At 48.6% G+C, this 121,896-nt stretch overlaps 7 protein-coding genes across 12 annotated transcripts; 3 read left to right on the top strand and 4 right to left on the bottom strand.

Moving 5' to 3' along the window:
* The first annotated feature begins 14,124 nt into the window (after window positions 1-14,124).
* On the top strand, window positions 14,125-32,056 carry LOC115503695 (paired immunoglobulin-like type 2 receptor alpha). The gene is made up of 7 exons (XM_030300009.1): window positions 14,125-14,862; window positions 15,185-15,574; window positions 26,565-26,759; window positions 30,676-30,706; window positions 31,234-31,283; window positions 31,503-31,534; window positions 31,701-32,056. Exons 1-7 carry the CDS (start codon window positions 14,808-14,810, stop codon window positions 31,833-31,835), a joined length of 888 nt encoding a protein of 295 aa, XP_030155869.1. The 5' UTR covers window positions 14,125-14,807; the 3' UTR covers window positions 31,836-32,056.
* A 512-nt stretch (window positions 32,057-32,568) lies between these two features.
* Window positions 32,569-64,193, bottom strand: ZCWPW1 (zinc finger CW-type and PWWP domain containing 1). 5 transcript variants are annotated; one of them, XM_030299969.1, is made up of 18 exons: window positions 63,724-64,193; window positions 61,091-61,175; window positions 57,454-57,512; window positions 56,490-56,713; window positions 55,992-56,070; window positions 55,054-55,141; window positions 54,391-54,548; window positions 54,087-54,209; window positions 46,816-46,932; window positions 45,949-46,069; window positions 45,114-45,189; window positions 44,587-44,691; window positions 43,101-43,184; window positions 42,188-42,254; window positions 41,649-41,749; window positions 34,266-34,326; window positions 33,594-33,728; window positions 32,569-33,044 (listed from the first exon to the last, which is right to left on the bottom strand). In XM_030299969.1, the coding sequence occupies exons 3-18, from the start codon at window positions 57,479-57,481 to the stop codon at window positions 32,737-32,739; spliced, it is 1,875 nt and encodes a 624-aa protein (XP_030155829.1). In that variant the 5' UTR covers window positions 57,482-57,512; window positions 61,091-61,175; window positions 63,724-64,193; the 3' UTR covers window positions 32,569-32,736. The 5 variants fall into 5 exon arrangements, with proteins under 5 accessions (XP_030155829.1, XP_030155827.1, XP_032447418.1 ...); XM_030299967.1 differs by having other exon boundaries at window positions 61,128-61,175; XM_032591527.1 differs by having other exon boundaries at window positions 54,087-54,206; window positions 61,128-61,175.
* A 185-nt stretch (window positions 64,194-64,378) lies between these two features.
* On the top strand, window positions 64,379-70,186 carry MEPCE (methylphosphate capping enzyme). Its single transcript, XM_030299963.1, has 4 exons — window positions 64,379-67,345; window positions 68,937-69,155; window positions 69,334-69,460; window positions 69,584-70,186. The coding sequence occupies exons 1-4, from the start codon at window positions 65,675-65,677 to the stop codon at window positions 69,634-69,636; spliced, it is 2,070 nt and encodes a 689-aa protein (XP_030155823.1). The 5' UTR covers window positions 64,379-65,674; the 3' UTR covers window positions 69,637-70,186.
* An 816-nt stretch (window positions 70,187-71,002) lies between these two features.
* PPP1R35 (protein phosphatase 1 regulatory subunit 35) lies at window positions 71,003-72,216 on the bottom strand. Its single transcript, XM_030300010.1, has 4 exons — window positions 71,878-72,216; window positions 71,545-71,797; window positions 71,330-71,466; window positions 71,003-71,243 (listed from the first exon to the last, which is right to left on the bottom strand). Exons 1-4 carry the CDS (start codon window positions 72,112-72,114, stop codon window positions 71,070-71,072), a joined length of 801 nt encoding a protein of 266 aa, XP_030155870.1. The 5' UTR covers window positions 72,115-72,216; the 3' UTR covers window positions 71,003-71,069.
* Window positions 72,217-74,822: 2,606 nt separating this feature from the next.
* Window positions 74,823-94,030, bottom strand: CE3H7orf61 (chromosome E3 C7orf61 homolog). 2 transcript variants are annotated; one of them, XR_004343033.1, is made up of 6 exons: window positions 92,972-94,030; window positions 92,467-92,790; window positions 89,071-89,346; window positions 84,728-84,856; window positions 76,510-78,824; window positions 74,823-75,007 (listed from the first exon to the last, which is right to left on the bottom strand). XR_004343033.1 is itself a non-coding variant. In XM_030300019.1 (3 exons), the coding sequence occupies exons 1-3, from the start codon at window positions 93,023-93,025 to the stop codon at window positions 89,113-89,115; spliced, it is 612 nt and encodes a 203-aa protein (XP_030155879.1). In that variant the 5' UTR covers window positions 93,026-94,029; the 3' UTR covers window positions 88,892-89,112. The 2 variants fall into 2 exon arrangements, 1 of the variants encoding a protein (XP_030155879.1); XM_030300019.1 differs by lacking the exons at window positions 74,823-75,007; window positions 76,510-78,824; window positions 84,728-84,856 and having other exon boundaries at window positions 88,892-89,346; window positions 92,972-94,029.
* Window positions 94,031-94,279: 249 nt separating this feature from the next.
* Window positions 94,280-104,721, bottom strand: TSC22D4 (TSC22 domain family member 4). Its single transcript, XM_030299996.2, has 5 exons — window positions 104,288-104,721; window positions 102,833-103,866; window positions 100,562-100,728; window positions 95,356-95,404; window positions 94,280-94,961 (listed from the first exon to the last, which is right to left on the bottom strand). The coding sequence occupies exons 2-5, from the start codon at window positions 103,592-103,594 to the stop codon at window positions 94,752-94,754; spliced, it is 1,188 nt and encodes a 395-aa protein (XP_030155856.1). The 5' UTR covers window positions 103,595-103,866; window positions 104,288-104,721; the 3' UTR covers window positions 94,280-94,751.
* NYAP1 (neuronal tyrosine phosphorylated phosphoinositide-3-kinase adaptor 1) lies at window positions 102,314-116,345 on the top strand. Its single transcript, XM_030299948.1, is given in 9 exon segments — window positions 102,314-102,480; window positions 109,235-109,386; window positions 110,950-111,305; window positions 111,776-112,657; window positions 112,660-113,054; window positions 113,056-113,293; window positions 114,205-114,420; window positions 114,633-114,742; window positions 115,318-116,345. Coding segments are annotated over 8 exon segments (2,523 nt in total). The 5' UTR covers window positions 102,314-102,480; window positions 109,235-109,318; the 3' UTR covers window positions 115,576-116,345.
* The last annotated feature ends 5,551 nt before the right edge of the window (window positions 116,346-121,896 follow it).

Here is a 121,896-nt window from a genome sequence, read left to right as displayed (position 1 = left end):
TTAGGAATTAATAATGTCATATACCAAAAACAAAAGCCACTGAACTGTATGCTTTAAATGAGTGAATTGTATAGTGTGTGAATCATGGCTCAGGAGAGCTTTCCTTTTTAAATGGGACAAACAGTCTTAACTACATGTGCTTGGAAATGAAGAGACACACTCTTAAATACCTTTTGGACCAAAAATAAGTTAAAAGAAACTCCTACTTGGCAACAAGAAGGAAAACACTGTCATAACAACACCTTTGGACATAATGAAAGCCGTATGCAGAGAAAAGTGTCCTGTCTTAAAGGCATTTGATATAAAAAAGAAAAATGAGGGGCGCCTGGGTGGCTCAGTTGGTTAAGAGTCCAACTATTGATTTCGGCTCAGGTCATGATCTCATGGTTGGGGAATTTGAGCCCTGCCTCAGGCTCTGCTCTGACAGCATGGAGCCTACTTAAGATTCGCTCTCTCCCTCTCTCTCTGTCTCTCTGTCTCTCTCTGTCTCTCTCTCAAAATAAATGAATAAGCTTATTAAAAATTAAAATAAATTAGTAAATAAGAAGAAAAATGAAATGAATAAAAAATAAAGTTTGGGGATTGAGACTGTTGAATGTTTCTCAAAACTTAGATCCCTTTCCTTCAGGAAACACAAAAATGCGGGCCCCTACACACGTTTCCTGTGTATTTTAGTGGTTAATTCTTAACAGAACATTAAAGAGGTTAAAAAATATATTTACACATTAAAAAGTGGTCTATTAAAACTCTCAAAACTATTCTAAGTTTAAATATTTTTAATTATACCCCAAACAGAATTTGTTGTAATTTTACCTACCTGGGTTTACTGGAAGCAAACTCATCCATTAAGCTTTTAAAATCTACTAAATTTTTTTGGAGTCCTCTTATGACTCTGATCTGAGGCCAGTGCCTCCCCAGCCTCACCCCGATTCTAGTCCCACATCTAAATACATTTCCCCTCTCACAGACAGGTGGGGGTTGGACAACTGATTTCTGGCCAGTGCAGTATGGGAAGAAGGATGTACATTGCCTCCAGAGGAAGTGATATAAAACTCTTTATGCAATCTTCCACGCGCTCTGTTTCCCCATCTGCCAGGCACGTGGACAGGAGCCTCCAGAACTACAGGAGGTGAAACTGCAAGATGGAAGGAGCCTGGGTCCCTGAGTTCCTGAGTGCAGGAGAGACCAAGAAGATGCCCAAGAGAGCCTCAAACCAGGAACATCCACACTGGAATGCTACACAGTCCAGTACTGACTTTCCTTGTGTTAAACCACAAGCATTTGGGGATTGCTTGTCACATAGTGGTCGGATTTACCTTATCCCATGTAGCTCCGGCCCAAGAATGAAAAAAATTATTTCTGTCTACATTTTCCAACCTACATTGTGGCTCTCCTCCCTCCAAAAGCAGACGTTTTCTGCAATAAATAGAACAGAGAGCCGCCGAGCACTTCACCCTTTGTATCTACCACACGTTTGCCGACAATGAATTCACACTCTGCAAGCCTTTGTCCAGGCGTAAAGCGGGGCATGTCCTGGCTGGAAACAGATGGCTCTCAGATGAAGGCAATTGCAAGAGAGCTTAAAGGAATCTTTACAGAGGATGAAATGGGCAGGGCGTAGGAACGCTGTGGAGACAGAGTGGTGGCCCACAGACACTGCAGCAAGTCTGGGGTTGTATCTCCAGGCCCCAGAGAGTAGTTACCAGAATTGAGAGGGAGGCAGGGAGAGCTGTGTGGAAAGGGCTGCCTACCAGGCTGTGACGGGCACCGTGCCTGGAGTTGGGCAACAGGGATCCCACCCTGGCCCACCCTAGAAAGTCTTGAACATAAAAACATACAAGTGGAGGGCACCTGGGTGGCTCAGTCAGTTAAGCATCCAACTTCGGCTCAGGTGGTGATCCTACAGTGTGTGGGTTCGAGTCCCATGTCGGGCTCTGTACTGACAGCTTAGAGCCTGGGGGCTGCTTTGGATTCTGTGTCTCCTATCTCTGCCTCTCCCCTGCTCATGCTCTGTCTCTCTGTCTCTCTCAAACATACATATAAGTGAATTTATAAAAGACACATGAACATCCGGGAATCTGACACCCATTGCTGGGCCAGTTCAACCTGGAACCTGCTAACAGGGATCTCAAGACTATCAGTCTTCCGGCTCCAGAGAAGTGCTTCTCCCCCCAGACTGCCCCATGTTCTGACACAGGGGGGACTGGACCTAAGGCCAGAGGGGTGGGGGCTGTGCCCTTGTTGACAAAAGAGACTGTCTTTGCATGGGCCTAGGTAAAGGAAAGGGGCAGAGGAGCTACATAAGTAACAGAAAGACTAATCTGTTAAATCTTGCCCTCAGATAACTTGAATGCAATAGTTTTTGTATAACACACAACTATCTCCTAGTTGTATCAAACACCCACTCTCTCTCCTCTTCATGTTCCAATTCATCGTCCCAGAGATACTCACAGGTTAGCATGTTATGCCTAACAGGTGCAGACGGCAACTGCAGAAATTCTTAGTACATACCTATATATATGCATATGTACATGTATACACATTACATATATATATATATATATATATATATGCATGGGTATAAAATATATATGTGAGGTTGACATATACATGAAGCGAGCTACCAAAGTTGATTTAAAATGTGGTTAAGGGGTGCCTGGGTGTCTTAGTTGGTTGAGTGACTGACACTTGATTTGGCTCAGGTCATGATCCCAGGGTCCTGGGAATTAGCCCCACATCTCCACTGAGTATGGAGCCTGCTTGAGATTCTCTGTCTCTCTCTCTCTTTCTCTCCCCCACTATCCCTCTCCCCATCTTATGCTCTCTCTCTCTAAAATAAAATAAAAGTATAAAATGTGGTTAAAATCATACTGTGATAACAATTTACATCATAAAACTAAAATATTTTGTAGTGTTTTCTATAACAAAGATAACTTGTGACATGTGATCCCCTCCAAGCACATGAATATGTTGGGTAAAATGTATGACATTTCCAAATCTGAGTATTGCTTTAAGAATGGTATTGATTGCTGCCTCAGCAGAGAGACGTTTTCTCCAACTACAATTGATAAAACAGGGACACCTGGGTGGCTCAGTCGGTTGGGTGTCTGACTTCAGCTCAGGTCATGATTTCACAGCTCCTGAGTTAGAGCCCCACATCGGGCTCTGTGCTGACAGCTCAGAGCCTGGAGCCTGCTTTGGATTCTGTGTCTCCCTCTCTCTCTCTCTCTCTACCCTCCTCTGCTCATGCTCTGTCTCTCTCTGTCTCAAAAAGAAACATTAAAAAAAATTTTAGAATTGATAAAACAACACAACCACAGAACTACAATGATTCAAAAAAGGTTGTCTAATTTGGCATTACTACCCATACAAAACAAATTATATGACAATAATGATTATAATGTGTTTAGTGATTTTACTGAGAAAAGTTAAAAAATAAATTTGACTACATAAATAGATAATACATAAGAATTCCATGTCTTTAATTTTTTTTAATTTTATTTTTTATTTCTTAAGATCTACATCCAAATTAGTTAGCATATAGTGCAACAATGATTTCAGGAGTAGATTCCTTAGTGCCCCTTACCCATTTAGCCCATCCTCCCTCCCACAACCCCTCCAGTAACCCTCAGTTTGTTGTCCATATTTATGAGTCTCTTCTGTTTTGTCCCCCTCCCTGTTTTTGTATTTTTTTTATTTCCCTTCCCTTATGTTCATCTGTTTTGTCTCTTAAAGTCCTCATATGAGTGAAGTCATATGATTTTTGTCTTTCTCTGACTAATTTCACTTAGCATAATACCCTCCAGTTCCATCCACGTAGTTGCAAATGGCAAGATTTCATTCTTTTTGATTGCTGAGTGATACTCCATTGTATATGACATTTTCTTTATCCATTCATCCATCGATGGACATTTGGGCTCTTTCCATACTTTGGCTATTGTTGATAGTGCTGCTAAAAACATGGGGGTGCAGATATCCCTTTGAAACAGCACACCTGTATCCCGTAGATAAATGTCTAGTAGTGCAATTGTTGGGTCGTAGGGTAGTTCTATTTTTAGTTTTTTGAGGAACCTCCATACTGTTTTCCAGAGTGGCTGCACCAGCTTGCATTCCCACCAACAATGCAAAAGAGACCCTCTTTCTCCACATCCTCGCCAACATCTGTTGTTGCCTGAGTTGTTAATGTTAGACATTCTGACAGGTGTGAGGTGGTATCTCATTGTGGTTTTGATTTGTATTTCCCTGATGATGAGTGATGTTGAGCATTTTTTCATGTGTCGGTTGGTCATCTGGATGTCTTCTTTGGAGAAGTGTCTATTCATGTCTTCTGCCTATTTCTTCACTGGATTATTTGTTTTTTGGGTGTTGAGTTTGATAACTTCTTTATAGATTTTTACTAACCCTTTGTCTAATATGTCATTTGCAAATATCTTCTCCCATTCTGTTGGTTGCCTTTTAGTTTTGTTGATTGTTTCCTTCGCTATGCAGAAGCTTTTTATTTTGATGAGGTCCCCGTAGTTCTCTTTAATTTTTTTTTAATGTTTACTTATTTTTGAGAGACAGAGGGCATGAGCAGGGGAGTGGCATAGAGAGAGGAAGACACAGAATCTGAAGCAGGCTCCAGACTCCACAGAGCCCCATACAGGGCTCGAACCCACGAACTGTGAGATCATGACCTGAGCCGAAGTAAGATGCTTAATTGACTGAGCCACCCAGGCACCCCTACGTCTTTAAAAATCTGCAAATATCGCCAACCCAAAACAGAACATCCAGGCTCCTGTAATAATAATCAGTTCAGCTGTCTTTGTTTTGCTAACTGTCATTTGCATAAAAACACATTTCTCAATTTTGTATTATGAAGGCATACTTCTCAGGGCAGAGAGATATTATTTGCCAAGTTATGATAACTTAAATATTTAGACATAAGGCACAGGGCTCTGGTTGTACTCTGGGCTTTTGCTGGCACCGAATAATTACATTTCTATAGACACCACGAGTTAATAAAGGCCCGTGACAGGGTGTGTGCCTGGGAACTGTTTGCAGCTATTACCCCCAGACTCTGGAGAAGCCTCTTCCACCTGGGGTCCTTATGGGGGTCACCACCCATGCTCACTCTTCTCAGATGCAAACTCCCTCTCTCGGGTCTCCTGGGTCTCACCCTCATCCCAGCTTGTGTTGTCCAAGATGCACTGGTAACCACTTTATCACAGTAATTATGCTCCAGTGAAAGACCAGGGCCACCAGGGCCGGCAGCCACTCTGCATCTGAACAGGGAATATAGGGAAGCCAATCGTCACGCTGGAAGGCAGACATGGGAGGGAGAGACTGCGTGGTGCCTCAACGGGCCCAGGACCCCGAAGCCCGCTTTGAGCTCCAGAAACTGGGAGAGGCGGGAAGGATCCTTCCCTAGAGCCTTCAGAGGGGGCACAACCCGTCCACACCTTGACTTTGGACTTCTGGCCTCCAGAGTTGTGAGGGAATAAATGTCTGCTCTTTCAAACCAAAACCACATCAGTACCAGGGCCAGTGACACGCAGTGAATGACATGAAGTTTGAGGCTGACATGAACCAAAGTGTCGCCTCAGCTGAGATCCGTTGGCCAGTTCAGGCCTTGTAAGAATGTGCTCAGCTCAGGCCACTAAAAACATATTTCAAATAAAGGAAGGAAAAAAAAGAGGACTATGTGTCCATCATAATTCACCTTAAATTTGAATTCTGTGAAATGCACATCAACAAAAACATTTCCTGGCTTTTTCTTCTGAATTTGCTAAGCCGCCTGACGACCATGGATAAAGGGGATCCCACAGAGGGAAATGTACTGGAGCTGATTGTTAATTTGGGGGAATGTTGTGAGCCCTTTCTCAACACAGCCACTATTAAATATTAAATATGTGTACAACAATATAAATGTACCTAATGCCACTGAACTGTATACTTAAAAATGGCTAAAATGGTAAGTTTTTGTTAAGTATGCATTAACACAATAAAACATTTTTAATCAAGGGGTGCCTGGGTGGCTCAGTCACTTAAGCCGCCAACTTTGGCCCAGGTCATGATCTCACGGTTCATGAGTTTGAGCCCTGAGTCAGGCTCTGTGCTAACAGCTCAGAGCCTGGAGCCTGGTTCGGATTCTGTGTCCCCCTCTCTCTCTCTCTCTGCCCCTCTTCCACTCGTGCTCGCTCTCTCTCTCTCTCTCTCAAAAATAAACATTTAAAAATGTTTTCTTAATTTTTAATCAAGAAAAAAATATAACCTGGGGCACCTGAGTAGCTCAGTCAGTTACGCCTCCAACTCATGGTTTCCGCTCAGGTCATGATCTCAAAATTCATGAGTTTGAGCCCCGTATGGGGTTCCACACTGCTAACTGTGTGGAGCCTGAGATTCTCTCTCTCTCCCTCTCTCTCTGCCCCTCCCCCCCCAGCACTGTAAATAAATAAATACATACATACATAAACCTAAAAAAAAAAGAAAAATACAACCTTACAATAAATTATATTAAAAAGGAAGAAAGCTCGTCTCTGCCTACATAGTTTACCACGTATTACTATTATCTATGCTCTTGACGTTATTTATGCTGTTGCATCTGCATGGTGGGAATAACGTAGAAGCACCTGCCGCTGTGCATTTCTTCTTGGCTCAAATTCAGTGACTTCACATCGGGAGTCGTATTAGTCTGCTCGGGCTGCCATGATGAAATGCCACAGACCGGGTGACTTAAATAACAGGAATTTCTCTCAGTTCTGGAGTGCGGGAAGTCCAAGATCAAGGTTTGGCAGGGTAGGCTGTGTCCTGAGGTCACCGCCTGTAGCTTGTAGGCGGCGCCATCTTGCTATGTGTTCACAAGGCCTTCCCTCAGCAGGTGCGTGTGGAGACAGAGACAGCAGCACTCTGACGCCACTTTCTGTAAGGACACTAGTCCTATAGGATCAGCCCTCCACCCCCATGACTCATTAACCTTGGTTATTTCCTTAGGGGCCCCACCTCTGAATACAGCCCTACTGGTGCTTAGGGCTTCAACATGGGAATTTGGGGGGTCCAGTGGGGATGCAAACATTTGGTCCACACAGAGGTAGCTAACTCCATACTGTGGGAGTTCTTGCACCATGGAAACTGGCAAATGCTATGAATCGGGGCTTCTGGAGAGCTGTTTGTGACACAGAGGGGAAGGGCGACAAGGGTCACCTCTGAGAGTATCCTTCCTCCTCCCTCAAGCTGGGAGCACAGCAAGGTCAGGAGTCAGCCGGTGCCTCCCAGTCCTCAGCCCTCTGCTGTCACCTCTGAGAGGCTCTGTTGGCATTTGTCACATTGATCAGGAGCTGGAATGCAGCCAGCGGCCATGAGGAGGAGGCTGACAGGTGAGGAAGTCTCGGTCACATGACAAATGAAACTTGTGAATGTGACAGTGGCAGACTCCACAGAAGGCAGCCCCTGGGTCAGACTGCTGGGCAAATGCCTTCCTTTCCCCGAGCCTCAGTCTTCTCATCTGTAAAGTGGGGATAACAGCTACCTCCCTTAGAGGGTCTGAGAGAGGACAGAATGAGGTAAGACAGAAAACACTGCACACTGACTGGAAAGCTACATGGATCGTCATCACCTGACACCCACCTCTGTGTTCTTTCCATTCACACCAGTCGGCACTGACTGCCCCGTGCACTATGCCAGGTGCCAGTGACCCAAAACTCCATGCCCCGGTCAGTCCTCAAGCATCTCGCTGTGTAGCAGGAAGACAACACAGAAAAGGGAACCCTTGGGTGCTGATGTGGCCCAGAGGACTGTTGACGGTTGTCACTGCATGGGGAAGTGGGGGGAGCAGAGGCACAGACCCAACACCACAGCAGGTATTCAGTGGCAATGTGACCTTAAGTGATGTTCACAACCTTACTCAGGACCTCAGTTTCCTCTTGTAAAATGAGGACCATAACAGACCCTGCCTACGGGGAGAGTTAACTCCTACTTTAAAATGTAATTTTAGGGGCGTCTGGGTGGCTCAGATGGTTAAGCTGCCAACTTCAGCTCAGATCATGATCTCGCGGTTCCTGAGTTCGAGCCCTGCTTCCGGCTCTGTGCTGACAGCTCAGAGCCTGGAGCCTGCTTCAGATTCTTTGTCTCCCTCTCTCTCTGCCCCTCCCCTGCTGGCCCTCTCTCTCTCTCTTTCAAAAATAAACATTTAACATATATATATATATATACATACACACACACATATACATATATATATATAATTTTATTTGGATTTGTTTGAATCAGATATGGTAAGACACAAAGACACAGAAATTACTGTCATGAGGTAAGAATTTATACTCACTGATCCCTAGATCCCAGAGGCATGGAATCTCATGCAGGGCTGCATCGGGAGACACCAAGGTCGGTCAGGAAGCAAAGGAAGTGAAGGGAAAACATGGGCAGGAGCCTTTATCTAGTGTCTGTGGAAAAGACAAGGCAAAGCAGGTTAAGCTGGTTTAAGACTGGCCAGTGGGAATAATTTCAGCGGATTCTGCAGATTAGGGGCTGCCCTGGGGAGAATGGGGTAGAGGAATATTGCCCTCCTGGAGCAGAAGAGCCAGATGGAAGAGGTGGTTTGGAGTACGGGCTCTGGACTGGGCTCTGGACTGGTTGGTTTGCATATGAAAGGTGTGCTCCTGGGCAAGTCTTTGCCATCTCTAGGAACTGGCCAGCACTGAGAGGGGCAGTCTCTCCCTGGTCAGTGAGGCTCCACCTGTCAAAGCATCAAGAACACAGCAAATAAGCAAAACACCCAGCACCCAGTAAGTGGGAGATGTCATCCCCACCTGTTTCAGCATTGACTTTGTGGCCTCCCTCTCCTTGCTTCACACGGGTGAGTCTTCCCTTCCCAGCTGGGTCCTAATTCCTGGAGGGCTCACTGCATGCCTGCCCCCAACCAGGGCAGGAGAAACCCTCTCTGGGCCCTGTCCTCTGGATAGAAAACAGGAGGAAGTAAACAAACACAGTGCTGTTGTCAGCAGTGGCACCAGGCAGTTCATGGGGAAGGGTAGAGACCAAGATCTGGCTCCTGGTTTCTCCTCCTTCCCTGTCCTTCAGGGAACCATTGTCATCTTGCTGCCTTACCTCATGCTCACATTCTGTTGCCTTTGTTTCCCCAGACCTTGACAAGCATCCAGATGAATGAAGCACTGATGAATGGCTTTCTCTAGAAGAGCGGTGGGAGGAGAGGGGACATGGCAGAGGTTAATCTCCTGGCTGAGCTGGGAAGAAGGGTAATCATATTGGAAAGCGCCAAGCACCCAAGGCACACAGATCTGAGCGTTGTCCAAAGTCCAGGCTGCCCCAGTAGAGGGAACTAGAGTGAGTGAGGTGACCTGTCTGAACCTTAGTTTCTTCCTCTGATGGGTGGGAATAAAATTTCTTCATCTCACAGGATTGCCATGAAAAGTAAAGGTAACAGACAAGGCAGGTCCTGAAAGTCAGTGTCCTTGCCCCGGAGCAGTGGTTGTCAAACTTCAACAGGCTGGACTGGGGCCTGAGACTTCTCATTTTCACAAGTCCCCATGTGCTGCTGCTGCTGCTGCTGGTCAACACAGTGATACCTGTCAGTGGTATGTGTATGTGGTACATGTATATGTATAGGTAGTAGGTATATGTTTCACTTTTTAAGGAGTGACTCAAACAGTTGTACCTCTTTACATTCCCAGTTGCTCCACATCCTTGCCAACAGTATGACTGGTCTTTCAATTTTAGCCATTTAACAGATATAGAATGGTATCTCATTATGATTTTCGTTTTTTAACTTAATTTTAATTTTTTAGAAAGAGAGAGGGTGTGCACTAGTGAGCAGTGGAGGGGCAGAGGGGGAGGGAGAGAGAGAATCCCAAGCAGGCTCTGCACTCAGGGCAGAGCAAGACCCCATGACCCTGAGATCATGACCTGAGCCAAAATCAAGACATCTAACTGACTGAGCCACTCAGGCGCCCCAAACAGTATTTTCTTTAATGCTTTTGGTGTTGAATTGAGAAATCTGCACCTAAGTCACAGATTTTCTCCTGTTTTTTTTTTTTTTCTTGAGTTACATAATTTTAGGACTTAAATTTAGGCTTATGATTCATTTTGATTTAATTTTTGTATATAGTACAAAATATGAGGGGCATCTGGGTGGCGCATTCGGTTGAACAACCGACTTCAGCTCAGGTCATGATCTCACGGTTTGTGAGTTCAAGCTCTGCATCAGGCTCTGTGCTGACAGCTCAGAGCCTGGAGCCTACTTTGGATTCTGTGTCTCCCTCACTCCCTGCCCCTCCCCCACTCATGCTCTGTCTCTGTCTCAGAAATAAGTAAACATTAAAAAAAATAAAAACAAAAACAAAATATGAAGTTCATTTTTTTATATAAATTTCCAGTTGTTCCAGTACCAGTTGTTCAAAAGACTATAATTTCTCCACTGAATTGTCTTTGCATCTTTGTTAGAAATAAATTGACCACATAATCGTGGGTCTCTTTCTGTACTTGTTTCAGTTCCATTGACCTATTTGTCTTGACACTAATATATCTTGACTACAGTAGTTTTACAGTAAGTCTTAAAGTCAGGTAACATAAATCCTCCGTTTTTGTTCTTCAATTTCAGACAACTAGAGATAGCACTTTGAGTATTATGAATTTCTATAGGAATTCTAAGTACTAAGTACTTTGAATTTCTATAGGAATTTTAGAATTGCTTGCCAATTTCTACTAAACAGCCTACTGGGACTATGACTGAGATTGTGTTATATTTACATATTAATTTGGAGAGAACTGACTTCTGAACAGCATTGATACTGTTCATACTTATGTAGGAAATCTCTATTCGTCAATCTTTAATTTATCTCAGTAATGTTTTCTAGTTCTGTTCGGATCTTGCACATATTCTGTTATAAGTATTTCATATTTTTAAAAATTTTTTAATGTTTATTTGTTTTTGAGAGACAGAACACAGTGTGAGCAGGGGAGGAACAGAGAGAGAGGGAGACACAGAATCCAAAGCGGGCTCCAGGCTCCAAGCTGTCAGCACAGAGCCCGATACAGGTCCCGAACCCATGAACGGCAAGATCATGACCTGAGCTGAAGTCAAATGCTCAACCAACTGAGCCACCCAGGTGCCCCTAATATTTTTTAAAAATATTTTTTAATGTTTATTTATTTTGAAGAGAAAAACAGAGTGTGGGCGAAGGAGGGGCAGAGAGAGAGGGAGACAAAGAATCTGAAGCAGGTTCTAGGTTCTGAGCTGTCATTTCAGAGCCCAACGCAGGGCTTGAACTCACGAACTGTGAGATCATGACTTGAGCCAAAGTCAGACACCTAACCGAGTGAGCCACCCAGGCACCCCTAAATATTTCATATTTTTGTAGCTATTGTAAGTGATAGTGTTTTCATTTGACTTCCATTTTTTGTCATTAGTATATAGAAAACAATTGATTTCTGTGTATCGCTCTTGATTCCTGTGAACTTGCTTAAGTCACTTATAGTTCTAGTAGGTTTTTTTGTTGATTCCATTGGATTGGCTACATAAAGCACCAACTCATCTGTGAATAAAGAGTTTTTATTTCTTCCTTTTCAATCTGGATGCCTTTTGGCTCAATTCTTATACTCACAGAGTTTTAATTTATACAGGAGACTGAGTGATGACACAGAGAGGGTAATGACACTGAAAGGTTTTTATAACTGACATTTCTTGCAGAGAAGGAAAATACCATGCCATAGAGGGCCACCTGGGGAAACACTAGAGGAGGCAGAAGCAAGACCAAGCGGAAGGCATAGATCACAGCCTTTATTATGTTTTCCCCTGGCAAGACAAGATAAGGAAGAGGAACCAGTTTAGGATTGGCTAGTTTGACTAATTTGAATGGGCCTTGGGTTACAAGTGCTATCTTTAGTTGTCTGGCACCGAGGACAGGGTTGACTCAGGGCAGAGGAAATACTGGATTGGTGTGTGAGAATTAGATAAAAGTAGTGTTTTAGAGTATGCGTCTCATGGGTTAGTTTGCATATGAAAGGCATGCTAGGAGGCTTTTCCCTAGATCTAAGAATAGGCTAGCCTTGGGAGGGGCCATCTCTCCCCAGTCAGCAAGGCCACAAGTGCCAGAGCATCAAGAATGCAATTAAAAAAAAAAAAAAGTCAATACAATTCCCATGTGATGAATGACTGCCAAATACATAAATACAGATTCTCAGAAAACACAACAATTTTACCTCTTTGTCTTGCCTTATTGCGTAAGCTAGAACCTCCACCACAATGAATGGAGGTAGTGAGAGCAGACCTCTTTGCCTTACTCCTGATCTTGGGGGAAAAGCAGGAGCAGGGTGAGGTGCCATGGAGGGGAAGGGACTGGGACAGTGACAGATGTGGCCAATGAGGAAGGGAGAACAGAAACTTAGGAGAACTTGGAGGAAGATGTAAGCTGTATTCTCAAATTGTGGTCCACAGCTCATAGCCCTCACTCTGTCCCTGACACCTCCCCCACTCCCCCCACTCCGGACCCCTCCCCCACAGCCACCCCCTGGGCTAAAAACCTGCATTTAGGCTCTGCCCATCAGGGAATCACAAAACACCAGGCCCTCCTCCTTCCAGAAGCCCCTCTGTGAGTAGAGCCACAGCTCAATGCTGATTACAGGGCCCTCTCATGCTACCAGGACAAGGGAGGATGAACAAACACAAAGACCACACACCATCTGTGAGCAGAAATCATGTCTCCTAATTTCAAGTCTCATAGGGATCCCACTGGGGCCAGGGGCTTGAACATGGCATGGAATGTGCAGCTTGCATCTAGGGAGATCGTATATGGGAGAGGCAGGGCCTGAGGCACCCGGGCGACAGGTCCTCTGCCAAAGTGACCCAGAGCCTGTTGAGTAAACATGGCACACTGCCCAACAGAAGGGGCTGGGGCACCCTCTAGTGGGGTCCAGCCCCCTCCTTGGGTGACCTGGCAAAGAAGAGACTGTCCAGCCAGGTTCCACAGCCAGGGAGGTAAGGTGGGAATAAAATTCAGGTGTCACCCCTCAGACAGGGCAGGCCACCCTCTAGAGGAACTGCCAAAAAGGCAGTCGGTCCCTTGTCCTCTCTTCTGTCCACCTTTCCAGCTGTCACCATTCACCTAAACGTCTTTCACAGCCCAGTAGACTCCATGACATTAAGGCTGCTTCCTGATGGTGCCTCAGTTTCCTATGGTGAAAATAGAAAAACAACAAATCCACCACCCAATGTTGTAGGGCTGAAAATGAGGCAATGGATGTTTAGGGCCTGGCTCAGAGAAGGGGATTCCATGAAAATGCAGAACCTGTCTCCTGGGGCCTAGGAGGAAGTACAAGAAATGCAGACATAGGGACAGGGCAGGGGCTGCCTGGAAGGCCCTGGGAGAAGCGTGGGGGAAAATTAGGACTGAGGAAGCAACTGAGAAAGGAAGCTGGTCTTCTTGCTTCGGCCTCCAGAAGATGGGGCCACTTCCTGTGATGAAATCATGTTCTCCAATCCCCACCATCTACTGAGTAAGCCAATGCCAACCTCATTCTGGGGAGGGAGGGAGCTGAGCCTCCTAAAACCAGCACGGAGAGTCACCAATGGTCTCAGCCCCAGTATCTCGTCCCCACCCACCAGCAGTCACAGGCTGGCAGTGCCCTCGATTGGAGACGGTCCAGGGACCGTCCGGAGGGTGACTCATTACTGTTCTGGGCCTTATTTCCCCCCTGCTCAAGGAAGGCTCCCAATTAGCCAGGGCTCTCACAGCTGTGGAGGGAATGACCTAAGGAGCATTATAAAAATACAGCCTCCTGGGGCTTACCCTCCAGAAGGGAGCCGAGGCCCAAGGTTGTGTGGTGCAACTTGGTGGGAGCATCCAGAAGGAGCAGAAGGCTCTGTGGACTCAGTGAGACTGGAGTTTGAGTCCTGGACCTGCCTCAAGGGTCACATGACCTGAGGCAGGGCTTCTCTGAGCCCTTGGTCTCCTCATCTGTGGAGTGGAGGACAGAGGGGCCTGCTGATCAAGCCTTGCCTCCTGTGGGTCGAGGCATGGGCTCCAGAAGGCCCACCCTCACCTCTTAACCCCAGGGATGGTGTGAGACTGCACAAAAGGAGCTGACCAGGGAAGGGAAGGAGCCTGGTAGGCCTGGGTCCTGGGCAGGGGAGCCCCTGCTGGGAGGGAGAGCGGCCAGGTGCAAGTTGGGTGTCCTTGGTGCCTGGTGCTGGGGTCGAGGCCATTTGATCACCAGTGGGTCCCTCCTCCTTCCTCTGGGGAGGCGTTAGCTGGGCAGAGACTCATGGCTGCCTGTCCTCTGGCTGGAAGAGCCAAACTGGTCCTGCTGCAGCCCCTTCACCTGGATGACACAGAGAGGCCAGGAGATGCCGAGAGCCAGTGAGAAGGAGAGGTGGAGAGACAGAGACTGACTCCTGAGGAGAGGTGGCCAGGAGCTGAGATGGAAGAGGAGAGGCCACAGATGGCCAAGGTGTGGGGTGGCCATGTGAAGAAAGAACCATGAACCATGGCCATGTGAAGAAAGGCCATGAACTATGGTCCTCCATGTGAAGAAAGAAGTTGGGGGCCTTTCTCACGGCTCTCTGTGCACTGACCACAAGGGAGGCGCTTTTGCAATGTAGAAAAAGAAGAAACCAGATTGATAAAGGAAGTGCTGGGTACTCCGGGGGCCTGCGAGTTTGGGGAAGCTCACCCTCCCTTGCTCTTCCGAAGGAACCTGATCCACACTTTCCACGTTCCTCTGGACTCCCCGAGGAGGCACCTCTGTAGGGCCTGCCCTCTGGCCTTGACAGAGCTGCTTGGCTTCTCCTCTCCTGGGAGGAGAGTGAGACCATGGGTCCGTCCCTGCTGCTGTCCCTGCTGCTGCTGCCGGCATCTCTGCAGGCTGGTGAGTGTCCAGGACACCCTGGCTCTGCCCCGAGGGCCAGGAGTCCCCAGGAAGGGCTGTGGCTGGGCAGCTGGAGAAGGGGTCTGCTGGGGTAGCCGGCCAGGCCTCCCAGCTCCAGCGGGCTGGTCCCATGGTGCCAGGTCCTCCCCAACCCTTCACCCTCCTCCCTACCCCAAGCCCGGCAAGGGGGACACCCAGGCCAGAGGGCCAGTCCTGCCATCTGTCACACTTGGTGTGCTCTGTGAGCGAGGGTGCCAGAAGGTCTGGGGTTATCGTCCTCATCTCTCCCAGTGGCTCAAAGTCTCTCCTCTCTCTCCTCCAGGCAGCTCAAAAGAATACAATCCAAACGCTGACTTTGGGATCAACCAACCAGCGTCTCTCTCAGCCCCCGAGGGTGGTTCCACCTGCATCTCTTTCTCCTACTTCCACTGCTGGGAGTTAGCCAAGGATCCCAGACTGAGTATAGCCGTCAGACGGAGAGACTTCCATGGAGAGGTCATCTACAACAGTACCCAGCGTTTTATCCATAAGGATTACAAGAACCGGATCTCCCTGGACTTGAGAGAGGGTCAGAACTCCGGCACCCTGTGTATATGGAACCTGCGGAAAAAAGATGAGAATAGGTACTTTTGCCGGGTCCAAGTGGAAACGCTAAGAGACGGCAAACAGGTGTGGCAGTCCATCCCAGGGACCAAACTCACCATTACTGACGGTGAGTCCAGCTGCCCGGCAGCCACCACACCCACCCTGCATGGTGCCCTCATCCCCCAGGCCTGGCCCAGGCCCCAATCTTCCTGCTTACCCCTTCTCTCAAACTCCTCTCCCCACCCCTCTCCCCTCCCCAGGCCTCTGCCAACTTTACTCTTTCTCCTGGATCTCCCCAAACCTGGGCTGCCTTCCTTGCCCATCCCCCTCACTGCCCCCTCCGGAGCCAGTCCCCACCCCGCGCCCCCAGCCTCAGCACCTTCCAGGCTGCCCAGGAATCCTCCCTTCTTGCTTCAAGCTGGGCCTCCAGTCTTGCCTCCCTCCCCTCACCCCACGCTGTCCAGGTGGACTTGACTTCTTCAGGGCGTGGTCTGCGTTCCCTTTGTCCTGTGTCCCTGTGAGTAGCCCCTGCCAGCCCCCAGTCTTGTGTCTCCCCACAGTCGCGGGCTCAACCCAGCACACACAGCAGGTACCCAATCATGACCCAAGACCCCTGTCCCCTGGCCACGCCCCATTACCTCTTTTCCCAGTCCCCCCTGCGTCCTTCTCCTGCTCTGCTCCTCGGAACCTGGCCCACGATGCTCCCTGCCCCAGCCCCTTCCCTCCTCTCCTTTCCCATCCCCCTCTTCCCCTGCCTCCATCCTCTTTACCCTCCTTGCCTCCCCCCACCCCTGGTCCCCACCTCTGCCTGCACCGTCCCCACTGTCCACTCCGATCTTGCTCCTCCATCCTGGCCTTTGAGACATGCCATCTACAGCAGAAATATGGCGGCTGCCGCTTACCATGCACTGTGTCAGGTTGAACAACTAGGCGTACGTCACCCTGGTTAACAACCTTCCCTGCGACCCCACAGTAACAGTAGGCACTGCTCTTATCTTCCTGTTACAGATAGGGAAACTGAGGCTCAAAGAGCCTAAACGCCTGCCCAGAGCCACACTCATGGCGCAGGCAGGACTTGAACCCCGTTTCACCCCAGAGCCTCCACTCTTAACCTAGTAGCTGCGCAGCTTCACAGCTGACCTGATCCTATTGTTGTCTTCACCTATTTTAACCCAGGAACGGGATGTGTTACAGCAGCAGATCTTCCCATGTTACCCAGCAGGCCTTGGGAACTTGAACCTAGTTTGTCGGTCTCCAGAGCAGTTGGGGAGGGAGCCCTTCCCAGGAGCAGGCACTAGGGGATGCACTGTCTGTAGAATATTATCTGTAGAAAATTCCTTAAAAACTAAAAATCCCACGTCTTCTCTTTATAATCACTTGCACTGACAATTCTAACAACGTATCACTGCTCCTGGGTGGAAGGACACTCTCCGTGCCCCCACCCTTGGTAAACCACTGTCCCATCTGGCCACCGTGCTGGTTTCAGAGCAAATAGAAAGTGGCTCACAACCTGAATTTAGCAAGACAGCGTTGGATTTCTATTTCTGGCACCTCCTCCATATTCCCTTAAATGGCCTTTTTTGAGAGGTTTTCGCTCTCCCCAGACCCCTCTTCCTCCTTTCCTGATCCTCCAACTTTCCTCATTTCTCAGTTCAGTCACATTTACTATGAGTTTTTCATCAGTAAATTAATTTTTCAATTAATACAATTAATTGGATATCTATACTCATATTTTTAAAAAATACAGGAAAGTAATAAACGTTGTTTTTTTTTTCAACGTTTATTTTTATTTATTTATTTTTTTGGGGGGACAGAGAGAGACAGAGCATGAACGGGGGAGGGGCAGAGAGAGAGGGAGACACAGAATCGGAAACAGGCTCCAGGCTCTGAGCCATCAGCCCAGAGCCCGACGCGGGGCTCGAACTCACGGACCGTGAGATCGTGACCTGGCTGAAGTCGGACGCTTAACCGACTGCGCCACCCAGGCGCCCCAATAAACGTTTTTTTAATCCAAGTGAGGTGCCACCATGCAAAGACATCACCCTAAAGGAATATTTGCAGCAAATAGAACTGATAAGTTTGTGGCTAGTTTAACAATGTTTTCTATATACAGATGTTTTCCTTTTGTAGGCAAATCTCATTGTATTCTCCTTTATAATTTTCTCTTTTATTTCTTAGCCAAAAAATCCTATATCCCCTAGGGGCTGAAAAGATTTTAATTTCTTCTGATTTTTTAAATTATTAATTTATTTTTAATTTTTTTAATGTTTATTTATTTTTAAGAGAGAGAGACACAGAGGGAGGGAAGGGCAGAGAGAGAGGGAGGCACAGAATCCAAAGCAGGCTCCAGTCTCTGAGCTGTCAGCACACAGCCTGATGCTGGGCTTGAACTCTGGAACCTTGTGATCATGACCTGAACCAAAGTAGGATGCTTAACCAACTGAGCCACCCAGGTGTCCCTAATTTATTCTGATTTTTATATGACTTCACAATAAAATGCATTAATATAGTGAGAATTTATTTTGATATATGGTATGAGGTGAAGAATTAAACTGATCTTCATACCAAGAAACGAATCAATTGTCCCAACCCCATTTATGGGATAATTTTTCTCTTCTCCATTGATTCCTAGGCCGGGCTTTTTGTAGAATAGCATCCTTTCTGGTCTGTCATCTCCATTTCACTGTTCTGTCTTTTCTTATATCACTACCACTCTGTTTTAGTGATTATAACTTGGTCATGTTTCAGTGGCTGACAAGACTATTTCCATCAGAACCACATTACTTCCTCAAAAACTTTATTATTGTTTTGGCCTATTGTTTCACATAAATGTTGGAATAAGTTTGCCCGGTTCTGAGGAAAACACCTATCGGTAGCACTTACATTGAAATTGCATTAAATCTAGAAAGCAATTGATGAAAACAGAAGTCAGTGCAATATACAATCTTCCACCCAGAAATGGTTCCTGTTTTATAGCCCTCAATAACCTTGGGTGTGTTCTTCTAAAGACCATGTCAACATCTCACAAGAGATATTGCTTTCCTTTAAATCTTTTATTTTTATTATTAATATGCAACATTATTTCTGAATATTCATCTTTTTAAATTTTCACTATAAAATATTGCACAAATTCTGGCCAAGACGGTGGGTTATATGCATGTTTACATCCTCTCCCTACCAAACCCTACTAAAATGACAGCAGAGATAATTTTTTTAAGTTCATTGATTTATTTTGAGAGAGAGAGCATGGGAGGGGCAGAAATGGACAGAGAAAATCCCAAGCATGCTGATAGCATGGAGCCCAACACAGGGCTCAGTCTCACCAACTATGAAATCATGACCTCAACCAAAATCAAGAGTTGGATGCTTAACCGACTGAGCCACCCAGGTGCCCCCTAGAGAATTTTTTAAGACAAAAATCCACAGGGACAAAAAAATATGTGAGCTATGTGGTGAAAAACAATATTTGGGAAGCTGGAAAGACATAGACTAATGTATCTGCTTAGGAGACCAGGGGAGCCAAGCCATAATCTGGCAGTGGGGAGCACCAAAAGAAAGGCAATTCTTACACTGCAAAACCCCTCAACGGTTTAGGAAGAGCCACCCCAGAACCCCTGACAGTGGGAGTAAATTAAGCAGTTGATTTCAGCTCAGGTCATGATTTCGCAGTTTGAGAGTTCGAGCTCCAGGTCAGGCTGTGAACTCGAGCCCCAGGTCATGCTCTGCGCTGTCAGCAACCTACTTCAGATTCTGTGTCTCCCTCTCTCTCTGCACCTCCCCACTCACACTCTCTCTCTCTCTCTCAAAAATAAATAAACATTTAAAAAGTTTTAAAACAATAAAAAGAAGCAGGGAAACTTCTACACCCCCTCCCCACCCAGCAGAGACTGGAGATTTGCTTTCTAGAAAGAATGGACCAGAGGGACTCTGGGGGCAGTACCCTAGGCATACCTGGGGGCAAGGGTTCAGTCTTTAAAACTGGAGACTTGGTGAACTGATGAGATCCTAAATGCCTTACCCCCTTAGATGCCTCCTAGGACTCAGGATAGCCCAGCTGGTATCCCCTACCCTACCATGGCAAGAAATCAGGAGATTTTTCTCTAGGAAATCTATCTGATGGGCTCAGAAAGGATTCAGAAAGCCTAACAGATCCTACAGCCCACTAGCTAACAAGCACTTTCTCCCAGACCACATACACAGCTACCAATCAGCGTGGCAACCAAGCGTGGCAACACACTGGCAACCAAGGCAGCAAGATGGGGTCTTGGCCTGGCATGGAATCCCCCAGTCCTGATGATTGACAGCTTGCCTCTGCTGTGCCTGGAATGCCTGAGGCTAGAGACGCCATTTAAAAATATGATTACATTCAGGGGTGCCTGGGTAGCTCATTCAGTTAAGTGTCCAACTTCAGTTCAGGTCATAATCTTGCTGTCCGTGAGTTCAAGTCCTGTGTCAGGCTCTGTGCTGACAGCTCAGAGCCTGGAGCCTGCTTCAGATTCTGTGTCTCCCTCTCTCTCTCTCTCTCTCTGCCCCTCCCCCACTCATGCTCTCTGTCTCTCAAAAATGAATAAATGTTAAAAACGATTTTTTTAAAAATATGATTGCATTCAACACTTAAGGAATCCTTCCCCCATGAAATACACAGCAAAACCAATGCAGTGGGGAGAGGGGGTAGGGGGTTCCTGGAAAAAATCAAAATAATGGAGGAAGAATGAAACTCAGATAACTACCGTCCTCAGAAAGTTAAGAGAGGGGCGCCTGGGTGGCGCAGTCGGTTAAGCGTCCGACTTCAGCCAGGTCACGATCTCGCGGTCCGTGGGTTCGAGCCCCGCGTCGGGCTCTGGGCTGATGGCTCAGAGCCTGAAGCCTGTTTCCGATTCTGTGTCTCCCTCTCTCTCTGCCCCTCCCCCGTTCATGCTCTGTCTCTCTCTGTCCCAAAAATAAATAAATGTTGAAAAAAAAAAATTAAAAAAAAAAAAAAAAAAAAAAAAAGAAAGTTAAGAGAGTGCAAGCCTGTATAACAGAGGGAGCTTTCCAAACAAACAAGGAGCTCTTGAGAATTTAAGATATAACGGCAAATATAGAAAACTCGGTTAAAGAGTTGCAAGAAAAACTTGACGGAAATCTCGCAGAAGGTAGACAAAGAGTCACAGATTTGGGAACTGGTGGGTTGGATAGTGGCCCCCACAAAGACGTGTTCATATCCCAGTCCCCAAAACTAATGATTATTACCTTCCATGGTAAGGGATACGATTTAGCTAAGACTTCTGAGGTGAAGAAACCTGGGATTAGCTGGATGGGCCCTACATGCAAACAGGAGCCTCCTTCTAAAAGGGAGGTGGAGGGAACCTATCACAGAAGGCAATATGGTCACAGAGCAGAGACTCAGTGGTGCAGCCTCGAGAAACTGGAGGAAGTAGGCAACAGACTCTCCCCCAGAGCCTCCTGAGGTTTTGCGGCCCGTGACACCTTGCTCACTGACCTCTGGCCTCCAGAACTGCGAGAAACTAAACTTCTGTTTTAAGTCACCCAGTTTGTGGTCATTTCTTCCATTTGCCATAGTAAAGTCATACAGAAACTATAAGATAAGAAAAACTGAGGATTAGCCCAAGAGCTCCAGCCTCTGAATAACAGGAGTTCCAGAACAGAGAAGAGATAAGGCCATGGGAAGAAAATATCCTAGATAACTCTAGAAATGTTCCAGAACAAAGAAGCCCAGAAAAATGGTTACAAATAAAAAGACCTACTTCAGGACACTACAACATGAAATTTCAAAACGTCAGGGATAAAAAGAAAGAAAATCCAACAAATTTCCAAGGAGGAAAGAAACAGGCTGCAGGAGATTCAAGAATCACAATGGCTTTGGCGGTCTCCATAGTAACAGAGGAAGCTGGAAAACAATGGTTGAATGGCTTGAAATTCTAAGAGAAAATTATCTCATGCATTCATTCAACAAATATTGACTGAATACCTACTATGTGTCGAGTGCTAATCTGGACACTGGGGAAACAGCAGCAATAAAAAAAAAAAAGAGCAAATCATGTGTACAACAATGCTCTTTGTACATAAGTGTGGATGAGCAAGAAGACTCAAGGGAAAGCCAACAAATTAGTTCTGCATGTACAGTGGTGGTGAAAAGAGAAAAGGAGGGAACTGGAGCAGAATCTGAGGGATAAAGGTTGCTAAGGGTGCTACTCTATTCAGACGGAACATCAAAGGCTCTGGGAACATTAGTCAGAGTCCTGGCAGGAAGCAGCCGCTCAAACAGGATGACTGGGGAGAGTTTAGAGTAGGGCACAGGATGGGGAAACCAGTCAGGGATGGGAGACCCCTGAGACCATCCCCAGGACTGAGGAACAGAGTAGGAAGAAGGGGGACCCAGAGATGAGCTGTAGCCTCTGGGGAGATAGAGTCAACATATCTGGGATGGTTAGTTTTGAATGAGCTTACAGGATGCTCAGAGATCTGATAAGACATTCTTTCTGGATAGTCTGTAATGGTATTTCCAGAAGAGTCTAGCAGTGGGTGGGCATCATCCAAACCCTTGAGAGAACTAAAGGAACAAAAAAGTGGAGGATGGGCAGGGATCTCCACTTCTCCTGCTCTCAGACTTTGGAGCTCTTGGTTCTTGGGACTTTGGAATCTCACTGGTCCCCCTGGTTCTCAGACCCACAGGTCTGGGCCTAGAACTACATCACTAGCTTTCCTGGGCCTTTTGTTTAGAGATAGCAAACTCTGGCTTCTCAGGTATCATAATCACATGAGCCAATACCTCAAAACTCCACATCTGTTTCTATATTCCATTGGTTCTGTGTCTCTGAAAACCCTAATATAAGACCTGTCAGACAGGGGACCAAGGGCTATGCCATGATCTGCCCTCTTCTCTCCTTCCATCTCTGGATGGTGACTCTGACTGGCTACTGACTAGGAACCAGCTGGTGAGAGAGCCCATGGATTGAGTCCACCAAGACCAGCCCCCAAAGGCACAAAGCAAGTGGAGAGGAGCTGGGGAGTGGATCTAAGAGAAGCCAGCAGAAAAATCCAGCCTAGGCACAAATCTGTAGGAAGTCAGGGAGAGGTCTGGAGAAGAATGTTCCAGTCAAGAGGGATCAGCAAGGGCAGAGGCCATGAGGTGGGACAAGTGTGTGGCTGAACCAGATAAAGAGGCTGATGGTGGCAGCAGGTGAGATCAGAACAGGCGGGGGGGGGGGGGGGGCAGTCCAGTGTGGCTTTGAAAGTGAAGAAAAGAACTTTTACTCAGTGTAATGAGTCTAGTGAGGGTTTCCTGCTATGCTGATGTGCATTGTACAAGTGTCCCTCCAGATGTTGTATGGAGAATAAGACTGTAAAGATGAGCAAGGTCACAAGCAGGGACACCAGTGAGAGGTGATGTGCCTGAAATAGGGTGACAACAAGGGCAGGTGAGATGCTGGTTATATTTTGAAGACTGAGCAGACAGGATTTGCAGATGATGGGATGTGGGGGGTAAGAAAGAGAGAAGAAGCAAGGGTGACTCTGAGGCTTTTGGCCTGAGCTTCTTACAGGATGGCATTGCCATTTACTGAGAGGGGGACATGCGGTAGGAACAGGTTTGGGAGGACATCAAGAGTTCTGTAATTTGAGACATTACAAGATAAACAGAGGTGTAAGTAGGCAGTGAGATACAGGATTCAGGAGAGCCAGGGAAGAGATGACTGGATATGTAAATGTGGGTGGGATCAGTTTGTCGCTGATAGTTGATGCCATGGGACTGGATAAATTATCTGGGAAGTGTGTGTAGATAGAGAGGGGGTCCTAGGACTGAACTGAGAAGGGCCCATGACTGTTATAGGTTGGGAAAAGGAGGAATCAACAAGCAGCTGCTAGAGAGGCAGGAAAAGAGCCACAAGAGAATGGTGTCCCAAAAGCCAAGTGAAGACCCCATCTCATGAAAAGGACATCGAATGCGGGACTGTCCAGTAAAAAGGAGAAAACAGGGGTGTGAGAGTTCTAAATCCTTGATTTCAATGGTAGGAAGTAAATCAACAATACTTCCAACCATTCAAGCAACAACAGTGTATGCTTGTGATTTAGAAATACAAGGTTAATGCCGAAAGAAACAGCTAAAAGGTTTTAGCACTAAAAGGTGCTAAAACAGTTGACTCTGTAGAGTGGGAAGGGAGTGAGAGGCTTATGCAGGGGCTGCTTGCTGTCTTTATATACTATGGAATGTGTGGACTTTTTAACTTACGTGCCTATATAACTTTGATAAACATTAAATTTTGAAAATAGTAAAGGTACTGGTAATACTTATACTGCCTTTTTAAAAATGTTCAAACAACACAGAAGGGAGTCGAATGAAAAGTCTATTCCTCCCTCTGCACTTTATCTCTCCAGCCACTACTTCTTTCTGCGGAAATGTCCTCTCTCACAGATATAGATACAGATATAGATACATAACACAAATAGAATCAAACCACATTACTATTCTGCTCTACAACTTATTTTTATTCCACTATCTTTCCAGTTCAGTACATGTACAGTTATGCTTTTTTTTCTCTTTTTAAAGGCTGCAGGGAGGGGCGCCTGGGTGGCGCAGTCGGTTAAGCGTCCGACTTCAGCCAGGTCACGATCTCGCGGTCCGTGAGTTCGAGCCCCGCGTCAGGCTCCGGGCTGATGGCTCAGAGCCTGGAGCCTGTTTCCGATTCTGTGTCTCCCTCTCTCTCTGCCCCTCCCCCGTTCATGCTCTGTCTCTCTCTGTCCCAAAAATAAATAAACATTGAAAAAAAAAAAAATTTAAAAAAAAAAAAAAAGGCTGCAGGGAGGTGCAAGAGTGGCTCAGTCAGTTAAGTGTCTGGCTCTTGATTTCAGCTCAGGTCATGATCTCACGGTTTGATTCCTGGGTTCAGGCCCCACATTGGGGTCGCTGCTATCAGCTCAGAGCCCGCTTCAGATACTCTGTCCCCTTCTCCCCTTCTCCCTGCTTGCATTCTCACCCAAAAATGAACACACACACACACACACACACACACACACACACACACAAAGGCCACAGAGTGTCTCCATGCCATAATGTATCTACTTACTCAGTGTCCTATTTAAAGATGTTTAGTGGGAATGCAAGCTGGTGCAGCCACTCTGGAAAACAGTATGGAGGTTCCTCAAAAAACTAAAAATAGAACTACCCTAGGACCCAGCAATTGCACTACTAGGCATTTATCCACTGGATACAGGTGTGCTGTTTCGAAGGGACACATGCACCCCCATGTTTATAGCACTATCAACAATAGCCAAAGGATGGAAAGAGCCCAAATGTCCATCTATGGATGAATGGATAAAGAAAATGTGGTCTATATATACAATGGAGTATTACTTGTCAATCAAAAAGAATGAAATCTTGCCATTTGCAACTACGTGGATGGAACTGGAGGGCATTATGTTAAGTGAAATTAGTCAGAGAAAGACAAAAATCATATGACTTCACTCATATGAGGACTTTAAGAGACAAAACAGGTGAACATAAGGGAAGGGAAATAAAAATAATATAAAAATAGGGAGGGGGACAAAACAGAAGAGACTCATAAATATGGAGAACAAACTGAGGGTTACCGGAGGCGTTGTGGGAGGGGGGATGGGCTAAATGGGTAAGGGGCACTAAGGAATCTACTCCTGAAATCGTTGCACTATATGCTAACTAATTTGGATGTAAATTTTTAAAAATAAAAAATAAAACAAGTAAAAAAATAAATAAATAAAGATGTTTAGCTTGTTGGGGCATCACAAAGCTGCAAGGAACACCCCTAAACACAGGCCTTTGAACACTTGCCCAGCATTTCCACAGGATAAATTTCTAGCATTGAAAGCACTGGGTCAAAGGGCACACCTGGGTATGTTACACTTTACAAATGCCCTCCCAAAAGTTGTACCTACCTATCCTTCCACTGCTCAATTACTGGGTATTTTCCTCCACTCAGATCGGTAAAAAACCCAGCCTTTTGTTGTTTTAACCTGCATTAAAAAATATAGATAGATAGATAGATAGATAGATAGATAGACAGATAGATAGATAAATTAGCATCAGGGTTATGTTATCATTTTATGAAATGAATTAGAATTGCCTCTTTCCCATATTTCCCTGTGTTCTAGAATCCATCTGGGAATTATTTGTTCTTTAAATTTTCACAAGAATTTACCCATAGGGGCAGCTGGGTGGCTCAGTTGGTTAAGCATCTGACTTCAGCTCAGGTCATGATCTCACGGTTCGAGAGTTCAAGCCCCACATCAGGCTCTGTGCTGACAGCTGGGAGCCTGGAGCCTGCTTCGGATTCTGTGCCTCCCTCTCTCTCTGCCCTTCCCCTGCTCACAGTCCTGTCTGTCTGTCTGTCTCTCTCAAAAATAAACATTAAAAAAAATTTAAAAAAAAAGAATTTACCCATAAAGCCTCCTGAGCTTGGAATCTTTATGATAGGTAGTTTTTAATAGGGCTCTCATTTCCTTTTTTGTTTTTTGTTTTTTTTTAAGTTTATTTGCTTTGTTTAGTAATCTTTACCCCCAGTGTGGAGCTCAAGTTCATGACCTAGAGACCGTCACCTGCTCTTCTGATTGAGCCAGGCCAGTGCCCCAAGAGTCCTCACTTCTTTGTTTACCTATCAGTGAAAGTGTCTTACTTCTTAACTCCATTTTCAGAAATTTTTGTTTGTTTCATAAAATCATCCAATTCAGAGTTTTTTTAAGTTTATCAACCTATAATGAGCATACACTCACAAATGATTTCAACAAACTCTTGTTAGGTTTGCCAGAGTCTTGTCTGTTTTATTTCTTTCTTGTTTTTTGTTATTTGTTTTTCCCCTAAATAACCACTCCCTGCACTTATTATTCTCTCTGTTGTCCTGTTTCCTAATAAATTTATTCCTACGTAGGTTTCATTAATTTTTTCCTCTGAGTTTTCTTAGGGCTGGCTTCTTTCTGGTTTTGGTATTTTTTCTAAGGAATTGACTATTCCATTCATTTTTTAAATTTCTTCTCGGAGTTCCTCCCCACCCTTAATATTCCCCAAACTAGGGAATGAGATGTAACAGTTTCATCCAAATACCTCAAGCCTCCAGAGGAGAATCTGCTAAATTCTCATGTCTTCTCAGCTGCCCAGGCGACCACCAAGGGCACCACCACCGCAGCCACCATCACAGCTGACCTCAATGTCGTAGAGGACAATGGGAGCTCAGCATCTTCACCCCTGAGTGTAGGAGCTGCAGTCGGGGTGGCACTGGCTGGTGTTGTGCTCATAATAGCAGTTTTGGGACTGATTGTCTTCCTCAGGTGGAAGAGAAGCAAAGGTAAGTGGTTCTGGGCTACGCCTCCAACTTGTCCCCAAGTTTCCCAGCTGAATGTTTCCCAGAACCCCAGGTCATCCTGCATTTAAAAATGCAGATCCCTGCTGGCCTTGAGGTCTGGGCTTGGGAATCTGCATTTTTAAAGATCTCAACAAGTGGTGTCTATGTGTGATCCAGTTTGAGAACCATTGCTCCAGACCAGTCCCACCCCACAAATCTGATCATTTTCTAGTTTTTGTCTCTTGACTTAATCATTTATCATCAATCTTCATCTTTTGTGTTTTTTTTTAAATTTTTTTTTAACGTTTATTTATTTTTGAGACAGAGAGAGACAGAGCATGAACGGGGGAGGGGCAGAGAGAGAGGGAGACACAGAATCGGAAGCAGGCTCCAGGCTCTGAGCCATCAGCCCAGAGCCCGACACGGGGCTCGAACCCATGGACCGCAAGATCGTGACCTGAGCTGAAGTCGGACGCTCAACGGACTGAGCCACCCAGGCGCCCCTAATCTTCATCTTTTGATTCACGGGGAGGGGAGGGTCAGCTCTTGGAAGAGTAAGGAGAGAGCAGAAGGAAAGGAAGTTGGCTCAGCTCAGCAAGCATTGGTTGAGGGCTTATCTTCCAGGGTCTGGCTTATAATTGGAGATACAAGTGTAAATAAAGTGTGGGTCCTGCTTTCAAGGAACTCAGTGGCAGAGGGAGAGGAAAGGAGGTGACTGCCTCATTTGGAAAGAGCTGTGGTAGTCTAGGACAGAGGAGGGGAATCATGGAGAACTTCCCCTAGGAAGTGACACTACAGAAAGTCTCAAAGAGTATAAGAGAATTAGCCAGGCAAGTGGTGAAGGTGGTGAAGATGTCACTGTCCCTGCAGGTACAGGAAAGCAGTGGGAGAACTCTAAGCAGCTCCATGCAGTGGAGGAGGCTAGAGATGGGAGAAGAGAACCTCGTAAATCACACCCAAGAGCCTCTGCTCCTAGAGGCAACATGAAGCAGTTCTCCATCCAGATACATCCGGGATGGAGGCGCCAGAGGTGGGCCAGGCCAATCTAAGGCAGTAGCAGTGTAGGTGGAGGGATAGAGCCAGACTCTGGAAGAGTTCAAGAGAGAAAATCAGTAGGATTTGGTGATCAGGCTGGTGCAGGGGCAAGGGAGTGGGAAGAACTTGGATGAAACCACCAAGCAAATTAGAGAATACAAGAGGTCAAAGACCATGTTTGGGGGCGGAGGGTGGGTGGGGGGTGGGGAATAATGATTCTTAGCTTGGGACATGTTAGACATACCTGTGTGGCATCTGAGCCTAGAGGTTCATCAGAAATTTGGATGTATGCATTTATAGCTAAAAGAGAGGACAGGGCTAGAGACATTAATTATTTATACCCCAACACCCTCCAATACTAATTTGAAATTCCTCTAGAGAAAGATTTCAGTGAGAGGAGATTAGCCCTATCAGATATTAAAGCACAGAGGTGAGCAGCATAGAATCTAGACTGCCTGCACTCAAATCCTGGCTGGGGAAACTCTGGTGCAGTGGTTGTATTACTCTGTGCCTCAACTTACTCATCGGTAAAATGAGAGTAATAATAGTACTCACCCTGGGGGTTGTCATGACAATTAAATGTAATTCATTGAGAACAGATTCTGGCACAGAATAAGGACTATGTGAGCACTAGCACTTGTAATTATTAAGCTGCAATAATTAAAATGATTCGATGTTGTCATATTCATACACAGATAAACCAATGTATTAAAAGAGAAAAGCCCGAATATAGGCAGGATAAAACAGGTCAAAATATATTCAGGAATTTAGTAGGTTAAAATCTGGCATTTCTAATCAATGGGGAAAGATGAGTAATTCAATACATGGTGATGGAACAAATGAGCAGCCATCTGAGAAAATAATATTATCTCATAATTTGCACCAAAATAAATTCCATGGAGATCAATCAAAGAGTTAAATGTGGGGAGAAGAACCCTAGCACCAGAAGAAAGCATGTGAGACTATTTTATAACCATGGAGTGTTGATGATCTCCCTATATATGACATAAACATAAAAGCCATGAATAAAAACATTGATAAACTCAAAGGTATAGGAATTGTTTTTAATTCTGCAGAGGAAAAATCACAGTGGTTGTCTCTAGAGTCAGGATGCGGGTTAGAGATGAAGAAAAATGTGACATAGTCATTGAGGAAATGGAAGACAGTATTTAAGGATTCAACTCAGATGAGAAGCCATAAACTGTGTAAAAGCATCGCCACATGTTTTTCCTCATGCAGGTTAGAAGCCTCTGGGACTTGTTCATTAGGAGTTATGTTCACCTGCTGGCACCAGAGACCAAAAGTAACAGGGCTTAAATAAGACTGAGTTTATTGTTTTCCCTCATATAAAAGGATGAGGAAACAGATAGCAGAGGCCCTTGTCCTTAGGCACTCTGACTTCTATTTTCCTGCTCACTGTCCTGGCCACTGGCTTTTATCCTGAAGGTTGCCTCATGATCCAAGATGGCTGCTCAGACTCCAGCCATTATTTTTGAATCCAGACAGGAAACAGGAGGAAGGAAGGGAAAAAAGACTACGCCACAGCTGTCTGTCCTCCTTTTAAAGAGGCTTCCTGAAAATCTTACCTCCAACTTCCCTTTGAATCTTACTGGCTAGGATGTACTCCTGTGTCCCACATCTATCAGTAGGGCAGCATACTGCCACCCCAAATAAAATCAAGGTTCTGTAACTAAGTAAGAAGAAATGAATGGCGGGGCACCTGGTTGGCTCAGTCACTAGAGCATGTGCCTCTTGATCTCGGGGTTGTGAGTTTGAGCCCCACGTTGGGTATAGAGATTACTTAAAAATAAAATCTTTTTTAAAAAGTAAGAAATGAATGGATATCAGGTAAGCAAATAGCATTCTCTGCCATCAGCCACATCCAGAATTAGAGCTGTGTCACCTAAGTGTGGCATAAGGATAGGGGAACACAGGCAGTCAAGGAGCTAGTGAAAGGGCAGGAGTAGAGAGTAGAGGATCATCAGGGAGCTTGGACAGCCCAAAAGAAAGTGGATTATCAGAGGGTCAAAACAAAGATATACCAAACAGGCTGATGGTAAAAGAGAGCTAGAAGGAAAGAAAGTTGTAGTGTAAAAATGATGCTGGCAGTTAATATTTCAGAGTTCTCAATCCCAGGGATAAAAAGGAGTCCAGGGTATGGCTGAGTGGAGTGGAGGTCACTAGAGTTGGGGGGACATAGGAGTCCCATGTGTTCAGAAGGCTGTCCCTGTTGATGATGGGACCTCCCAGGATAGTGTTGGGTGGTGGAGGGGATGTCTGTGAACCAGGGGCTGATCCTTGGGAAATGCTGTAGACAGACTCAGAAGGACAGGAGGGGAGATGGTGGCAGGGGGACAGCAGAGGTTTCAGTGGCAGAGGGTGGAGAGAAACTGGCTGCAGCGCAGACACAGATTCCAGCCATGAGGTTCAGGAGAGGGGAGAGAAACATGGAAAGCCAGTGTATCAGGGCATGAGAGAGCTGTGAGTCTATGATAAGGGCCAAAGGAGGGGGAGGAGGAGGTGGGTGGGCCAGGGCTCAGCAGTGGAAGGAGCAGGTGGAGGGATGGGTGAGGAATTCAAGGAAGGGGAAAGGAAGCAAAGGGAAAGGCTGAGAGAGAGAGAAAGAGAGAGAGAGAGAGAGAGAGAGAGAGAGAGAGCAGGCAAGAGCGATTCTCTTGATTTAGTGTTGAGGACAACCATGGAACAGGGTTGGGCAGCCTCAGAGTGCCAGCAGGTGCCACTCAAGAGTCCCAGGTGGGTCCAACAGAGCTGTTCCGCTGCCCTGACCTGTCTAGGGGTGGTCTCAGAGCACACAGAGCAGGAAGGCAGGGAGGAGAGATGCCTTCTGTGGATGGCACCCTGACATGTTGCTGTTCCCCTACAGGTCTGCAGACTAAAGCCAGAACCGTAGCCGGGTGAGTGCTTGTCCTGTTTGGGAAACAGGAAGGTCCTTATGGGGACAGCAGCTCTCCTCCTCACCTTCCAGTGGGCACCTCTTTTCTCAGAGCCACTTCCCTCCTCAGCTTCTAGCCTTACCTCTCTCTCCTCCACCACCAGGCCTTCTCCCTCTTTCCCTCCCTCCAGAGCTCTCTTCTTCATCCTCCCCTTTCCTCCAGCCCATCTTCCCTATTCTATTCTTTCTTTCTCTCAGCCCCTTCCCTCCCCTCTCTCCCTTCCCACCTGGGCACCGGCCAGAAGACCATCACCACACTTCTGATGTCTCTTCCAACAAAGCTGCTTCTCCAGGATGATCTATCTTCAAGGGAGTCTCAGGACCTCTACTGGCTACGCGGCAAACTGCCTCTCAATCTTCTCCCAGGCCTCCTGAGAGCCTCAAACCTTGGCTCACCTGAGTGTCAGGGGGTCGCAGAGCTCCCACAGAGGTTTGAACCCACTTCTGCCCAGCCTCTAATGCACTTCCCGCCCTCTCCTTCGCACACAGGGAATCGGTCCAAAACACTGAGGAGAAGTATGAGAACATCGGGATTACAGGTAAATTCTTACTGTGACACTCCACCTTGGTCCGCCCTTCCTCACACACCCCCTGCCCACACACCTGCCTCAGCATTCTCCTCTTTCCCTGTCCCACCCATCCCTCTGGCCTGACCCTGGTCTTGACCTAGCAGATGATCTCACTCCCCAAGGCCCCCATGCATCTCCCTGCCCTGGCTGACATGCCACCTGACCGCAGCACACCTTGAATTTTTCTAGGACAAAAAACAGAGCCCAAGCTGGACCCCAAGGTAAGCAGCCCAGACTAGAGCCTAAAGGAATTAAAAATAAGTTTGGAGAAGGTGGGGTAGATGGAATAGAGGAACTGTGGTGTTGGTGGGGCACTCAGTTATGGGGTTACTGCTCTAAGTTGGGGACAGCTCCCCTTCCACTCACGCCCTTCTTCATTCTCACCAGGGTGAAGCCCAGGATGACGGTGGCATCCTCTATGCTTCCCTCACCCTCTCCAGCTCGTCACCAGCAGCCCCTCCCTGCACCCCTTCCAAGGAGAGCCCGCAGGAGACCCTGTATTCTATCGTAAAGGCCCAGTGAGCGGGACTGAATGGGGACTCCCTGAGACTAAGCTGCACAGAAGGTCACAGCTTCTAGTAATAACCCTGGCCAGACACAGATAAAAACCAGTGGGTGTGGAAGGCCACCAAGGACCAGAGAGAAACAGAGCCATCTGCTTCCATTCCCTCTTCAACTGCCCAGCCCTTGCCCACAAAAATAAAAGTACTAGTAGGATTTGCCTGAAGGCACCTAAAGAGAAACTGATGGCATCTTCTGTCTTTTCCTTCTCGCCAAAAATGAGCTGTAAAAGTAGCTCACACCCAAGATCCCTCCTCCAGGGCTGGTGTTCAGTGACTGCCTTCAGGCCAGGTGGGGGACACCAAACACTGGCAGCCAGCCCAGAGCCCAGACTCTGCCCCCTTATCTAACCATTCTACTTCTGCTACCATAACATGTACCGCGTTAAGTGCATCACTCATGTAAGCATCACCAGCAACCTTATACAGTCCTGGATGCACTCACCGGAGGCGTGAAGAGAAGACCCAGAATGGTTAGTGCTTTTCTCAAGGGCACACACCTAGTAAGTGGCTGAGCCAGGTCTGAACCCAGACCTGCCCTTCTCGACGGCCTCCTCCCAGGACTTGGGTCTCACTGCCTTCCCAGATCCCTATACTGTGCTGGCCTCCCACCAGAAACAGGGACATGCCACAGGGATGGGGGGGGGGGGCGGGGAGAGAAGCCAAGGGAAGCATGTGGTTAGAGACGAATGGAACCACTTAAGCCAGTAACCTGTTTTATTAACACATAAACTGCAGAGCCGTGACTTTAGCCAATTGACCTGTAGCTGAGGAACAAACCCCACACTTAGTAGCTTCTCAGGGACCCTCTGAGGGGCTCTCTCTGCTGCTCCTGTGGAAGCGGGTGAGGCAGGAGCACACAGCTATTCCTCAAAGAAGGTCGTGGTGAACTCCCCAGGGTCATCTCCACACTGTGGCTCCTCCAGCTGCTCCGGGTCTTCTCCAACATCTTCCAGGAGTTGCTCCAGGTCCAGGTCACTGGAGGCTTCATCGTCATGGAGGACACTTCCAGCCTCCTGAGGACACTTTGAGCCTTCTTTCCCCACCATGGGACAAGCCCCAAGATGAGCTGGTGGGGGCAGGCCCTTTGGCTCCATCCTAGCTTCTTTGTCCTCAGGGAAGTTGGTTCCTGCAGCTTTGCTCTGGGGAGCTTTAAATTTTTTCTTAGGGCCTGGATGAAAAAGTGATAAAACTGAGAGCCCTATTAGGCCATCTGTCCTGGCTTTTTACAAGTCAAACCCCTACATTCCTATTTACAAAAATATCTCTAGGAAATATGATCTTTCTCAATAGAAATAAAATGGGCTTTGAAGTCAGAAAGACCTGGATTCTAGCCATATGCTAGTCCTATGCCTGTCATGGGTCTTCAGCAAATTATAAACCCTTTGGGCCTCAATCCCCTTATCTCTAAAATGGCAAATGTCCAGTCACAGAGATATTGAAAGATTCAAGGGAGCCAGCAAATGTCTATCTAGCCAGCCCACAGCAATACTCGATAAATGTCTGTTCCCCCCTCCTCACCATTCTCCTGTGCTTGGATCAAATCAAACGAATAACCATTATGTTTCTACAGTGTGTACTGCACTCTACCATCTGAGATGCTTAATTCTTGTTCTTTTTAAAAGTAACAAAAAGCTATAAAGTTAAGAAACGATCCAGGGAAGGGAGACACAGACTTGAACCTCATTTCCCATAGTTTTTCCCAGGACTTGAGCCTTACCTGGCTGGTCAGGCTCTGAATTCCTGTGTCCTTCTTTCCTTCCCATTATGCGTACAGGTGTTGCTGCAGATTCATTTCCCAGAGATCTCTTCGTTGTCTTGCTTTGCAGGATCCCATCTCGTCCATCTGCTATGCCTGCATCACCCCCACCAACAACCATGAAGGACATTTGTTTATTTCTCTCTAAATGACAGCTCGGCAAGGGTCCATAGACTTCCCACAGTCTGTGCCCCACATCCTCTGCTCATTCTCAATCTAGTGAGTTTTTTTGGTTCCTTCCTTTTCCCCAAATATTTCTCTCTCTCTCTCTCTCTCTCTCTCTCTCTCTGTCTGTCTCTCTTGTTGTTGTTTGTTTGTTTGTTCTGGATCTTCTTCTCTTTATATTTTTCCTCATAGACTGCCTTCTCCAGGAAGCCATCCTTCTTGGCTAAGAATTTAAGACATTCATTCCACCTTTAATCTAATATTTTATAATCAGTGCACAGAAGCGAAGAGATGTACTCGCTTGGCAGAGGACAGCTTCCCTGATGACACAGTAGGAGCCTTGACCATTTTTGCAGATTTTAAAGCTGAGACAGGCAGTAAGATCCTGTGACCTGCAGACCCTTCCCATTGTCTATTTCTGCCCTGCCTTAATGGTAGCACATACCTGTTCCCAGCTGGCTTGCTTACCTCTTGCCTTGGGGTTTTTTGTCTGAATTTTGGCTGGCTTGGGACTGGGCAAAGTTGAGTCCTGAAAATGGGAGAGAAAAATAAGAAAATATAAATTAAGTCACATAATTGTGTTTTTTTTTTTTCAACGTTTTTTTTTTTTAATTTTTGGGACAGAGAGAGACAGAGCATGAACGGGCGAGGGGCAGAGAAAGAGGGAGACACAGAAACGGAAACAGGCTCCAGGCTCTGAGCCATCAGCCCAGAGCCTGACGCGGGGCTCGAACTCACGGACCACGAGATCGTGACCTGGCTGAAGTCGGACGCTTAACCGACTGCGCCACCCAGGCGCCCCTCTGTGTTTTTAATAGAGTGGGATGCCACAGAAATGATGGGTGGGGTAAGGGAAATCAAATTGGATTCTGTGAGCCTGATACTGTTTAAATCAATGACAACAAAGATAAAAATGTTCATCTTTCCCAGGGTGCCTGGGTGGCTCAGTCAGTTAAGCATCCAACTTCAGTTCAGGTCATGTTCTCATGGTTTGTGAGTTTGACGCCCGAGTTGGGCTCTGTGTGACAGCCCAGAGCCTCAAGCCTGCTTCAGATTCTGTGTCTCCCTCTCTCTCTCTGCCCCTCCCCTGCTTGTGCTCTGTCCCTCAAAAATAAACTTTAAAAGAAAATTTTTTTTAATGTTCATTCTTCCCATTCTATTTGATATTAGACAGTACAAGGCTTTATGTACAAGAGAAGGAAATAAAGCTAGGCCATTAGCATGGCCTGGTAAATTAGGGGCACATGGGTGGCTTAGTCAGTTAAGTGTCCAACTCTTGTTTTTGGCTCATGTAATGATCTCATGGTTCATGGAATTAAGCCCCATGTCGGGCTCTGTGTTGACAGCACAGAGCCTGTTTGGGATTCTCTCTTCCCACCCCCTCTATGCCCCTCCCCTGCTCGTTCGCTTGTTCTCTCTCTCTCTCAAAATAAATAAATAAACTTTAAAAAATGCTGTAATAGAAATGAAAAAAAAAATGCCTTTGATGGGCTTATTAGTAGATGGAACACAGACAAGGAAAGAATCTCTGCACTTGAGGATATCTCAACAGAAACCTTCAAAGCTGAAAAGCAAAGGGAACAAAGAATGAAAAAAAAAAAAAAAGAACAGCATATCCAAGAATTGTGAGACAACTATAAAATGCATAATATATGCACAGTGGGAATACCAGAGAAGAAAAAAAGAAAGAAACCCGGGGCACCTGGGTGGCTCAGTCGGTTGAGCCTCCGACTTTGGCTCGGTCATGATCTCACAGTTTGTGGGTTCGAGCCCCACATCAGGCTCTGTGCTGACCGCTTGCTCAGAGCATGGAGCCTGCTTCGGATTCTGTGTCTCCTTCTCTCCCTGCCCCTCCCCCACTCGTGCTTTGTCTCACTCTGTTTCTCAAAAATAAATAAATGTGGGGCGCCTGGGTGGCGCAGTCGGTTAAGCGTCCGACTTCAGCCAGGTCACGATCTCGCGGTCCGTGAGTTCGAGCCCCGCGTCGGGCTCTGGGCTGATGGCTCAGAGCCTGGAGCCTGTTTCCGATTCTGTGTCTCCCTCTCTCTCTGCCCCTCCCCCGTTCATGCTCTGTCTCTCTCTGTCCCAGAAATAAATAAACGTTGAAAAAAAAAATTAAAAAAAAAAAAAAAATAAATAAATGTAAAAAAATAATAATAATAAAAAAAGCAAGAAACCCAAGAAATATTGAAAACAATAATGACTGAGAAGTTTCTCAAGTTAACGTCAGACACCAAACCACAGATTCAGGAAGCTCAGAGAACACCAAGAAGGATAAATGCCCAACAACTATACCTAAGCATATTATTTTCAAACTACAGAAAATCAGAGATAAAGAAAAAGCCTTGAGGATTAAGGTGCACCTGTTGTGATGAGCACCAAGTGATGTACAGAAGTGCTGAGTATAATAATGTGTACCTGAAACTAATATTACACTGTATGTTAACTAACTGGAATTTAATAACTTAAAAAAAGAAAAAGAAAAAAAAGAAAAAGCCCTGAAAGAAGCCAAAGGAAAAGAACACCTCACCTGATATGCTAAGGAAGGAGAGAAAATGGAATTATATAAGGTGCTCTATTAAAACCACTTAGGGCAGAAAAAGAGTGGAAGACAAAAATAGGAAGAAAGAACAAGGACAACAAATAGAAAACAGTAACGAATATTATAGATATTAATCCAACTATATTAATAATTACTGTGAATGTCAATAATCTAAAAGCACCAATTAAAAGACACAGATTATCAGGATTAAAAAACAAGACCCAGCCATATGTTGTCTACAGGAAGTCTACTTTAAACATAAAGCTATAGGGGCGCCTAGGTGGCTCAGCTGGTTAAGCGTCCGACTTTGTCTCAGGTCATGATCTCGCAGTTTGTGGGTTCAAGCCCCGCGTCGAGCTCTGTGCTGACAGCTCAGAGCCTGAAGCCTGCTTTGGATTCTGTGTCTCACTCTCTCTCTGCCTCTCCCCTGCTCATGCTCTGTCTCTCTCTGTCTCAAAAATAAATAAAACATTAAAAAAATTTTAAACATAAAGCTATATATATATATATATATAGAGAGAGAGAGAGAGAGAGAGAAAGAGAGAGAGAGAGAGATTATAAAAGTAAACAGAAAAATACACCATGCTAGCACTAATCAAAAGAAAGCAGGAGTAGCTATGCTAATTTCAAACAGAGCAGACTTCAAGACAAGGAGAGTTATCAGGGATAAAAAGGGCATTACATAATGATAAAGAGGTCAATTCTCCAAGTACTTTAACAACAGCAGAATACATATTCTTCTCAAGTTCACATGTAGCATTCGCCAAGATTGACCACATTCTGAGCCATAAAACAAAACTTAATATATTTAAAAGAATAGAAATCATTCAATGTCTGCTCCTGGACCATAACGGACTTTAACTAGAAATCAATAACAGAAAGATAACCAAAAAATTTCCAAATACATGGAGATTAAATAGCATACTTCTATATAACACATGGATCAAAGAAGAAATCTCAAGAGAGATTTTAAAATATTGAACTAAGTGAAATTTAAAATATGAACTAAATGAAAAGGAAAACACAATTTATCAAAATTTGTGGGATACACAGAAAGCAGTACTGAGAGGGAAATTTAGCACTGAACACATTTATTAGAAAAGAAGAAAGATCTAAAATCAACAGTCTAAGTTTTAACCTTCGGAAACTAGAAAAAGAAGAACAAGTTAAATCCAAAGTGAGCAAAAGAAAAGAAATAATAAGAACTGGAGTAGAAATTGATGAAATTAATAACAGGAAATTAGTAGAGAAAATGAATGAAACAAAAACCTGGTTCTCTGAAAAGATCAATAAAATTGGTAAGCCTCCAGCCAAGCTAACTAAGAAAAAGAGAGGAAACAAATGACTAAAATCAGAAAATAAAAAGGAAATCATCACTACAGAGTCCAAGGACATTAAAAGGATAATAAGGAATACTATGAATAATTCTTTTCTTTTTTTATTAAAAAATTCTTTTAATGTTTATTTATTTTTGAGAGAGACAGAGACAGAGACAGAGACAGAGCACAAGCAGGGGAGGGGAAGAGAGACAGAGAATGTGTAGCAGGCTTCAGGGCCTGAGCTGTCAGCACAGAGCCCAATGCAGGGCTCAAACTCATGAACCACAAGATCATGACCTGAGCCAAGTCGGACACTTAACCAACTAAGCTACCCAGGCGCTACTGAATAATTGTTTTCAAACAAATTTGATAACCAAGAAGAAATGGACCAATTCCTTAAAAGACAATCTGCCTAAACTCACACAAGAAGAAACAATCTGAATAGGTTCTGTATCTATTAACAAAATTGAATCAGTAATTAGTAGTTATCCTTCTAAAACAGAAAGCACCATGCCCATGGGTTCACTGGTAAATTCTACCAAACATTTAGGGAAGAAATTCTGCCAATTCTCTATAATCTCTTTCAGAGAAAAGGAGCAGAGAGAATACTTCCTAACTCATTCTATGAGGCCACCATTACCTGAACATCAAAACAAAGACATTATGAGAAAAAAAAAAAACTACAGAGCAGTATCTCTTATGAAAAGAGATGCAAAAATACTCCATGGTGATGGCCAAAAATATTAGTAAATTGAATCCAACAATGTATAAACAATTATACACCATGAACAAGTGGAATTTATTCAAGGTATGAAAGACTGGTTTAACATTTGAAAATCAATTAATGTAATCCATCATATCAACAGGCTAAAAAAGAAAAATCACATAATCATATCAATAGATACAGAAAAAGCATTTGACAAAATCCAACACCCATGCATGGTAAAAACTCTCAGTAAACTAGGAAAAGAGAGTAACTTCCTCAAATTGATAAAGAACATCTACCAAAAACCTACAACTAACATTATAGTTAATGTTGAGAAACTAGAAACTTTCCCACAAAGATCAGGAAGAAGGCAAGGATGTCTCTTCTCATCACACCTTTTCAACATCATATTGGAAGTTCTACCTAAAGCAGTAAGACAAAAAGAAATAAAAGGTATAGATACTGGGAAGGAATAAATACAGTTGACCCTTAAATAATGCAGGGGTTAGGAGTGCTGACCCTTTGCACAGTGGAAAATCTGTGTATAACTTTGGACTCCCCCAAAATTTAAGCACTAGTAGCCTACTTTTGACTAGAAGCCTTACCAATAACAGATAATTCACATGTATTTTGTCCATTATATATATTATATACTGTATTCTTAGAGTAAAGGTAAAAAAAAGAAAATATTAAAACCATAAGGAAGAGAAAATACATTTACAGTACTCCAGTGTATTTACTGAAAAAAATCCACACATAAGTGGACCTCCATAGTTCAAACCTGTGCTATTCAAGGGTCAACTGTAAAACTGTCTTTGTTTGCCGATAACATAATTGCCAATACAGAAAATCCAAGAGAATTGACAGAAACTCCACAGCTATTAAGTGTTTATAGCAAGGTTGCAGGATACAGGTTAATATACAAAAGTTAATCACTTTCTTATATACCAACAATGGACACGTGGAATTTGATATTTAAAAACACAATACCATTTTTATTAGGTATTTATTGGGCACCTGGGTGGCTCAGTTGGTTGAGTGACCGACTTCGGCTCAGGTCATGATCTCATGGTCTGTAAGTTTGAGTCCCGTGTCAGGCTCTGTGCTGACAGCTCAGAGCCTGGAGCCTGCTTCAGATTCTGTGTCTCCCTCTCTCTCCGCCCCTCCGCTGCTCGCTCTGTCTCTCTCTCTCTCTCTCTCTCAAAGAATAAATAAATATTAAAAAATAAAAAAATAAAAATAAATTAAAAAAACAGTCAGCTGATCTTTGACAAAAGAGCAAAGGCAATGAGTCTTTTCAACAAATATGGTGGAACAACTAGACATCCACACACAAAAAAGTGAATCTAGATATAAACCTTATACCTTTCACAAAAATTAACTCAAAATGTAGTATAGATCTAAGTGTAAAGTGTAAAACTATAAAACGCCTAGAAGATAACATAGAAAATCTAGATGACCTTGGGTATGACAATGACTTTTTTTTTTAACGTTTATTCATTTTTAAGAGAGACAACATGCAAGGGGCAGAAAAAGAGGGAGACAGAGAATCTGAAGCAGGCTCCGTGCTATCAGCACAAAGCTCAACATGGGCTCAAACCCACAAACCGTGAGATTATGACCTGAGCCAAAGTCAGACGCTCAATCGACCAAGCCACCCAGGCACCCTGACAATGACTTTTTATATATAACACTAAAGGCATGATCCATGAAATAAATAATTAATCGGCTGGTTGGTAGAAGATACACCTGATAAAGGACTGTTATCTAAAATATACAAAGAACTCCTAAAACTAAAAAAAATAAATAAATAAACAACCCAATTTAAAAAATGGACCAAACACTTTAATGGACAACTCACCAAAAAAAATATACAGATGGCTAGTAAGAATATGAAAAGATGCTCCAGATCATATGTCATCAGGGAAACGTAAATTAAAACATCAATGAATACCAGCACACACCTATTAGAATGGCTAAAATCTGGAACACTGACAATACCAAATACTAGCAAGGATGTGGAACAACAGGAAATCTCATTCAATGCTGGTGGGAATGCAAAATGGTATAGCCACTTTGGAAGACAGTTTGGTGTTTTCTTACAAAAGTAAACATATTCTTACCATACAATCCAGTAATCAAGCTCCTTGCTATTTACTCAAAGGAGTCGAAAACTTGTTCTCACAAAAACCTGTAAGCAGCTGTTCATAGCAGCTTTATTCATAATTGTCCAAATTTGGAAGCAACCAAGATATCCTTCAGTAAGTGAATGGATAAATAAATGTGATACATTCAGAAAATGGAAAAATTCAGCAAAAAAAAAAAAAAAAAAAATATATATATATATATATATACATATAATATGTATATGTAAATAGGTATATATATTATGTATATATACACACACAACTAGCTATCAAGCCATGAAATACATGAAGGAAACTTAAATGCATATTTCTCAGAAGCCAGTCTGAAAAGGGTACATACTACATAATTCCAACTATATGATGTTCTGGAGTGGGCAAAACTATGGAGACAATAAAAAGACCAGTGGTTGTCAGGGGTTGCGGGGTGAGGGATGAATAAGTAGAGCACACAGGATTTTTAGAGCAGTGAAAATACTCTGTATGATACTATAATGATGTATATGTATCATTATATATTTGTCCAAACTCAGACTATAACAACACCAGAGTAAACCCTAATGTAAACTATGGACTTTGGTTGATTACAATGTGCCAATGTCAGTTCATCAATTGGAAACAAATGCATGACTCTGGTGGGTGTTGATAATGGGAAAGGCTATGCATGTATGGAGACAGAGTATGGAAACTCTGTACTCTTCTCTCAATTTTACTGTGAACCTAAAACCACTCTTTAAAAAGTCTTTAAATATTTTTTAAAAATCTATATTTCATATGCTTGAAAATACCCAAAGGAAACAAGTGAATGAATATCTTAAGTGTGTACACAGGGAAGAAGAGAGTGTAAACAGAGGCACTCTGCTATTCTCTGAAATTGCTCTAATAAGAACCAAAAACTACATTAGGAACTGGGATGATAAATCTAGATAAAACTAGAAATAAATTCCTAGAAATGTGAGACATTAGAGAATAACTGAGGAAAAAAGAGGGTCTCCTTCCCTGAAGACCCCTAGAAGATAAGACCAGCTAGTCAGGTCCACCCTGAGGCAGGAATAGGATGGTTCCATAGTAAATATAAATCCATGCTAACCAGACGTCCTACAGGAATCTCCTAAAAGGAATCCCCAAGATCACTCTTACTTTTTCCTCTTCTTCCTCCTCCTCCACCTCCTCCAACACGGCCTCTTCCCCTTCTTTCTCCAAGCGGGAATCTGGGCTGTTAGCCCCAGTAACCGTTATGTCTAGAACAGGAATAGGAAAGAAAGGCTAAAGAATTTATCCAATAAATTAGATGATGAGTTAATTGAGCTGATCCCAGAGAAGCAGTCTTCTAACTCTGCCTCTCATGTCCCAGTGGCATTTCTTCCACAAAACACGGCCCTAGGTTATCATGGTTCCCACCTTTTCCAAACACCCACCACTCTTTAACATGTGCCCTCCCTCCCCATCCTCTTTTTCTCTCCATTCTTCTCTTCACCCATCCATTTATCCATCCATCCCTCCCTCCCAGATACTTGGGTCAATGGCATTCACGGAGAGCCTCCTATTAGAATCCAGAACTAGATGGATGATATCGGATATAAAATGAAGTTTCAGTTCTGCCCTCATGAAGGACCATCTCCCTCTCTACATCCTCTCCCCACCTCCCTCACTAATCCTTATCCTCTTACTGATCCTACCTTTTCCTTCCCGACTATTGTCAGATCCATTGTATCGGCTCCGGAAACCAAATAAGTTAACCCGTTCCTGAGGGAACCAAGAAACAAAAGCATCATCCACTATTCTCCCAAGGATGACTTTTCCCCTCTGTCTTCAAGACTTTAGTTATGGGGGTGCCTGGGTGACTCAGTTGGTTAAGCATCTGACTCTTGACTTTGGCAAGATCTCACAGTTTGTGGGCTTGAGCCCCATGTCCGGCTCCGTGCTGACAGCACACAGCACGGAGCCTGCTTAGAATTCTTTCTCTTTTCCTCTATCTCTGCCCCTCTCCTGCTTGAGCTCTCTCTCTCTCAAAATAAATAAATAAACGCTAAAAAAAAAAAAGACTTTAGTTACATACTTTATATTCATATTCCATACCATTTTCACTTAAAATTTCATATTCTGTTTATCTAAATTTTTACGAAGATTAACTATAATACATTATAACATTATTTTTATATTATATATTTACATTATGTTATATAATTATATGCTGCAATATATTCTTATAATAATCTCTTTTTCCAGTTTACTTATAATTGTCATTCTCCACTGCACACCCAAAGGCAGAATTTGAGGGTAAACACTGCATAAAAGAGAGGTTAAGACTCATACATCTGAGATCTAAAGTTAAATACGGAGGTAGGATGCCCCCTACTACAAACTGTCTCTATGTAGGATGAGAGAAGATCCCATTTGCCCAAGGGTAGGAAAAAGAATAAATGATTTAAGGAGCTAAAGTAATCTGTCCTGGAAAGAAAAGACTAGTTCTAAGACTAAGACTGGATGATGGGGAAGGACAAGCCACTTTTCTTTAGTAGACAGTATATGGTTTGCTTTGTGTCCCAGGTCCCAAAGAGGAGCAGGTATGTAGTCTGAACACTCTCCCACCTGAATACTGATCTGTTCTGCCTCCTGAGCCATCGTCAGGGCCACTCCCAGTTTCTGACTGCAATCCTTGTTCCTGCACCTTTTCTGAAATAGAAGAAGATTAGAGTCAATGATAAATAGTAGAGAAATAATTCCAACAGACTGCTACTCACCAGACATGATCTTTTCTGGCTCCTGATATTGACATGATACTCCTATTCTTAATCTTTTGAGCTTAGAGACATAATCTCCCTTTATCACCCAACACACTTTTCACCAATTCCTAGCAATATTGTCAACCAACATTTTGGTGGCCTCTCCAAAGTAAATCTCATGGAAATGTGAAAAGGCAAGATTAAAGGAACTCAGGTAATTCCACTTTTGAGCTTCTCACATGTTTCTTCAGATCCAGCTGCTTGATTTAATACTCACTGCCTGATTTTCAAAACCCCCAGAGCTGTTAGGCCTCTTCTCATTTCTTTTTTTTTTTTTTTTTAAGTTTATTTATTGAGAGAGAGAGAGCACAGAGGAGGGGCAGAAAGAGAGGGAGAGAGAAAATCCCAAACAGGCTCCATGCTCACAGCACAGAGCCCAAGTGGGGGCTCAAACCCATGAACCATGAGATCATGACCTGAGCCAAAATCAAGAGTCAGATGCTCAACTGACTGAGACACCCAGGCAACCCTCTGCTCATTTTTTTTTTAATTTTTTTTTCAACGTTTATTTATTTTTGGGACAGAGAGAGACAGAGCATGAATGGGGGAGGAGCAGAGAGAGAGGGAGACACAGAATCGGAAACAGGCTCCAGGCTCTGAGCCATCAGCCCAGAGCCTGACGCGGGGCTCGAACTCCCAGACCACGAGATCGTGACCTGGCTGAAGTCGGACGCTTAACCAACTGCGCCACCCAGGCGCCCCTACCCTCTGCTCATTTTTAAGGCTGACTGAATCCAAAGTGATTACAGGGAAGAAATATTTTTAGTTAATATTTTTAGTTTCTCAACCAGGAGAGGTTTGCCTCCCAGAAGATACTTAGCAATGTCTAGAGACAATGTTTTTGGTTGTCACGACTGAGTCCAAGGGCAGTAGCACCCCTTGGCTAGACACCAGTAAAGACCAGAGATTCTGTTAAACATCCTAAAATACATAGGACAGACTTCCACAACAAAGAATTATCTGTCCCAAAATGTCAATAGTACCAAGACTGAGAAATCTGAGTTAACCTGTCCTCATTTCTGCCACACCTGCCTTGGCTAAACTGTAGAAAACCACAGTCTTCAGGAAGGCCCCCCGCCTGCAGGCAAGGAAGGAGACTATGAAAAATCATTATCCTGCTGCAAACCTGATAGAAAGAAGAGTCCCTCATGAATAACCTCACCCTTGCACACTTGGTCAGATATGGGACTTTCTCCCAACACAGCTTCTCCTGGAACAAAATCAGGTTTAATAAAGGGCAGATTTAGTTTTCAAGTTACCTGTATCACAACTGACCCCCAAGGGTTGCTTACCACTCCAGCTAGCTCCAGGGACAGCTCCTGGAAGTTCTTCAGCATGTTAACTGGGATCCAAGCACGAGAAACTGTCTCTCCAAAAAATGTCACATGGTACTTAGACTGAAATAGAAAAATGGTTCTCATATGGCCCCTAGTCCTTCTCTTTGCTTTGGCCCTCCAACCCGAAAAGGTGGAGGAAGAACTGAGGATTCACAAGGAAAGAGGTGATGGGCTTCATCTGATGCCATAAACCTGACCCACCCACCTCAGACTGCTGTTCTTCCATCCTGACATCAAGAATCCCAACCAAAGCATATTTATCACAATCATAAATGTCCTGGTAATGACTAAATATTTAATTAGATACAAGTTTGTATTCTATATGTGGGTACTTGTTTCTGTGTTTGTCACTCTAGCTAAGTGTCGGTTTCTACTCATGTCTTCTGGCTATGTCTATGTTTCTAACTCTGCACATCTATTAGGATGGATTTGTTCATTATTTTGGCCCGAGCACCTACATACCCTAAGCCAGGAAAACTCACCGGCAGGGAATCAAGATGAGAAGCAAAAAGAAAATATTCCCCCAGGTCAGGATCAGATTCTACCATGCCTGGCCACCTAGAGAAGACAGATGGGTATAGGGAACAGAACAGGAAGGGTTTACATGGTTTAGAGGAACAGAACACAAATTCACCAATACACATGTACATAAAAGAGCAATATGTTTTGCAAACAAAGGATCTTAAAAATAGACCTCCACCCTTGGTGATCTCCCCCAGTAGTCACTACCAAATGACTAAAGTGACTTCTATCAGTATACAAAGAAGCTCAGAATCTTCCAAGTAAGAGTATATATATTTTTTTTCCAGTAGGCTCCATGCTTAGCATGGACCCCAATGTGGGGTATGAACTCAAGACCCTGAGATCAAGAGTCAAATGCTTGACCAACTGAGCCACCCAGGCGCCCTCTAGTAAGAGTATCTTAACCTAGGCTTTCCATCAACCCTGAGAAAAAATCTTCTGACTAGGACATCTCCAAAGAAGAAACTATCCCACCCTTCTTTGTCCTCTCTACTTTATATATCTCTCATATCTCAATGTTTTAAAAATGCCATAAAGCCACCTTCCTTTTTCTTGCCCACCCAGAGTAGAATTGTCAGATGCTTTTTTCCAGGGAGATACCACCTCCACTGTGAAACCTTTAGAAAACACGTTCTTTCAAAGCCTCCCAGCTTGGTACTTTATCTTTTCCCTCATCCCATGTTCTTTCTAAGGCAGGTACCATTTCCATTATAAATGCTTTCTATTTCTTTCCCTCTTTGCTTGAATCTACCACTCCCAAGCTCATGAAGGATGTTCTATGCCATGGTGCCCTACCAAGGATAACCATATTGCTTGGCCCAGATGATAGATCCTGGAATGTAGGAGGCATAGGCCACATCACTCTCATGCCCTATCCAGGACTCCTCAGGGATGTCACAGCGATTATACTTCAAGTCTGCCAAAAAAGAGAAGGAAGGAAGGGAAGGAAAGAACCTCATCAGGTAAAAATCTAGACGAGGGCAGGAGAGAGGACAAGAGTATGCACCAGGTGGGACCAAAAGGGCACTGGGAGACAGGTATGGACAAAGAACAAAGACCCATGGAGGAAATGCAGCTACAGCTAGAATAAGAGTGCTGCCTCCATGTACGTTACAGAAAGAGATTCCAAACTTCTGCCTGACCCACATTATTTGACCCTGCTTCCATCTACATAACATCATGACAGCAATTTCTCTGAGACTCTGTTACCTCATCCTTAAAATAACTGGGCTGGGTTAGATCATCATACTCTTCCAAGTGGTTTCAAACATTTTAGAATTCTAAACCACTGGCTGTCTCTCTCACCCACTTTTCCCCATGGATCCCATATCCCTTCTTATCCACCAACCCAACACCAATAACCTAATCAGGACCAGCAGGGTCAGACTAATGCTGAAGAAGATGGAATCCACTTAGAATGTACATTTAGATTCCAGGCCCTTCCCACAATATAACTCTTCAGGGTGTCTTCTTCTAGCCCATTATGCCAGATTCATCTTGATATGACAAGGAAGATCCCTTCCTCTCTCCCAAACACTACAAGGACCCCTGGGATTATAACTACATCTATGACATATTTAATCTAAGGGATACATACAGAGAAAGAAAGGAAAGAACAATAAAAACAAACAAACAAACAAAAAACTCTCCAGTCCATTCTACCTGTATTCTGATCACAGGACCAATTATCTGGAAGCACTGAGGGGTCAATGTTCCCACAAAGCCGCCTCCACTTCTCACAGTTTGGGGAGGAACACTGGACCCAGACGAGACACTGACCTGCAACAGAAAAAAAAAAGTGAGACAAAAATATGCTCTTCCTTCTTCAGTCCAACTAAAATCAATATACCTTCACTAAAATCATAGAGCTTTAGGGGTCAAATAGTCTAATCCTAGATTTATAAGTGGGAAAACTAAACTCAGAGAAGATAATTGACTTGCTGAAGATCAATCTAACTCAGTGGCAGAGCTGAACTTGGATCCCAGGTCTCACATCTCAATCTTTCTCCTATACCATACTATCATCTCTCCTTCCCCCCAGGAGAAGAAGCAAGTGTTTCCCATATTGACAGTTCTTTTTTTTAATGTTTGTTTGTTTGCTTGTTTTTTTTTTTTTTATTGAGAGAGAGTGAGCAGGGGAGGGGCAGAGAGAGAGGGAGACAGAGAATTCTAAGCAGACTCTGTGCTGCCAGCATAGAGTCCGATGCAAGGCTCAAAGCCACAAACCATGAGATCATGACCTGAGCCGAAACCAAGAATTGGATACTTAACTGACTGCGCCACCCTGGCACCCCAATGTATTAACAGTTCTTGAAAAGATTGGCTGGCATCTTTCTGGCTCGTGCCTCGTTCTCCACTGGCCTGTCACTACTGGAAAGTTCTTTTGAAGGGCTAACCAGCATCTTTCGTGTACAACATCCAGAGTTACTATCTGAATCTCAACTGATTTACCTGTCACCAAATCACTGCAGTGATTGGCAGCAGTCTTTGGAACCAACAGTCCTGAGATTACCCTCCTCCAAAAGACAGAGATAAGTCTATCAACTCAATCAACTATTTACTTCAGGCCTTGATCAAAGGCCAAGCATTCCTTTTATCTATTACCTTCCAAACCATTATCCCCACCAACATCTTCTAAGTTGACCCAATTTTCCTCACAGCCTCCCCTCTCTCCATCCCAAACCTTTCCACTATGTTCTTTGGAATTCTAGACAAGAGCAACAAAAAGTCCACATATCTTCAACTTTCCTGAACATCCACCTCCTTTTTGAAACCTGGTGATGCACCAATGACACTGCCCCTGCCCAACTCCACCCCACCCACAGCTCTCTAAGTGGAGTCTGTTCCCTCTCACACACCCCAGGCCAGAGAGTGGAGTCAACATCATCCTTACTCCTCATCACCACTTCCAGACCTTTACTATCCTTCCCATAAAAACCCTCCCTCACTTGAGATCTATGCCATGGGACTATGCCACCCTCTCATCTCCCTTGGAAAGATGCTGGCAACTGGTTCAGCCTTCTCCTCCTCCTTCCACCTCCTGCCCTCATTCCAGACAGCCACTGTTTTCATAGGAGTAACTCAAAAAGCACCCCATTCTCTGAGTTCCTTGACCTTTTCCTCTATGCCACCTCAGTAACGCACTCCACTTCAGTGGTGCACTCCCCCTCCTGCATGCCCCATCCACTCATCCTTAGGAACCATACACTCCCCTGAAGCACTGATCCAAACATTCCTCTCTGATGAAAACGCATGGTCTCCCATCTCACTTGCTCAAAGACCCTTATAGCAACTTTCACTTTACCCAGGTCACCAATCTACTGGCCTCTAACTTCCTGCCAATCTAGTGGCAACCTCCTTTCTTCACTCTGTTCTTACTCAGGTTTGACTCCTTAGATTCTAGTGCAGACATCTTCAACTCTCTTGCCCTCCACTTTTCCTCTCACTCAGCTGGGCAAACACAACCCAGAATGAACACATGCTACCTTTTCTGTGCCTACATTCATAGAAACTGAGCATTGCTAAAGAAGCAGAGCATAACCATGCACATAGGTATACACCCTAGGATCATAATTAACAACACCAACCAACATGTTTCTCCACGTAAGTTCACTCTCCCGCTGTCAAGTTTTACCTTAAATGCCTGAACATAAGGGATGCCCTCCATTCCACTGAAATCATCCTTCAGAGAAGCAGCTGACTTACATTTGGGTCCTTTCAAAGTATCTCATATTTAAGGTTTTGAATTACTTTATTTTGAAGAAAAAAGTACCGGTTGAGAGTGATACATTAGTCTGAAAAGACAGCTGCCCAGCCTGGGATGCATACATGCGTGCAGCACCACAGCTGCCACTGGGGGCCACGGAGACCCGCACCTCCCAGGCTGCTCATAGGCAAGGCCTGCAGCAACCGGCAGCCAACTGTGTCACTCCAGGCCTGCCTTCTTCCACGCTGCTGCCCCAACCCGAGATGGCAAGAACATCCAACCCAAACAAATCTGTACCTTCTGCCTCAGCAACCAGAGAAAGTTGATCAAGGACCAAGACAGAAATACTATGATTCAGAGTTGGAAGCTAATGCACTGGGCTACCCAAGAGAGCCCCCACGGACCTGACTCATGCACAGGCCTCCTGTGAGGGCGGCCACCAAGCCACCCACCAGCCCTGCCTCTGGACCAATGGACAGACAAGTGGCAGCAGGACTCTCACTGGCCAAACTGGCCCAGGTCCACTGGAAGCTTCTGTACTGTCTTCCTACCTGGTTTTCTTCTGGTCACTACATGCTGGCATCTTGTATCTTTGATATGATAAATATAAGTCTGGAAACTTTGTATACTTAAAAGCAAAACAACACTGTCCAAAACAAAACAAAACAAAAAACAGCTCCCAGTAACTGTTTTTGATGTTTATAGAGGTGATCTACCAAGACTAGAAAAAAAGAGTGGGAAAAGGGGCCAGAGACCATAAAAGTAAACACAGATCAATAAAATAAATGGTTGGTTGTGAAAAGAATGAATATTCCTGAGAAAATGAATAGGAAAAATGAATCTTAATGATGTAGAATTAAGGATTTGTGGCTTGAGATAAAATTTCCAATAAAAGAACACACAATTCTTTAAAGTTTCCTTTCATGGGCTCCTGGGTGGCTCAGTCGGTTAAGCGTCAGACTCTTGACTTCTGCTCAGGTCATGATCTCATGGTTCATGACATCGAGCCCCACCTCCTGCTCTGCACTAATCGGAGTCTGCTTGGGATTCTCTCTCTCCCTCTCTCTCTGCCTCTCCTCTACACTCCTGCACGTACACACACTCTCTCTCTCCCAAAATAAATAAAGAAATAAACATAAATAAAATAAAGTTTCCCCTCAAACAACTTAGAAGAGAGGATGATGTGCTCCAGAAAACTGCTTGAGGCTCATGACACAGTTCTGATAATGAAAACTGATGTCACAGACAAACTACGAGTATTTCAGTTGACACCAGTTTCCTTGGGTTCTGTGATCTCCCCCTTCTTCATTTCCCCGCTCCCCCCATCTTTCTGGCAGCTCCCTCCTCATTCTCCGTCTCTAAACCCTGGGGTTCCAAAGCCCAGTCACAGCCTTAGTTCCCCATGCTACACTTTTCCTGAAGCAAACTCACCCACTCCTATAGGTTTGAAACCCATCTTCATGTCTGACCACATACAGATGAATGATACATCTAGCTTTTGTTCTGAGTTCCAGATTCCTACAGCCACTTTACTCTTTGAAATCACCATTTGGATGTGTCACAAAGAGCTCAAACCTAATGGGCCCAAACCCAAGTGCTTGATCTTACCTCACAAATTTGTTCTTTCTCTACTTTTCCTCACCCTTCTCAAGTAACTGCTCAAGCCAGAAACTGATCATCTTAACATATTCTTGCCTCTCTCTCACCTCCCCCCATATCCAATTCATTACCAAGTTCTGACAAGTTTACATACAAAACATATCTTAAAACCATCCACTTCTGTTTCCACTTTCAACATCCTCATCTAAGCCACCAAAGTATCTAATTCTAGGACTCACTTGTCTACTCTTGTCACTACATACTTCATTTTTCAATTAATCACAAAGGGAGTCTTTTAGAACATTAATTTGATGATGTCGGCCCCACTCGGAGCACCTGGGTGGTTTAGTTGGTTAAGTGTCCAGCTTCAGCTCAGGTCATGGTCTGTGAGTTTGACCCCCGCACCAGGCTTGCTGCTGTCAGCACAGTGCCTGCTTTGTATCCTCTGTCCCCTCTCTCCCTGCCCCTCCCCTACTCACTCTCTCTCTCTAAAAAAGGAATAAACATTAAAAAAAAAAACAAAACCTCATCAGTGGCTCCCAATGCACTTAAAATTCTTACTTTGTACATTAATCCAGAGCCACTTTCTTGCCTTACTTCCCCTTGGTCTCTGAACTCCAATCATACTGGCTTCCTTTCAAAACCTGGAATATGCCAAACTGCACCTTCCCTAAATTCTTTCTCCGCATCCTACTCCTCCTTCAGATTTCAGCTTAAATGTCATTTCCTTACAAGTGTGTTCCCTGACTGGCCCAATCTTGATTAGGTCTCTGTTATTTCCTGCCATGACATTCCATTCTTTTCCTTCACTTCACCCAAACTGATTGTATTTATCAGATACTGCCCCTTCTATTTCCTACTGTGGGAGGACTCATCTCTCCCTGACAACTGTAAGAAACAGGAAGAGTGGTTCATTTATAGCAAGAGGCTTACACATTCACGACAATCACAATTCGATTCAACAAGCACTGCCAAAGGAGTGGACTTTCCATCTCCCAGTGAAAAATCCAATCCTTGCCCTCATACCAAGAGGTGCAAGAGATGGAATGGCATCACCCAGGCCGCCCAACTTCCCAAATTAGACGTACATCTCTGGCTCCTTATGTTACCATGTTATTATAACACACAAAGTAGTTTACTGCCTTGGACTATCTTGTGTGATGTCTACATAGTCTTCCTAGAGTTTTCTTTCAAGTATGCACAAGCCTGTTTTTGGTGCAAGCCTGTTTCCCCCCAGATTGTTAAGTGTATTTATTTTCAAAATTTTAAACTTACTAACATATTGTCTAATATATTTTATTTCTCATTTTAAAATTTCCCAATACTGGGGCAGCTGGGTGACTCAATCAATTAAGCATCCAATTCTTGGTTTTGGCTCAGGTCATGATCTCACTGTGAGTTCGAGCTCTGTGCTGGTAGTACAGAGATTCTCTGCTTGGGATTCTCTCTCCCCCTCTCTCTCTCAAAATAAATAAAATTTAAAAGAAAAACACTTTAAAATTTCCCCATATTACCATGGTTATTTTCTATATTTGTTTATCACCTGAAACACTAAAATGGTAAATTCTATGAAAGAAAGGATTATCTTTTTTTTTCACCACTATATTTCCAGTACCTAGCACAATGCCTGGAATAGAACATAAGGCATTAATAACTATTGTTAAAAGAATAAATAAATCTATATCCATGTTTATCTGCCCTCCATCCAATGTCAAAGGCTAAGGTGTCCTTTCTGAGTAAGAATAAACCCTCTGGCTCTCTTCTCATTCCCTTTACTCTCTCCTCCTTTATAAATAATTTTCCCTCAACTTATTCATATGCTCATGACACACAGGCCAAGTCTCTTTTTTTTTTTTTTTTTTAAAGAAAGCTTAAAGGGGTACCTGGGTAGCTCAGTCGGTTAAGTGGTTAAGCATCTGACTTTGGCTCAGGCCATGATCTCACGGTTCGTGACTTTGAGCCCCGCATCAGATTCTCTGCTGTCAGCACAGAGCCCGCTTCGGATCCTCTGTCCCCCTTTCTCTCTGCCCCTCCCTCACTCAATCTCTCTCAAAAATAAATAAACATTAAAATATAAAATAAATTAGGGGCGCCTGGGTGGCTCAGTTGGTTAAGCATCTGACTTCAGCTCAGGTCACGATCTTGCCGTTTGTGAGTTCAAGCCCTGCATCAGGCTCTGTGCTGACACTTCAGAGATTGGAGCCTGCTTCAAATTCTGTGTCCCGTCTTTCTGACTTTTCATGACTTCCTACCTGTAATATCATTGAGCATTTTCAAATTTTTATCCTCTTTGATGTCTCTGTAGCAGCACAAGGCTAAACACTCCCTCTTTCTTGACATTCTCTCCTCCCCTGGCATCTGTGATGCCATACTCTCCTAGATTCTACCTTTCTGAGTTTTCTCTTAGTTCTTAGTTTTCTTCCTATGCAGCTCTTCCTCTGCTTAACCCTAAACATTATGTTCCCCCTAAACATTATGGGTTTTCTATTCATTGCTCTTCTCTTTGCACTCCACACCCTCCTCTTAGAAAATTTCATCCATTCTTACTGATGCAGATGATTCCCAAACCTGTATTTCCAGCCCAGACCTCTTTCTTAGATGCAAAAGCTCATCACAGACCCTCTAACTTGTCCAAAGCTAATTCACTGTCTGAAAATGTGCCCTTTCTTCTATATTCTCCATTTCAAATAATGGTTCTTTCAAGCACTTAGGTCAGAAAACAGGATCATCCTCAGATCCCACTGGTAACCATATCATACTGATCTTTCCTCCTAAAGATCTCAAATGTGTCTCTTCCTCTTCACTGCTACTGCCTATCTTCCTTGTTTAGATCACTATTTCTGTGGGTCTAGTCATGCTCCCACTAATCCATCTCCCGTGCCAGTGGCACAGTGAGCTTTCTAAAATACAAATCTTACCAACTTTCCCCTAAAGAGGTCAATGGTTCCTCTTTACCTTTAAAATAAAATTCAAATTCCTTAGCCTGGCATGTAAGGCCTTTTATGATCTGGCCCTTGCATGCCTATAACCTTATCTCCCCCTACAACATTCTATCCCCCGCAAGGTACCTAAAAGCTACAATCATTAGCTCTCCTCCATAACTTTGCCAATAAATATCACTCTGACCTTCATCCCCACCTCAGTTCACCCTACTAAATGATACTTCCAACACATGGCTCAAGTACTATCTTTTCTTGTTGCTTCACTATACACTAACTAATTTGGATGTAAATTTAAAAAAATAAAAAATAAAGTTAAATCAAAAAAGAAAAAAGTAGTATCTTTTCTTGGAAACTTTTTCAAGTCTACTCCCACCTTGTAGCTTTATTTTTTGCCTTCCTCACAAGCCTATTTCCCTTCCAACAGGCATATATTAATTTATTCTACATTTACTCAGCACATCCTAAAATGCCTGGTACACAGTAGGCATCCAACAACTATGGATTATATGACTAAATAACTGAATTAATGTAAGCCTTCTCTTCCACAGCAGTGTATCTCTTACAAGTAGCTGTGAGAGATAAATTATTGTATTTGCAGAATTTCCTCTAGCAACCTAACCCTTGCCTCTGTCCTCCATCTCCAATTTTCAAGCCCAGGTAGGTTTTCCAAATCATGCTGAACTCACCAAAACCACTGCCTTCTCCTTTTTGTTGGTTTCTGATCTGAGAATGATTTTGAACTGTTTTTTTCAGTTGAGCTTTCTGTCTGGGCTCACGTCCACTTTGGGCTTTCTCCATTTTCTCATCTTCTGGGAAGATAAAACAAAACACTCTATAGATAGTGAGGGCCAGTGAAATAAGGAAGAAGGATCATAATCTAATAGTTTCAAGACCTGGGTTGAAAATTTTCAGCCTGCCCACTGTCCCATTCCTTAATTTTGTGGAATAAGTACTTGAGCCAGATGTCAAAGTATATCTGACTATACTTACGGGCTCCTTTCTTTCCTTTGCTTAAGGAGAATCTATTGAATTTCTTCTCAGAAGGTGGAGGATCTGGCTGGCCTGGCTTAGATGTCTCTATCACAGAGGTCACTCCAGCTTCCTTAGTGGCTGAAATCTCTAGAATATGAGGTACCATTACCTTCTCTCTGAAAATAAGATTTTCTTTTTAATGAAAAGGCAAAAAGGAGCCATTTGTCATACCTTTGTTTGAAAAAACCCAAGGATAAAAGTCAGGAGTATAGAAAAACCCTAGGCTCTCCACAGCCTCCAGAGGCCATCTTATCCATCTATTTGCCTACTCTTCCCAGTTCAAACAGGTATCTGTCCTGAGCTGAGAGAAATCCATAGAGATACGAAAATGACTAGATAGACTTGGATCACCTGGGTGGCTGTCAGTTAAGTGTCTTACTTCACCTCAGGTCATGATCTCATGGCTTGTGGGATTGGGCCCCGCATCCAGCTCTGTGCTGACAGTTCAGAGCCTGGAGCCTGCTTCAGATTCTGTGTCTCCCTCTCCCTCTGCCCCTCCCCTGCTCACGCTCTCTCTTTCTCTCTCAAAAATAAAATAAAATATAAAGAAAATGACTAGATAACCATTTACCAATGCTAAATCTACCCTGTGATCAACTTGCCTCACTGGGATAAACTTACCCATCAGCATTATCATTATCAGTAGAGGAAGCAATTCCTGGTTCCTTGTCTAATTGGGTACGTCTTATGGGCTGGGCACAGGAAGTCTCTGAAAAATCAAGGCTAGATCCCATCTCTCCCAAAACAAAATACTATAAGCAGAGAAGCAATTAAAGAAAATAATGACTCCATTATTTCCAAACTGCAACCTTCCGTTAAAATGATGCCTAGAAGAGTCCATCTTTGGAGTTTTGTCTGATAATAGACCTTTAAGCCTTAAAATTCTCAGGAAAAACTACAAATCTGTATCTTTTGGCAAGTCTTTCCAGATTGATCCGCCTTGCTCCAGGATAGCCAAGTAATGTCAATTTTATTTTGTGTACATAAAAGAAATCTTATGTAATGTGTTTTAGACCATTTGTTCCTCAAACTTTCTCTTGGAATAGAAGTACACCTAAGAATAGCTGAAAACATCAGACTATTCTCCTTAGCCTCAGGACATATGGCAAAATCCTCAGGGTGTACACTGTAGAGTTCTTTATTCCAAAAATCAAATCCCTGAGCATATGTTAAAACAGTATTGGAAACAAATACACAAGGGTAGATGGAAACTAAGTTCTTCAAATCTAGTAAATACAATTTATCTTTTCTAAGTAGATTGTAAACATGTGAAAGTGAATTTAAGTTACACTTGAAAAAACTATCTGAGACTGTATTTATATTCTGAAGTCAACGTAATCTATTTCAACTTAATCTATTTTTCTAGAAGTCTGTACCCCATAAGGTAGTTTAGCTATAGTCCTGTTGATAGATGAAATACTTAAAAATATTTCAAAGCCATCTAATATTTCCTTACTTATAGGAAACTGAAGGGAAGGAGAAAAGCTGTCAATTTACTCTACCCCTTCAGATAACAGTTTGTCTAACTGAAACTCTTTTTCTCTCACTATAAGCCATACCCAAACACTCCTGGAGGGACTTCCGTAGCACAATCTGGACAATCTCCTCAAATTCTGCATTGGTGAGACTTAATTTTTCCTGCAGAGATAAGGGCAGAGAAGGAAAACCATTCATCTTTTCCCAGGTCTCCTCTCTGACCAGCCTTTAGATCAGCCAGTAAGTTCACAAGGCTGAGAGCATGAAGGTATTGTCCCTAAGGATTCTATAAACTCTGTCTCAGACTTCCTGGGAATAAAGGAGTCAAAGAAAAGGAAAATTTTATAAAGCCTCTGACCACATTTACTTTCACCTCCATTCCACCTCAATCCCTACCCACCTATTATTTCCAGCTAAAGGCTTTCTTCAAAACATTTTTCACCTCTTTAAGAAAATAGAACCCCCAAGAAAGGAATAAAAAAACTTAAAGTACAGGGTAAAGTTCCCCTACACGAAAAGACTGTCTAGACTGGATGTCTAGAAGAAACTGTCCCACTAGAACCCATCAATGAGACTGATACCTTTGCTTTCTTCTCTGCTTTCTTGTCTTTAGCCTTTCCTTTTTTCTCCTGGCCACTGCTTGGACCATTTTCTGTGGTTGCTTTCTCCTCCTTCTTCTCTAACCTGTCCTTTGAGGAACTGATCCCCAGGGTCTCCTCCTTGGGTGAGTTAGGGCTATAGCACATCAGGCTATGCATTTTTTGTACAGGTGGGGCGAAGGTTTTCTTTGACCCCTTCCCATGTTCTGAAAGAAATTTGATCATCAAATGGATTTATGAAACATAGAGTCTAGCACAGAAAATGTCTGCACTGCCCATTGACTGGCCATATCAGAATTACCTGGAGAGAGCTTTTAACAAAATCAGATTACTAGGCCTCTCCTTTCCCACCCCACCCCACCCCTTAAATTCTAAACAAACAGTTGGGAGTGAGGCTGAGGAATCTGTCATTTTGCAAGGCCACCTAGATTATTCAGCCAAGTTTACAAACTACTGAGTAATTAAAAGGTGACAAATATAAACATACAGAAAGCTGAATTATTCAAATGTGAAACTTTAAAAATTTGTTCATTTAACTTTAAAGAAAATTTTACAGGAAATCAGGAAGTTGAAAGAAAAAAAAAACTAGTGCAATGAAAATTACACTGATCCTCCCAGGTATAAACAGTATCTCTTTCTTCTGAACTTCCATAACATTTAATACTTCTCTGCTGGCATTTATCACATTCGAATTTGTATTATAGATATTTAAATGTCTTTTGTCTCCCTATGAGTTCATATATTTCTTGAGCTAGACTGCTTCTAAGTTGTATATATTTCACTCAAAGTTTCTAGAAAAGTAGTAACTTTAACAAAGTGTATACCAAATATATATAGACTGAGCTTCCCTTTGGTGGAAAGTGTATCTACATTACCAGGGACTGAGAAAGAAGGAAAAAATGAGGGAAATGTACAAAAAAATGAATCTCCCTCATCCTTGACTCACCTTCTTTACTCTGCAACGTTGCCATCATTTAGCTCAGAAGCTACACTTTCTTTGTGCCTCTGTTAGAAAAAAGAAATTAACTGCTGTGACTTTGATTGAACTTGATTTTAAACTTTCTTCTCTCTCTATCTTGTTGGGCTTAGGATCTTTACCTGGGACTGCTGTACTACATTTTCTGCCCTCTTGTACTTTTACCTCCTCAGCAGTGCCAATCACATGCCAGGGGATAATGAGAGTTACTGTTTTAAAGATTAGCAACATTCCTTCATGTTTTAAGTGCCTAGAGTCATGTCCAACGTAAGGTCGGCACTTGTCAGTAGTGGTAGTGGTGTGTTAAAAAAAAATTCACTGAGTAAATGTTGAAGATCTTATTGGCTTCATTCAGTGATTCATGAATTGGGAAGCATCTGACCTAACAGATAGAAAGAACTCTGAGGAGCTGTACAAAATGAAAGACTTTTAGGGGCACCTGGGTGGCTCAGTCGGTTAAGCATCCAACTTCGGCTCAGGTCATGATCTCGTGGTTTGTGGGTTAGAGACCCATATTGGGCCCTGTGCTCACAGCTTAGAGCCTGGAGCCTGCTTCAGATTCTGTGTCTCCCTCTCTTTCTGCCCTTCCCCCGCTCATGCTCTGTCTCAAAAATAAACATTTAAAAAAAATTTTTTTTAATGAAAGAGTTTTTACAGGCAGAAGGGAGCTGGAACAAGGAAGTTACACTAGGCAAACAAGCAAATTACCTATTGCAAGTCTACTTTCCTATAGGAGATGATAGGGGTCTATTAGGCAGATTACCTAAATAGTGCTGATCAAGTGATTCCTGATTGACTATAAACCAAAATTCTATTTCTGGGAGAGCCAAAACTGTTTAGTCTTGGTTTGGTGACATGGGCTTAACATAACCAACTGAGTTTTGGGCCTGTTTTTAATAGATGGAAGTATAAAAAGTAGTAGTAGTAGTAGTAGCAGCAGCAGCAGCAGTATGAACAGTCCTGAGAGTTAAAAAGTGAGAGTGTTCTTCAAAAGGATAAACTCATCTCACAAGGTTTTCCTAAATACTTAAAACACAAATAATCTGGCAATTCTCTGACCTAATTCAGAGGTCCCTATGCATAAAGAACCCCCTTTTTAACATCACTATAATCTTTACTTAGATCTTCTAGTCCAATAAATTTTCCAATGTGCTATATTCTAGCAATCCCTATTCAAGGCTCAGAAATATTTGGTAACCAGCAGCCATCCCCAGAGAAGCTAGTCATAGGCATCTAATACTTTCCACTCTATATCCTGAAACTGTCTATCTACTTGCAGATGTTCTATGCTACATCAGTATGCTTCTTTATCACCATCAAAATCGTGACTAATAATAATAGGTGACACTTACTGAGCATCAACCGTATTCTTTATCCTTTACATAGGTCATCTCACTTAATTCTCCCAGTAAATCTATGAGATAGGTACTTTTTTACACTTGGAGAAATTTAGGCTTAGAGGGACTTAGAGATAATAGGTAACTGATAAATAGTAATTCAGGATTTGAACCCTCCTGATTTTATTTTTTTTTAATTTTTTAAACGTTTATTTATTTTTGAGACAGAGAGAGACAGAGCATGAAGGGGGAGGGTCAGAGAGGGAGACATAGAATCCGAAGCAGGCTCCAGGCTCTGAGCTGTCAGCACAGAGTCTGATGCGGGGCTTGAACCCACGAACCGTAAGATCATGACCTGAGCCGAAGTCAGACGCTTAACAGACTGAACCACCCAGGCGCCCCTGAACCCTCCTGATTTTAAAGTTTACGCTATTAACTATGGTATGCTATATCCCAAGAGTCTAATTCAGTGCTTCACAACCATTTTGATATTATAGCACATGTGGAAAGCACACATTAAAAGTACACATTGAAATACACAGAAAATTCTGTTTCCAGATACCTTGGATTTAAGGACCAGGCCTTTCACAGTGATAGACAACTGAGGGTTGGGAATGGGGAGACATCTAGTCACACAAAAGGCTGAAGAGATTTGTCTCCACACAGTTATGAGCCATTCGTGGCCCAGCAGAGTGCCAAGATTCCTCTTGTGAAGTTGCAATAATTTATACATTTTTTTCCAGTTTACACTTCCACTATTGATACTATTTCTACTAATTAGAAGAAAAATATGTTTGTTTTATCAGCTTAAACTTCTTATAACTCTTCTACCCAGTTTTCTTTAGGCTTAAAGCATATAAGCCATTCTTATTTTTATAACAATTATAACAAGCATTGTACCTCTGGGAGGGTCCGCAGAGGTCATAAAATGCCAGCTCACCTTTTTACAGATCAAAAAAATAGGCAAAAAGCAGTTAAGTGATTTTCCCAAAGCCTCAGTGTTAATAAATGGTAGAGACAGGATGAACCCAGACTTTTGCCTCTAAATTCTACTAATAACACATCTATTCTTCTCAATGATCTTATTTCTGGCTGTTGGTTTTGAGTAATTTGAAGGCCCTGGACCTGAAACTCAGTCTTCCAACTCTATCATCTCCCATTATAGACACAAAAGTAGCATAAAATGGATCTTATATATGAGATATCTATCTATCTATCTATCCATCTACGTCCCTTTAAAGGTGAAAAATTTAAGACCTTCAAATGACCAAATTATAGTGAACATTTGGTTGCTCAGGGTATAGAGTTCCTCTCTCTAGATCCCAAGGTGAATTCAAAAGGTACTGGGGGCTTGACTTAGTGTGTCCACAGCATGGCTAAATGTATTTTCAAACTATCTTTTGATATTTTTTTGTTCTTTGTCTTCTATAAATGTGAATAATTCAGATGTGCTGTTCTGCAGCAACTACCTTTCCTATATATTGAGGGCAACATATTTTTTTCACTGTTTCCATCTTAACTCATCACCACCAACCCCCTAAGTCTATTTACTCTAGGAAAAAAGGCAAGTGGGATATTGAGGGAGAAACACTGCAGCAAATTGGTATTCTTTCTGATAATTCTAAATAGAAGCTAAAAACTGAATACAGTTAGGCTGAAAATGAATATTAATTTGATCAAAAATGGCAAATACATTTTCTTCCAGACTCCAGAATTCTAAAAAAGATCATGAGAAGTCCCTATGAAGGTAATATAAATTACAAGATGAGCTACACTAAAAGGGGAAAAGCAAAATGAAAATTAGTGTATTTGAAATGACAAAATTTGATTTTTTTAAATGTATATCTACCTAATATGCTTAAACTTATCCACAAACTATCTATGGAAGAATACACAAGACACTAACCTCTAGGGAGTAGAACTGGGTGGCTGGGGGTGCTTTTTAATACACCCCTTTCTATATCTCTAGCATTTTGTAACATGCCTATATTACCACTTCAAAAGTGATTTTTTTTAAATTCCAAATTCCTTAGAGTGTTTTGATCCACCTAAAAATGCAAAAATTTTCCAGTATTTAGGTTCAAATCATTATCTAAACCTATACTGACCTCTCTAGGCCAAAGTGTGTTACTGGAGCTCCAGCCAACTGGATAAAATCATGGATCCTTAACAAAATAAAGTAAATCTATAAGCAGTGATACATAATAGTTCCCCTTAATCTAGAGTGGAGGATGTGATGAAGAACATTACTTTTAAAGAAAATCTCTAACCTGTTTAATAGAGAAAGAAAAGCCAGGAGTCACTCACTTTATGACAACTCAAGTCTCTGGTCCTCTGTTCCAGATGAATTTTCTCCTTCCACATGAGGAATATTAAAACAAAGCACAAAGAGAGAGAGAGAGATTTTTAAAACCAGACAGTTAATAAGCACACAAAATACCACCAACTTTCATTCTGACTAGCTACTAAATAACTGGGGGCTCTAGAACATTTGAGGGGTTTTGTTTTTGTTTTTACTTCAAAAGAAACAGAGAGGGAGAAAATTCAATAAAGTTTTAAGTATGAAAGTAAAAGAAAGTTCCATAAGTCAGATCCGCCACTCAACAGAAGAAAGGAGGATGAATAAGAACAGAAAAAGAACTTAGAAATAATGAATGAAGGGAACCAAGGTAAGGCGAATGAGGTGTTCCAAAAAAGAGTAAGTTTTCTTTCGCTTAGAACATCAGTGATTTTAAGTTGAAATCATCTCCTTCAGCAGTTTTCATAGTGTGATCCAAAGACCCCTGGGGGCCCCCTCCCTGTTCCAACTGCTTATCTGTATTAGGCTGGATTTTCTCATACATTTCAACCAAAACAAGATATCATAACAGACTGAAATCAGAAACAGATGAAAATCCAGCTGTCTTCTATTAGCCAGACATGAAAGAGACTTGCAAAACTGTAAAACACCACCATTCTTTGCACTAAATTTTCTTTCATTTAGGAAAAATATGTTTTCCATAAAGTTATTTAGGTCAACATATCATTATCATTTACTATTAATTATAACTTATGATTTTAAAATTAATAATTTAAAATTTTCCCCGTTTATTCTAATATGTTAATATCAACATAAATAAAAGATACATAGCTATTAACCAATCTTTGGAGTCCTTTGTAACTTTTAAGAACACAAGAGGGTTCCGAGACCAATAAGCTTGAGAACTGATCTAGCTAAACAACAATTCAGTCTTGTCAATATTTTTCCAAAACCATTAATCCCCCTCCCCCCACTTAGAATGTGTTCACAAATTTCTCTTAACTACCCAGTTATTCCCTCTTTATATTGTTCCTGGACTCCTTGGTTGAAGAGAATAAAAGCAAACCTGTTAGAATTGTCCTCAGACACACAGTCCACACAGACTCCATGAACCTAGAAAAGTATATTTAAAATCTCCTTTATGTTTGGGCGCCTGGGTGGCTTAGTCAGTTAGGCTTCCAACTCTAGTTCATGATCTTGAGGTTCATGGGTTTTGAGCCCTGCCTCAGGCTTGTTGCTGACAGCTTGGAACCTGGAGCCTGCTTCAGATTCTGTGTCTCTGTCTCTCTCTGCCCTTCCCCCACTCATGCTCTGTCTCTCTCAAAAACAAACATAAAAATTTTTTTTTAAATCTCCTTTATGCTGAGTCTGATTTCCTTTTGGCATTAATGTCTAATGGCACGTGGACCCCTGCTTACTTTCATGCTACCATTAAGGGTCTCATACTCTTCTTATCAACTGAGCTAGTCAGGCAACTCATGCCACCATTAAGAACCATTGAGTTTATTTCCTTCCCCCGCCTTTCCTTTTTTTTCTTCCTCAGCAAGCACGATTTCACAAGAGTGTAAAAACAGGATTCCAGCTACTTTCACTACCCATACCTAACATAACAAGATATTTACTGTGGTAACTACCTGAACTAAACCTTGTACAGAATCCTATCAATAAATTAATGGGGGAGTGGGGGGGGGTGCCTGGGTCGCTCAGTCAGTTAAGCCCCCCTCTCTTGATTTCGGCTTAGGTCATGACCTCACAGCTCATGAGATTCAAACACCCTCCACCCCACCTCCCCATCCTCACCTCAAGCCTGCTTGGGATTCTCTCTCCCTCTCTGCCCCTCCCCCACACGTGCGCCCACGCATGCCCTCTCTCAAAATAAATAAGCTCTTTAAAAAATAAATTCATGGTGAACTAAAGCTTATTAGTTCAAAGGGCAAGGAAGCACAAAGATATGGCCACTAAGCACCAAAACACAGGCTTTCTTTCCTGAGTGCTGATATTCTAAACCTTGCTGTCTGCCGACGGCAACACTTCCACAGGTGCCCCTTACCCACCTCACATCCGCCTTTGTGTGTTGTTTTCACATTCCCAGGAACCCCTAAATCCCCGCTCCATCTCCCCTCACATGGGTGCCAAGGTCTGAAACTCTAACTCCGTCTTTCAAACCTGCGGTTAGAACTCTTGGTGATCCCCATTTTCCCTCTTTTCTCTCACCAATTCTCTCTTAAGGGCAGCAATTAATATCGGAGTTACCAGAGTCAAAAGTCCTTGATTCCCCTCAATGGGTAAAACAGTACCTTTCTAGCTTCTCTTCCACCTCAAGAACACCCCGCCCCAGGAGATTATTTCCCTCAGCTTCCCGCCTGAGCCCGCACCCCCACCCCTGAAGGAAGCACCAGAATCCTCATTCCCGCTCACTCCGTCCTTGCCCTCCAGGATATTGGATTATTTTTGTTTGTTGAGGGTAGGTTTGCGGGCGGGGGGGTGGAGATTCTAAGGAGGGGTAAGAGTTCGTTGTCGCCCTCAAGAGAAAACTTCTCCTCAGGAGACAGAGGACTAGCAGAGCCCAGCCCTTTCATCTACAACCAGAGAAGAGCCAGCTACCTTCTGGAGCAAGGAGGGCCTAAAGACGAGGAGCAGAGTGAGCCACTGCAGCAGTTCTGCAAGCCCCCCAACCTCGGCTCAGTTTTCCCGCCAACAAGGAAAGGCGCGAGGCCACGCACAAGCACCGTTCCCACCCCAGGGGAGTGGTCCGGGGACTGAAGCGCAAGCGCAGCTGAAGCTGCTTCTGCGTTTGCGCAGCTGTCATTTCCGCCATCTTCCAACCAAATGACACGTAAAACTACAAATCCCATAATCCTCGATGGCCTCACTTTCTTAGGCGACAGGAGCAGCGCCTGATCGTTCGTGAAGCACATCTTCCGTTTACTAACTTTTCCGTCTGTCCCATACTGCCTTTTCCTTCCTCCTTTCGTTTCTTGATTCCTAATCTAACTTTTAGTTTCCTCCACGCCCTATATTGATATTTTAGTTGAGACTATCCGCAAGCCCACTCTCGCCTCTCCCGCCTTCTCTGCCACCAGGACCCGCTCCCTAAGCCCTGGCGGCAGGGAGAACGCGCAACCTGTGGAAAGGGCGCCGAATAGCTTCTTCCCCATTGGCCGAGGCAGGGGGCCCAAAGCAGACCAACCCTCTTCCCCGCCCACACTCGTTTTTATATAAGGCTGCACGAAGACACCGTGTGCTTGGGAAGGCCTGCGTGCGAGGTGGCGGTGGTAGTAGGGGGTGTACTGCTATTGGTGGCCGTGGTGGGCGTCGGGTCGCAGTCCGAGGGCTGGGGGGATCGCACACAGGCGTTGGGTGGCGGGAGGGGGTGTTGGTGCCAGGGCTGTAAGTGTGGAGGCGAAAAGGAGGGCGTGGTGTCCTCAGGTGATCGCGATTGGGGAAAGGCGGAGGAGCGAGAGAACGACTCGGCCGTTTCGGGGGAAGAGGAAGTTGGACAACATCGGCTGTTTTAGTGCCTTTTTTTTTTTTTTTTTCAGTTCAGCAGAGAATATTTCTCAGGGGGGTGAGTTACAATGACTTATTGTATTTCGCTGAGGACAGTTTGTAGGAAAGCCGTCTGTACGCTCCTCTCCTTCTCTTCCTCTACTTTTAGGTTTACCCCTCCGTTCCCTCGGAAGCCTTTCTAAGTAGGTAGGCGGGGGTGGGGGTGGGGGGGACCAAATATGAATAATTCATGAGGTCCGCCCCGCTCTTTTGGCCACGCCCCTTCGGATCGTGCTGACGCGCTTGCGTGAACCAAATCTGAGGAAGCGACGTAACAGTTCCCGCCTCTAGGGTGGAGGGCGGGGTGTCATCTCCAGCACGTGCTGTTTCTACCCGCGCAAGCCCAAAGGGTGTGCGCAGGCGCTGCCCGCCAGGGGGAGGAAGGAGGCGGGGTAGGGAGGTTGCTGGGTTTAGAGCCGGGCGGAGACCGCTGAGACTCATTCCTCAGGAACAAGGGTCGGGTGTCAAGGAGACCTTTTCACACCAGCTCCCCGTCCCCCGCCTACGGTGGGTGGGATCGCGCGGCAGAGACAAAGGATATCAGTAGGGACGGACATAGCTGCGAAGGGAAGTAGGGTGTCAATTTGGGGTGGTGGGCTTTGGGGAGGGCTGAGGTGGGCTATATTTAAACTCCCAGAGCCGTTAAGTTGGTTCGTACTCTGATGCGCGCGCAACCAGGGTGGTGGCGGAGTGCGCATGCGTGGTTCAGGGGCAAGAGGAACGCGCTCTAGCAGTGCGCGCTCGCGGCGAAGCGGTAGTGGTAGAGGAGAAAGAGCTCGGCGCACGCGCGGTTGACTCCTCGAGTTGTTCGGTTCTCGCGGGCATCTTGTTTTGGTCTCGCGGGCGAGTGGGGCGCGCTTCGGGGGAGGCGCGAGACCAGGCGAGAAGAGCAGAGCTGCGCGCGCACTCGGGGAAGGCGGGGGGAAGAGAGCGGGCTCTAGGGAGGGGGTTAAGCCCCCTAGTCCCCTCTTCGTTGCCCTCGCCTGGGACGGAATAAGGGGAGGAAATGATCGAGATGGCGGCGGAGAAGGAGCCGTTTCTGGTGCCGGCCCCGCCGCCGCCGCCGCTCAAAGATGAGTCGGGCGGAGGGGGCGGCCCCACGGTGCAACCGCACCGAGAGGCCGCCTCCGGGGAGCTCTGCGGCGGGACGCAGCGTGGGCCGGGCCCGCGCGCTCATTCGGCGGGGGCCCCGGCTTCTGGGGCTGGCAAGGAGAGTCCTGGGGCTACATCCACTCGGGGAGGCCAGTCGCAGCAGCATCGAGGGGACAGCCCCCAGGCGCCGTCGCACGGGGAGGCCCGCTTGTCCGATCCCCACGGGCGAGCCGCTCCCCCTGACGTCGGGGAGGAGCGACGGGGAGGGGGCGGAACAGAACTGGGTCCCCCTGCCCCTCCTCGGCCCCGTAATGGCTATCAGCCCCACCGGCCCCCTGGGGGAGGTGGGGGCAAAAGGAGAAATAGTTGTAATGTAGGAGGGGGTGGTGGAGGCTTCAAACATCCAGCCTTCAAGAGGCGCAGGCGGGTTAATTCGGACTGTGATTCTGTGTTACCCTCCAACTTTCTCCTGGGAGGCAATATCTTTGATCCACTGAACCTGAATAGTCTCCTGGATGAGGAAGTGAGCCGCGCACTCAATGCAGAGACCCCTAAGTCATCTCCACTTCCGGCCAAAGGGCGAGATCCAGTGGAGATCCTCATCCCCAAAGATATTACTGACCCGCTCAGTCTCAATACTTGCACTGACGAGGCCCAGGTAGTACTTGCATCGCCACTCAAGACTGGTCGGAAGCGGCATAGACACCGGGGACAGCACCACCAGCAGCAGCAGGCATCTGGAGGGAATGATAGCCACTCTGTACTTCCCACAGCCCCCCTCACTCCCTCACTCCATGGGGAGGGCGCCACACAGCAGCAGCGGCATAGGGGCCAGAACCGGGATGCCCCCCAGCCCTATGAACTCAACACAGCCATCAACTGCAGGGATGAGGTCGTGTCTCCCCTTCCATCTGCCCTACAGGGTCCCTCAGGCTCCCTTTCAGCCCCTCCAGCTGCCTCAGTTACCTCTGCACCCCCGTCTTCCTCCTCACGACATCGCAAACGTCGCAGGACTTCCAGCAAGTCAGAGGCAGGGGCCAGGGGTGGAGGCCAGGTTCCCAAGGAAAAGGGCCGGGGGAGTGGGGGAGGCCGCCACCACCACCACCTCTACCCACTACCTGCAGCAATCTTCAAAAAGCAACAGTGCAAGTTCCAGTATGGGAATTATTGCAAGTACTATGGTTACCGCAATCCTTCCTGTGAGGATGGGCGCCTGCGAGTGTTGAAGCCTGAGTGGTTTCGGGGTCGGGACGTCCTAGATCTGGGCTGCAATGTGGGCCACCTGACCCTGAGCATTGCCTGTAAGTGGGGCCCGTCCCTCATGGTGGGCCTGGATATCGATTCCCGGCTCATCCACTCTGCCCGCCAAAACATCCGACACTACCTGTCAGAGGAGCTGCGTCTGCCACTCCAGACTTCTGAGGGGGACCCAGGGTCAGAGAGTGAGGAAGGGACCACAACCGTCCGAAAGAGAAGCTGCTTCCCAGCCTCACTGACAGCTAGCCGGGGTCCCATTGCTGCACCCCAAGTGCCCTTGGATGGAGCAGACACATCAGTCTTCCCCAACAATGTTGTCTTCGTCACGGTAAGGGGGTCTGAAGGCTCTTGGGATAGGGGCCAGGTGTGAAGATGAGATTAAATAGGAACAAAACAGAGGAAAGTTATGACCCAGAGGGATTTCTGCATGCACTCCTTGCTGGGAGAACCAGATCAAGAGAGGGGTCTGAATCTGTGACTGCCTCTGCTGAGTGGCACTTTCCTATAATCTGGAAAGCTGGGGGCTCTACCTGGGCTCCTTTGTCATGACTGCTGGCCCCAAGATGGGGTCTGACTCCTTTTGCCCTGCTCCCGGCCTGGCCTGTAATCCAGACCAAAAGTTTGCTCTCCAACCCACTGAATGAAGGTGCATGAAGGGATAGGTGTCAGACATGGAATGTCTTGGGGTGGGAGGAGGAGGAGGGTAGTGGCTGACTAATATTTTGAGAGGGACTTAGATCCAGATTTGGTTGAAGAGTGTTGGTGATCAGGACCCGAAGTGTCTTGGCCTTAGATCATCTCATGTTGACCCTAGATGGTGGAATGGGGAAGAGTCAAAGTCCTCTGCAGGAGGAGGGGGGTATTGTGTCTTCAGTGTCTGTCTCCTGACTGCACATAGCTCTCCATAAAACATTCCAGTTAGGCCGTCTGCAGGAACAGTTGGCAATGTGTTGGGTTAAGCCTGCAAGAATGGACTTTGCAGAGGGTGTTGATGAGCTTATCATCTAGAAAAGGTTTCCTAAGGGATGGGGCTCTTCACTTCTCTCAGAGAAAGGAAACAGGCCTGGAACTCTGCCAGCTTCAACTACCGGGAAGGAACTACAGGTTCCCTTTCAAACCTGAGTTAGGTCCTTTTGCAATGTTGAGTCACTCAGCTGACTTGAGTGGTCTCCCAGATCAATGTTTGTGGGGTGGGAATAAGTACTGGATGGAGTCTCCAGAGAACCTGTGTTTTTTCTGTGAAGTTTCACACCAGTTTTGGAGACCTTGTGGGTAATTTGCTCAGTTTAAAATTATTCAGGCTCCTTTTTTATGTTTGGCTTACCACCAACAGAAAAGGGCAGGAGGGTGGAAAGCAAGAAAATGAGACTTGGGGCCCCCAAGCTGGCTCAGTCGATACAGCATGGGACTCTTGGTCTCCAGGTTGTGAGTTCAAGCCCCATGTTGGATGTGAAGCCTACCTAAAGTTAAAGGAAAAAAAAAAAAGAAAAAAAAAAACAAACTTGGGGAGGGGGGCGGTGCCTGGGTGGCTCAGTCAGTTAAAGTCTGACTCCGGAATTTGGCTCAGGTCATGATCTCACAGTTTGTGAGTTCAAGCCCCATGTTGGGCTCTGTGCTGGCAGTGCAGAACCTGCTTGTGATTCTCTCTCTCCCTCTCTCTCTCTGCCCCTCCCTGCTCGCTCTCTCTCTCCCTCCCTTTCTCTCTCAAAATAAATAAACTTTACAAAAAGAAAAAAAGAAAATGAGACTCAAAGAGGGCACCATTTGGGAGTTAGTCTCACAAGTGTCAGAGAAGATTGTGGCCAAGGGCTAAGGTGAGGCTGTAGGACTTTCTGTCTTAGAGGCTACAGGGTGGGTTGTGTGGGGGCAGTGGTTCTTTTATTGCCTCTGTTGACCTTGCTCCCAATTCTTGCCCTCAGGGTAACTATGTCCTGGATCGAGATGAGCTGGTGGAGGCCCAAACACCCGAGTATGATGTCGTGCTCTGCCTCAGCCTCACCAAGTGGGTGCACCTGAATTGGGGAGATGAGGGGCTAAAGCGCATGTTTCGCAGGATCTACCGGCATCTACGTCCTGGGGGCATCCTGGTCTTAGAACCCCAACCTTGGTCATCTTATGGCAAGAGAAAGACTCTCTCGGTGAGTTGGGATTTTGGTGGAAATTGGGATATCCTTCCTTTAGTTGAGACAAGAAAGGCCTCGAGGAAGCAGAAAGAGAAGTACTTTCTGAACAAGGTGAATAGGCCCCCTGGGTGGGCATCATTCCACGCCAGGGAAAAGCCAGCAAACTGAAGTGGTCCCCTGCCCTTCTCCCTAGGAAACAATCTATAAGAACTACTATCGAATCCAGCTGAGGCCAGAGCAGTTCACTTCCTACCTGACCTCCCCAGAGGTGGGCTTCTCCAGCTATGAGCTTGTGGCTACACCCCACAACACCTCCAGAGGTAAGGTTGGCTGATTTGGTGAGAATGGGGAGGGATGTCAAGGCTGGCCCTGAAAGAAAGCTACAGACCCTGTGGAGTCTTGAAGTCCTGCCAACCCCTACTAATTGCATACTCTCTCCTCAGGCTTCCAGCGTTCTGTGTACCTGTTCCACAAGGCCCGTTCCCCCAGCCACTAAGTGGCCCCCTGAACAGAAAGTGTGAAGAAGCTACCCACTGCTCTTAAGGACCTGAGGGAAAAGGAAAGTACCCCAAGGTCTTTCCTTTTTGGCTCCAAAAATCGTTTCCCTTCTCGGATCTACAAAGAAAGCTTCTCCTATGTTGCTGCCCCAGCCTCCTCCCTCCACCTCTGCAGCAAGCCCATCCGTGCTGGAGTTACTGACATCTTCCTCTCCACCCTTCCCACCACCCCCCAGCTTACTGGGCTGGATGGCATGGACTGTTTGCTGACCTGTTCTCCTCGGGTATGGGAGGTGGGGGGTATCAAGTTCTCTAGCCTCTTCCTTCTGTTCTCCAAAGGAGATTCCCATTTCTCCTCAGCCCTTGTCCCTAGCTGCGTTTCAGTGGACCACAGATAGATGGACTGAGGGTTAAGAGGGGGAAGTTTGGCAGGGAAGCATGCAGGTACTGTGAAAATCGTTCCCTCTGCTGACCCCCATTGGGAGAGGGGGTTGGGTCTGGAATGTAAGAACAGCACAATAAATTGATGTTCAGGGCAGTGGCCCCCATGCTGGTTTCTGGCACTTTCTAGTTGGTGGGGAAGGGATGGTGCTTCCCAGTAGAACCTGTGCTTCCTCTGCCCAAATAGAGTCTCAAGGAAGAGGACAGAGTTTTCAGTGAGTGTTGAATGCTAGTGACATCCACACACAGAACTCTAGTCTGGAAGAAGGGGTATAATGTGAATTCTTAAGTGGAAATTGAGAAAAGAGGCCATCTCCCCTCCCCAAAAAATCTCATTGACAAAAATTATTTTGTGGGAGCTTTGGACAGAGGCAAATTTACAACTTAGGAAAAATGAACAGTGGAGTTGAAGTAGAACTAGAAAAAAGGCAGTATGGACCAGACTGCCCACCTGCTCCAGGATTACCCACCCACCTGTTTTGTAATGTGCAACTAGATGAATAGGCAATTTAACATGAAGCTCTTAGCAGCTTGTCAAGCTGTTTCTGGAACTTGAAATATTCATTCAACAACTATTGAGCTCTCGTGGATGTGGTGAAACTAGCTGAGAAGGCTCTAAGAGGTAGAAGCAAGGAATTAATTTAAATAACTGGGTGTGAATGGCTAGTTGGCTCGAAGGCTCCTTGAGCCTTTAGGGAAGAAGGCCTCCCTAAAGGGTTACAGACTGAGACCCACATGTTAAAGTGACCCGAAATAAGTAGCGCAAAGGAACAAATGCAGTGTCTGTGACTGAAGGGGGTGGGGAGGGTGGGACAGTGTTAACTTGCTAGCACTACCAAGTTCCTAAAAAACCAAAAACTTGACTTCCAGACAGCTTCCAACCTGAGGCTTGACCTCATTTTAAGGCTCCCAAGAAGAGTCCCATTTGTTAGCAAAGCCACTTTATTCTGAAAAAGTTTTTAACACAAATATACGAACTAGCAATCCACGTCTACGCTTCCCATCGCCTCAGTGTCCGGTGCATGAGGAAGGTATCTTCTGAAGGGCGGGGCCGGAGTTGTAGACGCAGAGGAGGCAGACCGTCCACGGTCAGGTGTGGAGACTCATAAAATAATGTTTCTGGGTCACAAAGGATGGTCATGTCTGGCCCTGGCCCAGGTGGCTCCTGTTGGGAATTGGGAGCCCAAAGTGAGGTTACACTCGGGAAGGGGAGGAGGGCACAAGGCCGAAACTCAAGCCCAGGTCCCTCACCTTTGGGGGCGGGGCTCGGGCCTGCGGTGGTAGGAGCGCCAGTTTCTCCCTCAGCGCCGCGTTCAGAACCTGTTCCTCCGGCACCTGCAGGCTCACCAGGTCTCGGAAGAGCCGCTTGGAGCGCGGCACGTTCAGCCCTGAGACCGCAGGGGGAGCGGAGGTGAGCGGCGCCTCTCAACCCCACTCCCGCGCCCCGTCGGCCGTCTCTCTCTCACCCTCGGCCACGCTCTCCTCCAGGCCGCAGCGGGTCTGGAACGACTTTCTCAGCTGTTCCTCCACGGCCTTCGCGGCATCGAACTGGCCCTCGGCTGCAGCCCGCGCGGCCTGCAACTCGAGACTCAATGCCAGGCTGCTCTGCTGCGCGGGTGCCCCCAGGTCCTGCGGCGCCGAGAGCTTCTCGCTGGGTGCGGCGGCGGCCAGCAGCGGCTCGGACCGCACAGGGGAGAGCGGTGCCAAGCGAAAGCGTACCTGGGAGCAGAGAGTGGGGCGGTGAAGAGGTGGGGGCGGGCTCGTCTGAGGGCTGGCGGGCAGGCCTTCCCCCAGCTCACCTGCCGCCCCTTGCGGGCCCCGCCCCGCCGGTCCGCTCGCCCCTTCCGCCGCCCAGGGCTGCAGGTCGGCCGTTCGGGGGTCTCGGACCGCGGGCTCAGGCTCAGGCTCAAGTCCAGGCCAGGCTCGGGAACTGGGGCTCTGGGCTCCGGGGCGCGCGGTTCCGGGGGTGGCCCTGGGGCCGCCACGGCCTCCTCCCCTTCGACCAATTCCAGCCCTGGCTCCTCACAGCCCATCATCTTGGTCTGGCTACCAGAGTGCAAGGTCTCTGGAGGCCAGGGGGTCACAGAACACAAACTCACCGCCCCCTCTCCCCCGCCCCTCCCCTTCCAGACGCCGCTACCGGAAACCGCTTGCCCCTACCCAAACAGGGCGGAAGGACCAGCCCCTGCCCCACCCCATCGGCGCTTCTAAGCGTCATTTCCGTTACTCCCCTCCCTGTCTCCCCGAGGGCTTCCGCCCACAAAACCTCGGCCCCACCCCTAAACCAAAGTTTCAGAGCTGGATCCCGTGGCGGCCCTACGGGTCCTCACGAGGACCATTTCTTCTTTGGAAACCTGGATGTGGCGTCTTTTTCCTGCAGTCTTGATCTGACTTCTGCTCGAAGCCAGAGTGTGCGTGTGTCAAGTCTTTTATGCCAAATGGGACAGCTTTAACTGAACGGTCAGGCGCCCCCACGTCGGCCCTCCCTACTCGGTGCCTTCACAGCATCTCCGTGTGTTTCGTCGCCTGCCAACTGCGACGGGAGCTTCCCAGTATGAGTGAGGGAGAAGCTCTCTGACCCCCCAGACCCGACTTCTTCCCGGGACTCTGGGCGTTCATGGTTGCCTCGGCAAGAACTGCCTCGTTCAGCCTTGCAGCCGTTTGTGACTTTTTCCCCTTCGAGGGCTCTCTAAAATATTCGTCTCTTTAAAATTGGTGTCTGTTTGGGGCGCCTGGGTGGCGCAGTCGGTTAAGCGTCCGACTTCAGCCAGGTCACGATCTCGCGGTCCGTGAGTTCGAGCCCCGCGTCAGGCTCTGGGCTGATGGCTCAGAGCCTGGAGCCTGTTTCCGATTCTGTGTCTCCCTCTCTCTCTGCCCCTCCCCTGTTCGTGCTCTGTCTCTCTCTGTCCCAAAAATAAATAAACGTTGAAAAAAAAATTAAAATTGGTGTCTGTAAGGGCGCGACCCACTCTTGATTTCGACCCAGGTCATGATCCCACGGTTGTGGGATCCAGCAGGGGTGGGGCTCTCCGCTGAGTGTGGAGCTGCTTGAGATTCTCTCTCTCCCTCTGCCCCTCTCCCCTCCTCGCGCACAGTCTCTCTCTCTCTCTCTCTCTCTCTCTCTCAAATAAAAAATAAATAAATAAAAATAGTTACCTGTATGTTGAGTACAGTTTTTAAAAAGAAAAAAAAAAAAAAGGCTCGGGGGATTGCAGGGCAGGAGACTGGATCCCTTGCCCGTTTCCTGTGTTCCTTGGGGCAGGTCCTCTCAGTTCTGTGAGCCTCTTTTGTCTTGTGTAAAATGTGTTAAGTTGGGCTCATGACTCTTGAGGTTCTCCCCAGGTGGGTTATTACTCCGTCAACAGGCACGTTTGTCTGCCACTTTGCAGTTTGAGTGTTTTCACATGCTTTATCTTACTGAAAACTGCTGTGGAAGATCCGGTAGAAGGCATAGATAGCTACGTGCATTTAAAAAAAAAAAAAAAAACAAAAACGAAAAAATGTTTCTGAGGATCTCAGGGGTGAAACACTAGAGGCTATCCTGTCTTCAGCAGGAAAGTATACAAATTCCTCTACTATTCATTTGTGACAGGGACTGGGGAGGTACAAATGTAAATTCCTGCGTTTTTTTTTTAAGTGGAAATATAACTCAAAAACTTTGTAAGAAGGAGCGAACAAAATGAAAGCAAAAGAGGCTAGACTTTGATATACTTTGTTTTGTGTGTTTGACTTTGAAGCCTATGTTTTCCATAGCTATATGACAAAAATTAATTTTTAAAAATCAGTCCCGGGGCGCCTGGGTGGCGCAGTCGGTTAAGCGTCCGACTTCAGCCAGGTCACGATCTCGCGGTCCGTGAGTTCGAGCCCCGCGTCAGGCTCTGGGCTGATGGCTCAGAGCCTGGAGCCTGTTTCCAATTCTGTGTCTCCCTCTCTCTCTGCCCCTCCCCCGTTCATGCTCTGTCTCTCTCTGTCCCAAAAATAAATAAACGTTGAAAAAAAAAAAAATCAGTCCCTATGGGGCATCTGGGTGGCTCAGTCCCTTAAGGTCAGACTCTTGATTCCGGCTCAGGTCATGATGTAACAGTTAGTGAGTTCAAGCCCCGCATCCGGCTCTCTACTGTCAGCACAGAGCCTGCTTTGGATCCTCTCTCCCCATCTCTCTCTGCCCCTCCCCTGCTCATGCTCGCTCTCTTTCTCTCAAAAAATAAAAAATATTTTTTAAAAATCAATCCCTAAAAGTTGAAAGTAAAATGAAATAAATGAACCTAAATGTGATTCTACATGGTGGCCTAACTTAATACGGAAGGGAACTTTTCTGAATGACTTGAAAACACATAAATTTAACTGTACATCCCAAAGATCTACCCTAAGGACAAAATTAACTGCCATTAAAAAAAAAAAAAAAAAAACACCTGCCCTAAAGTCTTAAGTTATATTCAGTAGTCATGTGGGAAATAGGTAAAAATGTGTAGGACAAAACATACATATGTTAATAGTATCAGAACTGGAATTTTCACCTAGTAGAAAAGAGATATAAAATCAATGATGTCATGCAAATTCTCTGCCATATTGAATTTAGGAAGTATCTTATGAACCCCTGGTGTATTGTGGTTTAAATTGAAAAGTGTATCCTAGTTCTGTCCACTGAAAAGCCGTTAGAAACAATGATGGACCCAGTAAGCACCCATGGCCCCCAGAATGTGGTAGCTAATTCCATAGCCCTGAGCACTTCAAAACTCATATACATGGTTATAGCAGCTTTATTCATAATAGCCAAGAACTTGAAACAACCTAAATGTCCTTCACCAGGTAAATAGTTAAATTATGGAGGTACCTGGGGGGCTCAGTTGGTTAAGTGACCAACTTCGTCTCAGGTCATGATCTCCCGGTTCATGAGTTCGGCCCCACATTGGGCTGTCTGCTATCAGCCTAAATAAACAAACAAACAAACAAATAAATGTTAAACTATCGTATATCCATACTATAAAATGCTACTCAGCAATCAAAAAGAACATACTATTGGTACACAACAACTTGGATGAATTAGCTAGGTTATGCTGAGCCAAAAAAATAATAATAAAAGCTGGGGTGCCTGGGTGGCTCAGTCGGTTAAGCATCCGACTTCAGCTCAGCTCATGATCTCACGGTTTGTGGGTTTGAGCCCCACGTTGGGCTCTGTGCTGACAGCTCAGAGCCTAGAGCCTGCTTCAGATTCTGTGTCTCCCTCTCTTTCTGCCCCTCCTGTCTCAAAAATGAATAAACATTTTTAAAAATGCATCAAAATCTCCTGGATGGCATGTTAAAACACAGAATGCCAGGCTCCAGCAAAGAGTTTCTGATCCAGTAGGTCTGTAGTATGGCCCAAGAAATTGAACTTAAAAATTTTTTATTTTATTATTTTTTTAAATGTTTATATATTTTTGAGAGAGAGAGAGAGAGAGAGAGACAGAGCATGAGCCAAGAAGGCGCAGAGAAAGAGGGAGACACAGAATCTGAAGCAGGCTCCAGGCTCTGAGCTGTCAGCACAGAGCCTGACACGAGGCTCAAACCCACAAACCATGAGATCATGACCTGAGCCGAAGTTGGACGCTTAACCAACTGAGCCACCCAGGCGCTCCCCCAAAGAAATTGCATTTCTAATAAACTCCCAGATGATGTTAATGCTGCTGGCCCTAGCCCACATTTTGAGAACCACAACTGGTAAGTGGTGATGCCTCAGCCTACCTTGGCCCCAGGGCCTGACTACCCAGGCTCTTACCCATAACCCCTAGTGCTTCCCAACCTGCAAGTGGGGCAGGTGGCATGAAAGAGGTCTTTGGGCAAATACTATTTGGGATGTACAACTTGGGGAGAAATGTGGCAGTTCCCCCCAGACTTTGCTGCTCCCCCCTCCCACTCCCAGGTAGGCCCACCCAGAAGCTACTAAGCCTTTGGCCTAGGGCTAGTCCTGGGCCCTCTCCTACTTCTCAACTCCTTTCCTGGCTGATTTCCACAGCTCCTAGACCAAGCGATCAACAACTGTGAGTGTGTGCATTTGGGTGAAGGGTGGTGTAGGAGGCTGAATAATGACCTCCCAGAGACATGAGGCCCAATCCCAAGTCTCCTTAAAAGAGGGAGGCAGCAAAGAGGAGACAATGTGAGAGAGATCAGAGTGGCCACCAGAGGCTGGACGAAAGCAAAGAATGGATTCTCCTCCGGAGCCTCTGGAGGGAGCACAGCTCTCCTTGCACCTTGATTTTGGCTCAGGGAAACTAATTTCAGACTTCTGACCTCCAGAACCATGAGAGAATGAATTTATGTTGTTTTAAGGCACTGAGTGTGTGGTAACTTGTTATGGCAGCCCCAGAAAACTAATACAGTTGGGGGAAAAGTCTGGGCAGCACCTCGGGCTTGGGTCACCGTGTTCCCCAGGATCTCACCCACACTCTCACCTTGGCAGCATCCCCATCCCTTGGGGGGCTGAGACTGGAGGCCCCTTGGTGAGAAGGATCTGGTCATGAAGGACCATCTTGTCCTGAGAAGGCTTCCCCAGGCTCCAGAGAGTTACCAAGGGAAACAGGTAAAGACAGGAGGAGAAAGAGTGGGACGCGGGAGATAGACAGGTGGTGCATTGGAGGCACTGGGGAGGGAAGCCTGGTGTTGGCATTATAGAGGAATGACTCACTGGGGTCCCTCCATGTAGGGAAAGGGATGGGGGCCATATCAGCACAGAGGGAGGGACCATTAGGGGAAGTCTTGTGTGAAGAAGTTAATGGTGAGGGTCTCTGTCCAGCAATGCCCATCCAACGGCCTCCAACATCTCAAGGTCCAGGGAGTGGCCACACAGCTGGTCACTGATCATGTCCAAAGCATCAGGCAACCATGGCAACCAGGAAGCGTGCTCAAGAAACTGAGGCCTTAGATACTGAGTTTTAGGAGACCAAAACCTGGGCTGCTAGCAGAGCCCTAGGAATTAGGACCCAGCCCCCACCCCACCCCTGACAAGCTCCTCTCTGCCATGCACTGTGTCAGTCCTTAACCCAAGAAAATCCCCAAATGCCCAGCACATTTCCTATCTGCATCCTAGGCTGAAGAAAGGCGTGTTGCTCTGGCACCAATGAGCTGAGCAAAGATCTGGAATTGGGTTGGTTCTAGGCTAGAGGGATGGAAGGGCCACAAGCAGGAACCAGGTAGTCCAGCAGGAAGTGAACTTGGCAGAGAAAGAGGCCTTCCACACTGCTGTCGCCAAAGATGTGCCTGTGGGCACAGATATCGCATCTGCTGCCCCAGGTCCATAGTCCACGCTTAGGGACAGAGAGAGGAATAGGAGGGACTCACATCCCAGAGAGGACTGGGCCTGGGTCCAGAAGCCAAAGGACTCCCCCCCGCCCCCACCCCCTCCAGCAACACCATCTCTTTCCTCTTTAGGCCTTAGTCTTCTCATTATTAAAGGTGGAGGTACTATATTAGTTGATCTCTGAGCAGCTTCTGTTCCAGGCAGTACATCCCCTCCCCCAAACACCACACACACACACAGAGTTCAGTCTTTTGCCACCACCCAGGGGCTGGTCCCCTCCCCTTGGCATCTCCTGCAACCAGCGCCTTCCTCTCTCCTTCCCAAGACTCTCACTTCTCCCCAGGACTCTAGCATCTCCCCTCCCCACCAGCCATGGCAGTCTCCCCAGCCAGCCCCCAGCCAGGAGTGGCAATTCAGGATGACTGGATAGATGTGTCCAACCAGCCAGGCCTACCAGGCGCCGCAGGAAGCAGCGAGTATCCTGATGCAACTTAAAAGTGGCAGGTCTGAGGATGGATGCTGGAGATCAACTGCTTCTTGGCAAAAGAGAAAACCCTAGAAGCATAAAGTGGGTGCAGTGAGAGCTGGAGCGGTGGAGCAGGTCAGATCTCCTGCCAGGAGCAAGCTCCATGCTTTGGGAGTCATCCAGTGAGCAAGGAACTGAGGTAACACAGGGCACAGGTCAAATGGAGGAACAGGAGAAGCCCTGGAATGGGAAGCCATCACTCCAAGAGAGCCCCACCATGGCCCGAAGCTAAGCTGGGACATTGGGCACCAAGACCAGGGTTCCCCAATCTGATCAAAATCTCCTCTTCCTTCTCTACCTTCAGGCCAGTGGTCCCAGCTCAGGGTGTTCCCCTTACCCAATGCAGCCTAGATATCTCTCCCCTCCTCCACTTCCAAGAGACTGGTCCTCCATATCCTTCTCTTCCTCTTCTCTAGATCCTAGGCCAGCTTCTATCACTCCACTCCCAGCATCATCTCTGCCCCACTTGGCGCTGGAGGCACCCATGCAGTGAGCTGGATGTTCCTGAGACCATATCCATCCTCTCCAGATCTTCTCTGCCCACTCTCAAATCTGCAGGGTGCCCAGTGTGGTTCTGGGAGGGTGGGGGGGAGTCCTCTTCATAGCCCTTATAATATCAGCTTGGAGGCTCAACATGCCTGGTTCATAGGGCTCATCCACTTGTCCTGTACTCCCCAGAAATCCCACCAGGAAAATCTCATCTTGCTTACAAGACACTCTCACCTGCAAGGGGTAGTTATGCTTTGGCCGATGAGGTGACCCCCAACACACACACATGTAAGCATGTACTTGTTAACAGGTACAGGTCCCCCTGAGGAGCAGCATCAGGTCATGTCACAGGGCACTATCCATCAGAAGAGCGTAGATCCCTTGGGCCAGGCTCTATGAAGACCTCCATGGTCCTGTAGAAAGCCAAATTCGGTGTAGGATGGCAGATGCGTCTGCTGGGAAGAGGAGGAACAAACTTGGAGAGAAGGTGCAGGGACACTGGGGCAGCCCACAAGGCAATTTTGTGCAAATTAGAAAAATGTGCCCCTTTCCTGAAGCCCTTTACTGCTATGTGGTGAAAAATTGCCCTAATGGTTCCATACATGTCTGTTGATTGTAGAGTTGTGCAGTGCACAACCTACACAACAGTAACCGTTGGCCCTGAAGGACGGAGAGAGAAGGAGGAGGGGCCCCTAGGTTCAGTCAGGGAAATGGGGAAAGCAGTGATCAGTGACATCCAATATCACTAACTGTGGGATCTCAGAGGTGTTACTGAACTCCTCTAAACCACAATTTACTGATTTGGAAACCAGCAGTGATGGCCTGAGGGCCTAAGAGACGGTCTGCCTTCAGGACTAAATGAGGTGATGGATGCAAAGCTCTGTTAGGCATGAAGTGCGAGCTCCGGTGATGGTGGACATGGCAGCAAGAACAGTAGAGCAAGAGGGCGAGAGAGGCTAGCTGTTCCCGGGCAGGGGACAGGTTTCACTAGCTTGTTGAGAAGGGGTGTGTGTCTGTGTGTGTGTGTTGTGTTGTTGTTTTGGCTTTATTTGAGAGCGCGCGCTCGCGCGCGAGAGAGAGCTGGGGGTGTGGAGGGGTGGGGGGTTGGAGCGAGGGGTTCGATCCCAGAACCCTGGGATCAAGACCTGAGCCGAAATCAAGCCTCAAGACGCTCAACCCAAGCCCGGAAATGTTTTAACTAGAAATTAACTGTCCGGTGGAACCAGTGTCCAACGGCCGAAGTTACCACGGTGGGCGGACCCCGAGGACACAGGGCAGGGGCTCCGTAGGGGCCGCGGCGAGGAGGGGCAGGGGCTCGGGTCTGAGGCTCACACAGGGACGCCTCCCTGTTCGCGGACACTGCCAGGAGGCCCTCCCGCTCCTCCGCCGCCGTGGCCGCCGCCCCTCCAGGCCGCTGCCAGCTCCTACCCTGGGGCCGAGAGAGGAGCGGCGAGAGGGCGGTGGCAAAGCCTCGGCGGATCGGGCGTCCGCGCACGCCAGCGCCACCTGGAGCTCAGGAGAGCGAGGTGGCGGATCGCGCAGGTCCCCCAGCTCGGCGGCCGGCTTGGTGCCGCACTGTCGTTCCACCCGGACATCCCACCCGGAGCTTGGTGCCCTGGGGCCGGGTCTCCCCGCACCTACACCAGTCGGACCGCGGGAGGAGGCGGCAGAGACCCCCGGGGCGGCCAGGGCCTCAGGGGTTGTGGGGTGACGTCACGGGGTTGGGCCGGTAGCCAGGTTTGGCACGCACTGCCTTCATTGTGTACCCTTCCTCCCCTTTCCTCAGTGACTTCAGGGTAAAGTGCAAATTCCTTCAGTTTCCAGCTTTATATCACCTTTCCCACCCAAAGGAAGTCCCCAGGACCCCAGGCTGGAGCCTTCAACTACCCAAGGGGCCTTCCATGACCTTTCCCCAGGGCAGCTTCTGGTGCATGGCCCCCCCATCCAACCCATCTCAGGTTAAAATATAATTCCCAGGCCTCACTTCAATCCTGGCTTTGAGGCCAGGGATCTGTATTATTTTTCTCCTTTTTAATGTTTATTTAGAAAATTTAATGCTTATTTATTTTTGAGAGAGAGAGAGAGACAGAGTGTGAGCGGGGGAGGGGCAGAAAGAGAGAGGGAGACATAAAATCTGAAGCAGGCTCCAGGCTGTCAGCACAGCCCAAGGCAGGGCTCCAACTCACAAACCATGAGATCATGACCTGGGTTGAAGTCAGATGCTTAACCGACTGAGCCACCCAGGCACCACAATGTTTATTTATTTTGCCCCTCACAAGCAGAGGAGGGGCAGACAGGCGGGGGGCACAGAGGATCTGAAGCGAGCTCTGTGCTGACAACAGTGAGCCCCATGTGGGGCTCGAACTCAGGAACCAGGAGATCACGTCCTGAGCTGAAGTTGCCCACTCAACAGACTGAGCCACCAGGTGCCCCAGAATCTGTATTTTTAACGAGTTCCCAGGTGATTCTGATGTGTCTGAAAGCTTCGGAATCTAATGGTCTGCATTCCCGCTCAATATGGCAGTGGTTCTCAAACTTCGTCTGTCTTGTTAAAACAGATGGGTGGGACCCGCCCTCAGAGATTCTGATTCAGTGGGTCTGGGGTAGGGCCTGAGAGTCTACATTTCTACCCATTTTCAGGGTGCGGCTAGTACAGCTGGTCTAGCACCACACCCTGAGAACCACTTCTCTGGTGTGTTTAGAAGACCTATTCACCTGCTGCCAATTCACCATGTATCAAGCCCTGTGCAAGGCACTTCACATTCATGCAGCCGTGTGACATTAAGTATTTACTGTATTTTCCAGATAAGGAAAGTAAGATTCAGACAGGTTAACTCACTTGCTCAAGGTCACACAGCTAGGAAGGATGGGTTTTTCTGAGTTGGCTGTATCTCTTGTGCACTGCTAATTATCTGCCCCCTGAGGGTTTTGCTTGTCTCTAGAAGTCAACCCCGGCACTCCGTGAAGCCTGAAAAGGTACAGGAGAGGGCTTTGAGTCCCGTTCCCACACTGCCCTGGGTTCAGGGGACTGATTTTGCTGGGTGCCAGGTTCTCTGCTCAGAGAGTTCATGAGGAAGGGACTGAGAAGCCACCTTGTGTGGTGCTGACCCCTACTTCCTTTGCTCCCGCTCGCTCACGTCGAGAGTGGAAGATCCTGACTTCTCCCTGATTGGCTCCAGAGTCTCCTGGACATTCACCAGAGAATGGGAGGAGGGAAGGACACAGAAAAGGATGGAGGCAGGGCCATCAGAGAGGAGAAAGGAGAGGCAGTGCCGCACAGGTGCCCCGGCACGTGTCGGTACTGCCTGGAGGTATTGCCCCAATAAGTCCTGGGTGGCAGCCTGTCCTCAGGGGCAGGGACACACAAGTGGAGCCACAGCTGTGGATGGGGTGGAGAGGAGAGCAGGTAAAGGACAGTGTGGTGAGGGAAAAAACAAATCTGAGTAGGCTGTTAGGGACAAGGAGAGTTCTCACCTGTGACTCCCAATTCCTGTCTATTTCACACCGGGCTTCTCCCTGGTCACCTCTGAACCCCCACTTTCTGTGGGGTAGACCCGAGACAAGGAGTCAACAACCCGTCTGGACAGTGCTTAATCTCCCCTGGCTCTCCCTTCTAGCCCCAGGCTTTGTGTTTCTCCCTGCTTGCTTCTGGGTCTTGAAGGTTTTCTTGGGGAGGGGAGCACAGTCAGGGAGCCAAAGGCAGGACCCCAAAGGGAGTGAGTCTGAACCCTGAAGCCCATCGAGTGGACAGGCCAGGACCAAGTAGTGCATACCCAATGAGTCAGCCTTCCCTACCCCAAACATCCATTGAACACCTCTGCGTGAGGGGCACTGTGCTAAGGTAAGCCTGGGACCCTGGGACACTGCCCAGGGAGGGGGCGGGGACTCAGGGAAGGCTTCTCTGAGGGAGGGGGAGAGAAGCTCTGAAGGGGGAATGGGAGCAAGCCAGGTGAAGAATGTGGGGGAACAACTTTCAAAACTCAAGAATCAGCATCTGCAAAGGCCCAGGGGCAGGAGGAAATAAATGGAAACCAACCAAGTACACTGGAAGTGACAGCAAGGGGAAACCCAGAGAGATGAGGTCAGGCAGGTGGACAGGGACCACCGCCAGGAGCTGAGGTAAGGGGATTGGATTTCATCCTAAGGGCTACAGGACACCCTGAAAAGGACTTACATGAAGAGACGACGTACTCCAAGTTGCACCGCAAAGATCTCTCTAACCCCATGTAAAATTTCAAAACTGTATTTGTTTGGTGAAAAATAAGAGTAAATAAGCTCATACCTGTTAGAATGTCTGCCACCAAAAAGACAAGAGGGGTTCCTGGGTGGCTCAGTTAAGCGTCCAACTTCAGTTCAGGTCATGATTTCTCAGTCCATGAGTTGGAGCCCTGTGTCGGGCTCTGTGCTGACAGCTCAGAGCCTGGAGCCTGCTTTGGATTCTGTCTCCCTCTCTCTCTCTCTGCCACTCCCCCACTCACACTCTGTCTCTCTTTGTCTCTCTGAAAAATAAACATTAAAACACATTTTTAAAAGGACAAGAGATTATAAGTGTTGGTGAGGGTGTGGAGAAAACACAACACTTGTGCACTGCTGGTGGGAATGTCACTTGGTGCAGCCACTATGGCAAATGGTATGGAGGTTTCTCAAAAATTAAAAATAGAACTACCATGTGATCCAGCAATCCCACTTCTGGAGATTTATCTGAAGAAGAAACAAAAACACTAACTCAAAAAGGTATCTGCACCCCCAGGTTCATCATAACATTATTTTTTTCATGTTTATTTATTTATTTTGAGAGAGAGAAAGTGAGCAGGGGAGGGGCAGAGAGAGAATCCCAAGTAGGCTCCACGCTGTCAGAGCAGAGCCTGATGCGGGTCTTGAACTCACCAACCGTGAGATCATGACCTGAGCCAAAACTAAGAGTTGGATGTTTGACTGAGCCATCCAGGCGCCCCCATCATAACATTACAATAGTCAAGACATGGAAGAAACCTGAAGCTCACTGATGGACCAGCTGAGGTAAGGGGATTGGATTTCATCCAATATATATGATGGAATATTATTCCACAAAAAGAAAGGAAATCCCGCCATTTGTGACACCATGGATGGACTTTAAGGTCATTGTGCTAAGTGAAATAAGTCAGAGAAAGACAAATACCATAAGATCTCACATCGGTAATGAATAAACTTTAAGAAATTAAATATATGTCAAGTAATTTTTTAAAAAGTGCCATCTCTATGTGGGAAAGCTGAATAAATGGTATATAGGCACTCAATATTATATTATTTCTGATGACTGCATGTGAATCCACATTCTTTCAACATAAAAAGTTAAAAAAGAGGATTGTGTTAAAACATTTGCAACTCATATCACAGAAAGGCTTAATGCCCTTGATATATAAAGAGCTTCTAGGTATCAATAAGAAATAATAATAAAAACAAACATGTAGGGGCGCCTGGGTGGCGCAGTCGGTTAAGCGTCCGACTTCAGCCGGGTCACGATCTCGCGGTCCGGGAGTTCGAGCCCCGCGTCGGGCTCTGGGCTGATGGCTCAGAGCCTGGAGCCTGTTTCCGACTCTGTGTCTCCCTCTCTCTCTGCCCCTCCCCCGTTCATGCTTTGTCTCTCTCTGTCCCAAAAATAAATAAACGTTGAAAAAAAAAATTAAAAAAAAAAAAAAACAACATGTATTCAGCACATACTATGTGGCAAGTACTATTCTAAGATTTTTCTGTGCATTAATTCATTAAATCCTCACAACATTCCTACATTACCTCCATTTTGCAGATGAGGTGACAGAGACACAGAGAGGTTAAGTAACTTGCCCAAGGCCATACAGCTGGTAAGTGGTAGAGCCAGGACTTAAAATCTGGTAGTCTGGCTCCAGAGTTAAGGCTCTTAAATTCGATATTAAACTCTGTGGGCCTCTAGAAAGGACCCATAACCCAGCCAAAAAACCTGTCAGAGCATATAAATAAAGGAAAAACAGCTGGGCCTATTTTTACCACATGGGTAAATGTAGAGGCAGAGAGAAAGCCAGAGAAGGGTAGTACAGACCTGCCCCTGCATCCTGGGGTCCAGCCTTCTTAGGGCCTCATCTGTCCCAGCTTGGGCCAGCCACTGTCACACCTCAGTTGTGCCCTTGCACAGACTCCTTCAACACAAAACATTGAGCCTGTCTTGCAAAACCCGCCCCTCTACAGCCACTCACTGCAGGAGGCACTGAGGGAAAGGGAAACAGGCCACGACTCAGCTTTCGCAGGGATACAGCATCCCAGGTGAGGTGGGCAGACAGGTGTGGGACAGGAGGGCTCAACTCGTGAAACAAAGAGGTCTAAGAAGGGAAGAGGAGATCCCTACCCTTAGGCCATTCCCAGCACCCCAGAATGACCCCACGGGACAGATAGGCAGCTCCAGCAAGGGGCAGACAGCATTTTCAGCCCTGGGATGTACAATCTTCTCCTTCAGTTAATCTCAGTCTTGCCGCTCCTGAGGGAAAAATGGAAACAAGTGAAAATATAGCTACAGATACCCGCAAGTACATACAGGCACACACATCTGTGTACATGCAGCTACACACACACCCTGTCTGCATGTCTGAGAATAACTGAGGCCAAAGCCTTCGTGCCTGTAGGGGAAGTGAGGGCTGGCTCTCCTTCCTCAGGGCTCAGATATGACAGCGGATGAGGGTGAAGCAGGGAGAGTGACATGGGTGAAAAGAAGATCTGGTGTCCAGGGCTGAGACTTTTGTCTCTGGGTTCAAAGGTTTAAACCAAGAATGTTTTCCCTGGGTTCAATTCTCTTCGCGGCAGCTTTGGCCTGTTAGGAAACAAGGTTGAGGGAAGTTGAAGGCACCATGTGTCTCCCCAACCCTGAAGGCTATGTGGTGGATAAAGAGAGCACAGGACTCAAAGCAGAACCCCTGGAAGCTGGCAGGGAGCACAGCAATCAGTTGCTTCAATCCATTATTTTCTTGGAAGAGCCTGAGGCCCAGTGAAGAAAGGTGACCAGCCCAAGTCCTGCGGTGAAGTGGTAACAACACTGAGTCCAGAACCAATGGCTTTTGACTCTCTGTCAAGTGCTCTTCCTGGTACTCGCTGCACATGGCATTCTTGGTCATTTCCAAAATGGCATGGCGCCCACAAGACAGCTGGTGGGAGTGTGCTTCCCACATAATAGGTGATGGTTTACTTTCTGTTTTATTCAGTACTGTTTGGGGCCATGGGGATGGTAACCATACACTGTCACTCTTAACTGTTATCATAATAATAACAGCCTACATTTATTGAGTCCTTATACTGTGCTGAGCATCACTTCCTGGATCTTCATGACAACCCTGTGATACAGGTACAACTGCTTTCCCCATTTTACAGATGAGGAAACCAAGGCTCAGAGAGGTTAACAGATTCACCCAAGGTCACACATCCAGGAAGTGTTAGTTTAAACCACTTCCCATGCATTTCACAGCTGCCTCGCAAGTACACTGGTAAATAAATATAATTTCAGATACTGTTAAGTACTAGGTAAAGATAAAGCATGGTGAAAGGCAGAAGATGGCCAAGACGGTGGGTCTCTCCTGATCTCTAGGTTGTCAGGGAAAGGGTTCCTGAAGACGTGGTGACATTTGTACAGAATCCAGACTGGCAAGGAGCCCACCGTGCCAAGATCTGAGAGAAGGGCATTTTAGACAAAGGGAACAGTTTGGATTTTCTTCCAAGAATGATTGAAAACTACTGGAAGGTTTCTGCAGGGGTGTGACACGTTTTGCTGTGTGGCGGAGCTGGACAAAAGATTTGGAATCTTCAGGAAATCCGATGATCTTGGAGAAGGGGAGATGGGGCAGAGAGCAAGGGCATGTGGGACCAGCACTCTCATTTTGCTGCCCAAATTCCCAGGGCCCTTCTAATAGGATGGGTAAGCTTTGAAAAGAAAGAAGGACGGTGGTCCCAACTCAGACTATCCCTAGTCCTACCACATCTGCCTCATGGGGTGGAACAGATTTGATGGAGGAGAAGGGCCTGGGGTCTGATGGGGATGGGAGGGGAGGGTGTCCAAGGTGGGAGTTTTTCACAAGACTGTCATCAGGAGGCAGATTTCTGTGGAGGTCACTCTGTCCCACACTTCTTTTTGCCAGGAGAGGGCTGGGGTGAGTAAGCATCCTTCCCCACAAATCACTACCCCCAGGAGATTACTTCTGCTTCCCTCCCCATTGGGAAGTTCCTCTCCAGGGCTCTAGGCTGGATTATTTAGGATTTGGAGGAAGGAAGCCACTTGGGTGCACTGAGACATCTGGGAAAAGCAAGTTCTGTGGACTTGTCTTCCATCCCGCCCCTTTCTCTCAAGCAAGTCTCTGTTCCTCTGTTTGGCCAAGTCAAGACAGGACTCCATCATGTCTGGGGAGGGAGAGAGTGGTGGGAGGTGCAAACAGCTCCCTTGGCTGCTGGCTGAACTCACCTTCTTCCTTTCCTCCCCTCCCACTCCCAGGATGTTAAAGAAGCCAAAGAAAAATGAGAGCAGTATTCCTTCCCACAAGCCCACAGGCTCAAGGCTGGAGTGGCTCCTGGGCCTGTAGCTACTTGCAAGGCTATTTGCCAGTGACCCTCAGGGGCACCCTTAACCCTGCTCCACCACCCTCTCACTGAAACCTTAAGGTCCCCAGTAGGAAGAGGACTTGGAGGGGCTGATCCTGAATCTTAAACAGTGAGGCAACCATCCCAACCTCTGGACACAGACCCTGTACCAATGCCATTCAGGTCCAGAATGGTTCCTGGCACATAGGGAGATGTGAGGAATAACTGGTAATTGAAAGTTCCAGAAATGAGCCACTGTGTATCAGCCCGTTTTGAGGCCACACCTGAAAACAGGTTTTGACTTCATGCTAACTAAAGTCCAGACAGATTGCCAGTGAAGTCACTTAATGCACTGAACACCTGCAGTGTAACAGGTATGTGTGTGTATGTTTAACATGTATGTTACATGTCCCCTCTGAGCTGGACTCATTAATTGGATCAATGAAAGCGGCATGATCTTATTAAACATGACCCTTCTGTCCCTGGTTTCTCTTACAAAAAACGGAAGCAATAATACCTCATCATAAAGCTGCTATGAGAATTACTTAGAACAGGACATAAAAAATAGTTGCCATAGGTGCTTAATAAGTGGTGGCTGGTATCACTGTGGCTGTAAAGGTTGAGGTGCGGCGGACAGCTAATAGGCTCAGGGTAGCAGAGCCATAGGACTGGGCAGCCAGGTGCAGTTCCCGACTTTTGGGAAAGATGCCCCGGATTCCCAGCAAGGGGGCCCAACTCCTCCAGAGCAGCGAGGGATCGGGAAGCGGTGAGGGGAGTAGTTTGCTGACTCTTCTAGTGAATTGGGTGCTTCCAGCAACCCTCCCGGTTGCTCCTCACTACCCCCAGCCCACCCCCTATCCCCCAATCCCCGCTTTGCTCACGCCCACCGCCTATTCACGACTAACCTCTACGTGAGCAAGACCTAGCAACACAGCCAGCCGCACCCTCCCTCCTCCTCCCCTTCCCCCCTACCACCCCGCCCCGGGGCCTCTGCTGTCATCCCTTCCTCCTTCGCCGAGCCACCCCCAAGGCCCGTGAACACTGAAATCCCCTAATTTTGCAGACTTGTGACATATCCCTGCTTTTCCTTGGGAGCCACCTCTGCGCCTCCGCGTGGACCAGCAAAAGGGCGGACTAAGTCCGAGAGGGGACCTGCGGTTCCACGGTCTCCTTCCTCTTGCCTCCCGCCACCACCAACCCCCCCCCCCCGCCTCCTCCAAACCGCCTCGGCCTCCCGCCGGGCCGTTCGCCCCGGGGCGCCAGGCTGACACCCTACCGGGAAGCAGGACTCTCGGCCCTGGGGCGCCTTTGCCCAGCCGCCGCACCACCCCAGGTCTCCCCTGCGTCCCCGCGCCCCCGCCCCCTCCCGTGGCACCGCTGGGAAACCTGGGAGGTGTAGTTTTGCGCCGCTCTCGGCAGGGGCGCGGCCAGCTGGGCCTGCGTGCCTTCCCCACCGTCGCGTGTCCGGCTCCCAGGTAGGAGTCTTCGGACCCACCAACCTCGCTGCGGCGGAGCCCTCGAGCGCCAGAGGGCCTCGTCAGTGCGCTGGCCGCTGGAGCCCGCAGTTTCCAGCAGATCTTTGCCCTCCGGCTTTACACAACCCACTTAACCCCTGCAAAACACCCATCTTGTAAGATTGCCCGGGAGAGCATGGGCTCAGGACCTGATGCGAGGTGGCGTGTCTCTGTAAAGGGTGCTGCTGCACTCCCGGCCTGGCAGGGTTGCCAAAGGCAATTCAGCCCCTGGAGGTGGGTTTGGGCCTAGGGCCTGGATGTGTTGATCCCCCCAAAGCCCCCTCCCCCAAGCCCAGAAATTTCTCCCACGGATATTTGGGGCAGGACCTGAGGTGCCCCCTCCGAGTTCCCCTCATTGCTTCTGGCTATCCACAAACACACTCTCCATTTACTCAGAAATATCTGATATTTATTTCCCAACTTTTGATAATTTGTTTTTGTTTTTTTTTGTTTTTTGTTTTTTGTTTGTTTTTTTTTTTACAAATTGAATAAATGGAATGAAGGGGAATAAGTGGGACCCCACACCTGGGCTTAGGCTCCCGATGAGAGAGGTGACAGTATGAAAACTTCTCACACACAACTCTTGGCCTGCTGTCCTAACCTCTCCTATCAACCTTACCTAAGACTGAGGTGGGGCTTTTTGAGGATGTGGGGTTCCCCCCTAAAGGGGACTCCGGGCATCCTGTTTCAGGCCCTGAGCCGTGTCAGGCTGGGAGCCAGTGTGGGCCCGGATGTGGCGCCGCCTCGGCCTCTCCTGCCTGCGGGCCAGCTGTCGCAGTTGTCTCCGAATGACCCACAGTATCAGGTACACTTCCCGCAGCATCTCAGCTTCCGACGTATCCACTGGGGACCCAGACCTCATTTGGGAGGAAATGGAGGTAGAACTCACAGATGACTATGAAAGAGAGAGAAATGTGCATAAGTAGCTCGGTCTAGGGAGAAACCGCTGCTGGAAGCACTGCCAGATAAACAGCAACCGCCTGTCTAGTTCCACCTCCTCCGTCGGACCTCGCTCAGGCACTGCCTCCTTCAGGAAGCCTTCCCAGACTGCACTGGATGGTCTTTGTCTCCACCCTTATGTTTGGCCCATCTTGTGGCATTTCGTACACTGTTTGTTCTGTGCACCTGTCTGCCTTCTACACTACAATGTGAGCTCCTGAAAGACAGGGACCATGTCTGACTCACCTTGGAGTCCTCACTGGGGCTTCATGGGGATTGTGTTCAAATGAAGGTCAGAATGGCACCCGATCTCTATCTCCAGTCCAGAGCTCCCTCCTCACCTCCAGGCCTGTATATCCCACTGCCTCCTAGATACCTCCGTGCAGATGTCCTACTGGCATCTCAACTCATCTTGTCCCAACGCCCTAAACTCCTTACTTGCTCCCCTGAGTGTGCTCTTGCTCCTTCATTCTCCATCCCAGTGAATGGCTCCAGCCTGCTCTGACTTCTGTCTCTCTCCCTTCACCATCATCCAGTCAACCAGCTGGTGCAACAATTCTACCTCTTAAAAAAATTGTTTTTTTAATTTTCTTAATGTTTATTTATTTCTGAGAGACAGAGCATGAGTGGGGGAGGGACAGAGCGGGGGGGGGGGGATAGACCCAGAATCTGAAGCAGGCTCCAGGCTCTGAGCTGTCAGCACAGAGCCCGACGCAGGGCTCGAACTCACAAGCCGTGAGATCATGACCTGAGTGGAAGTTGGACACCCAACCGACTGAGCCACCCAGGTGCTCCCCCCCAAAAAAAATCTTTAATGTTTATTTTTGAGAGAGAGAGAGAGAGAGAGAGAGAGAGAGAGAGAGAGCGCACATGTACAAGGCAGAGGAGGGGCAGAGAGAGGGAGACAGAGGATCCGAAGCAGGCTCTGTGCTGACAGCAGACAGCCCAATGCAGGGCTTGAACTCAAGAACCACGAGATCATGACCTGAGCCAAAGTCAGACACTTAACTGACTGAGCCACCCAGGTGCCCCAACAGTTCTACCTCTTAAATATCCTGCCTCTTCTCTAGTCCTTTTCTGACCTGCTCTCTCCACAGGGCAGCCAAGTGAACTTTTTTATTATTATTATTATTATTATTATTATTATTATTATTATTATTAAATGCTGTAATACTTCATTTAAGGCCAAAATAAATTGGTTTGGTAGTGATCTAGACACTTCCCTTTTTATTATTTTTTATTTTTAAATATTTTATTTATTTATTGGGGGACGAGGGGCAGACAGAGAGAGGGAGAGAGAATCCCAAGCAGGCACCACACTATCAATTCAGACCCCAATGCAGGGCTCAATTTCACGAAATATGACATCGTGACATGAGCCAAAATCAAGTTGGATGTTTAACCAACTGCACCACCCAGGCGCCCACAGACACTTCCCTCTTTAAAATTAAGTTTCTGACTTTGAGATAATTATAGTCACATGCAATTGCAAGAAATACCAGAGTCCTCAGATATTCTTTACCCAGTTTGCCCTAATATTAAAATCCTGCAAAACCACAGTATAGCATCATAGTCAGGATACTGACATCCATAGTCCACTGATCTTATTCACACACCTGCTCCCCCACCTGTTGCTTGTACTTGTGTGTGTGTGTGTGTGTGTGTGTGTGTGTGTTGAATTCTACCTGATTTTATCTCACATACACAGGTTCACCTATCGAACTGCCACAGTCAACATACAGAACATTTCTATCATCACAAGAATTCCTCTGGGGCGCCTGGGTGGCACAGTCGGTTAAGCGTCCGACTTCAGCCAGGTCACGATCTCGCAGTCCGTGAGTTCGAGCCCCGCGTTGGGCTCTGGGCTGATGGCTCAGAGCCTGGAGCCTGTTTCCGATTCTGTGTCTCCCTCTCTCTCTGCCCCTCCCCCGTTCATGCTCTGTCTCTCTCTGTCCCAAAAATAAATAAACGTTGAAAAATTAAAAAAAAAAAAAAAAAAAAGAATTCCTCATGTTGCCCTTTTATAAACAACCTACCTCCCCACCACCTCCGCCCCCCCCCCCACCGCCAAACCCTAATCTCTGGCAAGCACTAAACCAGGAATCGAGTCTTCATTTCTAAAATTTGTTATTTCAAGAGTGACATATAATACAAATAGAATTATACAGTATAGCTATAACCTTTGGGGATTGGTTGTTTTCACTCAGACTAATTCCTGAGACTCATCTACTTCAATAATTTATTTCTTTTTATGGCTGAGAAGTAGTCCACAGTATGGATATATCACAGTTTAACCGTTCATCCAGTGAAGGACACTGGGGTTGGTTTGGGCTGTTATAAATAAAGCTGCTAGGAACCTTTCATGTAGAGATTTTTGTGTGCACATAGTTTCATTTATCTAGAATAAATGCCCAAGAGTACAATTGCTTGGCATAAGATAATTACATGTTCGGTTTCATAAGAAACTATCCAACCGTTTCCAGAATAGCTACCACATATGACAGCAGGCAAGCTTTCTAAATTAAAATCTGATCATACAAGGGCTCCCATTGCTCTTAGGGTCAAAGCCAAACTCCACAGATGGCCACTCACTCTGCCTTGCACAGTTGGCCCTTGGCCCTAGGATTGCCCATACCCATCACCTTGGGCCAGCACCTCCCTACCCCAGCCCACTTGCTATTCTGTCTTCATGGAATGCTCCCCCCACTCCCTCCTCAACCCACCTGAGGCAGGCCCAATCCTTCAGGCCTCAGTTTCACCCTGTCTTCTTCTAGGAAGGCCTTCCTTGACTTCCCAGGTCTGGATGAGATGTCCCTTCCCTGGGCTCCCGCAGACCACTGACCTCCCATGTCACACCCTTAAGACACTGAACCCGCAATGCCTATGACCTTGTCTGTAGCTCCCTTGGCTCCCTTAGTCCTGTTCACCTTGTATTCTCGGTTGCCTGCCTCAGTGCCTGGCACTTAGGAAAGGCACACAAAATAAATGCTGAACAAGTGATGGGAGGGAGGAATGAGTCATAGGGGCTCTGGGAGGGTGGGAGGACCATTGGGAACTAGGGAAATATGGTGCTAACCTTCCAGCTGCACATTTGCCAGCCGCTCTGCAGGGCCGAGACCATGAGCATGGAGACAGACTTGACAGCTGTCCGGGGCAGCTGCAGCAGGGATCGGGCCCTATGACCCGGCTCCACCTTAGCCCTATCTGTTGCTTTGGCCAACTCGCAGGCATCAGCCACCTCGGGGGACTCCACCATCTTGGAAATCTTAGCCTCTTTGCAGGGCTCAACCAACTTGAAAGTCTCAACCACCTTGGGAGTCTTCTCCACCTTCAATACACTTTTCTGGGAATCATGGTGTTCCAAGAAGGTTGACTTAGCTTTTTGTTTCCAGAAGAAAACCTAAGAACCAAGACAGGGAGAGGAAAGACAAGAGGGGCACAGTGGTCGGCAGAAAGGCAAGCACAGAAGGAAAGGGGCAATAGGTGTCCCGGCCTCCTCCCCAGATGGGTTCCCGTGACCTCCAGGAGCAGCACCTCCAACCCCAGCATGTCATGAGGATGGAGCATTCTCTGAAACTCACCCAGCAAGTAATCTTTCGCCAAATCCATCGGAAGAACCTCATAACCACCGCCATTTCTCCCAATACACAAGCACCAAGTAGGGGGCAGGACAAGCATTTGGTACAAAGGGTGGAGGGGACCAGGCTGCAGACCAGTGGCCACCACCTAAGGGGTCTCTTGGAAGCTTCAAGTGCAGCCAAGAAGAAAGAAATGGAGAATCTAGAGGGAAAACTTTCACCGACAACTCATCCTAAGCCTTTCCTCCCCTCCCTGAGACAGGGAGAGGAGTCAAAGTGGATGAGAACTCAGAGGAAGGCAGAGTTCTAGCCCATTGTGAGAGCCTACCTACCCCTGACCCCACCCCCCAAGGCCCTTCCAGGAACCCCGGAACCAATCCCGGAGCCCTCAGTTCTCCTTCCCCCAGGTCCAGGGAAGGGAAGCTAACATTTATTGAGCACCTGATACTCACTGGGCATTTCCCAGGTATGATGTCATGCAATCATCACAGCAACCCTTCCGGTAGGTATTACTGTCAGAGCCATTTTACCCGTAGGGAAGCTGAGATTCAGAAAAAAACAAAGAACCTGCCCAAGGTCATAAATGCAGGGAGCCAAAGGGTGGGAAGTCCAACCTGGGTCGGCCTCCAGTGTCCCACTCTCCCTCCACAGGTCCCCTTTAGTCTGGGGTCAGGGTGCTCTGAGACAGTTGGCTGCTGCTTCTCCCCCTTCCCCACTAGATGGGGTCCTTCTCTCTACCTGTCTCTGCAGCCTGGGATGGGAGCCCAGCCCAGGCTCTCAGGGAGGGGCCTGCTCACCCACAGGGCCCGTCCTCAGCCAGCTGGGGGTGGAAGCCACAGAGGCCAGCCAGGCCTGGCGAGGGCACCGTGTGCCCGGGGAGCCTGGCCCACACCCAGCGCTGAGACAAGGGGCCCATTCAGGGCCCCCGGCCCCGCCCCCAAGCCACCACCGGGATCCAGCCCGCAGAGGGGACACGCTGGGAAGCTGGGGGTGGATCCTGCACAATTACCAAAGGCCTCATTGTTTCCCTGCCCCCCCCCCCAGCACGTGGGCTGACGCCCCCTCCTCCCCCCTCCACTCCTTCTGTCTTGCCTGCCTGCCCCTTCCCAGGACCCAGGCCACTGGCTTCCCCACCCTCCCCTCACCCCCTTCCACAACTCTTTTTCCGACCACTCTGTCTGAGCCACATTCAAACCTTCCCAGTCTGCACAAGATCTCTAAGGGAGCCCACAGCCTCAGTCTTTCCCCCACGAGTGGAAATGCCACTGCAGGCCCCATCTGGACACAAGCAACGAGATGCCAACCTCCAGATTCAAGTTTCTTCGGATTTTTTTTAATTATAATTATTATTTTAATAACAACCTGAATCCCAGAACTCGCAGACTGTCCATATTCCCTCCCCTGGGCAGAGGAGAGGGGGTACTTTGAGGGAATGAGGTGGGGATGGGGTGTCTGCCAGGGAGACTCCAACGCCCCCAGCCATCTACTGCCAGGGGTCCCAGAACACTGACACCTCGGGAGGGAGGAGGGCTCCATCTAACACCCCATCCTGAAGCCCTCCCTCCTCCTTCAAGGCCTGGAGATGCCGCAGCTCAGTCCCTGGGCACTAGGGGGAGATTGAGGAAGAGTTGTGGGGGGCGGGGACAGGCCAATTCTGAGCCTTCAACTCCCATCCCCAGGGATCAGGAGGCATTAAAGCTGCATAGGAAGAGGGGGCAGGCAGCTGGCACAAGGCCTGGCAGCTGTGGGAGCCCCCAAAGGCACATTGTGAGGGAAGGGAGGCTCAGACGGAGGGCCCATTGGGCGCAGGGGGCCCAAGCCGCGGGACCCCCGAGGAAGGCAGCTGGGCCAGCTGCTCGGGGCTGGCCAGGGCACGCAGCAGTCCATTCTCCTGCTCCAGCGCGGCATTCCGCTCGGCCAGGTCTCGGATCTGCTCCTTCAGCACCTCCACCTCCTCCCGGACCGCAAACATGAGGTGGGACTTCACCAAGTCCTGGGGGCCCGGGACAGGCAAAGGGTCAGGGGTCCCAGGCCACCCCAACTGCCCAGTGCCTCCAGGGTCTGGGTGTGAGAGATGCCCCTGCTCCCAAATGATGAAGGACCACAGGAGAAGCAGCAAAGCAGGGAAGCGGTGGGGAAGGCGGGGGGCATGGAGCGGAAAGAGGGGACAGAGACAAAGTTAGGGCTTAAAGACAGAGATGGGGGCTGGGTCAGAGACCAAGGGAAATCAGGAGTTCAGGTGGAGACAGGAGGGGGTGAAGAACCCAAGGGAACCCAGCTGGGAGTCAGATGAGGAGCTGGGAGTTAGTATTCCCTAATGAGGACAGCAGAGGAGGGGCAGCAGGACATGAGCTGGGACCACCTGGGACCAAGATGGCTTCTCTTACCATGGCTTGTTCGATCTTGTTGTCAATGCCAACCAGGCTTCCGGAGCCGCTGGGGAGACACAGGGAGATGAGAGGTGAGGGGGAAGAGCAGGTGCCAAACCAGGTGTCTGGACACCGCAGCCAGCTGCCCTCTGGGTCCTTCTCAGAGCAGGCTCTGGCCTCCTCCACAAGCCCCATTCACTGCAGCCTCCCACCCACACCCCTGTCTGTACCTGTGACAGTAGAGAATCAGGGAGAGGAGGGTTTTGTCCATCCCCCGGCGGGGTGAGGGCCGCTGTCCAGGCCCCCCCAGGCCCCGGTGAGGTGGGGGTGCAGATGCCCCTCGGATGGGGGATGCTCCCCGAGGAGAGCAAGGAGAGGAGACACAGCCCCTTTTCCGGGGAGGCCCTGGAGCCATCCCCACCACTCGGGTCTCATACGATGACACCAGGGACTTGACAGAGATGCCTGGCTGGGCCATTCCCAAGGGAAAGGGCTTTAGGCAACCCCCAGAGGGAGAGGGCTGTATCAGATGGACTGCCTGGGGGGCTCAGAGCCCCCCGGGGCAGAGCGGGGTCTGGCTGGTGCCAGGCAGGCGGAAAGGAGACAGTGCCTAGGGGGTGCTGGTCTGAAAGATATACACCGCCCCCCAGGGCAAAGCCTGGCTGCTATTGGCTCCTCAGGGACACGGGGACCCCCTCCCACCAACCTCCATGGTGGGCGGGAATTCCCAGACACGGTCAGTGCCAATGTCCCCTTCTCACCCTGGCACCAATCCCAGAGCAGAGGGAAGGGGGCAGGCTGAGGGAAGTCAGCTGGTGGGCTGGGTCGGGGGAGGGACTCTGGGGCCTGAGGCTTGGGTCAGAGAGGGGTGTGAAGGGTGAGGGACAGCCTGGCCTAGGGAGACGTCCCCACTTCTCCACCCATCCCATCCCCTCTGAACTAACACTGGTCTCCCTCAAGCCCTCAGCTCCACTCTGCTGGGATGGGGGTGGGTGGTGTGGTGTTTCGGATTAACTTGTCATCTTCCTTGGACTTGTAAGCACCCCCTGCCCCAGACACAAAGCCCACATCATGGGTGACCCTGGGGCCTGGCCAGAAGGTCTTCTGAGGGAGAAGAATGGAAAGGTTACCAAAGCAATGAAAACAGAGCCCTGATAAACAAGCACAGCCTATGGATCTGGAACCGGGGTCTCGGGTCTGGGGTCTTGGAGGGAACAAAGACTTGAGGGGAGGTGGGAAAGTGAGGCTGGAGATGGGACATGGAGAATTGGAGCAAGGGTTTTGAAGGCCCTGGGGAGCAGGCCTGGCTGCAGTTTGTTAAGTGGCCACCAGAGGTCGACTCAGGCCTGGCCGAACGGTTCCAGGGCCGGCCTCAGGATCCCTCAAGCAAGTCTTGCCCCTCTGAGGCCAAGGGAGGCCAAGAGTCTGCACAAGTCTTTCGGCCTCGCCCTATCCCCCAAGTCTCCCTCTTGTCACCACTTGGGTCTCAGCCTCCTGCTTCATGCCCTAGCTCATGACCCGCACCTGACCAACCTCTCCCTCAGCCACCTCAGCCCTGGGGCCACCTCTACACCCAGGCCCGCCCCCCCTTGTGCTGCAGGATCACCCATGATCCTGTCCTCCAGCCCTCAGCTTTGCCCCCCTCAGAGTGGGTGATCTCAACATGCGGCATCCTGCACTCCTGTGCTCCGGTTGCAAGCCCTTTCTCCTGATGGTCGGTTCCAACTCGCTTCCCTGTGGGGGGAATTAGCACTCAATTCAAGGTGACCCTTGGATGAGGCCCTGCAGCCAGGAAGGGAGCACAAGGGAGCTGGGAATTTTCCATTTCCTGTCCAAGCTCTGGGTGCAGAAGGCGCTGACAGGTGGAGTAACCAAGGGGGTGACGGGGCCTGAGAGAGCAGGACAGGGTGGGATGGGCGAAGGACACCAGGGACTCCTGGGGTTGGGGGGACAGGACAAGTTTAAGAGTGGAGGGTGAGCCAGCCAGCTGGAGAGCCATGGCAATTTTCAAGCTATTTCAATCTGAGACACCTGGGTGGAGCCTGGGCCACCACAGGTCACCGCCCCCTGCCCCCCTCCCCAGTACACACAAGACACACAGAGACCAAAGAGGGGAAGATTCACAGGAATAGGAACACTGGCCTTGCTTGGCGGACACCCAGGTAAAGATGCCAAGTAAGTTGTTTGTTCTTGCCAGAAATAAAGGAATAATACAACAATAAACATTTGTTGGCTGATAGATGACTATCTCCTGTTTGCCTAAGTGCCGGAGAATTTTTGACAGCACTTTCCACTGTCACATTCTAACGTTAATACTTCAAGGGACCAGGACTCTGGCCGGCAACCCAAACGCTCCCCTTGAGAGCGCCCAGAGCAAGCAAGCTGCAGGCACTGTGCCGGAATCCCTGGGCAGGGCCAGGACCAGGAAGCTTGAAGTTAGCTGGGTGGGATCAGCCCCCACCACAAACCCAAAAGGCGACTGTGTGAATTAGAACAAAATGCCCCCCTTTTCAAGACACTTAGTGCCATCTTTCAGAAAACTCACATGACTTCCAAGTTTTGACGACAGTGATTTCAAATGTGAGTGGCGCCCCCTGGGGTTGTGCATGCATGGTATGCACAACTGGGGACTCTGGCTCTGTGGGACCCTTGGGTCTTGGGGCAAGGACAGCCCTAGAGGCTGGTCTTCCTTTTTGAAGGTCAAATGAAACATCCTCAAAATGAGGACCAGATGAAGAAGCGGGACACCTGGAAGAGGTGGAAAGGTTCTGATTCTGGGGACAAGGGCCAGCTCTACTCCCTAGCTATGTTCGGAGGAGCCCGCAGGGGATGGGCCTGAGGCCAACGAAGTGGCATCCGGCTGCCCTCTCTATACTCCCTCCCGGATCTGTGGTGCCTTTGGGGTGGGGCCAGGCCAGAGTGTGGGGGGGGGGGGTGCAGGGGGGTTGGCTCCTTGCCCAGCTTGGGAGAGCTGTCCCTGCCTCTGTCCTGGAGAGAAAGGGCATCCTAGAGAGGGCTGCCTCCTCCTCTTCTCTTGGGACATAGGCATCCCAGTAGGAGAGTGGAGAATGTGGCTTTGGGGTCAGACCCAGGCTCCGAATGCAGTCCTGTCACTTACTAGCTCGGTGACCTTGAGCAGGTTTCTAAAACCTTTCTTCTCTGAGTCTCAGTTTCTTCATCTGGAAAGTGGGAATCATGGGGTTGCTTTAGTGAGGTGAGAGGTAGCACCTGACCCAACGGAGGCACTAGATAAATAAATGTACTTTTTCTTTCCCAAGTCCCTGGGATTCATTCCCTATAATGCCTGGAATCCCCATGCTGGCCATCTACCCACACATTCCCTCATCCACCCAACTATTTATCCATCTATCCACTTATTCAAGTACCTTCCAACTGCCAGGCCCTGTTGTGGACACATGGTTCTTGCCACCCAGCAGTACATGAGCGGTCTGAATTCACCAGGCACCCTCTGTTCTCCCATCCCCAGATTCTGAGATTGGCAGGCACCCCCCATTCCCCATCTGAGATCCAGGCACTCAACTCCCCAGCCCACTTTCTCTTTGAAAGGGAGGTTCCATGCCACTCAGACCCTGTTCTCCTGCCAGCTCTGGGCACACCAGAGAGGTGAGGTGGGGGCCACATGGCTCACCCCAGGGGCCAAGGGGAATGGCCCAACCCAATCCTACTGGCCCAGCAGGGTGGGGCAGGAGAGGGGCTGGGCTGGGCCAGAGCCCCAGAGGCTTGGAGTGGAGCAGGATAAAGTGAAGCCTGGGTGCCTGACCGGTCAGACTGGGGTGTGGGGAGGGAGTGGGACAGAGGGAGGGAGGGAGGGAGGGAGGGAGGGAGGGGACAAGCCAAAAGAATAGAGCTGAGGAGGCTCCTGGAGGCAGAGCCCTCTAAGAAGGAGAAGTAGGAGGTTGGTTCTGAAATCAACATGGGTGGGGAGGGACAGGGAGCCCTCATGCCAGGGAACCTCCCAGTGGGAGGGAATAAGGGTGGGAAGCTCTGAGAATAGCAGCCATGGGGGCAGGTGACTCCCCGGCCCTGGCCAACCTCACACCTCACCTCATACATTCCTGAGAGCGGGGGAGCCCAGAAGCAGCAATGCCCTGCCCCACTGTGTCCCTCACTCTGGAGGAGCCACCACCAGGCCCCTCGCCCTCCATCCCACTGGCTCCTGGCCACCCCTTCTCTTTCCTCTCTGCCTCCCGCCTCTCCCCAAGGCCACAAGCCCTTTTCTTTGGTGAGACTTAGTCCCTGATTCGGGGTGGGGTGGCGCCATGAAAGACACAAGCAGGCAGGAGAGACTCCCTTCTAGAATAGGTCTCCCCATCACCCATAAAACTCAAGGCTAAGCCCCACCCCTTATTTCCTTCCAAACAGGAAGTCCCTCCTCCCCCCAGAGCCTCAAACAGGAAGTCCCACTCCTCCCTCCAAAATAAAAGTGGTGACTCCCCAGCCTTTCTATCAGTCCCCAGCCAGAAGGGAGCTGCGTGCCTATCTGACTCGCAATTTCGTTCCTCCCTTTTCAGCTTGCTGACATTCCTATGTTGAAACCTGGCCCTCGAAACAGGAAGTTCTGCCCACCGTGCCGCCAAACTGAACGCACATTCTCCCCTGAAGGGCAGACTCCTGCAGATCCTGCTCTCCTGTGCCTCCCCTGTGCCCCACAGCCATCCTCTCCAGATTCTGGCTTGGTGGCTGCAGGGAGGACTCAGCCCTCCTGGTGTTCCGAGCACAGAGAGCAGAACCTCAGGGACGTGCTTTCTTGGCACTAGAAGTCCTAGGATCCTAAAGTAGTGTACACAGTGTCTAAGGATGTTACCTCCAAAGGCTGGCGTTCCATTCTCCTCGGTAGGGAGAAGGAGGTGGGAACCCGGAGGAGACCCACTCCCTATTTGCCTCTCCAGCGCACTTGCCAGTAAATTCTTAGGGTTGGCCAAATGATCGCTAAATCTGCAAGAGCTCTGGAATTTGACAACAATGACTCCCTTCAAACTCTAAAAAAAAGTCTATGATTTGACAATCCTAAGCCAGGGAGTCCCACCCAGCTCTCTCCACAGAGAGGGAGTGGGTCCCAAATCAACTTTGCCCAGTGGTTGTGCCCAGGCCAGGTTTCACTGTTGAAGAGGTCCTCTCCAAGTTCAACTTGGGGGAAGGACACCTACCAGGCAGTTTCATGCAGTTGGCCCAGGTGCTGGGTGGAGATCCAGAGCCCACCTACCTATCATCATCGCTGTCCAGGTGGCCACTGATGGCCAGCATGGAGCGGGCCAGGCTGAGGCTCTGGGCTGCTGCTGCTCCAAAGGGGTCTGGAGACTTGTGAACCAGACTGGCATCGGGGAACAAGTAAAGGGCTGGGGAGCCGGGGCGAGAGTCGAGTGGGGGCACCTGGAGGCAGAGAGGTAGGAATCATCACATCAAGCGCAAGAAAAGAACCGGCCACCTTACAGCGTGCCTAGTAGTCTTCCTCATCTCTCCCCACATACATCCGTTCTCTTCCGAGGACCCAGGAGTCCTGACCCAAAGCCCTTCTCTCGCGCCCAGGTCTGGTGGAGGCATTAGGCAGGTACCAGAGGCAAGGGAAACAGTGTGCATCCCTAAGACTGGGTGTGAGCAGCTTCCAAAAAGTGGCTCACGGGGTACTAGAGTACTAGAGAGGGGGTCTGGCAGGCACTCCAGTACCCTTCCACCAGCTGAACCAGGACCCCCCAATCAGAGGCTAGTCGGAGAGTGTCTGGGCCTTCTGTCATCTGACTTACTAAAGCAACTCAAATGTCACTTCCTCAGAGAGGCAGTTCCCCATCACTGGTCTAGTGAATTCCACTGAACTGTTCTATGTGTGTTTTTTTGTTTGTTTGTTTTTTTATAGCACCTAATAGTATCTGAAATTAAAGTATTTTTGCCTCCCTGCTACTAAAAGGTAAGCTCTAGAGGGTAGAGCTTATAGTTTGTTCAATAACTATTTGTAGAATGAATGAATCCTCAGAAACTGGTCCTCCCCCCCCCCCCCCCATCTTTTCTAGTCTCTACTCTCAAACTTCTCAGATTCAGGTGAGGTTCTGCTCCTGCACTGGGCCCTGGGGGTGGGGGGAGCGGTTAGGTTGCGGAGATGGGGGGGGAGGTGGAGCCTGGGCATGGACCCACACAGCCCAACAGGCGCTGGGGGTGGCTGCAAAAGGGCGGGGGCCACAGGAACAAGACGCCTCTGTGAGGCCCCAGGAGGCCCCTGCTTCTCGGAAAAGCCAAGAACAGAGAGTCCAGAGTGGTTAGAAGGACACAGCAGAGGAAGGGGGCCCAGGTTGTGTCCCCCCGCCCTCCTCCCAGCCTCTCTCCTGAGAGAGGGGAGCCAGACTTCGGGGCACGTGCACACAGGATGTGGGTTGAGGAGAGGGGTCTGGGGGCACTAAGGACAGACGGGCAGGGTCTGCAGGTCCAAGGGAAGCTTGGCCAGGGCTTAATGACAGAGGGACTGGGGCAAAGGGGACTTGCTTTGTAACAGCATGGGGACAGGGACCAGTAAAGGAAACAGCATCTTCTCCCCTGGAGTAAGAACTGACTCAAGAAAAGTAGGGGGCGCAGCATGAGAGATGTGAGCTTGAGGCCAGGAGGGGGTGGGGGAGCCGGTCCTGACCGGTCCTGACAGGGCCCAGACATCCAGTCCCAGGTTATTTTTATACTGTGGTTTGTGCCCAAGGCCAGGAAGGGGGAAAAGTTCTCATTCTCACACTCCCTGCCTTTTCTTCTGCAGTCCAAGGTGTTATTTTCTCCTTCAGGACAGACACATCCATCCCCCACACCCCTGGCTGCCCACCCCCACCCCAGGGACCCAAGCATCCTGCCCCCCAGCCCAGACTTGTTCCTCTTTTGGAGACAGGAAGCAGAAAGAGCAAAGGATTTAACTCTCTCTGGGCTGCTTCCTGCTTTTCTCCCATTCCCCAGTGGCCACCCCCAGTTATCAGTCGTGGAGAGGCCTAGATGCAGGGTCCCAAGACACACAAATCAGCCAGGGAGACAGTGGGACGACCACTTTCTACCCCTCCCTGCCAACCTCGGCAGCTCCCAGAGGCCCAAGCACCCAGCCCCACCTAGGACCTCCACCCTCAATGCCTGAAGCCAGAAGGGGTGAAACCAAGACAGAAGGTAAGGGCCAAAGTGAGGAGGCCACATCTCTGTGATGGAGAGACAGGACTGGGCTATTAGGAAACGGAGACCTGGGCCAAAGGTAACAAATTAAAGGCTAAAGAGAAAGAAAGAAGGTGCAGAATGTAGGGGAAGAAGGAGCCTGAGAAAGAAAAGAAAGGCTGTGTGGGGAGAAGGATGGGCTTCCCAGGGAAAGGGCAGGAAGAGAAAAGAGAGGCTACCTGATGGGACAGACAGGTGGGGAGAGGGTGGCATGGAGGTGGAGGCAGGAAGGCCCAGGCTAGGGACCCAGGCTGAGATGGGCAAGCACCACCCCTCAGGTGTCTCCCCCACCCCAGAACCCAGCCCTTACCTGCCCCATCTCCTCTGGAGCGACCAACTCCATCCTCAGCCGCAGGGCTCCATCCTTAGACCGGGACAGGGGAGGGGTCCCTGTTGCTGAGCCCCCAGCCTCCGCTTCCACCCTCAGGGATGGCAGGGGCGTGGCAGCCCGGGATGGGCCCGCGCTATCCCCAGTCCGGGGCTCTGGGGGGCGCTGCTGGGGTGGGGAGGCTGACAGTGGGGGTGTCTCCACCTTGGCCTTGCCAGGCATTGCCAGCTGGCCCAGCCCCCCGGTTAAGGAGCGGGCCTGAGGTCCAGGGGAGGTGGGGGGCGGACGGAGCCAGGAGGTGGGGCCCTGAGACAGGCCTGGCTGTGGAGTTGGGGCACCCAGGCCCAAGCTGGCCAGCTCCAACCTGGAATCCAGAGATCTGCCCCCAGTGCCTCCTGAGGCCCCTCGAATTCCCTCCAGGAGCCGGCCAAAGCCTGGGGGCTCCAGGTCTCTCTCGTAAACATCCACACACGTCCAACGGCCTCGGCGGTAAGGCTCTCCCAGGCCGTGGGGCAGCTTTACCACCCGGAAACGGGAGGCAGGGGCCCCAGGCGGTGGGGAGCCATTCCGGGGGGTGCTCTTGCCCCCCTGCTCGGGGTTGGGCTCCCCATTAGGCAGGCGGGGTGGGGGCCCAGTGGGGGTGGGCAAGGCAGGGGGCTCAGAACCCCCTGGGCTCCCTGGGCCCTCATAGTCCGTGGTGACGCTGGTGATTTGGAAACTACTCTTCTTCTTGCCCCCACTCATGGTCCCTGGGGCTAGGACTCAGCCAAGGTGGGCGGGGGTGCAGCTGGGGCTCCTCGAAGGGGCTCAGGCACCCCTGGAACAGGGGGGCCACATGGCGGGGGCATCAGGGCCCCTGGGGACATCTGGGTCCGACATGGCCGGAGGGCCCTGCAGGAACTGGGGGTGCTGGGTTGGTGAAGGGAGCACAGGGCAGGGGAGGCGGCAGGAGGTGGGGGCAGGGGCAGGTTTTTCCTGCCGCTGGCGCTGCCCAACTCCAGAGCTGAGTTTGCAAACTGGAAAAAGAGAGAGAGAGAGAGAGAGAGAGAGACTGTGAGAAAGCAGTGGGCAGGCCACCTCTGGGGCTTCCTCTCTGGGGAGCAGAATGGGGGAGGAAGGGGAAACCGCCAGAGACCCAGAGACAAAGAGACAGAGACGAAAGAGACCAGGAGATCCCAGCCGTCCCACAGAGTAGGAAGAGGCAGCCCAGACCCAAAGTTGGGCATTTCTTCCCTGGGATTCAAACTCGCAAGACCCAGTTACCCGAGGGCGGGGGGCTCCAGGGCCTTGGTTGAGCAGGGGTGAAGCAGTTTTTCAGCCTGGCCCCGCCGCTGAGAGGCCTCTGCCGGGTGTCCGGGCCCCCGCACCCCAGCTCCCCCATCCCTGGGGCAGGCCCTGCCCCGCTGCCCCAGCGCCCCGCCCAGCCCAGAGCCATACCTCTCGGCCTCGGCCACCGAGCTGGGCCGGGGGTCCCGGCCGCCTAAGATGTCGGGTTGTCCTTCCCCTGGGGCCTCTTGGCCCCAGCAGCGCGGGGGGCGCAGGCGGGAATCAGAGGCTGTCCAGTTCTCTTCGGGGACCGCACTTTGCCCCACAAGGCATCTCAGTAAAAAGTTTGCTCTCCGGAAAAGAAGGATCCCCCGCCTCCTTGGTGGAACCCAGGCGCGGCCTCTGAAGCCCCAAGGGTCTCCAGACCGGTGCGGGAAGAGGCGGCTCTGCCCCCCCGCCCCCCGCCCCCGATCCTCCAGGTGGAGCCGCCTGGGTGGTTGGGGCGAGTGGGTCTCCCAAAACTCCTCCGCGTGGCACGGCTGGGTCTCTCTTCGCTTCTCGGCTCCTCTCGGTTCTGTCTCTCTGCCTTTCTCTTTCTGGGCTGTTGACAACCCCCACACCAGGAAGTCCTGCCTCCTCGGGCCTGCTGACTGCTCCTCTCCTCCTCCTCCTCCTCCTCCTCCTCCTTCCCCTCTTCCTCCCCTTCCTCCGCCCTCACTGCCTCCTGGGGCTCCTGGCCAGCTGGCCCGGGGCCAGGCCTGCCAGCACCGCTGCTGGTGGAGTTGCTGCTGCTGCTGCGGCGGCGGCGGCGGCGGCGGCGGCTGCTCCCGGGGCCCCCAGAACCGGCTTAACCCCACACCTGCTGGGCCGTAGCCCAGCGCTTCCTCGGAGGGAGGGGCTGCGGAGGGCGGAGAGAAAGGGGAGGACCTTGCGGGTAGGCCAGGGATTCCCTTACTTGTAGGCACTTGCTGCCATTGGCCTACCGATCCACAGAAGAGTGGGAAGGAATTTACCCGGGACTCTACTGGGTGCCACCCCATGAGCACCCAGTCAGTGTTTGGGTGCTGCTGCAGCTGTTAGTGTATCTTTACTGGTTTCTACAGTAACGGTATGAGGAAGGTCCCGTTACCCTTCTCTGTCCTTATTTTAAAAAGTGGATTATTATGACAATCTGCAAACATGCCCCCAAGTAGAGAGAATGTGATAAAGTCCCAGGTACCCATCATGCAATTTCCACAATGATCAACTCGCAACCAACCTTGGTTCATCTATACTCCCAATATCTTTTGTTGCATTGTGCTGGAGTATTTGAACCAAACCCCAGGCACCGCAGTATTCCTCTTTTTGGATGTGGATATTGAGACCGTAGGTTCAGAAAGGCTGTCAGTGGTGCAGCTGGGACATTCTGGACACCCAGGTATGCCCTTGTCTGGCCCTCACATGGAGAAACAAAGATGTGCTCAGAAAGGTGCCCACTTGGACTTGCACTTTCTCTCCAACCGTGGTCACATGTACATGTGTGTGTATGCACACACAGCCACCCACACAGATGCACCTGAAGACAAACCCAGGGGGCCTAAAGCACCCCACCTCTCCCATCCCCTCCCTCCTTCGCCATGGAGAATCCTCACACAGGCTTGAAGGGTTTACTGAGTGCTAGGTGTGAAAAAATAAGCCCCCAACGGCCATTTTCTCTTTTTTGGCACCCTCAATCAACCATCTGAGCAAAAGCAGTGTCTAAAGGCCACAACTGCCTTCACTCTTGGGCTCATTAGGAAATGGATTCTGATTCATTTTGGTCAAATAGAACTATTCTTGAGCACATTAAAAATTCCTCGTATTGGTCGGCTTTACATAGTTATCTCATGGATTTTCAAAACATGAGGCTAAGCTGCAGGGTTTAGCTCCAGTGTTTCTGCCGAGGTAACTGGGGCTCCTAGGCATTCGGTTATCTGCCCTAGGCCTCGGAGCTAGTATTTGATGGCATGGAGACCAGGACTGGCTGACACATCCCCTTCTTCTTCAGCTTTAGCTCATGGAAAATTTTAACCACTCTTCAGGGTTAGGGGAAAAAAATAATGCCTCCTGCCTCCACGTTTATATATTTATTCTGTATTTCTTTATTAAAATGCATCTGCACTCTGCCTCTATCCCTCCATGGTAACAATAGCTACCACAGCCAGGTCCCAGGTCCTCCCAAGTCCTGAGGTCCAGGAAGCAGCCGCCCACACAAACCCCCCACTCCTCAACTCTCTCCCCTTTGGCAATATTCAGAACACCTCCCTGCTGCTCCGCCCCCAGATCCTCCTTCCTTCAGCGCTGACTCGCTGCAAACTATTCGAAATTTATCTTTGGACGCTCCCGGTCCTACCAACTCAGACACTCAGCCTCAACTTGGACTCCTCCGCGTCTACAGGCCCTGGGACATTGCTGGTCCCGGCGCCAAGTGTTTATTGCATGAATACATAAAAATTCGTTCACACTAAGGTGTAAATGTGAAAGGGCTGTTATGTATTTTAATGGGTTACCTTTTTGGGGGGGGGGACAATAATACCCCTTTAATGTATTTTACGACTTACAAATCTCCTTGTATTCTTTTGCTGCCCCAACAACTTTATGGAGGTAAATATGAGATGAGGCATCTTTCAGAGAGGTTGTGTGATTTGCCCAAAGCCACACAGCACATCTGCAAAGATCTGCCATATAAGGTAACGTGCACAGGTTCCGGAAATTAGGGGTGGATATCTTTCGGGGGTCCCTTTTTCAGCCACTTAGGGGTAGAACCCAGGTCTTCTTGCAGCTAATGTGTGGCAAAGGGATTTCCGAGGGAGGATTTCTCCGAGCTGAAGAGAAATATGATGGGGGACTGAGGAAGTGGGCGCGAGCTCGCGACCCTGAACGGCCGCCTCGTCCGCACCCGGACCGTTGCTACGGTGGTCCCAGTCAAAGGTCGACCCCTGGGGCACCCAGGACCTGGCGGGCGCCGCTGCCGAGTCAAAAGTTACTGGGGAAGGATGATTTGGGCTCCGGGGGCGGACTGGAGTAAGCCTTTGAGCTCAGGCGGTGAAACGAGGTCCGGGCGCCCGGGAGTCTTCAGGGATAGGCGAGTCAGCTCCGGTGCCCTCCCCGCACCTGGGGGGGGGGGGGCGGCAGGAAGATGGGGTGCAGCCAAGGGAGCCCGCCCCCTGCTGGGCAGAGACTCGGAGGGTCGGGCTCGCTACTCTCCGAGCCCCTCGGCCTGGAAAGCGGCACCCCCTGCCGGCCTCGTCACCCCACTGCACTCAGGGCCCCGCAGCCGCAGCCTCGCCCCGGCCCCACGCGGGGTGCGCACCCGGGAAGCGCCGAGCGCGCACGGGGTACGCGCGGGGGTGCAGGACCCGGGCTGCCACCGGGGGGCGCCGCTACGCGCTGCGCCCCACTTTGCTCCGCCGGGGCTTTGGACACCGAACCAAACACCGCCCAGCCGTGCAGGGGCAGAGGGGCGACGAAGAGCGGACGCCTCAAAGCGGGGGCGGGCCGGCGCCAGGTCCCCCGCGCCCTTTCTCCAAGTCCCCCCCCCCCCCCGCAGGCTCCGCGGGCTCGGCGTCCCCCGTGCCTCCCACCCCAGCCTGGCGGCGCAGCGCGGCGCGGCCGCTCCCACTCCGTCCTTGGAGGGTGTGGAAGGGTGGGTTTGGGGCCGGGGGCGGGTCTGGGGGCGGACCCGGAGGCGGGGCTGTCTCTGCGGCAGGGCCCAGCTCGGCTCCCCCCGGTCTCTCTCTGTCTCTCCTCCTCCCTCCTCCTGCTCCGGGCGGAGCCCGGCATGGGGGGGCCGGCGCCCGGCAGGCCAGGTACGGTGATGTGGAAATTGGGGATCCTTGGTGCGGGGAGGTTTGATGGGGGGACAGGGAGTAGTGAGGATTGGCGGGGCGAGAGACGGAGAAACCCAGGGTAGCAGGACAAGGGGAAGGGGAGGGGTGCCCGGGAACCTGGGGCCCTTGGATGGAGAGGGGAATGAAGCCGCCAGGTTTGGAACAAACAGGGAAGGGAGAGGACGGCAGTGAGGAGGGGCGCCTAGGAGGAGAGGTGAGGCCGACGGTGAAAAGGAGAGTGTGTTTGGGGGGAGGGAAACCAAAGCAGGTATGGAGGCCGCAGCTCAGAAGGTAGCTGTGGGGCCAGACTAGAGACCCCGCGGGTGGGATTGAGGGCAGGGACTGGAAGAGGGAAGCCGGGAGCCTCCCAGATCCTGGAGGAGGAAGAAGGTGATTTGGGCCATCATGGAGAGAGGTGGAGACGGTCACCGAGGGGCCAGGGTTGCAGGAATAGGGGTGGACCGAGGCCCGGGCCCAGGAAGAGGACCGGAAGGGGGACCTGCCCGCAGGGAATGGAAATAGATGTTTGGGTAGTATTGTAGATACCCAACTTGGAGTGCCCCCACCCCTTCCCCAGCATCCCCACCCTGCCCTCATGACACCCCCTGCCTCGGGGCCCAAGACGGGGTGGGGATTCAGACTGTCCCCCCTTCCCCTGTGGGGTGCGATGTACGCAAATAGGCCCCAGTATAACTCCTTGTCTGTAGGTATGTCCAGTTCTGTGTAGCCGATCTGTGTGTGTCTGGAGGTCTCTGTGTGCTGTGGGTGTGTCGGGGGTGTTTATGTCTGTATGTGTCTGCCTGATGCTAGGTTGTGTTTACCCATGCCGATCTATGTGTCTGGTCCTCTGTTTGTAGATATGGGTTCTGTGGCCTGGTGGTTTGTGTGTCTGAATGTGTGTTTGTGTGGCTGTGGGGTTGCTGTGCATTTGTGGGGCCTGTCTGTGTGGTAGATCAGGATGTATTTACAGGATGGGAATCTGTGTCGAGCTGATCTCTCCAGAATGTGTGTTTGTGGCTCTGGACATCTTTGTCAGGGTGTGTGACTCTGTGTACACATGTCCTCCTATGTCTGTCTGTCTACGGGTCCTAGAGGCAGTGTTGGGTTTTCTGTGCTTCCATCTGTTTTCCACTCTCTGAGGACCCAAGTCACATCTCCGCTTCTCTCTCTCCCTCTCTCTCTCTCTCTCTCTCTCTCTCTCTCTCTCTCATTCATTCCTGGCCCCCACCCACCCCACATCTTCCTTTTTTTCCTTCTCATCTCCACCAAGTGGATCCGGGACCCAGGGAGGGCCGCCCCCCGGGCCTGGTGGCGCTGAGCAGGGCCCCCCAGCCCCCACCTCCTGCCCCACGACATGAACCTCCTCTACCGAAAAACCAAGCTGGAGTGGAGGCAGCACAAGGAGGAGGAGGCCAAGAGGAGGTAAGGCTGCGGTCCCAGATTGCCCTCTGGGCTGTCCCACACCTCTGCTTCCCCGGTGGCTGGACCACATCCCTGTGCCCTTCCTGGCTCCAACAGCCTCGTCATGAGTCTGGTCTTAGAGTCTATGCTCAGTACAGAATTGCTGGCATTGCATACACCCTGTCCCCACCCTGCTCCTGGCTCCTGGCTCCAGCCCTCGTCCTGGCCTCATGGGGGGCTTCTGGCTCAGGAGCACCCTGTTGGCTCTTCCCCACCCCTGGAGGCCCGAGTCACCCCTTCCTGACTCACCTCTGGCCTGTAGTCTCCTTTCTGTCAATGTGGGGCTGGCTCCAGGCACCCCTGTCACCTGACCTTGGTAGGGGCAGACCCTGCTACCCTCATGGTCCAGGGACTGAGTCATTTGAGGGGCACCAGAGAAGATCCATTTGCCCCCCTCCCAGCCTCCTCTGCTGGGGGAGATGAGGGGGCCAAGCGACAGGGTTTTGTGTGTGTGTGTGTGTGTGTGTGTGTGTGTGTGTGTGTGTGTGGTGGGAGACGTGAAGGCTGGGTCCTGCAGAAGAGCCAGGGCTGGGGACCTCTCCCTGCTTGCCCTCTCTCCTTGCCCTCCCAGGGACCTGGATCCTGGCCTCTCCGCTCTCGCTCCCCTCTCTCTTCATTCCCATTGACTGCACAGCCTCTTGGAGCCTGAGTCAGAGCCACCTCCCTGCTCCCTTCTCCCTCCTTGAAACTGTGGAGTTTAATTCTTTTTGTTAATTAGATTAATCAGAGCTATGACTACAGTGATCTCTCCCTAATGAAGGGTTAGTAGACAGGGCCTTAATGAGAGCCCACCCCACAGTGGCTCTCCCCTTTTCCCTGCCAGCCGCCCCTCCCTTCACTCACACAGAAGCTCAGGGACAGTGAAAGGGAATGGGGGTGAGCCTGGGAGGTTGACAGAAAGGACAGCACCGAGGGAGAGGAAGAGAGAGGGGAAGGGAGGAAAAGGATCAGCAGGGGGAGGCCGATGCGGCTGTGCGGCCCTCATCTGGGAATGGAGGCGCGGGGTGGTGTGGGAGCACAGGCCGTGGTAGCTGGACGTGACGGGAGGCCAGAGACCAGGTGTGGGCCAGCCTGAGCCTGGGAGGAGCAGGGCCGTGATGGCAGGTGTATGTGCCAGACAGGGCTGTGCTGCCTGCGTGTGCATCTCTCTACCTGTGCATGAAGCCGTCCACACGAGTGCCGTGTGCCAGATATGCCCAGGCTGGGATCACACAGCTCCAGCGATACTCCTCTGCACACATACTCATCCCTTCTCTCATCCCTGCTCACCTCTCTTCCCCAATCTCCTTGTCTTTTTTAAAGCCTAGGGATTCTGCCTGACGTTTCTAGTTTAGTGCCCTGGACCTTCGGGCAGCCTTCCATCCCCACCCCAGGCCCCTTCCTCCTCTTCCTTCTCCTCGAGGCTCCTCCTCCTCCTCCTCCTCCTCCTCCTTGGAGGCCACAGGGTTGCACACCCCTCTTAGGGTAGAGGAGGGGGAGGCCCAGGCCTGAGGCCCAACCTTTGTTCCATCTTTCTCTCTCCAGCTCCAGTAAGGAGGTGGCCCCTGCAGGCTCCGCAGGGCCCGGGGCCGGCCCAGGGCCTGGGGTCCGCGTGCGGGACATCGCCTCGCTGCGCCGCTCCCTCAGGATGGGCTTCATGACAATGCCAGCCTCCCAGGAGCACACCCCCCACCCCTGCCGCAGCGCCATGGCCCCACGCTCACTCTCTTGCCATTCAGTGGGCAGCATGGACAGTGTTGGGGCTGGGCCTGGGGGGGGAGGTGGGGGTCTCACAGAGGACAGCAGTGCCCGAAGACCCCCTGCCAAGCCCCGGAGACATCCTAGCACCAAGCTCAGCATGGCAGGGTCGGGGGCAGACATGCCCCCAGGCAAGAAAGCAGGTGAGATACCCCCAACCCTTCCCGGGAGCTGGGGGAGCTGGGAGGATCCATTCCAGGCCAAGAGAGGCCTACAGGGGAGGGTCCATTCAGGGAAGAACCAAGGAAATGGAAGGTTCCATTCTCAGAGGGAGTGGGGGGAGGGTTGTTTCTTTTTGGAAGGGCCTGAGATGAACCATTCAAGGGTAGGGGAAGCTCCCTGAAAGCCCATTCCTGGGGAGGGGGTGGCCTGGAAGGGACACGTGAAGGTGGAACAGAATTTAGGGTGGGAGCTGCAGATTCCAGGGAGTTCATTGGAAGGATGATAGCGCTGGCTGGTAGCAAAGGAACCTATGTGCTTTAAGTTGAGGAACGTGGGGGAAATAAAGAGGCAGATATGTCCTTGCAGATGGGGTAAGAGATGAGAGGGGGTCTGCCCATCTCCTTCCCCCACTAAGAGCCCAGTTTATTTTTCTCTTTCCCATTCTGCCCAGGCTCACAGAAGCCAACCCCAGAGGGCCGAGAGTCCAGCCGGAAGGTTCCTCCGCAGAAGCCCAGGCGAAGCCCCAACACTCAGCTCTCTGTCTCCTTTGATGAGTCCTGCCCCCCAGCTCCCTCTCCTCGAGGGGGGAATCTGCCCCTTCAGCGCCTCAGTAGGGGGTCCTGCGTAGCTGGGGACCCTGAGGTGGGTGCCCAGGAAGAGGAGCCCGTGTACATTGAGATGGTGGGGGATGTCTTCAGGGGAGGAGGGCGAAGTGGAGGGGGCCTGACTGGGCCCCCTCTTGGGGGCAGAGGCCCGACCCCTCCAGCTGGTGCCGACTCGGACTCGGAGGAGAGCGAGGCTATATACGAGGAGATGAAGTACCCACTGCCCGAGGAGGCAGGGGAAGGCCGGGCCAATGGGGCCCCTCCATTGACCGCAACCTCCTCGCCACACCAGCCTCAGGCCCTGCAGCCCCACACCCACCGCCGGCCAGCTTCAGCCCTCCCAAGCCGGAGGGATGGGACACCTACCAAGACCACTCCTTGTGAAATCCCGCCACCCTTCCCCAACCTCCTCCAACACCGTCCTCCGCTCCTGGCCTTCCCCCAAGCCAAGCCTGCTTCCCGAACCCCTGGCGATGGGGTCTCAAGGCTACCGGTCCTCTGCCACTCGAAGGAGCCAGCGGGCTCCACCCCAGCTCCCCAAGTGCCTGCCCGGGAGCGGGAGACGCCTCCCCCGCCGCCTCCGCCTCCTGCTGCCAACCTGCTGCTGCTGGGACCCTCAGGCCGGGCCCGGAGCCACTCAACACCGTTGCCACCCCAGGGCTCTGGCCAGCCCCGGGGGGAGCGGGAGCTCCCCAACTCCCACAGCATGATCTGCCCCAAGGCGGCAGGGCGCCCGCAGCCCCTCCTGCCCCAAGCCGCCTGCTCCCTGGCCCCCCCAAGGACAAGGCTGTGTCTTACACCATGGTGTACTCGGCGGTCAAGGTGACCACGCACTCCGTCCTGCCAGCTGGTCCGCCCCTGGGTGCTGGGGAGCCAAAGACGGAGAAGGAGATCTCAGTCCTCCATGGGATGCTGTGCACCAGCTCGAGGCCCCCAGTGCCTGGGAAGTCCAGCCCCCACAGCGGGGCCATGGGCGCAGCAGCTGGGGTCCTCCACCATCGTGGCTGCCTGGCCTCCCCGCACAGCCTTCCGGACCCAACCGCAGGCCCCCTGACTCCCCTCTGGACCTACCCAGCTGCAGCAGCTGGGCTCAAGAGACCCCCTGCCTATGAGAGCCTCAAGGCTGGGGGGGGTGCTGAATAAGGGCTGTGGAATGGGGGCCCCATCCCCCATGGTCAAGATCCAGCTTCAGGAGCAAGGGACCGATGGGGGTGCCTTTGCCAGCATCTCCTGCGCCCATGTCATCGCCAGTGCAGGGACACCAGAGGAGGAAGAAGAGGAGATGGGCGCCACGACATTTGGGGCAGGCTGGGCTCTACAGAGGAAGGTCCTGTATGGAGGGAGGAAGGCAAAAGAGCTGGACAGTGAGTGAGGGGTAGGAATTTGGGGGTGGGGGACTGGGGATGCCCGTGATGATTTCAGGGAAGTGTTGGAAGGGTTATTTGGAAGCCACAACCCATTGTCCTGAAGTGGGAAGTTTTCAAGGAGACCAGAGAATAAGGGCATGCAAGAGACTGAGAGGAGGGGGTCCCCACATGTTCACTGGAGGGGCAAGGAAGATCTGCAATGGGAAGGGGCTGGAATCTGGCCCCAAGAGTAGCCTCCTGCCCGGTCCTGCTCTACTCCCTGCCCTTCCCTTTGCTAGGCTGCAGGGGTGTGTGTTTGTGAGTGTGCGCACACGAAGGGCTAAACACAGCTGCCTCCCAGCTGTTGCCATGGCAACCCATCCAGACAGGAGGGAGAGGAGAGGGAGGCCCCTACCGTTGCCTGGCAACGCAATGCTCTGCCAGGCCTCCTCTTGGAGCTGAGCTTAGTTCACTTGCAGCCCTTCCCCCAACAACCTCCCCCTTCCCACTTCCTGGCTCAGGATTTGGGATCTCCCCCTCCTGGGGAAGACCAGGGCTCCTGTCTCTGTTTCAGATGGTGGTCATTCTGGCCCTATCAGAATGATAGGAGGGGCTCTGGGGCTAAAGCTGGGGCAGGGGAGTCCCCTTTGACCACAGAAAAGGGTTTGACAAGAGCAAATATCTGATTCTCAGCCCAGGGATGGTACCAGTGGGTGGAAAGGAAAGTGGCAGTAATGGGGTCCTGTGTGTGTGTGTGTGTGTGTGTGTGTGTGTGTTTGGGCAGTGTGAGGTAGGGTCCCTGCCTTCCCAGCTGTGACTTCCAAAGGGGCAGTTACTTCTGGTCCCTGCATGCCATGGTGTGTGTTGCTGGGGGGACAGCAAGACCCTTCTCATGTGTAGGCACTGAGCTCCCCTTGTCATCCCAGCAGAGATCGAGGATGGTGCCCGGGCCTGGAACGGCAGTGCCGAGGGTCCAGGCAAGGTGGAGCGTGAGGACAGGGGCCCTATGGCATCAGGGATCCCGGTGAGGAGTCAGGGGGCAGAGGGCCTGCTGGCCAGGATCCACCACGGAGGGGACCGAGGAGGGAGCCGCACGGCGCTGCCCATACCCTGCCAGACGTTTCCTGCCTGCCACCGCAATGGAGGTGACACCCTTCCCACACCCGGACACAGATGGGGCTGGATGGGGGAAATCTCTCTGGGTCCATGTCCCGGGCCCTCCATTTTACCACCACATGTCAATTCCCTTTCCTCCTCTGCTGAGTCCTGGGCAGCCTGGAAGGGGCTGCCCTCTGGGAACTTCGGGAAGGGAACCTGGAGGCCCCGACCCCTCCTCACTTCTCATTTTCCACCTCAGACTTCACGGGAGGCTACCGCCTGGGGCGCTCCGCCTCCACCTCTGGAGTCCGGCAGGCCGCGCTCCACACACCCCGGCCCTGCAGCCAGCCTAGGGATGCCCCAAGCCAGGTGAGGAGGAGGAGGACGGAGTTGGGTTTTCTTTTATTTGTGAAGGAGCGGGTAGAGAAGAAAGCCTGGGTATGGAAAGAAAAGTAGGAGGTCAGCCTGGGCTGGCACAGTCTAATAGGGGTTCAGAGGAGAGTTGGGGCAGGGGGGGAGGCAGTGATCCTGGGAAGAGCCTGTATTAATCAGATGGACAGCCAGGCAGGGCCACCACTAGCCTGCTGTGTGCCTCTGTGCATTTAGGAAAAGGTGTCTCTTTGGGGTGGAATGGGGCGGGACCAACTCAAAAAATGCATTCTGCAGTTTGTTAAAGGTGCCCATTCCTCAGGGTGAGACAGGCCCAGCCTGGCCGGTACCCTGTGAGGCCAAGGGTGCAAGGGCTGGGTTCCTGTCACCCACTCCCCACCCCCAGCTAGAGGGGAGAGGACAGAGGCCTTGGGGGGCATGACAAGAACTTGTTTCTGGGGAAAGGCATCGGTCTTTGCAGTGGGGGACAGGACCTGGTCACTCCGAGGTCCTTGACCCCCCCCTTATTCCTTTCTCCCCTCGTCGAGGGCCGGCGGCGGGAGGAAGGGGCACAGACCCACCCCGCGCTGCCGCTGCCGCTGCCCCTACCGCCTCAGCCTGCCCGTGAGCGCGATGGCAAGCTGCTGGAGGTGATAGAGCGCAAGCGCTGCGTGTGCAAGGAGATCAAGGCCCGCCACCGCCCCGACCGAGGCCTCTGCAAGCAGGAGAGCATGCCCATCCTCCCCAGCTGGCGGCGGGGGCCCGAGCCCCGCAAGTCCGGCACCCCACCCTGCCGCCGGCAGCACACGGTCCTCTGGGACACTGCCATCTGAGGAGGCCGGGAGGCCGGGGCACCGGACTGGGGAGCGGGGCGGGGGTGCCAGAGACTTGCCTTGAAAGAGGGACACTTGAAGGACCAGGTGAGAGAAAGCCAGGGAGAACCCCTGCCTTCCACCCTAACCCCCGGAGACGGGGAGTGCGCCAGGCCCACCGGGCTTGGGGCGCCAGCCGCGCCCCCTGAGATGTGGGGGAGGAGGGTTTGTTTGAGGTTGGAAGTGAGGGCCTCCGCTGCTCTCCCAGCTGGGCGAGGTAGACTCCTCCTCCTGAGAGGGCAAAGGCCAAGCCAGAAGTCAGCGTGGGGGAGGAGGGAAGGGAAGGGAGGAAGGAGGGCGGGTCAAGTGAAGGACGGGGCTAGAGTGTGAGGTAGAGGGGCTCTTTTATAAGAGCCGGGAGTGGGGAGGGGGTATTTATTTCATTATTTATTTTAGTTGGGAGGGCAATTCTGGGCCCTTCTGACCTACTCCTGGGCAGGGAGCAGACAATGGTGGGCAATTAAAGGGAACCAAGTTGGCGCTCTCCCCAATGCCTGAAGGCCCCACCATCCGCGCCCACCCCCAAGCTGGGGATCAGTCTGGAGTGGGGAGCCCAGTGAGAGAAGGGAGGGAGGGGCTCCGGTGAGCTGAGGGCCGCAGACTCATTACAGTACTTACCAATGGCCAGAATTTGGTAGTGAGTGTGGCCTGCTGTGAAACAGGCATTTTATTTAGCTCTGGGGTGAGGGTCTAGCACCAGGGATGGGCGGGATGATGGGGAAGGAGGGACATTTTAGCGGGTGGGGGGTGGGTAGGGTATTTATTTAAATTTTAAAAAATCAGAAGAGATGTCAGGAACTTTTTTTTAATTCCTTTCTTTTCAGAATAATATATTAAAAGACTAACGATCCTAGAACTGGCTTCTTCTATTTCAGTGTGCTCCGCTTTTCTTACACCTGTTTCTTTTCCCTCTTGCCCCATGGTTGGTGGGAGTTGGAGGTGGTGCAGGGAGGGGTGAGTGGCTGTGGCAAGTAACAGGGAGAGGTGGAGTTTGAGGTAAGTCTTTGGGAATGCCACCATGCTGTGATTCAGCAAGCATTTACTGAGCCAGCATCTGATATGTGTTTGGCAATACACTCATACAGAAGGAATATTCAGACTGAAGCCTGCCCTCAAGCAGCTTATAGTCTACTCAGGGGGAGGAGACACCTGAGACAACACCGGACAGTGCTACAGCAGTAAGGGGGCTGGGAGTGGCTGGAGTAATCTAAGGCTTCCTGGAAAGTGAGCCTAAAAGGACAGGTAAGGTTTGGATGAGCGAGGGGGAGGAGGGACCGTCCCAAGGTCACAGTATGATTATCTGCAGAAGAGTAGGAGATGGAGGTGGGGCAGGCAATGTGTGTAAATAATGCAACGGGCAATGAGTCAACCATGATGAAGATGGTTCGGAGAGATGGGCATCAAAGCAAGATGCTCAGCCTCAAGAAGCAATCACGGGAGAGGATAAAAAGTGTCTGGGAGAATGGAGGGCAAGGGACATTTTGTAAGATGCAGCTGAAAGAACAGCCCCTGGTGGGGAATGAAGGAGCCAAAGGGGGGATCCTTGAAGCCCAAGTTTGGAGCTCCTATGATTGGGTAATGAGCACCTTGACAGACCAAAGCAAGATTCTTTTGAGGGAAGAATTTTGGATTGGAAGCAATGGTTAATATCCAGGCTGAAAGGTTTGTTACCAGCCAGAACAGTGTGGTGGATGGCACAAGAGATGTTTTTAAGCAATCTGAAGATGAACATTTTTTTTTCTTTAAAAAAAAAAAGATTTTATTTTTAAGTAATCTCTACACCCAACGTGGGGCTTGAACTCACAACCCCAAGATCAAGAGTCACATGCTCTACCGACTGAGTCAGCCAGACACCCCAAGAAGAACATTTTTTTTTAAAAGCTTTAACAGTTTTCTATTTGTTTTCATTCCTATTAGAGAAATTATAACCAGGCACATGAAAGTATTTGTTATTTCATGGATATTGTTGCACAAGATGAGGCTAAATTTATTTCTAATGAGTTGGTTTAAAGAAGAATGTTAAATAATGGTACAGGTATGATACACAGAATATGGAAAATTATGACAGGGTATGAGAAATTTTGGAATTTGGGAAACACCGACTTAGAGAAGAAATGACAATAGTTTGGGAGAGATGAGAAAACTGTAGATAGTAAGAGTCATCAATATAGAAATAATACTCAGGGCTGAGACTGCGTTTTATAGGAGTATGGATGAAGATAAGCGTTAAGAAAATATGAACAGGCAATAGCTTTTTACATTTTTATTTATTTTCTAAATTGACATATATCAACGTATAACATTGTATTAGTTTCAGGCGTCCAACATAATGATTTGATATAGATATATATTGTGAATATTGTGAATATGTATTGTGAAACGATCATCACAGTAAGTGTAGTTAACCTCCATCACTACACGGTTACAATTTTTTTTCTTGTGATGAGAACTTTTAAGACGGACCCTCTTAGCAACTTTGAAAGATACAATGCAGTCTTGTTAACTATAGTCACTATGCTGTACATTACAACTCCAGGACTTACTTACCTTATAACTGGAAGTCTGTACTCTTTACCATCTTCATTCATTTTGCCCACCTGGCCAACACCACCTCTGGCAACCACCAATCTGTCCTCTATGTTTGTGAGTTTTGTTGGTTTTTTTGTTGCTGTTTTAGATTCAACATGTAAGAGATCATAGAGTATTTGCCTTTCTGTCTGACTAATGCCCTCAAGGCCCATCCATGTTGACAGAAATGTCACGATTTCCAATACCTTAAAAAAAATTTTTTTTTAATCTCAGAGAGAGAGAGGGCAAGCCAGGGAGAGGGGCAGAGGGAGAGAGAGATTGAGAGACAGAGAGAGAGAGAGAGAGAGAGAGAGAGAGAGAGAGAATCCCAAGCAGTCTCTACACTCATCATGGAGCCTGATGCAGGGCTCAATCCCATGACCTTGGGACCACAACCTGAGCTGAAATCAAGAGTTGGACACTCAACTGACTGAGACACCCAGGAACCCCTCAATACCTTTTTAATAATTAGTTAGAAAATTAATGTAAGTAAACAGCCTGCTTATAAGAGCAACCAAAATCATAAAATATCTTGGAGTAGCTTTAATAAGAAATGTGCAGAACTTATATTTGATCAATCAATCAAACTAAAGTCCTGGGATGCCTGGGTGTCTCAGTCAGTTGAGCGTCTGACTTCGGCTCAGGTCATGATCTCACAGTTTGTGAGTTTGAGCCCCGTGTCAGGCTTTGTGCTGACAGCAGAGCCTGGAGCCTGCTTCGGATTCTGTGTCTCCCTCTCTCTCTGCCCCTCCCTCATTTGCACTCTCTCTTTCTCAAAAATAAAGAAACATTAAAAAAATTTTTTTAAATAAATAAAACTAAAGTCCTTTGAGTTACTTAAACCAGGAATATTTGCATAAGCAGAGCAATAACTTGTTGTCAGTGAAAAGACCGCAATATAAAAGATGTCAGTTTTCCCTAAACCCATGAATTCAATGCAGTGTCTAAATTCCAAAAGGATAAGTTGAGAAACTTGACAAAACAATGCAAAAGTTCATCCAGAATGATAATGAGAAAAACTGGAACATTCTGAAACAGATAAGTAACAGGGGAACCTGGCCTACCAAATATTAAAAGTTGAAATAAAAGCACAGTGTACTGAGATTGGTACAGGACTGGCACACCCATCAGAATAGAATCCAGAAATAGCTCCAAATGCACATGAGAATTTAGCATATATATGATAAAGGTGGTATTTTAAGGATGGGGGAAAAGATTATTCAGGGGTGTTTTTTTAAACTTTCTTAAATATTTATTTTTGAGAGACAGAGACAGAGAATGAGTAGGGGAGGGGCAGAGAGAGAGAGGGAGACACGGAATCTGAAGCAGGCTCCAGGCTCTGAGCTGTCAGCACAGAGCCCAACGCGGGGCTAGAACCCAAGAACTGGGAGATCATGACCTAAGTCGAAGTCGGATGCTTAACCCACTGAGCCACCCAGGTACCCCTAGTGCTTGTTTCTTGAGCAATTAGCTACTCAAGGGAGAATGGGAGAAGCTGGATTTCTATTTCATTCATTATGCCAAAAGATTTAAATGTAAAAACAAAACATTAAAAGCAAAGAGTGGATGAACATTCTTATAACCTTGGGATGAGGAGGTCTTTCTAAAATGGCATGAAAAGAGGTTAGAGTGGGAGAGAGCCAAAGCATAAGAGACTGTTAAAAACTGAGAACAAACTGAGGGTTGATGGGGGGTGGGAGGGAGGGGAGGGTGGGTGATGGGTATTGAGGAGGGCACCTTTTGGGATGAGCACTGGGTGTTGTATGGAAACCAATTTGTCAATAAATTTCATAAAAAATAAAATAAAAAAAAATAATAAAATGGCATGAAAACCAGAAACAGACTGAAAGACTTTTAAGTTCAAACACGTTCTCAACTAAAACTTCTATCTGGCAAAACTAAACTACAAATATTCAACTGGGAAAAGATTTCTTTTTTTTTTTTTTTAAGATTTTATTTATAGGGCGCCTGGGTGGCTCAGTCAGTTGAGAGATGGACTATTGATTTTGGCTCAGGTCATGATCTCATGGTTCAGGGGATCGAGCCCCACATAGGTCTCTGTGCTGACAGCACAGACCCTGTTTGGGATTTTCTCTCTCCCTCTCTCTCTGTCTCTCCCCTGCTGTGCTCTCTCTCTCTCAAAATAAATAAACATTTAAAAAATGAAATGAAATAAAACTTAAAAATTTAAATTTTATAAACAATTTTTAAAAGATTTTATTAGTAAGTAATCTCTACACCCAATGTGGAGCTCAAATTCCCAACACCAAAATGAAGAGCCATGAGTTATACCGACTGAGCCAGCCAGGCACCCCATGGGAAAAGATTTCTAACACATGAAACAGATTGATTCAGTATGTGAGAAAGATGTGTGAGTTGATAAGAAAAGGAAAAAACAACCCAAACAGAGGACACGAGCAGATAATTCACCAAAGGCACAAAAATTACCAACACACATGTGCAACTCTAACAGTACCTGATGCAAAATAGAGCAATAATCAAATATTTTTTGCCTGTCAGACAAAACTGAAGAAAATTCATAGCATCACTCCGGTTATTATGCAGAAAACAAGCACTCGTTGTGTAAACATAAATACAGCTTTTCTGGTGGTCAGTTTGATACTATTTATTGAAATCTAAATGAAAAAAAAATTTTTGTAATGTTTATTTTTGAGAGAGAGAGTCAGAGTGTGAGCCAGGGGAGGGGCAGAGAGAGAGGGAGACACAGAATCAGAAGCAGGCCTCCAGGCTCCGAGCTGTCAGCACAGAGCCAGACCTGGGGCTCATTTCTGGAGGGCATCTCAGTGGTAATTGTTATTTTTAATTTTTAAAAAATGTTTATTTTTGAGAGAGGAGGAGCAGAAAGAGAGGGAGACACAGAATCTGAAGCAGGCTCCAGGCTCTGAGCTGTCAGCACAGAGCCCAATGCGGGGCTCGAACCCACGAACCGTGAGATCATGACCTGAACTGAAATTGGATGTTTAACTGACTGAGCCACACAGGCGCCCCAAAATTTTAAATGTACATAGTTGGGGTTTTTTTGTTTTTAGTTTTTGTTTTTGAGAGAGAGAGAAAGAGAGAGCACCAGCAGGAGAGGGGTAGAGAGAGAGAGGGAGAGAGAGAGAGAATCCCAAGCAGGCTCCATGCTCAGTGCGGAGCTCAACTCAGGGCTTGATCTCACCCCGGTGAGATCATGACCTGAGCTGAAATCGTCGGACGCGTTACCAACTGAGCCACGCAGATGCCTCTAAGTATCCATAGTTTTGACTCAGATTCCATTTCTAGGAATTTATCCCATGGAAATAGTTACACAAGCATTCAAAGCTAAATGCACAAGCGTGCTAACTGCAGCATTGTTTGAAATGATAAAAAATTGGAAACAACCCCAATTTCATCAGTATGGCACTGACTAACTTATGGTAACAATGGAATATGAAGCTGTTAACTAGAATGCAGAAGATATTGATGTTCTAAACACAAGAAAGTTCACAATAAATTAGTAAGTGAATAAAGAAAAAATTATTCATAAGTTGCAAATTTTTAGAAAAATCATTTGTAAATTTTTGTGTAGATCTGGAAGAAGATACATTAAATAGTTGATGGTGATTATTTGAGGTCTGAGAAGATAGGGGGCTTAATTTACTTTTTAAAAATTTGTATTGCTTAGGGGTGCCTGGGTGGCTCAGTTGGTTAAACATCCAACTTTGGCTCAGG

Source organism: Lynx canadensis, chromosome E3 (assembly GCF_007474595.2).
Source record: "Lynx canadensis isolate LIC74 chromosome E3, mLynCan4.pri.v2, whole genome shotgun sequence".
NCBI classification, from domain to species: Eukaryota; Metazoa; Chordata; class Mammalia; order Carnivora; family Felidae; genus Lynx; species Lynx canadensis.
This window is presented reverse-complemented; position numbering and strand designations above follow the sequence as displayed.

Excerpts from the sequence above, each read along its gene's own strand:
- LOC115503695 (XM_030300009.1), top strand. The coding sequence starts at position 14,808 with ATGGGTCCGTCCCTGCTGCTGTCCCTGCTGCTGCTGCCGGCATCTCTG. Across the intron at positions 31,284-31,502 it reads TGAGAACATCGGGATTACAG|GACAAAAAACAGAGCCCAAG; the intron begins GTAAATTCTTAC and ends GAATTTTTCTAG. Across the intron at positions 31,535-31,700 it reads AGCCCAAGCTGGACCCCAAG|GGTGAAGCCCAGGATGACGG; the intron begins GTAAGCAGCCCA and ends CATTCTCACCAG.
- ZCWPW1 (XM_030299969.1), bottom strand. The coding sequence starts at position 57,481 with ATGATGGCAACGTTGCAGAGTAAAGAAG. Across the intron at positions 46,933-54,086 it reads AGGAGAAGGCAGTGGTTTTG|GTCAGTGTCTCGTCTGGGTC; the intron begins GTGAGTTCAGCA and ends TTTCTGTTGCAG. Across the intron at positions 34,327-41,648 it reads AGGAGGAAGAAGAGGAAAAA|GACTCAACTTTGCCCAGTCC; the intron begins GTAAGAGTGATC and ends TCCCATTTTCAG.
- MEPCE (XM_030299963.1), top strand. The coding sequence starts at position 65,675 with ATGATCGAGATGGCGGCGGAGAAGGAGCCGTTTCTGGTGCCGGCCCCG. Across the intron at positions 69,156-69,333 it reads GCAAGAGAAAGACTCTCTCG|GAAACAATCTATAAGAACTA; the intron begins GTGAGTTGGGAT and ends CCTTCTCCCTAG. Across the intron at positions 69,461-69,583 it reads ACCCCACAACACCTCCAGAG|GCTTCCAGCGTTCTGTGTAC; the intron begins GTAAGGTTGGCT and ends CTCTCTCCTCAG.
- PPP1R35 (XM_030300010.1), bottom strand. The coding sequence starts at position 72,114 with ATGATGGGCTGTGAGGAGCCAGGGCTGGAATTGGTCGAAGGGGAGGAG. Across the intron at positions 71,798-71,877 it reads GGGCCCGCAAGGGGCGGCAG|GTACGCTTTCGCTTGGCACC; the intron begins GTGAGCTGGGGG and ends CTCTGCTCCCAG. Across the intron at positions 71,467-71,544 it reads GGAGGAGAGCGTGGCCGAGG|GGCTGAACGTGCCGCGCTCC; the intron begins GTGAGAGAGAGA and ends CTGCGGTCTCAG.
- CE3H7orf61 (XM_030300019.1), bottom strand. The coding sequence starts at position 93,025 with ATGGCGGTGGTTATGAGGTTCTTCCGATGGATTTGGCGAAAGATTACT. Across the intron at positions 92,791-92,971 it reads GGCGAAAGATTACTTGCTGG|GTTTTCTTCTGGAAACAAAA; the intron begins GTGAGTTTCAGA and ends CTTGGTTCTTAG. Across the intron at positions 89,347-92,466 it reads GGCAAATGTGCAGCTGGAAG|TCATCTGTGAGTTCTACCTC; the intron begins GTTAGCACCATA and ends TCTCTTTCATAG.
- TSC22D4 (XM_030299996.2), bottom strand. The coding sequence starts at position 103,594 with ATGAGTGGGGGCAAGAAGAAGAGTAGTTTCCAAATCACCAGCGTCACC. Across the intron at positions 95,405-100,561 it reads CTGGACAGCGATGATGATAG|CGGCTCCGGAAGCCTGGTTG; the intron begins GTAGGTGGGCTC and ends GTGTCTCCCCAG. Across the intron at positions 94,962-95,355 it reads ACAAGATCGAACAAGCCATG|GACTTGGTGAAGTCCCACCT; the intron begins GTAAGAGAAGCC and ends CCGGGCCCCCAG.